Below are 144,179 nucleotides of genomic sequence, written 5' to 3' on the forward strand. Positions count from 1 at the left end.
GACACGCTCCTCGACATGTGCAAAAATGGGGGGGGTTGTAGAGGAAGAACATTATATATATATATATATATATATATATATATATATATAAATAGTATATACATTGGGTGAATGTGCAGTAGTAGCAGCATTAGTGCAGTAGTAGCAACACCCATTATAGAAAATATTTTATAAAGCTGTCAACGATAATCTATGAGGAGTTACAAATACATTAAAATGTTGAAAGACTGTGTTATATGGTGTAAAGTTGAAAGCAACCTTGAACTCTTTAGTGCCCTTCGCTCTATGTTCATGAATCAAACAAAACACCCAACTTTGAACTTGACCTTCATTTTGATCCCGGATACACACTTGTTAAGTTTCTGACTCTGCATCTTATGTGTCAGATTATTAGTGTTTAAAATGATTTTTTATTTATTTATTTATTTAGGTGTTACAATTTTAATTATACTAGAATACATAAACAGTACTAAGCAAAAGACGTAAACTCATCCTATAGTCACTATGAAGACCACGATGCTTGCGTAGTGCTGACGTTTTTTCCCCAACCATCACGGTTTACTATGGTAAAACACTCATCACTTCATACTCACAAGGTGAGAGCTATTTTATTTAAATGGCTACAAATTCATAATTCAGCACCTCAGACACAGAGATATAAGGCATGACTTTCTAAACGAATATTATAGCCATTTTTCCCTTAAGGAGCACTGTGGTTGTTTTACTACCTCCTCACCCAGCGAGCAGTCTGGTCTGGAGGCTGGCACTCGCTTTGCTTTATGAATGGATGGGTGTGGCGCTTGTGACAAGCAGTGATGCAGTCATCACTGTGCTCGTTGATAAGCGCTGGCGTGCTGTCCATGCAGGATGGTTTGGAGTGAAGCACAACTGGGTTCTGCCACCGCCTGGGAAAGACAACGCGGGAAGGAAAGGGGAGGAGAAGAGAGAGAGAGACAGCGGCGACAGTCTACTCCCCAGCAAGGACCAAACTTCTGGCAAGGGATTCGGTGAGACGGGGGACTAAAAGATAAAAGTGCGGGTGCGATAGAACAAAGGGCAAATGCACTTTTATTTGGGGATATGCTGTTTAGTTATAGACGGATTACAAATGAATAAAAATGGAACAAATATAAATCAACACAGAAAAGATTAAACGAAACGGGGCTGATGCCACGAGGATGAAATGTATGCCAGAGACGCTCGTACGTCTGCGACGTAAAGTGTAATATTTTAAGAAACAAATAAAAGAAAAAAGAGAAAAAAAAGGAAAAAGAAATAGAGTAGTTCAGCCATGATTCTGCTGTGTAAAAACAGTCAGACAAAAGAAAGTAGGGGCAAGGTTCCCCTCCTCCGTGTGTTCCCTCCTTGTAGGTGTGACAGAAACAACAAAGGGACGTGGAAAAACTCGCATCAGGACCACAGGCTCACAACTACCCAGACAGATCCCAGAGCACAATAGCAGGGGTCTGCATACAAGAGCATGTCTGCAGGTTTTGCAATATGCAGCAGTCTCCGTGTAATTGCATTTCTCCTGGCGTCTCTCGGCTACAACAGTCGGGAGTATTTTTCTTCTGTCAGCTCTGGCAGATCTTTACAAGAAACGAAAGCGATGATTTGAGGAATTTCAAGTGCTGAACCGGAGGAGCAAGTGTTAAAGCATGTGAGTTATGATTAGATGTCATCCCGAGGAATGCTCTTAAGTGATCGCAATTGTTTGTGCCTTGCAGTTTAATGGGGAGAAGCGAGAGACGAGCGCTGCCCAGAATAAAGCGAATGGAGTAGAGCAGCGGAGAGGTGTGAACTTAAAGTGGACGTCGAAGGGGGGAAATAAAAGAGCCCTGAACTGATTGCAGAAGCGAATGTGTTTCAAAGGTAGGAGATTACGGGGATTGTTGCACATCCTACGTGTATTGCCATGCCATTTAATCTGTATGCTCGCTACAGAGCAGTTCACAGTGCAAGACCACATGTGGACAGACAGCAAAGGGTTGCATAACGGTTCAGTTAGTTTGGGCTGTTCAGTGTATTGCGCTATCGACATATCGCAGGCTGAACTAGAATAGCCTTCGTTTTGAACTTCTCCGAAAGCTTTTTGGGAGGTTACATAAGTTATCTTAGAGGGGGTGTACTGAACAAACACTTGAAAACTAATTGAAATTTTATTTTATCTTTTTATATGTAGATCTTCCTATAGAAAAAAAAAATACATACACACAAAAACATTGATTTGCACAGCACTGATAAAACTTTGTGACCTACCTAAAAGGGCAGTTTGGGTTTTTGTTTTTGGCAAGTGGAAGTTCTACCTCATACTCTTCCCACTTTTCTTTTTGTGGTAAAAAGGGGGAAAACTGCACAGATCATCTTGTTTAGCTGTGCTCTACTGTAAATCCCAGTTTCTTCTGCCATATGGTGATGTTCCCTGCAACTGCTAGTTTGCCTAGCTTGGTTAAATACAGAATTAGATGTGCTCACCACCTGCAGAAGTCTGGATACATGAGTCAAGCTTAAAGGAATAGCTGCAGAATGGAGTCACTTAGTGTCTACAGAGCCAAACAGTGATTCGCTACAGTTACTGGCCAAAGCATGGAAAGAAAACTGGTTTCTCTGACAACAGTCGAAACACCCCCCCTTCATCAACCACAATAGAAGCATGGTGAAAATGTGGTGGGTGTAGGGATGGTGTGACAAAAGTTGACATCAGTTCCTCCACTTTTCCCTCGCTGTTCAGTGTTTTTTCTATCAGCTGTGGAATTTGAACCGGTCTTCCTTTTGGGGTGAGGCCCTTCCCTGCGTCTGCTCAGAGGAGTAGGATGTCTCAGTAAATGCGGTGCATATGTGTTTGTGAGTGTGTGTTTAAGTAAGTGTGTGTGGGTAACTGGGGCTTTCCAATAGAGTTGCACACCAAACATTCTTGGCTGTCGAATGGCCGACTAGTGCGCCAAGTCCACACAGCTGGGAATCATATAAGAAGAAGTGTCTTTGTGTGATCTGGGCAATACGACGCACATGCACAGTCACATGCGCGCACATGCTCATGCACAGAACTAAAACACACAAATAGTCTGCTTTAAGCTTTAAGCACCTCGGCTCAAGAACAATTTGAATAGTTGGTGTCTGTGAGGTGCATGTGTGTGTGTGGTAGGTGTATTAGATGTAACTAGTAATAAAGTGACGCTCATACACACACTGGTGAAATTCAACATAACTCTTCACACACACAGAATGGAGAAAATATAACAGAGACTCAGTCATCCTGCAACAGTGTCTTCTTTTTCCAGCACCACATGATGTTTGTCCTCTTTAGTAAGTTTTGGACAGAGAAAACATGGTGGTGGTGGTGGTGGGATGAAGAGGGAGGGTGGGAGGGCAAAAGAGAATAAGAGAAGGGATTGTGCTGGTGATGCCAATTGTACAGTTTGTTTCTTATTGGCTGCTTCTCTGGTTGTTGTTGTTGTTGTTGTTGTTTTAAACGGGGTGTCAGTGAGCAAAGAATGTGTATGCAAGAGCAGAATGCAGAGTGAGAATGCTTGGAGAAAGAACATAGGCCTTTGTCTGCTGGGAGAAGAGAAGAGAAGAGTAGAGAAGAGAAGAGAAGAGAAGCAGATTGTATCAAATTAATATAGGAGAAATTGAGCTGTAGAGGGAAGAAAAAGGAGAGGAGATCAAAGAAGAGGGACACGAAGAGGTTTCGGCCGTGGAGGAAAGAGTAAAGCAGGCTGAGGGAGTGAGAATGAGAAATTCTGACAGAGTCCTATTCCATATTATTGTAAACATGAAGGCAGAACCCTTCTTTTTCTCAGATCTGTCCCGTTTTCTGTTTGAACCAAGAAGCTGATAAAGGAACGATTTCATTAGAAGAAATGAAAAGAAAAAAGAAAAAAAAACAGATAAGTTAACAACTGGCTCTTCTTCTTCATCACAATCTGTTCAAAAAACAAACAAAACATCCCTTTAGAAATGATCTCTTTCCACATGTTGAACATTTGCCTTATGATAATCAGCTGCACCGTGTCCCTAGCACTCGCTGATTTCTTTGTACTTGCGAGTGTGGCTTGGTGCGATTACTTTACAGATTGAAACTGCTCATCTGGACAAAGTTCTTTTTGTACAAAAAACTGAATGTCTACATTATATGATGCATACGGGAAGCAAAACACACATTTGCAAGGCCAGAGAGTCGGTGCGTGAGGGAATATGTTTTAGTAGTGAGAGACTTGGATAAGAAGGTGTTGTATCATCAACAAGGACGGACCGGGGTGGGACAGGACCACATGATCAAACGAGAGGAGATAAGAGAGCTGGCTGAATTCAGAGAGGGTGTCTTTGTCCATTTGTGGTTCCTCAGATAGCTCCAGGCTGGATTGAGGCCAGGGGCTGACAGGGGTTGTGTCTAGAGATCTGAGATCGCTGCACTGATAGGCATATTACACAACATCACTGCTGAAAGAATACGATTAAGGTTTTCGGTTTCAAAGGTTTTATGCTGCAAAAGTCATTTTGTTTGTGGTATTTTAACTTTTAGATTTTGGCTTTTCCAGATGTGCCTTGGATTTAGTGCCCGTCATGCAGGAAACGCTGCCTGCCACTGCATTGTGTGGCTGCAAAATGACAGATTACCAGAGAGCTGAGGTAGGTTAGGGCCACCTAAAATTATAGCTGAAAAGAAACTTCCAAAAAAAAAAAAAGACTAGTGGACTGATATTTGAAATGGCCTTGAGCTAACAGTGGCTCTGACAGTCTGGCATGCAGAGACACATATAGATTGTTCTGCTTTTACACTCCTCAACCCATGCTATAGTTTCTCCATTTCTCTATTTAATCACATCTCTTGCTCTTTGTAACCTGTTGTCCTGTTTCTATTTTGCTGTGTGGAAACTTGGGTGCGTGTGTGTCTGCAAGTGCATCCAGGAAAGGATGGCAAGATATTCTCCAGAGACCAAGTGGCACCATTTGGTGGCTTGGCTGTACTGCGTCTCTATTTATGTTCATGCTTGTGTTGTGATTGTGTCCTGGTCGTACGGCTCTATCACTGTGACGACTACATCTTTCTGTGCAACTGTGCATGATTATGCATGCATAGTTTTGCATGTGTGCAAGGCTGTATGCAATTTGACCCCTGGAAATCTTTCTTTAGCATCTGCTCCTCTCATTTGTGGCAGAAAGCCGATCCCTTTTGGTGAACTGGCTCCAGCATCATATGACTGACCAAATTGCGATGATGTTTTGGGGTGCGCGTGTTCTGCAGTACAAAATGACATTGCATATCATAACAGGTTGCCTTTTGGCTATTGCTGTATATGTGTGGAGTTGTGTGGGTGTGGCTGTCTCCTTGCATCGCCTACAGGACGCTCTAAGCACCTCCCAGGCCCGAATGGGCCCGCGCAGCTCCATAAATCTAGCTCGTGTTGCTCACACAGCAGTAATCTCTAGCGTCTTTTATTTTCGATGCCTGCAAGCCTGGAACTCTGTCTCCTTATCTTCCTGTTTGTTTTCACATCTTTCCTTTCCTGCCTGTCTATCCATTCATAACAGCAATTTGGCTTTCATTAACTAAGGATGGGGGGGGGGAACAAAAACCAATTAGCACCTACATTGCCAGAAGCTCTCCTTGGGTTACAGAAAGTGACATAAAGAAGAGGAGAGTTTCTCTGAAGTTTCGCACACATATTTGCTCATTTTAGCATTGTCCTCCACTCAATTTCTGTCCCCGCTTGTTTTAAAGAGGACACTTGCAGTGTAAAGATGATTTTTCAGTTATTTCTTTAGTCATTCTAGCAGCTTTCCCATCACAGGGATGCATCCAAAAAATCTTTTAACGCAGTCAAACACAAGACCCACAAATATAGAAACAATGACTAACACAGTGAAGCTTTTAAACTCCAAAAACCAACATTTCCAAACCACACTGTATAGACATAAACAGACTGACACATACATACAGTATCTGTCTCGTCTAGTAATAGCCAAAGGCAGATTTTCAGAGAGCAGAACACCCAAGGGTGCCGTTCCTGCTAATCCAGGTCAGACCAGCTTCAGTCTTGGCTGAACCACCCATGAAACCACAGGATTTTTAATCTGTAATTTTGCCTGTGCTTGTGCGGTTGGCTCTATTTAAGGTGTTTCCTTGCATGTCTGCTTTGACACGTACACATTGTTGCCCCGTGATCGCCCACCACGTGCCATTTATTCGAGGGCTGCCCAATTTTTTGCTGTTTCAGAATGATGCAGCATGTCTGACTGATGCTCTCTCGGCTCTCTGTCTGTCTCGCTTTCTCACACAGTCAAGGACACACACACACTCCAGAATAAATTAATCAGATGTGATAACTGATAGAAGCAAATGCGATGTATGCAGGACTGCAGTGTCTGTGGTTTGTTTCCTCATGAAAATTGGAAATTGACTCATCACATATTATGTGGTGTGGCTAGACATTTTAAGCCATGTTCTCTTTTTAGTTATTGCAATACAGGGATCTTTTCCTTCATTTAAATCTATTGAGGGGAAAGAACAATAAAACACTGAGTCATGTAGGTTGAGGTCAGACACAGCGGATCACAAAATACAATTTAAGGGTTAGACAGTAAAATGTGGTTTGTCACCTGTGGTCTTCTTAAAGCAGACAGTTTGGAAATTGTTGCACTGACTGGCAATGAAATATTCTCGGTCTTTGTTTCTGTCTCTCTCTGTCCCACTGGAATACATCACCAGAGTTAGCATAAATATTTAATCATTTTATTATCTTCATTCCTGTTTAATGGCCCAACATACTTAATAGCAATGCACTCAACAACATCAGAGGCCAGGTTATACAAAAATATTGACTTCTTGAGTCTTGTTAAGCTCCATTATGGTTTTCTGGTCAGCTGTCTTTTAGTTTCATCTTTGAAAGAGAATATCTTTGTGCTTCATCTTAACATTTATTTGGTTGAAATTACCTGTGCCCACAAGTGGCTAGGATTAGCTGGTATCATTGATGGTGCAGCATCCAAAAGAGCCTAACCCCACGCCCTTAATCAAACGATTAAAACTTGTGTGGCCGTGCTATGGCTTAGCAAATTAATGACATGTGGTCACAGTGCGTGGTGATAATTGCACGCTGGTTCTATCATCAGGCCATGGCACAGTGGTGTGGAAATAAATAAAAAGGAACCGCTAGTATAGATTTTTCCATGACTATTTTGGGATGCCTCTGTACACGGGATATCAGCTTTGTTTCTGCGCGCACATTTGCTGTCTTGTTTAATGACATTCCTGCATTTGGAGATTGCATGATGACCTCCTTTGCGATACAGCCGAGCAGTGTGTGTAGGATACTCCAATTTAGTGCTTTTAGGTGAAAATCATATCTCTTCATTTGATGATTTTTTTTTTCTTTTTTTGAGATTTCAGGCCAGCTGACGGATTACATGCCTCCTGCACTGCCTGAGAAAATGCTTTGACCACTCGGGATTATAAAACCCACTCAATGGGCTGAACTGAATAAAATTAAAAATGGATTGCTATCGAGGTAAATGCTTTATCTGTGAGATGCAAGGGTTTTACCTAACAACTCGTTTGTTTTTGTTTTGTTTTCTCAATTCTAATACAATGCGAGGAACTCTACAGAGCAGCGCAACTAGATAAATGATATGCAGGTTATTTGAAGTAAACACAACAAAGGGCCTTCCTGTTATGCCATGGTGCTCTGTAATGTGGCTATCTGACTATTTCTGAGTCTCCCTGTGATTTTTTTTTTGTTGCTGTTTACACTTATGCTCTTCCCCTCCCCTCTATCTTCATATCTGTTTCTTTATGTAAGCAAGTGTCTTTTAAATAGAAGCAGATGGATACTGCATTAGGCTGATAGCAATATGGATATTGCAAGAAAAATGGAAGCGAGGATGAAAATGTGCATTATATCAAACATAGAAATGTTACATTAACACGCTCATTTACAATATTTGACAAGGATCTTTCAGTTTTCAAAAGAGAACACACAAAGTTATATGTTTTTACAATTTAACAAATTAAATGCCACACATAGCAGTTGCCATATTTTTGATTATTAAAAGAAAATAATGAAAACTCATAATCCAGCCGACATGTTTGACCTGTGGTATGGGCTTTCATAGGTAGAATTTCCTTAGCTGTGGTGTTTGCAAGCCAAATAGATTAGGAATCTCTGATACACAGTATTTTGCAGAGTGAGCAGGGTTGATGTACTGACTTTGTGGAGTGTGATCTCGGCGGGCCTACAGTTCTGCTTTTCTGTGCCAGACTGAAGTCCAGAGGTGTTTGTCTTGGCTTCGTTCTCTGTTTGATCAGGCTGTTTTGAGAATACTGACTGACCTGTGCTGAGGCCAAATACATCTCTCTCCTCACAACTTTAGCATTTCCTTTGCCTCTGTCCCTTCTCTGTCCTATTGTCTCACAAGTTTAGAACTTTGAAACATTAAATTTAATGTTCATTTTCAAAATATTCTTAAACCTAGCAGTTTGAATTGGACCTTTTTTTCTTTTTGTACAAGATAAAGAACAAAATCAAAAATATTTTTTTTTTCTTTTTATTCATGCAGTTTTCAGGAAGGCCCAGTTTCCTTCTTCTTCCCCTTTTCTTGTTAGTTGTCTGATCTTAACCTCAGTCCAAAGTTTAGTCTTATATGTGGTTCAGAGAGGTCACTAATACTTCTAACCTCACCACGGGTAGTAGGGAAAATGTCAAGACCCACTTATAGATTGCATGTATTGCGAAAGAGACTCCATCCTTTGATCTGCAGTAAAGTGCTGGTCAATAAAACTCTTAAATGCCCAGTGTAGTGCATAGCACTCTGCACAACATAAATATCTGCATTCACATGCATTTTGGCTGGGCGAGTTAAGGCTGAGAGAGCCTAAATATTTCCCATAAAACTATTACAAAGCACTAAATACTTTCACAGCAGATTCCTTTTTGCAATGCATCATTAATTTCTAGTGTTTGCTGGCATTTTCTCTCATTCCTGCCAATAGATTTCTCAAATAATGTTGTTACTGCAGTGACTATCAACAAGGCAACCATTTTGAACCACAGTTACCTACGCAATAAATACAAATATTTAGTCCATTTGATAAAGGATAAAGAAAGGTTTCTCTTGGACTTGTAATCTCACACTAATGTTCAGCACTTGTTCAGAAAGAAAAAAAAGAATCTCTTTAAGTAAATGTGCCAACAGATCACTGAGAAGTGCTACGCCTGCAGCACCATGCCTGTTTAATGGGTGGCATTTCCTCTTTTATAAAGGATATAAAAATGTAATTCTAACAACCGATCTGCTTACTCTTTCCCTGCCATCACAATATTATTAAAATTAAGTAACACAGTATCCTATATACAACACTTTCCAAGTAATTCCTGATAAGATCATCACTGATCCCTGCTGATGGATTTACTAAAGGGCATACTAAGAGAGTATATCAAAAGGATTATATCAATTTCAAGCTGACAATGAAAATTTTTCATGGATTATACACTAAACTTGTTCAAGGCAGGAAGGAGAATAAAAACCAGTCATATCAACCATGGTGTACTAAACCTGGGCCTGTTCTCTAGTCTTAAGTGTATTTTTTAATTATATGACATGCTAAATATGCTGCTTTGCTTAAAGGAGTCAAACTCATTCAAGGCTAAAGCCTCCTGACACTGGTTTCCTGTGCTAACCTAAATTCTGCCCTCAGCTTCTGAAGTTACTCCAGCTCTGGTCCTACTTCCTTCCCAGTCTCCATCCCCATTTCCATATCTGTCTCTTGTCGTTCCTTAACCTGAATCTCACACCCCAGCTTCGCATAATTTCCTGCTGCCCCCCTGACCTAAGTACCTAACTCATCTCCACTAGTGTAATACCCTGATACCTGCACAGCCTATGAATCCTTAGGGTCCTAATCGGCTTAGCCATCACCTGTCATGGTAACTAAAGTAATCAATTTTTTTTACTGGAGCATAATATATGCTCCATTTATCACAAATTAGTAAAAAGGACTCTTTATGTATCAACCTGTGCTCAGGTTTTCTGAGAGACGCCTTATATAAAAAGCTGCCAGCCCTGGTAAAATTAAAAAACACCCAGGTTGTAAAGATATGTTTAGGTTAGAAATAGGGCTAAGTTTCCACCAAACTGAACTATCACTTTAAGAGTTCGGACCAACGGCTGAAGAGAGCCTTAATAAGATTAGCCCTGGCACTTGACAGCTACAGCTTAAGAGGCACCTCCGTTGACCTGTGTGTCTCTGTCCAGCAGAGTGTGTACATGTGTATTTCCTTGCATTCATATATGATCTTAAGGTTGCCTTTTTAGAGCATCAGGGAGGCTGTTTGTCTGTCCGTGCACATACTCCTGTAAACCTGAATTGAAGCAAAAGCCAACTTTTTTTTGGTAAATCTTTATCTGTTACTGCATGCACTGGAGCTCAGCAAGCCATGCCTGTGCAACCTCAATCCCCCAAAGTCAGAATGCAGGAAGTACATAACTTCAAAGGCAGATGCATAGTCTGTCTTTATCACAGAAGGTTTGTGCCACTCAAGAATTTACTTTTTCACTCTTCTGCATGTCAAAACCTCATATCCACCTTGGCTATCACTCACTGCTGTTTTGTCTCAGGCTGTGATTTTGGATAAAACAGGCTTACAAGCAAGGAATTTAAAACAAGAAAATGATTCAGGAAACACAAAGCCGATGGAATCACTGGAATTTGCCACTTAAGTGTTTTTACTTAGAACTGAGTACTGGGTACTTGAGGCTGTGCCAAAGACACTATATCCACAGAGAGACTTGAGTAACTTGACTTGAATATGATCTGCCGGTGGTTGCGATAGGCTATGGGGTTGTGGTTGGGTGCGCTAGATGCCGCATTGCTCTAACTGGGTCGTTTTGGCACTCTAGGGCTGCGAGTTGAGGACAGTGAGGAATATGCAGCACCGTGTTCTTTTTCACTCCAGGCACTTCATTGCGAAAGCCAGGCACCACATTGTGAAACATTTAAGTTGGCATTAATATCATAATCAGAGGTCTGTTTATTCTCAGACAGACAGCAGGCAGTTAAACAAAGAGACCTTCCCCTCTCTCCCCACAATAAACCCTCAGTGGTGCCGCCCTCCTCCTCTTTCCTTTTCCCAGCCTCTCGCCCTGTCCTAAAGACACTTCACATTCCCAACATATTCAACCATCATGGCCCACCAGCATCAACAGCACAAACTTGACCTGGAAATATATCTGTATTAAAATCGTTGAACATTTATCTGCAGCCAAGCAGTCAGACTCAACAAGCTGCCGGCCCACATGTTATGACACTGGGGGAATAATAGCTGCAGACAAGTATGTCAACAGAAAGTTTTACCTCTTATATTGGGTCTGCTGCAGAACTTGAACTTTAGCAATTTAGCAGCTCAAACACATTAGTCTATATTTATTCCTTCCAGAGACTGAGGGGGTGGTCTAGTGTGCATGTAAAAGAAAAAAAAAACAGTCTCAAAAATGCTAACGTGTCTGAATCAAGCAACATGGTGTGTGTTTGTGTGTGTGTATGTGTGTGTGTGTGTGCGTTTAAATATAGCTGTTATTTTTTAGTTTTTGTTTTACAAGGCATAAAAGATAACTAAGTATGTCTCCCTAACACAAAACACCATTTAAGCATTTTAATAGTCTATAATATATTCTGACCAATCAATTGTCGCTTTCTTTAAAGGTTTCACTCATTCGGTCACAAGCAGTGCAGTGACTTGTCTTCATTAGCGTGTAATAAAGCAATGACCACTGGTCCCACACATGTAGTTTTCCAGCTGGCTCATGATAAGGCATATTACTGATAACTTCGCAAGTAAACAATTCCTTCAGCCTCTCTCCCTCACTTCCTCTTTTGTGCCCTTGCCTGTCTGCCTCATTTTATACTTTGTCTCAGGCCTTATCTAGCGTTAAATGTTTTTCACGTAAACTCACACTGTGCCATCGCCCATCGCCAAATAGGCCGGCTGTTACAAAACACACTCTATTTCATGCCAGGGTGCCAGCTCTGGCAACACTCAGCCACTTCTCCATGGCACTCTGTATATGTGTGTGTCTGTGTGAGGGAGAGAGAGAAAAAAAAGAGACAGAGCTTAACAGTGGGAATAAAAAAAACTGACATATTTGAATTTATGAGCTTTTTTTTTTCAATATTTTCCCACCATCAATCATGTACTGTAGAAATGCCAGTTTCCCACAAGCTCGTTTCACTAACGTTCACTTACTCCAGATTCACCTTTGACCTTTCATATCTGAATTTTCTTCCCAGAGAAGCAAATGCCACATTTTTTTTCTTGTCCCTCACCTCTAAAACAAAATTGTATGACAAAATCATCCCGCTAGACACACAAGTGAATGCTCTCATCCTGTAGATCCACATCATATGGAGTGTAATGTTTGCTGGTGTGTGTGCGCTTTGATATGTGTGTGTGAGTCAGTGCCGAAGGTAGAATTTAATCTTTGATATCGTTATCAGTTCCAGGGTGATGGTGGACTGTTTGCAAGACCCACCGGAGCTCTGACCTACTTGTGTCAGTGAATAGGTTGCATAGGCTGTTTTTTTGTTAAGAGTGTGTGTGTTTGTTAGAGTTTTGGGAGGGTGTGCACTTAAAGCGAACTCTGTGTGGACACAGGGAGTGTGAGAAGCTGGGTGTTTTGACAGCTTTAGAACAGTTCCAGCACAGTGTTGGGGCAGGGGGTGAGCCGGCCTGTTGGATATATGAGTGTGCGGCGAGGGTGAGAATAGGGTCAGCGGAGGAGTGGATAGGAGGGGATGAGATAAACGCAAGAAAACACTACCAAAAAATGCTCGTTTTGAATTTCTTTATAATGAGTAAACATCTGAAATGAATTAATTTGAAAATGTATTGTTTGTTATCCCTTAGCAATACATCTGAAGAGCAAACCGTACCCCTTACTTGCAGTTAAAATAAAACAGATATTAGTCTTGAACTTTACTAAGCTTAAACAAAATGAATTATATCTAAATAAATGCATTTCAACATGCCATTCCTTCCTTTGGTTAAACCAGAGGAGCACTAAATATACTGCAGACAAAACTGAGCATTTGTCCAAGCAGCAAGACGCCTCTTTGCCGAAGCATTCGTGCCAAAAGAGTGATCTCAACCCATTCTCCCAACTTTATTCTCACCAAAGTGTAAAAGCTACGGGACTAAACTTCCCACACAGTTAATAAAAGACCCATAAAGGTTGTTTAACAAAACACAGTCCTTTTCGTTTTACTGTAGCTGAATGGGGCCAGACATCACCTCAGAATTGTGCTGCTTAAGAGTTCTCTCACAAGTACACCTCTCCCCCCCAAAAAAACAGGGGGGGGGGGGAGGCTCTCCACATTTTCTAAGCCCTCTCTGTGCCAGTGGTGTTGAACCCCTGCTTTCTCCAATGGCATTCCAGCCCATCTTTCATGCTGTTTCATTGTGGCCGTGCCAGCCAGGTCAGGGGGCAGTATTTTCTCAGGGCTTCAAGACAGCATTGGAAAAATAGATATAAGACGTACAGTCTGACTATTTGTGCACTAAATTCCTGTTTGATTCCTGTTTGTTGTCGTTGTGTCTGCATGTGTGCATGATGTGCAAGAATCTACATGAACACAAACATTTTAAGTATGATTGCTGCACTTAGCTCAAATAACACACTGACCTTCTCTTTAAAATGCTTAATATAGCTCAGTATGTTGCGACACCCATGGCTAACCTGCGATATAGAATCTGTCTCAAAGATGTAAGCTGCCTCTTTTGAGGTGGCTCCGAGTGACAGCACTGACTTGATGTAGCCTAAGAGCCTGCGCCGCCTTTGTTTTAGAGATTACAGTACCAAACTCTGCCAGTAGATGTCCGTCTTCAGTCTTGTACAGCCTCCAAACAAAGTTGGCAGACTGGCTTTCAAAGATGTTCACATGATCAAATTGGTGACTGTATCAGTATCCTAAGTGTGTGAAATAAGTGAAAGATAAAATGATGCTGAATGTTAAAGAAATCCCACATTCACCTTTTATCTTGAGCTATACCCATGACTATAGTGAGTGGCAGATGGACTCGTAAAAGCTCCTGCCTTGAAAGAAAACCTTAAATTAAAGGTTGAAGGTTTGCTTGAAGAAAACTGGAGGTATTTTGCTGACATGGCAGCATTTAACATCTCTGGCAAAGCTCAGCATTCCAGCAGTAAATTCGTAGACACTGAGATCTTGGAAAATATGATAGCAAACGCTATGTATTCTCCTTGGTCCAGTCTGTGATCTCCTCTTTTACTGGCTTTAGTAGCAGTAGGCTACAGTTGCAACGTGGTAGTTTCTATGCCTGAAAACCCGGAGTAACCTTAGGAGAAAATTTCTCTCCATTGCCCATGAGTAATAATAACAGTCTTGCATTATTTACCTGGATAGAGCGTGTTTGCAAGGGTTAAAGGGGAAACGTAGTTAAATCCCACTGACATGCAGACAGTTGCGTGGATAACATACAAAAACAAACAAAACAAAAAATACTTACCTATGATTGATTATTAGGTAGTGATTAAAGGCAGTGCAAAGTGGATGCAAGCGCTCTATCTGTAAAAGGCAGCACGCTTTGTGGGCCGTTCTGAGTTAATAGGATGAAAAGAGCATAGTTTCTGGGCGGGGATACGATCATATATACAGGACATGATTGGCCTGCGTGTTCTAATCGCTGAGGAGACCTTAAGTGTTCCTCTTAAGCCTCGAGATTTAGGCTATTAAAGTATTACAGTAATAAAGTCAGTGCGTTTAAATTGCGTTTTAAATTCCTCAGCCACTGTTGCATGGTAATGGTCATCCCGGAGCTGTCATCCCGGACAGTTGTTCTTATTCACAGAAATCACACAGCGCAGTAAAGAAAAAACGCTAATTGCAGAATTTCATATTTTAATCAAGAGACAGCTCAAAAGTTCCACTTTTAGTCATCAGTGACGTCTTCCGTATTCTCAAGTCTTCTTCCAAAATGTCAGTTTGCGGGATATCGAGCTCTGTGTCTAAATCCTCAGAAAGATGGAGTGCAAACGTCTAATTTTCCAACGGAACTTGAACGCAGCACAGGAGAAGTTGGAAGACTTGTGTCGTGACGCGCAGTCGTGGAGGCGTGCCTCTGATGAAATCAGCCGGGGAAACAACAACAGAAAGGGGGTGGCTCAGACCAGAAGACTCTTTCAGCCAGTTATGATTGCATTTCATCCTCCAAAGTGTCAGTTTGAAGATAACACAGCATTATATTAAGTCTGCAGCAGCGAGCTGGTTCTTGTTGAGTTCTGTGAGGCGCTGCATTAAGGAGGCAGCGACGGGAAGTAGACTGAAGAGGAGGATGTGATAGGGCAAAGGTCCTGTCTGCAGTTATTTGTGCTCTTTGGCAAACAACGGGATCGCAGCGATCGCATCTTCCCTCTCCGTGCGTCTTTGTCCGGTTTCAGTGACCGGCTAAACCACCAGCAGAGTGGCATGTGGGTCAATTCCGGAACCGTCGGAAGGTAGGGACCCCTCCTGCAGGAATACTCGGTCACATGCTCTTCTTGCGATTCTGGCTGTGCACAAAGCAATCCGCACAAAGCCCCCAACATCTTTTTTTCCTCCTCCCTTTTTACACTCCAGAGATTCATTAACAGCTGTTTTCTGTTCATAATGTTTCAATCACCTCTTCCATCTCTGTAACATCATCGTAATTATAACGGAGCCTGTTTTATTTCAACGTGTTATATTAATATTTCAGACAGAGATGTTACAATATCACAAGGCGGGGTTATTTAAAAAACACCTGCAGACTTATGTTACTTTTTCTTTTTCCTCTTTTTTCTTCCTTTGACATTATGATTCTGTGTTGTAGTGGTTGGGCTTGGCACATTACGCCAGACTTATCAGTGCATCATTTGGCATGTAGGATTGTACCTGCCCTTTTTTTATAACATCGTTATGTGAGAGACAGCAGCACGGTGAATATTGACTCATGCCTTTTATCTTTATAGACTCTGATGACAAAACACAAGACTGACTGATTTGTTGAATCGGTTTCTATGAGAAACTATGAATGAGCCAGGTGGTTATGAATGGCTGCGGGGAGATGGAGCACACGAGGTTCTTTCATTGATGACTGTAGGGATCCTACACCGCAGTATTTACAGGGACAGCGTGCAGATCGAAGCAGGGACAAAGATAACGTGCAGCCTGAGAAGATAAATGTGACCTTGTAGGACCGTAGACCCACACACACACACACACACACACACACACACACACACACACATATATATATATATATATATATATATATGTATGTGTGTGTGTGTGTGTATGTATATATATATATATATATATATATATATGTGTGTGTGTGTGTGTGTGTGTGTGTTGTGTGTGTGTGTGTGTATAAGAGCGTGTGGGCCATGACGTCATCTGAGGGACAGTGCTTCGCAGGTAGCTACGTGTCTGATGAAGAACCTTCTCACTCCTACCTGGAAATAAATAAATAATATTCTGGGAGTTTCTTTTTTATCTCACTTCGTTTTAATTTCCAGTCATTAGCAATTAATCATATCTAGTTGCATAAACATTTTGGCATGCACACGATATTGTGCAATCCTTGTCTTTTGGCCAGCATCATTTTTTTCCCTCCTCAAGTGATGTCTAATAATGCTCACTGTGTGACTGTGGCTGAGCCATTTGTGGAAACACCAACTGTATCGGATCTTCTGTTCTGTGCGTCTCTCTACCAGCGTCCTACCAGTCATCTGCCCTTAACACACGGACGATGAGATGTGTTTTTGTTGGCCATTAAGAATTTTGTTCTTAAATCTTATGGCAGTACTGTAGGTAATGAATCAAAGATCAAGGCTGTCGTTATGTATACTCAAATGGCTTAACCTATTGTCCTGATTAGGCACTGTGCCCAAGCATTCGACTGTGTCAACAGCTTTCAGATAACATTCTGCAGCGCTGATAAACCCACATGGAAGAATAAGCCAGCATTATATGGCAGGCTTGAATGTCCTGATCCCTGTAACAAGCTGTAGTGGGAGATATACAGAGGTAAATAGTGCTTAGAATTGCTCAGATGCTTTATGGTTTGCTTTTATATGTAACATAGTGCTTTGGTGCGGAAAATATAAAGTATGTTGCATTTTTAAACAAGATTAGTACTGCTGGACTACTTTCCTCCCACCCTAATTATCTTTGGGTCAATAGAAACTCTTAATATGATTATGACACGTCAAATGACATGCACCATAAGTATTAAGTTGAAAAGTTTTAGAATTCAGAGATGGCAAAGAGTCCTAAGCATATGATTCATGAGAGCTGGGGTTGGGTCACTAGCCACAAAAAAGTTTGAGAGCCCCTGCTTTACATCATGTTTTAAACCACATTTGCATTCCCACAGGAATGGCCTGGACTATTTTCTCCCAGACAAAACTAATCCATCTCTACATCAGTAAAGTTGTAGTAATATCTAGGTCACCAAGTCCTTTGTTTTAAAGTTACAGTACTTGCTTTGTCTCAGGTGCATAGAAAAATCACAATCACATTGTGAGTTTTTTTCCAGAAAAACAAACCATGTCATGTTTCAATTTATTTGAAATATCAATCTCAAATGAGCCGGCTAAAGATAAACAGTATGCAGTTGTATGCAATGATAAGGTAATAGATTTATGCTAATAACAAGTGTATTTTGTATGTGGTGTTTGGATTCTTTATGCAATTAAAAGTCAAAGCCATCAGATGGCACTTTGAAGATCAGTGGAAAATGACAATTAAATCGCCAGCTTACCTGTTTGTTCAATCAGAATAGTCTTAAAAAGAAAATTGTGAGAATGGATGACAAAGCATGAGAGATGAGAGAGACGTGAATGACAGACTGTATGTAAAAGTGTCCTGTATATGAAGTGGATACTGAAAGGTACAAGGGTGTGAACTAGAAATTGGAAGAAAACGAGCAAGAAGGACAGCAAGATAGATGAGAGAGGAAAGAAGTGGTGGGAAGTATAGATGGAGAAGAGTAGAAGGAAGACTGGCAGGGATGAACAGGAGAACTCAGAGACACAAGGGTTGGCCTGTCTGTGTTTAAAAAGCTTTACTGCAGCAGAGAGAGAGAGAGGAGCGAGGCTTTTTCAACTAAGCTGGCGTGCGGCTGGCTCCCAAACAGCCTAGGCTAGATGCATACATAGCATCGCCTGCTGTGGGTCGTGCATTAATACCAGTACCATCTGCAAAGGGTAAGACAGTACGTGCAGGCATGCATGTGTGTATGCATGACTCTGCGAGTTTGTGAGTGAGTCTGAGGTCTACTGTCAGCCATCCTGGGAGCCTAGCAGAGGCTACAGACCAGGTTATGTAACCAGTCTATGGCAGCTGTGCCTGTGGCTGTCAGTGTCTCAAACACCCACAAAACACACAATTGTAACTCACACACACAGATGCACAAGTGCACAAACCTAAAACGCATACACAAGAATGAACGAGTAAGCATTTTTTTTCTTGCAAGAGAGCAAACTTTTGACAAAAAAAACCCTGTTATTAAAAGGAAGCTTACATGGTTGCACATGTTTGAATAGTTTCTGCAGACAATTACACACGAGCACTTTGTGTATGCAGCCAAGCCTGTGATAGTGTAAGCCCCATAGCTCTGTGTGAGTGGCCAAGTGTTGACCCATGCATTAAATGGGTGGTTTTTGGGGTCACTCTTTTTTCACTTCTTTTTTTTTTTTTTGCATGAGTGGTTGAAGAGAGCACAGTGGCAGCTGGCTTCAACGCTGGCATCGGGGTGAATTCTAGCCCCAAGGAAGAAGAGGCAGATGGGGGGTGGGGTGTTAAGGTTTTGGGATAACTGGTTGCTGCCAGTGGATCACTATAGGTGTTACATAACAGAGAAACTGGGGAGGGGGGGCGGGATGTATATTTGATTAATACTGCTCCTTGACTTACATCCAAAAAGGTCATAGAATGATAGATCACTGCTGAAAAAAAGGGAAAAAAGGGTGGAGGAAAGTGTGCTGTTGGGAGAAAAAGTGGGAGGAGACAAGGGAGATGGAGAAATGTTACTAGAAGACAATGAGTGAACTGAAGGATGGAAGAACTGTGAACTGGAGCATTATATTTAGGGAATAAATGCAGAGTGGAAATAAAGTGAGGGAGTTTGTCAGATGGTCCAAAAGTATGCTAGAAAGGGTACAGCTGGAATAAAACAAATAACCCACACAGACAGAAGGATAAATAGAAGGATTTGGAAAAAAGCCAGTGAGTTTGTGTACAGATAAACTAAACAGGAAGATGACAAGATGTGTTTATCTTCTTTCATTTCTCCTTTAAGGGCTGTGTGGCCTTAAAGAAAAGCTATACAAAGACACACATTATGCATGAGTTTCCTTGTCTCTTTGGGCATGCATGCAGGCTTGCACACATGCACGCGTGCACGCGCTGACTAAATCCATGACATTCCAGAATTAACTAGAAGGGTCATGTTTGTGTGTTGAGTGGGCATTTGAGTCCCTGTCACAGTGTTTCTATCAGTCTGCTGATGCCTACGCAATATCAATATGTCCTTAAAAGTGTCAGAAAAACATGCACACGTAGCGAAAAAATAAAACAGTGACTCATTGTCTCATTGTTTTACATTGCAAACTGTCTTTGTCCTTTTAGACACCTTTGCTAGCTAACATGGAAAAATCACACTGGCCAGCAGATGAAGTCTAGACATCTGTGTACAGTTCACTATAGTTCACTGGCTAAAAATGAAACCTGAGCTCTACAGCTACACTTTCCGCTCCTCTGAGCTGCACAAGTCTCCTGCTTCCATAGTCTCTGGCTTCTGTTCATCCTCCAGTCATGCAATTAAAAATAATTGTTGGAGTCTAGGAACGCTTAGGCGGTTTAAATATAAACCTGTGAGCAGGTGTGTATCTGCCAAGTGCAGTGGTGTATGAGTAGACAGTTGTGTTACACTTGTTAACCAACACATGACCGAACTCGCTTGGGGCCTCGGTGAAGATCCTCAGATGGAGGATGATATCTGGGAGTCAGGTACTGTTGATCCCCCTGAGAAACTGTCCACGCCACCACCAACGCTGCCTTCTGGTTATATCAGTGCTTGCATGCACATGCACGCACTCTCTCGTGCACACACACACACTGACTTACATAGTCCTGCAGGCCAGTAGTAAAGGATTTAACACCGTACTCTGATATCTCCCTTGTATTTAACTTTCTTTCCTTTTTTACAGAATCACACATATTCACACATATCAAAGCATCAGCAGGAAAATTTGTAATTTGTTCTCCTGAAAAGCCTTGGTTATTGCCGGTCCCATCCTTTTGATCCCTGTAGCATTAATTTCTGGTTCTAATGCTGGGCTGACAGTGCCTCTCGTTCTCTCTAATACTAATAATCCCCTCCCTGGCTTTTTCTATCTTGCCATTCTTTTCTGGCTATCCACTGTTTCATTGGAAACAGAGAGGATTTAACAGTACTGTACATCACGTCTGGATCCCCCGTTTGTCACCGCCATTTTTGGTACACTCAATTCAAATGTCCTTTGGCACATATCGCTGACAACCACTTGTAATAAGTCAGGATTCACAGTTGGCCCTTTATCCTTGTTTAGTTTTCTAAAAACAGCACTAAGAAGCCTGCTGCCATCACCATTAGCCAAAAAGCTGTTAGGTAACTGCCAGGTTGCGCTATCTTTTTATTGCTTTCTCTATCTCTCTCCTCTACCTGTTGTACGTGCGTCTGAGGGTGTGACAGCTAAGGTGGCAAGGGAAAAGGATATTTTTAACTCTGAAAGTCATAAATCCACATGGAGGGTTCAGGGAGCTGCTTCTTTGACAGCTCAGGTAAACAAAAGAATCTCTGTTCTGTACTTCCTGGCTGACGTAAACGGGACCCCCTTCTGACAGGAAATTGGAAAACGTCAAGCCTTTTTTGTTGTTGTTGACAAAGAAAATCGATGTCTTAGGTCTCGAGGGAAATAAAGCAACGGTGATATAGATGAAGTGAAGGTGTATGGCTACACTGAGAGCAGTTCATGGCTGAATAGCAGGGCGCACACATGGCTCATGTGTCTGATGAATAGATGCCATTTTTAGCTGCTGGTGTCTGTCACTCCTGGACTGAAGTGTTGCACTGGCATCCACGTCATTGGAATAACAAACCAGAGCCTTTATAAATGTTTCAGATGCTCTATTTACGGGGGCCTTGGTTTGGGTTTTGAATAAGTCGCAACCCCAAATGGACTGATTAGCTGGCTACAGACTGAACTGCGTCTGTGGTGTGGGGTGGCAGTGGTGTCGGTTTTGTAATAGCACAGTTTTCTCCAGGAAAGTTTTAAAATGGGTATTAACATGTGTGTTGACATGTCAGAAATGTTTGTAAGCAGTTTATGGAAAGGGGATTTTGGTAAGCTTTTCAGAGTGATGTTTGGTTTTAAAAGAGGAAGTCAGCTGACCTGTGCAGTACTTCCGTTTTGCACCAAGGTTAAGTACAGAGGTGACAGGTGGTCATACATGGCTGCCACGCCAAGAGAAGACGAATGATGATGCATGAAAGACCAAAAATGCTCATTAGAAAGGTTGGGGGTTTATACTTCCCTTTTTTTTGCACAGCCAACTTAGATTTCATCATCTCGCATTATGTTTTCTCTAAAATGAAAATGCTCTGAGTGATTCAAAAGAGGAGCAGAAAGGGGGAGAAAAGAACAGTAAACTCCAGGGAAGTCTCGTTCTTCTTCCACTGTCCATCCACCTCCTCCCCCTTCTCTCTGTTTCTCTCTCTGTGCTGTTACAGAAATAGCTCTGTGGTCCTTCTTTTGCTCAGCCTGTGAACCATGTGTTCTGTTGAGGGGTTTGGCAGAAGCCTGAATACACTGGGCAGCACAGCTATGGGGGCTTAGATCCTTAACAAAGCTCCCCTAGGCTGGGCTGGGCGACAGTTAGCGGCTACTGTGCCTGATGCCTGTTGTTGTCAGTGTCAAAATGCAGTGTCATTCTTCCTGTGGTTCTTTATCAAATGCTGTTTTATTTTTGTTTTTCATGACTGTTAAATTAACCACTTCTCATTTTGATTCTCTCTTCTCTCGTGTTTTCCAGGGCCCTCTCCATGGATATAGACACAGACTATGAGCGGCCCAATGTGGAAACCATTAAATGTGTGGTGGTAGGGGATAATGCAGTAGGCAAGACCAGGCTAATCTGTGCCCGGGCCTGCAATGCCACCCTCACACAGTATCAGCTGCTTGCCACCCACGTGCCAACCGTCTGGGCCATCGACCAGTACCGTGTATGCCAGGAGGTGGGTACATGCACACAGAGTCAAACACAGTTCAGAAAGAGCTGCATAGACAGACTTGGGTACAGTTCTGGGCATTGTACAGAGACCGAAACACAGGCTATAGTAGTTACACATATGTATAAAAAGTAAGTAAAGATTATCAACACTGAAAATGTTGTGCAGGCCACTTAGAAATATTTGTTTGTGTTGCAGGTGTTAGAGAGATCTCGTGATGTAGTGGATGAAGTCAGTGTGTCCCTGAGGCTATGGGACACATTCGGGGATCATCACAAAGACAGACGTTTTGCCTATGGCAGGTGAGCAGATACACTCAGTGAAAAAAAAACCCACACACACGCACACACATACACACAAACACAGTTTGAAGCTATCCGCTTGCCCCAACTTCGTTACTGACCCAGTAACACCATTTGTTGGCTGACCACAAGGTAAACTATCTTAAAGCGTGTTGTTCTAGTTTCCCATTTTAATTGGCGCTGCCAAGAAATTGCTTTGTGTTGGCTGTGTAGTTTGTAGGGCATTAACACAATTTACGTGGGCTAACATATCACCAAATTCATTGTTGGCTTCTTCAGCAGAATGCAACCAATCTATTACACCCACAGAAACATGTCAGTGTAACTTTCCCTCACCCAAAAGTTGCTTTTTGTGTAATCCAGCTGCCATGCTTTTTTAGTTGAACTCTGCTCTCAAGCTGTTACATCCCTCCTCCCTCAGACGTGATTGGATCATCGCTATACCCTCTTATTTCCCGTGCCTCTGTCAAAGCTGCTTCATTGGCATGAAATGCAAAAGTACTTATTGCCAAAGCAAAATTCAGCAGATAGAAATTCGATTCACACCGAGCAAAAGTTGGCCAGCGACATCAAACTGAACAATAAAAAAAGGATACATTTTAACCATGCTTAAAAAGGCTACTGTACTCTATATTGCACTCTGCTGTATGTTTTATCAACAATGGGTGGATCCTTAAAAAAGATCCTTAAGAAAAGCAAACAAACCCAGATCCCTCCCTCAGTCATACGTAAGGTAAGTTAAACAGAAGTGCCGAGTCATTGCGGTCATTAGCCTTCGTTTTGTTAAAATAAAGTTTCCTTAAGATATCCTTTGGCGAGTTGTCTTATTTTAGAATGTCTCAGGCCAGATTCAGATGGTTTACGCTTTCAAACCTGAACCATTAAATAAGAAAAAGCCAGAAAATGTTAATTTGTTTTAGATCTGTTTTGCAATTTAGTGTAATTTAATTTAAAAAAAACACTGGGATCACACTGATTAGGCTGGTGTATGCACTTTGTGTATCAGGTCACCTTGTCCCTGTGTCAGGTGTGTTTGAGTGAGAGGTTACGTGTGTGTTTATTGTCAAGTAGCATGTAGTTCATTTGTTCATTTTGTTCTTGTTTTGCTGCTATGATACAAATTAGGCCAAAGTGTCTGTACATGTGCACATTGATATGCCTCTATTTGTATATGTTTTGGTGTGTGCGTGTGTGTGTGCATGTGTCTGTCTGCATGCCCTGTATGCTTTGTCAGCCTGCAGTCAGCTGATAAAAACACAACGCCAGCTCAGCTGTTTTTTCCGTGCCCGGTGTCACTGGCTCCCCTCCCACTCATCCTCCTTCCCTCCCATTCCATTCATCTGAGCCACGCTTTATTCTCCATCTTGTCCTCAGGCTCCTCTGATTCACCTCACCTCCCCCTCCTCTCTCATTACCTTAACTGAATTTACATCATAAGGCTCCGTTGTGCCCTTGACACTTTGCTACCTCCTAACCCAGCCTTTTGTTGATATCAAAACTCAAAACATCACATTGTCAAATGATACCCAGATTGTCACATGGCTTGTTAGAAGAGGAACACTCAGTTTGGGAAAATAAACACAGAGTGAAAATAGGTCAAGTTAAAAAGTTTTTCATTCAGCAGAGATTCAGAAATTTAAAAAAACAAAAAGTTAAAGATTGAAGCACTTCCAGCATGATTTGCCGGTGTGATACAAATCCACTTTGTTTGTACATTTAGAGGCAGACTGGGGCAGGTCTTCACAAAATACAGATAGGAGAAAAATATACTCCATATAAAGGATGACCTGTTGGTCCATATATCACGTGTCCAAAAAGAAAACACATTTTTATGCATTTATATTTGAATGTATCATAAGCCATTATGTACTGACAATTTTTTATATTCTAGATTAGTTACATAATCTAAATTATGTTTGTAGTGTTAATAGGATCGCCTGTCAGTCCAGCAACAGCATTAACGAAGACACTACAACTTGTTATGAACGAATTAAAAAGACTTTACAGTTTGCATTTATATGGTGCCACTTGCTTTAGTAAAGTTGACCACGCAGCAAGACCTAGATCTTAAATGGAAAAACATACAAACAAACCACGAGATCCGATGCATGCACACATAACATGACCTCAAATAGCCTAAGCCGTGGCAATGATCCTTGTGCAAAGTGCAAATGGGAGTTCCTGTGTGTGTGTATGAGAGAGAGAGAGCATGAGCAGTGATGTAATACTTCAGTATTGTATATTACATCCTTGCCAGTAGAAGCTTTTCAGAGATTATGTAGTGAAAGTAAAGAGGACTATGGAACCCGTGTCTGCACTGCCGAAAATGTCACAGTTGATTTAGTGCAGTTCGGTTTCATTTCCTTTAAAGAAGAGGGGACGTCAGGTTAGCTGCCTTTGTGTGTTACTTGCAAATTAAGCTGTTTGTCCCTCTTCTTCAAGGATGCTTCCTGTTAAAAGATTTTCACGTTTTAGTCAAGTAGTCAGAGTATATTTTGATTTCTTACAGTGCTGCCTTTGTGTGCTCATTAAAGTGGGTCATATTTTCTGGAGCAAAGGTATTTTGCTAAAGGAAATAGACAAGTTTAAGTGGCATTTAATGATCCTCTCAGGTTCACTAATAGGCTTTTCTCCCACTGTCTGATGAACAATGTGTGCCTGACAAAAAGTGGAACATATGTATATTTAATTATCTTCAAGTTATCAGCGATGCTTAATCTAGTGCACAAATTACATAAGTCTTTAGTAGTCTTGTGCTGCTGGGATCAGAAGTCCTGTGTTGTTGCGCTGTTGTGAGGAGCAGATCATTTAGCAATTGAGCATTTTTGCCTCGTCAGCATTGCACAGGCACTAAATGATCCATCCCGCTGGCACGAAGCTCAGTCAAACATTACCTAGAAAGAGAAATGCCTGCACCAACATGTCACAGAGTGCTGCCGTCTGCCTGCTCAAACACATCAGAAAATGAGAAAATGAAATTCCATGTATGTATGTGTGTGTGTGTGTGTGTGTGTGTGTGTGTGTGTGTGTGTGTGTGTGTGTATTCTGATCTATTCTTAGCTTTCTCTTTGTGGTCCATGTAGCCTTGAAGGGCTTATGGAGATTTACGTAAGAGAGAGCGGGAGAGAGGGAGAGAGAGAGAGAGGGGCAGGCCAGACAAATCACCAGCCCAGAGGCCCAGAATCACAGACACACAGACCCACCCGCGCACACACGTCTTCTGACCCCAGCTTTCTCACTGGCACCGTCCATGCTCCTGCAGTGCGTTGCAGCAGCTCAAAAAAGCTTCATCCACACATGTATGTTTTAAGCATAAACTTGACAAGACGTCCGTTGAATCAGCACTGATTCTTTTCATTTCCCTTTTTTTTTATCTCTGTCTCCTTGATGCCATCAAAGACCACATGTCTTCTGATGACTGGCATCTTCTGCTCATGACATAACAAATCAGCCCTCCTCTCTTTCTGCCTTTTGAGAGATCACTGATATTGTTTTCACCCCTGCTCTCTCCACCCTTTTAGGTCTGATGTAGTGGTGCTTTGCTTCTCTCTGGCTAATCCCAATTCCCTGCGCCACGTCCGCACCATGTGGTTCCCGGAGATCAAGCACTTCTGTCCCCGGACGCCCATCATCCTGGTTGGTTGCCAGCTGGATCTGCGCTACGCCGACCTGGATGCTGTTAACCGTGCGCGCCGACCGCTAGCCAAGTGAGTTGCATTTTACATTAGGCATTAACAGACGGGTTTAGAGGGAACCTTGACCCTGTGGCTTCAGTGAGATGTGCATGTGATGTGCATGCCTGGTTAATCAGCAGCAGGAACTAAATCACCATAAATGAGGCAATTTTAATGCGTTTTTGCTTTGTGTTGTGAAGAAAAGTTAAAACGGTTAAAACGGTCATTTTCTGCTCTTTTGAAAAAGATTGGCTTGCACTGATGTCATCAGTGACATCATGTTAGCTGTTCTTAAAACTAGCACTGAGATGAATACAGCTTTCTTATAGCATTGTTTTGTGCACCTAATTATATTGCTTGCAGTTCTTTATCTGACTGCTGTCATCATTATGATTGTTATGTCTTTCTCCCTCACAGACCCATCAAACCTACAGATATCCTTCCTCCAGAGAGAGGCCACGAGGTGGCAAAAGAACTTGGTATTCCCTACTATGAGACCAGCATCGTTGCCCAGTTCGGTGTCAAAGATGTTTTTGACAATGCAATCCGTGCTGCCCTTATCTCCCGTCGACATCTGCAGTTCTGGAAGTCGCACCTGAAGAAGGTCCAGAGGCCCCTCCTCCAGGCGCCATTCCTGCCTCCTCGGCCACCACGCCCCATAGTGGGCATCCCAGACCCGCCTCTAACAGACGGCGAGGGCCCCGACTCCCTTTTCTGTCAGCCACTGTGTGCGGATGTTCTTTTCCTTCTGCAAGGTGGCACTACTCGAGTTTTTGCACACAAAGTCTATCTGGCTACATCCTGCTCCAAGTTCTATGACCTCTTCACCCTTGATCTCGGTGGATCGTGTACCGGGCCATGGGGGGAGGAACAGGAGAGCAAGGAAAAATCGGAGAACGGGGAAGAAGACGAGCAGAGCCGGAGAGGAGCCAAGGAGCAAGCTGGACGTACTAAGAGCCTAGATATTGATAAAGATGGGGTTGACGGAGGAGTGAGAGGCCTGAATCAACCCCAGCTGCGCCAGCAGGGCTCTTTGAGGACTTCCCAGAGTGATAATGCACTTCCTTCTCGAGCCCAGTACTCCCTGGGAGCACTAGGGACCGGGCGAGCACTTTCAGGATGGGGAAGGGGGTTCTTGAGTGTTTGTTTGGAGCACATAGATGATCCCGTGACTGGACACCCACGACTCATGACTGTGGTAGCCATGGATGCACTTATACAGGAGGAGCCATTCAAGGTGATGAAGTTAAAACACTGTTACTGAGAAAATAATTTTATTGATCGGAGTATGTGAGATATTCTGCACCATTATTTTAGTCTAAAGCCTTAGATAGTCAGAAGAAGCAAACAAACAAACAAAGATTTCATCTTTCCAAAGCTCTGTATATTTGACCTCTCTGTTTGGTTTTTGTTCTAGGCCGTGCTTCAGTACCTATACACCGGCAGTTTGGATGAGGGTCGAGGAGATCTGATGCAGGTCGCCACCATCGCGGAGCTACTTGAGGTGTTTGACCTGCGAATGATGGTGGCCAATGTTTTGAACAGAGAAAGCTTCATGAACCAGGAGATCACCAAGGCTTTCCACGTCCGCAGAGCCAACCGCATCAAGGAGTGTCTCAATAAGGGGACATTTGCTGGTAAACCACAATGCCATCCGCTCACTGGCTTGATGCTTTCAGTAACACTGGTCTTTTTGTACTGTATATGCTTTCCATATATGCATCAGTATGTGTTTTTGTGTCTGTCTGTGTTTGGGTATACATGTGTCTGTTTGGGGAAGAGAAGTGAATGAGGGTTACGAGAGGTTGTTGAGGAGACCATGTGACGAAGACAGGAAACAGCACTCTCTTTCACTCTCCAAAAATGTACACCCTGTGTTACATTTGGTCATTCCCTTTCCATGTAGTACTTGCTATGCAAAATGCATTCATATGTTTTTCAAAGTCACAGTCAAAACATTTTAATGACTGACTGTTGCTTCACATTCTTTTGTGTTCGTGTTATGTGTATCCTGTATTTGTGTTGTGTTGTCGTCATCCCTCCCTCCTGAGCTGTTGTGTATGCATGTTGCCACAGTGTTTCCAGCTAATGGTGAACATCTGACAAACCCCCTTGCTCAATTTCATTACTTTCTATACTGTTTGTGTCGTGTTCGTTATTAACATTAGTGGATCTAAGTTTTCAATAATCTAAAAATTGCAGAAATGGTCCCATGACTTATTAAATGTTCAATTAAAGACAGGTGTAGTTTAACATGTGGCACGTTAAGAAGCGCAGTGGAGAAGCTAGTGTATTTTCATGTCACTTAAACATTTCCTCTATCAAAGCTCTTGTTTGCACAGGATTTTTCTCTGTGATCCTTGCATCTACTCTCCTTCCCTTACTCTATGTCAAAAGCTGTTCTGTCCCCCTGTCAATTTATCTCTCTGTCTGTCTACCTGTGTCTTTGTGTGTGTCTGTCTGGCCTCCTGTCCGTCTGCGTGTGTGTTTGTGTGTGTGTGTGTCTGGGCGTCTGCCTTGTCCGTCTTTCCCCCTCTGTAGCTTGGGCTTCTGTGGCATACCACGAGATGAACGCTCTTTTCCGCCCCGGTTTTAGATGTGGTGTTCCGACTGGATGATGGTTGTCTCCCAGGCCACAAGCCCCTGCTTATCTCCAGCTGTGACTGGATGGCAGCCATGTTCCGTGGCTCTTTCATGGAAAGTTACATTGAGGAGGTGAGCTCAGACAAAGTGGGGAAAAAGTCGAGGATGGAGTTACCTTTAAGTTTTGAGAAGGGATCGAGTGTCCGTGTCCTAAATCCTGCTAAATTCCCAGTAGTAACTCACAACTAGCAAGAACGTTTTTTAAGGCCACTTTGAAATGTTCCAAAACCTTTTAGATGAAATTGATTAGAAATGTTGTAAATGCCAGTTTATGTCTAATAGCATGACTAATATTAAATAATTTATGTTTATAATAACAGGGTATTTACGTGTGTACCAAAGCCCATTTGTAGCAGGTATGTTAGCCTCCAACAACCTTTAACTGGATAAGCTCTCTAGAAAAGAGACGCAAAGAACACTTGAGCTATATTAGATATTTCTTTTTCTTTTATTTTTTAGAAACTTTTGAAAACCAGCTTTATTATGCTATCTTAGCCATGCTATCAGATTGCCCTACAAACCTTTTACTTACTTGTAGATGTGGTTGAAACTCTGTACGGCTCATGAGAATTGACCTACATAATAATTCACACATCCGCACCTCCGTATACACAAATTTCCTGCACATGAGTACTGCTTGGCTTATCCTAACTCATATACAAGCATTATTATTTACCATAAAATGTAATGATTTACACTGATTATATTAGAGCGGGCTATTTATGTCTATAGCCTGTATACATAAAAACAAATATGCAGTCATACAAAGACACAGACGTGAACTTTTTGAGTCTGACTTCCTGTTTTTTGTGGTTTGACGCAAACCACAGCGTATCGGTGTTGTCAATAGGTTGAAGGCTCACATTTTGCACTAACTCTTCTCATCTTCTATCAACTCAATGACAGCCTTTAACTTCCTCTCTGGTTATGTGAGCCCCAGGGAAATTCTCATAAAATTTTTCTGGGTAGTAAAATTTAGTCAGACTTCTTAGGCAATCACCCGAGGTTTAGCTTCAGGAGGTTACTGGGTGCAGGATGTGTCTGACATAACCAGAGAGGAAGTTAAAGGCTGTCATTGAGTTGATACTCCTCGGACAGTGTTGCTGAACTAGATCCCACTGGGTATGGTTACTCTCAAGGTCAGCAGGTTTAGGTTACCCAATCCCCTGGAAGTTCTGGAAGTTTTCTGGAACTGAAGCAATTGGTAAAAAATAAAGCTGGGGTCAAGAAAAGCATTGCTTTTTTTGTTGTTTGCACATGCAGATGGATAGGATTTCTTTCTGGAACACACCACATGAGTCTGTGTGCAAAAACAACCATTGCAGCTATTGTTGTCACTAGTGAAAACAGGACATCGGGATCAGTGAGGGGACGCAGTGTTTGCTGCTGGTGGTGGGCTGCTGGTGTCTATGGTTACACTAAACAGTTCATGTTAATGGCATGAGGCTGGCAGCACGTAGAGGACAGGTGGTCTGGACACAAAGATTCAAAGACTGACCGGACAATGATGCTGTCAGCAATTTTGTTTATGAACAGCTGTTTTGTTTTGTTTTATTTTATTTTATTTGCTTGCTGATTTGCTTCATCTTAAATACATGGGTTTTTTTACTCCTAATTTGTAAGCTGTTGTTTATCTCACCAGGATGCTGCACTTCCTGCTTTGCTTGCTGACTTTTAAAGTTGCTTCTTTCAAATTTGCTACATGACCATAAGTTACCGTGCTCTAATGTGTCTTACTTCCTGTGAGCTGCGCATATGAAGTGAATGCTAAACCACACTATTAAAAACCCCAAACACTGGTCTTTAAATAGAAGCAGAACTTTAAGAGCATGACACAATACAACTGCTCAACCCTGAAACAGCAGATGATCTAGCTTTAGTCACATCGTCCTGAACATTGTGCACATTTGACATACGTATTAACATGATGTGATATTTTTATAAAAATTAATTTAAAAATCTGAATATGACAAGAAAGAATCTGATTAATCTGGTGATAATACATTATCGTTATCCAAAAGCTACTTTTGATTTCAAACTTAGGTAATGCACAATGTACATTTATTAGCATCTACTAGATACATTTTATACAGGCAATACATTGCTAATAAACAGCCTTATCATGTTACCATCACATTAGTTTGAAGTAAGTATTTTATATATTTGTGAAATATATATAAATTAATAATCCCTAACTCTAAGTGGGAGAGCATCATGTGATTAGAGATGTGTTTCTCTATTTTTATGCCCATGGCACGTTTCCCTCTCTGTATTTTTGTGCTCACACATTTCGGTGTTCATGCTGCACTGCGATTGCACAGCTATTCTTGACTTGTGCAGAGCAGCATTAAGTTGAGTCTCACAAAAAAATGTTCTTAAAATCCCCATCACTTTTTGTGGCATTGGTTTTAGTATAACATTGGACACAAGGATTAAGGATTTTCTTTTCTTTGTGAATTCAAAGGTGATCTGGGTGTAATTTTCTCTATTGTGTACTGTTCAAAAGGCACAAGTCAAAAGACACCTCTTGTGGTTTGCTGTGTCTGTGGATAGACCGCTGATTGTGTCATGGTACACCCATGGATTACTTACTAGGTGTGTGTCTGTGGTTTTGTGTTCACCCTGGGAGTGTGCATCCTGGTGGAGTATTACATGTTGAGAAAAGACTAGTCTATCAAGTGTGAGAGCCTCTGCAGCTCTGTCATACTCATTTAAAAAGAGAAAATGCCAGCATAGACTCCTTTTCTTTTAACTGTGAGAAAAAAAATTCTCCCTTTTAACCCTTTTCTGTCACATTTATGGTGATGGTTATGCTGCACGCTGTTTTTTCCTGACTACCTTTTTGTATATAACAGGAAGAGTAGGGTTGAAATTATGCCTGAATGTCTCATTTGCACTTTTATTTTTAGTCATTGCAGCTTTGCAAGTAATTGCAAATTTCACTAAACTTACAAATGAACAGTTATGATGGCAAGAGTAGAGCCGACAGATCGTATTCATACATTTTCGGAACCTGTGACTTTGTCCATCTATTAATTCTTCCTGATCCAGCTGGGAGGCCACCCATAGCTCTACGTTGTGTCTTTTTTTATCATAACGACAGGTCACACTAAGCTGACATTCTCCTAATTGGCTATAGGAGTGAAGGGTGGTGAGTGCCTCAGTGGGTACACTGAGGCAGAGTGCTCCTGAAGAGGTCAGGTTATCACTCTCATAATCCTTCCTCCTGTCCTTCCCAGGCTTAGACGGTCATCTAGTTTGTGGATTTGGTTATAGCCTTGCAGTAATTAAGATGTTTTGCTTTTATGTGTTTGTTTACCACCCAAAAGTGGTGGAGAAGGAGCATGGTCAGGTCTAAGTGATGTTATGGCAGCGTCAGTGTCAATATGGCTGAACATTTTACTTAAGAATTAGCTTAAGAAAAAGACTCCATATCCCAACTATAAACATTAGCCTAAAGTATCTTGTTTTTTAGGCTGCTTTTTAAGTGTGAGAATCTGGAGTGCTATTTTTTCTCATTATTAGCTTAACTTGTTGATAACAGTTAGTAGATAAAATGTCATAGATTATTTTATCATTAGAACAGAGTGTGGCTAAATGAGATGAACTACATAGTATATCTCTTTGACGAACGCTGCCACAGTCTGTCTCATCTGTGTCAGTGTCTTAGTCTGCACATTGAGGCTAGGTTTGTGTTGTCCCTGTGCACCACATTGCACGGTTGTATGTATGTGGGGTTTATCTGGATTTAGCCCTATTGCTTACATCACGAGCCAGATAGAGCCCTCATCTGAGCCAAGATCAAAGGGAATGCGAACAGTATGTCCTCTGCCCTTTACCTCCAGATACCTACAGTGCTGCTTTCATTGGTATTACTGAAACCTTACCCTTTACTAAACATTACAATCCACATGTCAGAATTTGCCAACATGTTTTTTTGTCGTAACACAAAAATTTAAGTGCAGAAGACACATACAAATATGCAGTGTTTTTTGACATAAGGACCACTCATGTGAGCATATATCTAATGAAAATGAATGTCTGCAATGCATTTTTTATATCTCATGTCTTGTTTTTGATCTGTTTACCCTTTATATGATAAATTTCCAGGTCTCCATCCCTAACACCAGTACAGCCTGTATGCGAGGGGTGCTGGAGTTCCTGTACTGTGGCCTCCTGACGCCTTGTCCTGGTCTGGAGCCCATGGAACTAATCGTTCTGGCCAACCGTCTCTGTTTGCCACGTCTCGTCGCCCTCACTGGTAGGGATCCTTTCTGTCATATTGAGAGCACAGGAAGGAACGTCCTCTCATTTAAATATCATGTTCTCACTTCATGTGGCAGAACGTGCGTTCGATAGTGTTTTATCACTTGCACTTTGCTCCTTTTATCAGTGACTCTGTAACATTTTTACGTATAGCCTTCTGTTTGCATCTAGTGCAGATTTAAAGACTAAGAATTTAGGACTGGGAGAAAAGATATCCACGTGCAAGTGCTGCATGCAAATGGGAAATACTGACACGATTGTTTCCATTTTTATGCATTTTCAGAGCAGCACGCTGTGGATGAGCTTCTCCGACTGGCAGTGAAAGGAATTGACATTGATGGGCAGGTGTTGGCTTACCTTGAACTTGCACAGGTCTGTCCTTTAAATAACAAATTATTTATAATTCATTAATGATGCTTTCATTTTCGCTAAAGGGGGAATCCATATTTTTATAGTGATGCTATTTTTTTCAGCTCTGTAACTCCTCATTTCTTCTCTGCTTCTCTTTTTGCAGTTCCACAACGCAAAGCAGCTATCAGCTTGGTGTCTCCATCACATCTGTACTAATTATAACAGCATCTGCCGCAAGTTTCCCAAAGATATGAAGGCCATGTCTCCAGGTAAAGAATAAACTGCCTCCCTCAAATCCCTTTTAGACACGTAGCTTTTCTCTCAGTGAAAAAAGTAGGGACCTTATTTTGCTTTGCAGTGCTACAAGAATGTACATTTTCTGGGTTAAACACACTGCTAATGGACTGCAACACAGTGTGACTTGATCATCACAAACATTTGGTTGGAGTGGGAGGGCTGAAATATTTTTTTGTCTGGATAAGCGCTGAGGCAGCATACCTACTGTTTTTTTGACGAAGAAAACATTTTCAGTCACTTATATCACAATTAAAATAATTTCTTTTTAAAAGGATTTGAATGCCAAACCAAAGTTTTGTGTTATTTCCGTACTGAATAAATAAAACCAATTAAATGAAACAATGTCCGTTTATTCAGAAAAGGTGATCTCGTCCACTCTTTAATTCCATCAGCGCACATCTTGAAATGACACAGAGAGTTTTCATGTTGCTTTTTTTCTGCAGTGACTTTTCCTTTCATGCCTTTTTTTTGCTCTGCTTTCTGCAGAAAACCAGAGGCACTTTGAGAAGCAGCGCTGGCCACCCGTGTGGTTCCTGAAGGAAGAGGATCGCTACCTGCGCTCCCAGAAAGAACGTGAACGTGAAGAAGAGATCTTGCGCAAGCAACACACCAAAAGGGGCTGGTGTTTCTGGAGGCATCCATCCTCCTCTCCACATGTCTCTTAAAGCGCGCCAACCTGGAAAGTTACACCTCCCCATCCACCTCCACACATATAGAGGAGAATTACCCCGAACCCCTCTATTAGTGGATAAATGACCCTCAGAGCTAATATGCCTGGATGTCAGCATGTTTGGGGGAATGTATGTGCCTCTTTATAAGTGTGGGTGACCACACAAATGCATTTTGCTATCCTGTGTGACACGTGTGGATTCAACTCATGGGTATGTGCATGGAGGTGTGATTGTATGTGTGCGGTATATTGTGATTGAGTGATGCTTCCAAGTTGAGTGCTTCCCAAACGCCCTGTTTGATAATGGCCTGAGGTTGCAGTGCAGCCCCTTTTGTCCCTCCAGAAGAGCTCGGTCCCTCCACCAGCACTCACAGTGTCTAAGCCGCGTGAGTGATTGGACTGGGAGCAAGGGCTCTCTATTTCTATTTCTCTCAGTCTCCATCCTTCACATTGACCTTAATGACTATTACACATTGACCACTGCGGCTTCTCTTGGGGGAGCTTACCTCTGCCTTCACTTCTATACAGACTGTTAGCGTGCACACACAGACCTATGCCCATTTTCCACCCCCTTAAAAAAACCAGCACTGTATTCCCAGGAATTGACACTGACAATGTAATTATTATTCCAACATTGTTTTTTTTGTTGTTTTTTTTAATGTTTGGCGCCTTCTAGGAAACTTTTATCAGGTGAAATGGCGCATACTACTTCCAGGAAGCTGATGATTGCCGTCACAACCACACGAGATGTGATTGTAAATCTAGAGCCGAGGTTTGCTGGCAAGGGGGAACTCTAAAACAATTAGTACGTTAAAATGCTCCTGTCAAGAGGACTGATCATAGCCTTCGGTGATCCCGAAGTGGTGGTTCTTGGTGTTTATCACCCACCCGTGCACTTCCCAATCCTTTGCTGCGCATACCGAGCCACAAAAAAACAACAAAAACTAAACAAAAAGCTCGAAACCCTCAAATGACCACAGCAATGATAGGGGCAAAGAGGACCAGCCTTACTTGATACCTCCGCCATGGAGGAATGATGGATTCAGTATTAAACAACTGCGCTTGTAACGTCCACGACCACTATGTTACACTGAAGCACCTCAGCCAGCCTGCCTTTATACCCCTACACCACTAGGGGCAGCACTGCTCAGGGCCCTGACACTATCTTTCACACTAATGGATTTTAGGCCTGTGTCTTCTGCACTATACTTTCATTTGATGAGATTGCCAGTATAACTTCAATCCTTGCAGTGTTAAAAAAAAACAAAACTTCAGCACCTGCAGTGTTATTAGTGCATTTATAACAAAACAACAACTATATATCACCTGATTTATTAATACCAAAGCTGTGATTCTTCTTCTTCAATTTATTTCTGCCTCCTTCCTGCCTTTCTTTCTTTTTTATTTTTATTTTTCAGGAAGAAGGGATGTAAGAGAGAAGTGAAAGTGATTGTAGGAGAAGAAGAAGGCAGAAAAATATTTGAATCCTTTGGATGGGTGGTGTTTCTAATCTGTGGTGTCAGGAGATAAACCGTCACTTCTGAACATTGCCTTCCGTTTATGTTGCTCAATTTGAAAATGGTGCTGAAGACACAGTAAGACAGTGTTCGGAAGAACACACTCAAGAATCTGTGTATTTTTTTGTGTTTACCTGCAAAGAGAATGGAGAAATTTAAGGAGGGATTTTAAATTTTGACATAGGAGCATTTTAACCCTTATTGTTTCTTCTTCCTTTACTAACAGTCTGTAAGAGGTCATAATAGGTCATTGATATTTAGATTGTGTGGTTTGTCTGATTTAACCCACAGCAGTTACAAACCTTTTTTTTGCTGCTTTCTGATTCAAAAACAACGTGATCTACGTTGCTTCGTTAATCAAGATTGAATTCGGAGGCGTGATCGTTGTTTCAAGAAACTTTTCAGTATATTGCTGCGTATGAGAGCAAGTCTGATTTTCCTGTTGAGGGTGCTAATTTTGTCAGGCTTTCGTACTGATTGTGGAGAAAAAAAAAGAAAAAAGATGTGTTGATGAATTTCTATTAGCACGTTGTTCTATTTGTGGGTTTGCGCCCCTCAGCTTTACCCAGGCACTAGATAGATAGATTGTGTGAGACATCTGGTCTGTTCTACCGTGCAAAGTCATTGTCAGCTCCTGAAGTAGAAGTTGGGTAGGGCCTCATGAGACTCAAGTGCAAACTGAGCTGTTTCATCTCCAGAAAGAGTGAAAGTGAGCATATTTCAGTCAGGATTACACATATCCTGAATAAATTCATAGATAGTTAAAAATATCCCAATGCATAGCTTTGAGAATTTAGAAAAGAGACCTGAAGAAGAGGAAAGACTGTTTTTGATTAACTTACAAGGTCTCTTTTAAGTTTCTCATAGAATCTTTTTGTCTTAATGGTGTTAATGGTTAGTATGTCCCCATTAAGCCTATCTTGGTCCAGGTGCCTTATAGATGGACAAAACTGGAAACTAAAGTGGGATTTTAGCAGCTTCTTAGTTTAAAGCTGCAGACTGGTTCTGCAATCAGCGACATGAAGGACACTGTAGACAATGGCCATGATCATAACTGTAAAATTTTCTGTGGTGATCCTTCATGCATCTTCAGCTATTATTCTTATTGAAGGATTTTTAAGACGATTGCCTGTGCAAAATCCTTTGGCCTTCTGTTTACTTCATGCAGACAAATGGCCTTTTAAATGTTTTTTTTAGTATAGTAAAATATGCTGGCCTTAGAGTAAGGTGTTTTCTCTGAATCGGGACTCACGTCATGGTTAAGTTTTTTTCCACTGACCAGATGACTGAGTGGTAGCAACAACACCAATTGCATTATAACTTCCAAACCACTGTTTTTGAGAAAGCAAAGCTTTTTATTAATTAGCGCTGGCTGGCCTGTGCGCTGGGAGGGTGCAACCACTTTTGGAGTGAAGTTAATTTCTGGCCTACCCTTGTCATTACAATGACATTTGAGTTGGAATGCACTTTTTTGTGTGTCTATACTATACCTCTTTTTTCTGCACTTAGCATGGATTGATCCTTGTGTAAGATTGTTTGTAAACCTGAAGATTGTAGCATGACTTTTCCACTCAAGTCTTTCAAATCCTCCACATCTCAGTGACGAGATGGACGACACAACTTCTTCAGCTTCTTTAAGGTCTTGTACGCATTGAACTCCACAGTAGCTCTTTTCCTCGCTATGTGGCTTTATGCACATGCCCTTTTGGCTAAATTAGCTCTGCACAGCTGAAGGTAGCATCCAGCTCTAAATGATACACTACACAGGTTAGCGTGATAAAATAATGCAGAGGATCTGTTCCTGTGGTGCAGTGTTACAGCTCTCCATGTGTGCTGTTACTGTAGTTACTAAACTTAATGAAGCTTGTTTCTGTCATTTTTTTTCTTTAATCTTGGAAAAAAAGAAAGAGAGCAGTTGAAATCAAGGATTTATAATCCAGTGTAAGAATATGATGCTAAACGGCTGAAAGCCAAGAATAATGTTTGGATTTAGTGTGCATGTAATGACAGAGGAATTGTATAAGGCATGATGCATGTTTCAGCAGTTAGATATATGTTACATATACAGCAGTTTCTTAATTTTTGTTGTTGTTGTCACTCTGTTTGGGGATCACAACGCTGAAGGTTGACAGGGTTGTGGGAAATGTATAAAATAGAAATCATAAAAAACACTAATATTGATAACAGTAATTATATTTAAAAGCTAATTTGGGGTGACAGGGCATCGAGAAAGGGAGCATCAGGCCAGAGGCAGTTGAGAAACTCTGATTTTCAGAGAGGGAGTGATGGAGAGCCAAAACTCTAAGCTTTGTTCATTTTATTTAGCTCAACATTTGCCCAACACTGACTCCTACAGGCAAAAGTTATGTGTTGTCACACTGGCGGTAGAGTTCCTTTGTATTGTCGTGATCTCTCTATCTATCTTGATCACAGTGTATTTACTGTCACATTTTCCTCTGTTATTTGAGATGGAGCAGTTCTTCCCTTCTTGCAGACCTGATCTCCCTATTTTAATGTAACACCTGGTGATGGAGAGAACACTTTTTGGGGGGGATTGGGGTTTTGTTGTTGTTGTTGTTGTTGTTGGTGTCTGGTGTCTCTCTCCTCCTGTGCCTTTAGTGAATTTTCACTCTTTTAGCTCTGTTCAGGCTGACGGCACAGCACTTACAGCCTCCCGGGCACAAATTAAAGTCAGTTAAGCCAAGAAGTAACACACATGTGAACGCAGAAATAAATGTAGGTTGATATACAGCATCTTAGAGCTTATGTGGAGTGGCCTATGTTTCTTTAATGTTATTATTCAGGCAAAAAGTAGTTACAGTCTATTGGAGTCAATTCTTCCAGTGATTACATACAGAGCTTTTCAAGTTCTCTAAGTGACGTCATCAAAAGCTACACAGCGGATGACATAAATAAACCAAGAAACCCAGCAAACCAGCAATTTCGAGTAACGTTTCCTTTTCAGGTGCCTGCACATTTTATTATGTAGCCGACTATTATGTGTCTGATGAGTATGCTGTCCATATATATATATATATATACACACCAGTTTTTATTGATCCAAATCAAAATATCATTTAATTTTCCATTTCTCTACTTAATCTTTGTCTTTAAGACAAATTCTGTAGTGCACTCTATTGCTTCCACTGTTTCAGTATCCTTTTATTTGGGGAACTGCATCTGTGAATGATTGATTGGATTGAAGGCAGATATTAGCTGTGACATCTATATTATTCTGCATTATGCTTTAATGAAGGTAGGTACTCTCCAAAGTACAATAAAGTGTTGTAAATTTAATACACGTCCCAGCTGGACATAACCTGTCATCTTCTAACTACTCATCACACTGTATCTCTTCATTAGATTCATGTATAAGAAAAGAGAGGTGTTCATATAGAGAGACATGGTGTGATTAACCCCCTGGTCTATACTGTAACTTGCGGATCATATATACTGTATAGTATTGTTATGCACTTTTGTTTCCATCGACTCAAACGACTTAATAACATGTACTGCGTACGTTATTGTGTTCATTACAATAAAAGGCAAAAGAAAGAGCACACCACACTCACAAACTATTAAGGGCTTTCAAATTTTTTTTACAACAATCAGAATGTTTTGCTGCTTTTGCAAAAAATGTTTTGAAATGAAAATTTTGTAATATTTTTGAACCACTGTGATTTGTATAAAAAATAAATTCAAAAAGAAATGTAGAGAAAAGGTTTTTTTTCTTTTTTGCCATTTCAGTATTTTAATGTTTGACATGAATTTTATTAAAACTATTAATCTTTTGCTGTTTCCTGGAATGAACGTCATTGTGGGTCTTTCTTTTTTTTAGTTTGTTTGTTCTCATGATAAAGCTCCTCGGTGGATTTCCAACATAAAGAGGATTTCTTTTCTATTAAGAGTCTGTAATAACAAGACTGACAGAGAGATAGTGTATTGGGATTTTCCCAAAAACCATATCTTCAGAGAATTGTCCCGGAAAGAGAAAATATCCAGTCAGTGGCAGTTCTCTAGGTAAAAACAAATTTGTCACCCATAACTCTTTATGTCAGAAGTCAGAGGACAATGGACAGGCTGCTTTGAACTGATAGGAAGGAAAGTGTAATTTTTGAAATTACCACTAATTATAACCAAGTTACACAGAAGAGCATCTCTGAACACAAAACATATGATGGGCTATGGCAGCAGAAGCCCACACCCAGTGTCAATCCTTTCAGCTAAGAGCTGCTACAGTTTGCACCTGCTCACTAAAACTGGACAATAGCAGTTTATAAAAATGTTGCCTGGTGTGAGTTTCAATTTCTGCAATGACATTCAGGACAGCAGCTGGACCTTCAGCTAGCAGACACACAGCGCGACAAGCTGCACACAAACAGTTTGCGTGTTTCCAACACTTTTTGAATCTATGCCGCAAATGGAGGTTCAGCTCCGAACCAACAAGGTAAAAATAAACTGGCTGGTATGTATGGAACGCCAGGACTGCCATAATGAATTGATTAAATACACCATTAAATAATTAATCAAATGTGGCAATAATTAATTACATAAATATTTACGACACATGTAATTAATTAATTATTGACAAATTTTATTAATTATTGACACATTTAATTAATTATTTAATGGTGTATTTAATTAATTCATTATGGCAGTCCTGGCGTTCCATAGGTACCACTCTCACTGTTCTTTATTTAAACAGTGAGAGTTCAAATGAGAATGAGTGATAAAAAAAACATATCATTTGAAAACAAACTGATGACCATTTTAAATTAAAGTTTTTTTAAATTTATTATTTTTTGATTACCTTTTTTAAAAAAAAAAATATTACAATCATCGGTTTCAAGGAGGAATACGTCATAGTGCTCATAGTATTAACTAATCTGATGCCCAGTGTATTATTAAATACATAAATAGTGCTGGGGCTGGAGTAACACGGTTATCCACTTTTCTGTGATGTGATGTTCCCACTGTAAAGCTTTATTTTGAGGAAGCAGAGTTCCACTATTCTGTTTCCAAGTGTTCAGACCTTTCCTGCCTGTATTTTAAAACCAATGCGCTATGATATAGATAAATGACCACTAGAGTAAATTCTAGGAATTTTGCATTATTACATTTGAAAAAGCAAAACAAAACAAACCTTAAGCCATTCTCTCACCTTTTCTATATTATCTTTGGCTTTGTTTGAACGTCAGTTTGATGCACATGTGCCACCTAGTGGAAAGAAATAAATGCACAGGTTTAATAGAAGAAGACACAATACCTCAAAAAGAAACAGGTATGTGTTAAAAAGAAGTCAACCGAAAAGCAATAAAATTGTTTTGTGTCTCGAATGAGCCGTAAACTTTATAATCAAGAAAAAAAGATGTGGTTGCTGTCTGGAGTTTCTGGCACAATCTTCCATGTGTCAGCTGATCCCAGCTCTTTCTGAAGCAAGGCCTTCATGATGTCACGGCTAAATTTAGTCCAATAAATACCTGAAATTTTGTCCAACATCCAATTTTGTGTCTTTAAAGTGTTCAATGAAAGAAAGACTGAATCAGCAGTTATCATTAAGCGGACCCCTGAACAAGCATCATCAAGATCAAGATGATGCGAGCTGAGGTTTTTAATAACGTCTGGTTAGAGATCACAGTAAGCCACAGAAACTCGAGGCTGCCACAGAAACGTGTTTAGCGATTTGGCTGATGATCTTTAACTTTCGTGACAAGAGGACGCGGTGATTGCAGGGAGCGAAATTTCCACGTCCATTTGCAATCCTGATCTGTGCCTGCGTGAGTGCGTGCAAGTCACAATCACAGCCTTTTAAAACTCACCAGTCAAGCTGTCTACCAACAAATTTTAACAGCCAATGACGTGTATCAGTTCTCCTTTCATCTTCTTATAAAACGAAGGAACTTATGAGCTTTTTGTAGCAGCAACCTCAACCTCCACGGTCACCAGCATCAATCTGAACACTGATTACAGACCTTTATGCCGTGTCAGCTGTGGGCTGTGTTCATATTTCCCACAAACTTTGCCCCTGCTTTTGCACCACAGCATCACTGAGCACTACTTTAGAGTCACAGACGTGTGCTGACATCACCACATCTGGCTCTCATTTCCTTGGCTTCTCTTGCAGCAGATAAGATGAGATGTATTTAAAGCACAATGCCTTGTTGTACAGCGGAGAAGAGCACAAACTGATTGACTTGGGTCTTCACCTCAACTGCTAGTGGACCAAAGTTCAAAATCTCCGCTTTTATAAACTGATCATATGCATATGCAAACTGTGTCTAAAGTTTGCAGCCAAGTGACTTCACTTTTTCAGTCTTTTGTTGACCCCTTGTCAACTTCTTTGAGACATGTTGCTGCTAATATGTTTCACGAAAAAGTAAAATGCATCAGTGGAAACATTTGATATGTTTTTATGTTCTATTGTGAATCAAATGTGGGTGTTGGGGCTTTTAAGCTTTTAAATATTCAATGACACACTTACATTATTATCTCACTTACATTATATTACAATTTTGTTTTTTTTTAATGCAGAAAACCTTTAGTACCAAATGTACTTAATTTACTTACAATGATTGAGTGATGGCACATTCCTTATTTTGCCCTCCTCAGAGTATGTTTCATTTATATGATGTTTGTCTAGTTCTCCCCAAGGTCTGCTTCTTAGACAAAACTCCCACCCCCTCCCAAATTCCTAAACACATTTTTAAATCAGGGCCTCTCAAAGCAAATTTCATGAAACCTATATCATTCTCACACTGTCGATGAACTTAAGAGCTATTTTATTTCGGCAAGCAGTCATGGAAATCAATTTTAAACACAAATGTATGGTCTCTATATAGTCCTGCAAAGCCCTGTCATTTGTTTAGGCTTGACATACAGTACTGTCCAAAAGTCATAAGCCACTGTTGATTCTTTAGATTTTGGTCCCAAAATGTTTGTTTTGATGATCTATGCATCATCCAAAGAGAGAAAAGACACCTGACTCAAGGGATGAACCAGTTCTGTGTCCACAGATAGCAGACAACTTAGCAAACAACCACTGTGAAATTGTATCTTTGGGCATTTTGTTAGTAGCAACTTGACAAAAAGACACCTCAAGTTCAGAGAAATAAAATTGCATTTTTGCACTAACAAGGTGATTCACAAAGACCTATTAGCCAGAAATTTGGGCTATCTTGGTAAATGAGGACAACAGAAGAAGTAGCAGCCCTAATAAATATATATATGTACAGCAGATGAACAGTTTCCACAGTAGACATCTTGCATCTAACCCTTCAGTTCAATCATCTGCTGTTCACTGAAGTATGGTCAGTGAAATGGTCTCGCTGGAAGGACGTGTGTCAAGAAGCCATTCTTGGGGATTTTTGAGGAAGCCATTCTTCATTAACATCAGCCTGGAGAACTATTCCCAAACACTTCTCAAAGAAACTACACGAGAGCTCAGAGTTCAAGTTGTGTTGAAAAATAAAAGTGGTCATATCAAACATTGACTTTCAAACTTGTTAGAATTGTATCAATTCTGTTTTTCTTCATTTAGACCATATTTTCATGTATGCATAGACACGTCTTATTAAATTTCTGCATTGCAAAATGAAAGAAATAAGCTGTGGTACATGATTTTTGCACAGTGCTGTATTTCAGTTAAGTAAGGTAATGTTGAACCGATGAAGAAGTCTGAATCTTATTCCTAGTGAGACAAAGTAAAGAGAAAATAGCAGGTCAATATGGAAAATCGCTTGTTTTAAGCCTTTGCAAAAGTGACAATGTGATTTAGAACTGAACAAAACACTTGCATGGACATTTAGATTCATGCACACATTTGTGTTCACACTGAAGCCCAGGGGAAAGATATCTCAAGGTTGTTGTGAAGGCGCATAGTTGAGTAGTGACCTCAGCTTGAAGCCCAAAGAGAAGACATCCAGATTCACAGAACACATGCCGAGCTCTGGCTCTACTATTCTTGCTTTTTCTCAGACAAACAACAAGTGCATTTGCTGAAAACACTCCATCTTTTCTTTTGTTTCCAACTTCTACCTGGCTCAGTCATTTACTTAGCTCGTAAAACTCGCCAGGCACCTGAATCAACCTCACTTATCTTTTCATGTTACACCATGTTGGAGTTCAGCTTTTAGATATATGCATGTGCCTCACTGACATATCACTTAGTATGACCTGTGTAACTTTTACTCAGTTCCACTCATCACTGCAATTCGTGAGCCTCACCTATGTTCACCTCAGTATCAAAAATGAGCAAAACTGAAATGAAATACTGAAATGATCATTGCTATTGCAAGAAGAGGTGAGACAGAGATTCTAAATTGTCGTGGATCCGCTGTAATAATAAAAATAATAAGTGCCTGATGAACACTTATCAGACAACCTTTAAAGATGTGAAGCATTTGTCAGAGAAGAAGACGGACTTCTTAAACGACTTTGCATGAACAAGCTTAATACACTTAATGATTTGCATGGAAAATAGGATCATATTCAGCAAGGTCTGACTTGTATGAAATATAGTGCAAAAGGAAGTTAAAAGGTTGGAGACATGCCTGCAGCTCTTATTGTATAAAAGTAAATTTACAACACAAGGCTGTATTTATGACATGAACAGATGATTTAAAATCATTGCAAGTGTACAGACACTAATAATCTGGCAGCACGCTATCGCACATGAGTGGGCATGCAGGTCCTTACCTCTAAAAGTCTTCCGTCACCGCTAATGCGAAACATGTTACTCCTGAAGTGTAGAAAAAACGGGTGGAAAAAAGCTCAAGCTGTGACCCCTTCACTCCAAATGCATCTCTGACCTTTTCACACCGTCCATCGGGTCGAAGGAGGCATAAACCTGCCACGCAAGCCTTGATGCACTCCAGGAGAGATTTGAAGCTATCCATGGCTACGTGTAATGAACTCTTCCACTAGCTTATAATTGCATAACACAGAAAGCAAAACAAATTTCTGCCACTAAAAAGCAGAGTCACTGATTTCGCAAAAGAAAGAGACACATCCATGAGTGGATTCTGAATTAAAGACTAATGTAAGAAACTCATAGAGGATGTTTTTGTGACTGGGCCACTCAGCACTTTGTCACTCACACTTAAACTATTAGTTTAAGGAAACCAGTGGGTTTAAACTTTGTCAGGAAAGCAGGAAACTGAACAAAAGGTCTGTCACAACTGGATAAGAAGTTTCAGTAAAAGAAGAGAAAATCCCCATTAGCTGTTACGCACACACACACACACACACACACACACATGCAAATCCCCACTGGACATAGAATCATCTCCAACAACAGCTGCCTCCGCACCCAAGCAGAGGAAATGCCAAGGTTTTCTGAACTGGAGCATAACAGCATTGCAGTTCACATCCACACTGAAGAGTTGAAAGGCTGGACGGGCAGGAGAGCCTCTAATAGCAGGAAGTTGTAACAATAATAGTGGTATAGCAATGTCACGGCCCCTGTCCTTGTGTCATGCAAATTCTAGCCAAAAAAGCTGAGTTTGAGTGTGCTGCTTGCTGTGGGCTTACCAGACGCAGGGTTTGTAGGTAGATCATTTCAAAAAAAGTGACAGAGTGACATTTCACAGTTAAAAAGTATCATATCTAATGTGTATCAGTACTTCAGCGTTTATTCAAATGATGGCAACATCACAAAGCTATTCTCTATCAAACACGAGTGCAGTCGTCTCTCATCTATATGCTTAATGTTATAGACCTATTAACTGCTTCTCTGACTGTAAAGCAAAGTTTATACCCCAAGAGGAGATGAAAATGGAAACATTTTGCCTTACAAGGAAGTTTTTTCATCAGTGATAGCAGTGACTGTGTCAGTTCATATTCTCAAAAGGATTACTCAGCCATTCCAGGTCTAACCTTAGCAGTGAATAACACTGCAAAGCATACTAAATGTTAGGGGGGGAAACATGACACAAAGTTGAAATTTATGTGGTCATACCTAACCTGAGCCTGACACATCAGAACATAAAAACCTGTGACTTTTATCCTCTGCATCTGTCCTGGATTACTTAAGAATGACTGCTAAGTAAATTAAAGAGCTCAGGAACATTCCCATAATCCAAGATCTTAAACTCCTGTGCCACTGACCCAAAGGCAAATACCACTGTGTGAATGTGTGTGCGTGCACATCCATTTGTGTGTTTGCATGTTAAGAGGGAGTGCCTTAGAGTTCACAGCTTGTGTAAGTGTGCATGTGGGAGCCTGTGCATGAATGCATGGCAGTGTGTGTATTTACGAGCTCGTGGACAGTTTATGTGTGTATGTGAGTGTGTGCGTCCCTGTTTGAGCCGCAGCTGAACAGGCCCCCAGCAGCTAAATACTGAAACAGTCTCCTCTGCTTTTTTGTGTGTGTGTAATGCACAGCCTGCTTCACACTTGGCTCCCATGAAATTGCTCCTTCTTTGGCTTATTGAGAGTTTGCCTTCACTGTAAAATGCTTCTGCGGAGTTTGCCAAGGACCACAGGTGTCCGATTCACAAGAATCAGAGACAAAGAGAGAGTGACAGATCCAAGGCTGCTGCACTCTCCCATAGCCCCTCTAAACATCAGAAATTCCCATTGTGTTTCGTTTTTGTTCCCATTTTTGCTATCAAAAACATTATGGTGAGGGAGAAAAGACAATTAGAACAAAATAATTATATTTATTGAATTGCCTCAAGTTGTGGTCCATCAGTTAAGTAATAAATTTCGTCAAGTTGCCCAGTTATTAACTTGGGAAATGAAAACGTCTCTTTGTTTCGCGAACAGTGCAGCTCAGTGGCCGTGTTCCTCTGCTGCACACTTTTTCTTCCAAGTGACCAGCTAGTGAAGTCATTAGGCTTTCCACTCTCTTAACAGGAGGTGGGGCGCTCCCCATAAAAACGTATTCTTAACCAGCTGCACAAAGACCGTGTGCAGTCCCAGTCTCCTCCACGCTGTGAGTGCGCAGCGGCTGCACGGATCGCTCCTTTTGGACCTAAAAGGGCCACATTGAATGAACCTGGACACATTTGCTGCAGTTTTCTTTCGGCCGAACCCCAGTTTCCTGCTGCGACTGTTCTCCAGAAAATACTCTAATCCCCACCCCGAGACGCATCGGGACCCGTGAACAGAGAAGCTGCGGGAGTGGTCTGGAAACTTTTGCCACAATGAGCAAGCGAACGGTCAACCTTGATACCTACAGCCTGTCGCTGTTCACGGCCAAAGAGGACATCCTCAACCCCCGTTCTTCCACGAGCTGGTAACACATATTGCTTTTACACAAATCTGCATCTGCCAGCCACACCTGAGTTTATCCTTTTTCATAAGAGCAGACCGAGCTCCGACTTTGTTGTTCTGTTAGCGTTGATATTTTTTATAACGCGGTCAGAAATTCAAGTAAAGTTCGCAACTTTAATCAAACTTTCATGCTCTCCATCTTGTTTTCCATGCGCGTAAGATGGAAAACAGTCTCTTGCGTAAGAAGAGGGCAGATTTAAGCTAATCCAGTGACGGATATGGAGGTGGCCAACACAGAGATAGCTCACAGCCTGCTATGTATTTGCAAGTCCTGTGCACGTAGGGTGGTTTATTGCCAAAGGGATGCACTCACTTTTAATTGCCGTTCATTACGCACGCCAGGCTGCTGGTGTGGCTCGGTGCGCGGCACCTGGATCACCATGACTTTGCTATTCTCCCCCAGGAATTGTGAGGCTTTGCCGGATCGTCTTTCTGCAGATGTGCTGATCCCTGACATGGGCTGTCTTTCAGGCAGAGGCCTCTTAATTTGAAAGGCAGCACTGCATGCATGAGTAACTCCATATGAGCAACGAGACTTATTAATGTAGAGCAATAGCGAAGATGACTAACAAAGTTTTAGGAGAAATCTTACTGGCCGGGGGGTGTAGCTAGATGAAGAACCAATATTCAACCTAAATTCACAGTTTAGGAAAGTTTCATTTAATCAGTTGTTTTTAATGTCAGATCTAGTTTTTAGATTATTTAACAGACTAATGAACAAAGAAAGAAATACATTTATTAGGTTCTAAGACTGGACTGAGATCATGCCCATGTAACCTGAGCATCTGACACTTGACTCATTCCGTGTTTTTGCCATAGGGTTTGGCTGATCTGTCACTATAGTGATCTACCCTTCTTTTACAAATAGTGTCAGTCTTATTGTGTACTCCCCTTCCTCTTTGTTTTTTGTTTTTTTAAATTTCATGCACATCGTGTGTGTGCTTGTGCATTTTGTAATCCTCTGATATGAGCATGTTGTTGCAGGCTATACTCAGTGAAGTTAAAATTAAATACATGCACACACACGATGCAAACATCCACTCACTTTGACGAAGAAAAAAAAATCCAAGGCCCCAGCTCGAGCATGTGCCCAAGTGGAAGTAGAGGACAGACTTGGTCCATCCCTGCTTCATCTCCCTCTGCCTCAAACCTCTCTCCCCCGCCCACTTTCTTCCTACGTTCTTCCTGGCTTCAATTTGGAACTAACAACACCACTCAGGAAATGAGTTTCAGAGCGCTTTGAGTTAACCATGACAAGCTGAAACCTGACAGCTTCACGAATGGAGTGGAAACACTTTTCCCCATCCAGAGCATAACTTGCTCAGTTTCCACTCTTTCTTAATTTTGGCAAACCTCTCAAAGTTTCCATGTTCAGAATAACTTTTTGTCCCATGGTAACTGCTACATGCTGACACTTCACTGAACCAGCAGTTCCTCATTTGAGGGCATTTCCCCCACAGCTTCGCTGAATAACAAAATCTTGATTGGGTCTCTGCCAACCAGGTGCCTAAAACAATTCTACAAACATGTACAGATGCATATGCCTGTGATTACAACAGAGGAAAAATAGAAAAAAGAAAGAAAGAAAAGGGCATTCCTAAGCATTCATTTTACCCACTTTCAAAGGATAAATAATTCTGCTGTGACTGAATAGCGAGGTGGGAGGGGAACATGATGATGTCATGATTCCCACTGTCAAACTATTGAGCCCATCCTTGTGCATGTGTAACCGTCTGTGAAATTTCAATGTGTATGTGAGCTTTCATGTCAGTATATTTGTTTCTGGATGGGCATATACTTCCTGCAGAGACTACTTGAGTTAAGGCGTCAATAAGTTTTTGCGGAGGCTTGTTGTGCTGAATGATCCCGCCCCACTGTGTGGCCTTGCGATCCTCATGTGTATTATCTAATGACCTTGTGTCCTGAATGGGAAACAGACCCTTTGTGGGCGAGACTCCGAAGAAAAGACGGGCAATTTCAATGCATCCATCATTCAGACTTCTCTGTTCAACAAACAGCCTTGGAGGTCTGTGCTTAGTCTCCTGGACCACTCAAGACTACCAATTGTGTTACTTAGAAGCTGTGTTTGCATGAGTTTTAAAAGGAAGAAATAAAAGAAAATAGTTCAGATCTATTTTTATAATACAACAGTGCAATCTTATGAATTGTAAGAAGTCCTAATTTACATAACTAACCTTTGCTTTTCATGTTGTACAACACAAAGTTGTTGTTCTAGCAACTCGGAATGCAAGCAGGAGGTAAAATAATGTTTATGGTTTTGTTTCAGCCACGCAAATCATGTAAGATAGGAATTCATATGAAGTTGTGGAGTGTTTTCATCAGAAAAAGTGTGGGCTATATCTAGACATCTGTGGCCCTGGGCAAGATTAACACATTGTTGTTGTTTTTTTTTATCAACATTATTATTGCAGATCACACTTAATTCTCTTGCAGGGGATGACTGCAGCTAGGTAGTGACACATAAAGTAAACACCTGAGTTCATTGTAGTAGTTGTTTTTTATGTTTTTATCTGTTATGGAAAATACATTGAATTTTCATGAAATTAAATGTGCTGCATAAATAGCATTGAGAGTGACATAGTAACTGAGTCATTGTGCTTAGCACATTCAGCAGTCAATCTTGGCTGATTCTTGATTGTTTTTCTAGTTATAGATAATCCAATATTTACATTCATTAAAGAGATATTTGTCATTAAGGTGGTATGGAATTGTTCCTAAGCTGCTAAAAAAATTCCCTCTTTGGTTTGAAATGACTTATTGTTGAGTGATGTAATACCTTCATTTGTGATCTGGTTTTTGGCAGAAGTGTAACAGCCAGGCGATCTGTCATCAAATGTTAATGGTCACAGAATTACAGGTGTTAGGTTTCAGCATTGTTGCTTTGAAATAGAAATTCGCCACAAGTGACGTTTATTATTTAAAGGCATCCAGTTTCGTCAGGAAAACCTCCCAAATTGTAATTGGCGTGCTGTTTTTGCTGCTTGTAAATTGTTAAATGAATATTACTTATTGTTACATTAATCATTTTCTTTGTATTGCTACTTTGGGGCAGTATGTAGTAGTAGGATAGTACTCTAATAATGCCTAGCTCCTCTAGCCTGTGATTACATGTCAAGCTATCCTCAGGCAAGATACTGAACCCTGAGTTGCCCCTGATGCATCATCTGGAGTATGATTATGTGGATGTCAGGTTAAAAGCTCGTAAGCATAGAAAAAGTGTGAATAAGTGAATGAGCATTGTAGCAAGAAAGCGCTTTGAGCGTTCAAATGGATTAGAAAAAAAAGTGCTGTATAAGTAGCAGTCCATTTACCATTTCTTTAATAAGATTTCAAAAGTCAGTGGGAATGTAGGAAATCAGCATCAGCCATTTACATTTAGCAACACATTATCCCTCCTCTCCAGGCCTCTAATCTCCTGTGAAGGGATTCTCCTATTGATGATAACTTGGACTACCTTTATGGCAACATAGGCTTTTTGCGTTGCTTCAAAAGTTCCACAGGCTCATGCATGATTAACTGACACCTAAACAGTCCCTGAGTCTTAAGTTACTTTCTAGATGAAGTACACCTGTGTTGTAGGGCTGCATGTGTGTGAACATGCACACTTCGGTTCTTCTGCCTGTAAATAGTAATAAAGTACAGTTAACACTGTTATCAGGAAGCTAATCCCTGCTTAAACTTCCTTGTACATGTTCTGCTTTTTGTTCAGTTCCTGAATTATCCACAGTGACCCACCTGTCAAAACCCCCCTAAAACACAGCAGTTCAAGCTTTTCATACACACATGCCATTGTGCAACGTTACCTCACGCCCTTCTATGTTGAAATAATACCTGCTGGTCACCTTACTGTAAAATCCCACAGAAGGAACCCAAGCAGTCTGATTGGTTCCCTTTCCTTTCACTGTTCAGGATGAGCCTTCAAAAGTTGCACAGTTGCTTCCAGGCTCACTGACACAAGGCACATTGATCTAAAATATAAATAGCAGCGTACTGTAAATAGGACATCAGAGGTGAGTACACTGGACCGTGACAGTATAATCTTTGTCACAGCGACCTGTACCGTACCTTGGAGTAGCTTTATTTGTGACATAGAGGCATGAATCTTATCAAAAGAAACCCACATCCTGTCACTTATTTTTCCTTTAACACTAAGACTACAACTTGGCCCAATCCAGTGGGTTCCATGTGGGCGACACTTGAACACTAACATAAGCTGATCAGAGCACAACTGGAGCCAGTGAAGTGCTTTTTGTGTGACATTAGGACAAAGATCATACACACATGTGATCTGTTGGGGCACATACTTATCAGTTTTTTGTTTAACGTTATTCCAACAGAATTTCCTGTCTTGTTAGAAAAACAAACAATTCCACTGCACTGTGTAGGCTGAAGCTTCTGCAGAGCAGTACCCTCAGTTTGTGTCGCTTGCTTGTGTGAGCAAGTTTGTGGGTGGCATGTTTGGAGATGATGACAATGATAGCTATAATGGCTGTTGTATGTATCCCTGTTTAGATGAACTTAGGGGATGATTTGAGCAGTTATCACTAAACAACTGCTTTCTTCTCCCTTAAATGTTGTTTAGATTCATCTAGGGTCTGAGACAAAGCTGCAGGGTAATGGTAGGGTTTAGCCATGGTGAGACATGACTACACACCGTGACACTGGATGTGTGTATTCTGCCTGTTTGGCCTCACATGTTTGGGTCTCTGAGTGTGCAAACTGTTGTTTGTTTGGAAGTGCGACTCGTAGCTGCCCCACAGAAAATGGAAAATGTTGGTAATTAATGTTTCACAACTTCAAGGTACTGTCGTGCCATTCATTTTGGTTTCAGGTGTCAGTTGTGAACAATGTAAAGAGTTCTCACCTTAATAAAAGAAATTGTATCCCACAGATTTTCTTTCCGTTGCAGCAAAGGTTTGGTATTAAGATCATGGTAAACAAAGCTCTCAAAGTATTTTGTCAGTCCTACTTTACAACTGACCTTTCTTTCAAATTCTCCTTTTGTTCATTCAAGTGTCTCACATCATTTCACCCATTGTTTCCAGTGGAGCTCTGTCCTTTTCTGTGCCTACAGCAGTGGGGGCAACAAATGACTTATTGTTTTATATCTTCAGGATATAAAACAATAAAAAAAATCAGTCTTCAGGACTCTGCTGAAAAACTTTGTGGAAGTGTGATTTTTTTTCATGCACATGTTATGATAAATGGAAGCAACATCAGGGAGGACTGCCTGTTCAGCTAATGGGCCTCGCACATAGCCAGGGTATTATTTTCAAGGGCGTGTCAGATAGCTGTCTAAAGACATCTGTATTTTAGTGTTTCTTCAAACATTGGGACGAGAATGAATACAGAGTGTGGCGTGTGTGTCCTAAGCCAACCGATGGACTTTTAGGGGTATGTGTAAGCAATGATGTGATATACCACAACTCACAAGTATAATCACAGTCATATAGTAGAATTAAAGATATGTGAGTAACCTAACTATTATAATGTTGCAATGCTTATATTGAGAAGTGCTGAAAGAACTGATGGGCTTCCACATGGTTTTCCTCAACTACTAAGGATGGTCTAAGCAGGAAGGCAAAGAAAAATTCACCCCTACAGAGCCTTATTGGAGAAATAAAAAGCAAAAAGAAAATTATCCTGTTTGTATGATCTGAAGTAATATCTAAAAAGAACTGTTCTTCTTTAAAAAGTAAGAATGTGTTCATTGCTTTGGTCTAGGATCTTGCAAAACAAAGTGCACAGAGAGACATTTTGTCATGTTCCTGTGGCTCATTGACTTGAGTGTGCCAAGCACAACACGACAAGCAGTGTCAGACGGTTACAAAGTCCCTATTGTAATTTTTCCTCTTAAAGGAAATGGAATTATTTAAAACAATAACCCTGGTGCCGCTCTTCCCATAATTTTGGGTCTAAATTATCGCAAAAACAATTGTAGAAGGGCAACCGTCCACATGGTTTTGTTACTGACAGGCTCTTATTATCTGTGATTGTTTTTGATGTTATCCTGCCTTGCTTTTAAGTATGCCATCCATCCATCCATCCAACCATCCATCCATCCATTTTCACTTCAGGCTTGCAGAGTGGCTGTCCCAGAAAGTAACTACCAAGTGCACAAACACACACACACACACACAAAACAGAATTTCGAAATAGACAGCCCTCCTCTGGCAGCGTTCCTCTTTGTCTTTTCTGTTCTAAGCACCACCTACCAAATAAGCACAGGTATATGCATGTTCTTCGTACAAGCTAAAAATGAGTCAGTATTGACTTTTGGCTTTACACAGTATACAGATGCCCTCTTCTTAACCCACTCCACCCCTGAGTCTTAACTTCTTACAAGGAATATCCTCTCTGCACTTAAATTACTCACCTCACCAGGTCTGAAGAGAACTATGAAGTTTCCCAGTGTGGCCTAGACTTTCTAAAGCCATAAAAGTCTAGGTCCATATTGATTCTAATGAGTTACATATTATTACTTATTATACCTTGTAATTTTTTTAATTAAACTATGCCTGCTATAATACATGATTTTGCATTCAAATATTCTTTATTAAGGAAGAGAAAGGAAATAATAGCGATTAATTGTGCAGGTTATTAGTTAAAGGTTGGTTACCACACAAATCTTTATTCGGTTAGAAACAGACCAGTAAGGATCTAATCCGGAAAAGGTGTTCATTAGTACCTTGATTCAGGACTTTATAGTAGATGATTAAAATAACCACATAGGAGATACTATATTATCGAGTAACTAGGTAGTGATTAGTTCATGATTATCTCTAAACTGAACTTCTTTATGAACTGTTTTCTAACTTTACACACAACACTGAGAGGCACAGAACTGTAACTATTCATTCATTAGTAGTAACTCCAACAGTAGCTAGGCTTTTTATGCCACATCAAGGAGTAAAGCATCATTCTTTTTTCCTCTGACACATGCAAATGCATATACACACAGAACAACATTAAACAGGTTTAATGAAGACACACTGGGCTCTCATTCCTACAGTCACACTGTCAGGTTTCATGAGCTGTGCTTGCCGACTTGTTCAAGCAACTGCTCCTACTTTACCACAGTTACAAAAGCGCTCCCTGTTTATAGTGATGGCATTGTGTGGGTTAAATGTTAGCATTTCGCAGCAACACAGAATGCAAGACTTTGACTGGGAACTCTATTTTCCTTTCTCCTGCCCTGTTTGTTCACTTGCTGGCGGTGAGATTGAGCTGTGCGTCCTTGTGGAAAGTTGGGGGGGGGGCTCTGTTGTCCTGACGACCCTGGTGGGAAAGCTAGGTTGTTTGCTGAGAGTGAATGAATTGAGGGAGGTGAGTGAAGAGGGACTAAGCAGGATGGGAAGGGACTGCAAATGAATGAGGTAAAGTTAAAAGAAAATAAAGGACAGTATGTGAGAGGAAGGAGCAAGAGTTGCAGCAGATGGACGATCAGCCCTGAAGGGTGGTCTGGATGAGACTCTTTTGAAAAGCAGAGCCATCAAATTATAAAACTTAAAGAGGCAATAGAGTGGAGAAAAGATAAGAGGACAGGTGGAGGGGTGAAGAGCAATGAGAATAAGATCAAAGCATTAAGAGAAGATACAGAGAGGACGGGCTAAATGAGCTCCAAGTGGGTATTTAATACTTGAGAGTTTGCTTTGTTTAACTGAAGGAAATGCTTGAAGATGAGATGCCATCATGTTTTCAATGAGCCTGTAATAACTGTAATGTAGAGAAGGGAGGATGCTTACATGTGTGTGTGTGTGTTGTGTACGTGTGTGCCTGTGTGGTGCTGTTGGACAGTTTTGGCAGGAAATGCCAGAGTGATCCCAGTGGACCGTGATTTTAGAAGATTTTTTGCTCTCCTCTCTTCTCCTCTCCGAATAAACTATATACCTTCCAGAGTCATAACGATTTACCCCATATAGACTCGCAACAACTCGCAGTATTACTTTCATCAAAACTCTTCCCTCCATTAACCACATACTCCAACTGCCCCCTTGGAAACCTCCAATACACTTTGACTGCTTCCCATTGTGCGCCATTGTTGAAGGCGCCCTTCTTAACCTACCCATTTACACTTTTGTGTATCCCCTAGTGCTTTTCATCGTTTTCCCCAGTGTGAACCCATCTCTGAGTGTCTCTTCTCCAACCAGAATATAACTCTCCACCGTGTGGCCCCGTCCCTCTTTAAGCTCCCACCGTCACGACACTGAACTTCTTGTATCCATCTTCTCTTGTTTTTAGCTTAAGTGCTGCTGTGTTGTTGAGTAAAAATAAAAGTATAGAGGGAGTTATATTAAGTTTTATTCAAACGGTAATATAACTTAAAATAGTTTTTGTTTGTTTCCACTCTAGACTGTTTCCTCCCTGCTGAATCAATGCATGCTGTTTGGCTTTGGGAAAAGCTACCGCGTTTCTGTGAATCTCTTTCAAACCTGAGCTGCTCCAGGTTGCGTTCTTTGCTAGTGCGACGTGCACTATCGCATGATGGTAGTAAATGTGTGCAGCCTCTGCTTGCAACATAACTGGCTAATGCTATCTGTAGATTAACTGAAGGCTGTAACGTGAAACCAGGTGTTGATCGCTTGATCTTATAGTGCGCGCTGCTGGCCGCCTGTGTCATTTTGTAGTGTTAGCGTTAATCTTGTGTTTTGTCTGCATTTGTTGCAAGATTGCTGTCTCAGGACCTTGATTGACACTTACTACATGGCAGCATAATATTTGTTTATCTTGGTCTCTTTGTCTGCACCCCCGATATTTTCCATTTACGACAGGGAGGGCTGCTTTTTCTTTTTTTCTCACTGGTCCTTGGCAGTGATTTAATTGCTTATTTGTTTAGTTTGTCGTTTTCTAAACTTCTCTGGCTCCGTGTTTTGCTGAGAGCAGATTTTTTAAACCCCCTCCCCTCCTCCTTGCAGCATTCCTTTCAGTCTCTCCCTCACCCCCTCTGCCTGATATTGTATGCGATCTGTTGTTTGTTCGCCAAAGATTTTACATTATGTTTAGCTACACTTGCAGTCCTTTCTTATAATTTTGCCATCCGTCGCCTCTGTCATTTCTCTTGGATTTACCATATTCTCTAGGCCAAATAGCTTTAGTGGTCTGTAATAGTCTCCAGGGGAGTCTGATATTTTCTCCACCCTGTCAAGTATTATACAGATCAGTCAGCGTTACTCACAGGGTGGATCTGAGAAACTCTTATGGGTCATACAGGCGAGTGTTTATGCTTCAAAATTGTCCTTGAAAGGGGAGGAAACACGAGGCATCTTTAGTGTGAGCATTACCCTACCAGAAATGCAAAACAATGTAAGTGATATTTGCTTAAGGTGGAAAAACTACAGGCTTCTTTGTGCTGCCTAAGCAGTGCCTGCATGAAGAAATCACAATATTTAAGAAAAGACGATGCAAGCATGAAAATGTGACCTTGTCCTATCCGTAGCCAAACTGATAAGGTTTTTTAAGTATTTCAACCACTCTAAGTGAACAGTGGTCTTTGCAGCAATTAGCTCTGGAGTCGTGCAGGTTTATTGGTAGCTTTCAGTGAGACCTTTAAAATATTTTCAACAAGCAGAAAATTAAAAAAAACATTGGCAGTTAATGATCGATCATCAAACATTTAGTGACTCTTTGTCTCATTTTAATTTGGGGCGCTGCGTATCCCAGAAGAGAGCAATCATTACAGGATAAAGATTCGTAATCACTGAGAAATAAAACTTTGCATTGATTTGCAGTCACCCATTCCATGCTAATAAAATGCACCACATGACACAACAAAACCACTGGATGTGCTCATTGCAGAGGTCAAGATTTTCCATTTATTTTTCATATTTGCTCTTGACCTCATGCTTTGAAGGAATGCTTCCCGTGGGACAGTTGTTTAATTTCATAAATTCAGCATTAATGATGGTTTATGATACAGTATATTTCACAGCTTCACATTAAACAGAATTGGTAGAGCAAAAGGCAACATTTGCTTCTATTTACTGTCAACATGGAAGGATTATTGCAGGCAGCTGAATTCATTTTTTGTTTGCAGTTTATCACTAATTAGTTCATTATCATTAATTTTGTGCATTGTTTCAGTAGCTTGTATAGTTTTCATTGTTTAACTGGAAAATGCCAGTGAAAAAGGGTTTTATGCTAAAACATTAAAGACTTTTTGCTTCACAGGACATCCTAGAAAGGTATTTTTTTCTACTGTATGTGAAGTGTTGTCTGACTATATATCCACTTTGGCATCTGGTCTGCTTGACTATGCTGCTGATTGGGACTTGGGCATGGTTTTATTATTAGGTCAAAAGTCTTGGCAAGACATCACCATCACGTCATAGCTGGGCCTCTTCAGAGCCAGCTTTATGTCTGACACAGTAGTATACTGGTAATAGACCAGACATTATATGCTGGTCTAAAGTCTGACAACATATGTTTTATGATGACAGTATGGTTTCAGTTACTCTCACACATAGCTATACACTTCTCTTTGTATTTGGCAGTACTTCAGTCTGATCTCATTTGGAAAGGTATAGTTAAGTATTAACTTCATCAGAAATGACAGCAGCAGGATATTACACCCTACTTAATAAACCACAGAACTGCTAGAGGGTACCTGGCTTGTTGAAATAAGATTTCACCCCCATCATTGCAAAAAACTTTTTTTGTGGTTATTTTCAGCTTTTTTGCCTCTTGGCTTCATCAACGTATCAACATTATGTTGCAATGAACAATACATGGCTGTGCAAAAATCATGAGCCACCCTTGATTTCTTTGTATGTATCTTCCAAGGAACCAGACTTCCTTGTAATTTTTAAAGTGGCCTTGAGCAACAGTTCTCCAGGTTTTCTGAAGGTCTTTCAGAGTTTTTCTTTGGAAATTTTGTTTGGCTGCTTTTCCACTCATTTTCAGCGAAGCATTGTACCTGACAGTTTTCACAAGAGTGTTTTGTTTGTTAAATCACTGACCTGCGGGGAAAAAGAGGCAGTGGTTTGTCTTTTCTCTTAGTTGAAGCTATGAAAATGCCAAAGATAACACAGTTTGACAAACATAAAATAATAATTTTGCACCACTAAGGTGATTTCCAAAGAGCTATTAGCTGAAAACCTGGCATATTCTGGTATGATGTGTATGATCTCATTCAAAAAATTAGGAAACTGACAAATGAAGGACCAAAAAAGGAGATGAACAGTATCTGAAAATCATATCCTTAAAAAACATGAAAAAAAATCTGTAAATACCTGATACAGCAACTGAGAAATACATCCAGTGTTTCAGTTGATCCATATACTGTTCACTGAAGCCTCATCAGAAATGTTCTTTATCAAAGGCTGGTTGAGGTGTGCCAAATTACACAAGAAAAGATGGAAAATTAGTAGCAGCAGATCTTATAGAGTGATGAAATTTGAAGTTTGTGGTTTAAAAGTTGTCACTGTTTAACAGGTTCAACAGTGAGTGTCTGCAGCCATCTTTAAAACACACACAGTGACACAGTGGAAGCTCTGTCGTAGTTTCGGGCTTCATTTCAGTCGTTAGCATTGGGCATCTTGTTACAATTGATTAAATTATGAATGTAGAAAAGTACCATCAGATTTGGATCCACCATAAAATATCATCTGGAAAACATCAGGCTGGCAACAGCTTCATTTTTCAGAATGAGAAAGAAGCAGTTAAATCATACTTGGCGAAAAAAAAAACCCAGAATAGCTCACAACAACAATATTAGACATGAACTGGCCTCTCCGGAGCCCGGACCACAACACTGTTGAAGCAGTGCAGGATCAGTTTGACAGAGAAGAGTACAAAAAGCAGCCAACATCCAAAGAAGAGCTTTGAATGTCCTTCGAGAAGCCTGGAGGTCTATTCCTGAAGACTACTTAAAGCTCATTAGACTTGTACAAATGTTTTTGATTGATAAACTATGTTGTATGTTTGAACATGTCAATAAATTGCTAAAAAAAATTTTTTTTTAGCAAACTATAAAAAAAGTGTGACTCAAGACTACAAAGTACTGCACATTCAAATATCTGTATTAAATTTGTCTTATCATGATCATTACTCCAGTTTATTGTAACTTTTTTTTACAGAGTAGGTAAGGAGGGCAGGACGTTAGGCACGGGAACAGCAAAGAGAATCCGGTCAACATTCAAAATAAAAGACCTCATCCAGACTACACGCTTTTATCTGAAATGCTCATTTAAACTGTATGAAGGACAAAATAGGTTGGAGACATCAGATTACACAGACACAAAGCAGGTGTATTTTAGGGGGTTAGTCTTTAGTGACATGTTTCAGTCCTCTACTGTTAAACAGCTCCAATTAAAGGACCTTGCTGCTTGCTTTGAAAGGATTACAGTAATTCTCTGTAGACTGCCTGAATCCATAAATATGAGGACCAAGACTTTTCCCGTCTCATTTGCTTTGCAACATTCATTTTTATCTTACCTCTTTTTCAAAATGCACTAAATTTTCATCTCGTTCGCCTTCATTCTTTCTGATACTTTTTTTCTGAATGAATCTGGGTCATCTGGAGATTTAAGTGCTTAGAAGAGTTCATATAAAACCATGACTCAGCAACATTGTTTTATGCATGTTATTAATAAGGGACTGCTGCGAAACTAGGTACTCTAGACGGTGCGTAAAGTAGTGGAGCTTCTGATGAAGCTGTTTTCATTGACATATGCACACACTTGTACAACTTAATTGAAAGTATGTGTGCTCTCTGTGGGTTAGCATGCAACATTTTTCACTCAGGATACATCACTTAGGTCACACCATACCAGTCTGTAGGACTCTTACAAGCCAGACAAATACTTGGCTTTATTCCGTTACTTCCTCTCTCTTAGTCAGATTTCCTGAAACCCTTCCCATAAACCTCCATGTGTCTCTGCAGTGCAGACGGAAGAATGTGTGCACCACTGGGGTCGCTGTGTGGTCACTATATGAGTATCACGTCTGACTAGACTTATTATGCCCATGTTTGGAGAGAGGAAATGAGCGCCGTGTGCTGCGGGGACGTCTCCAAGCTCCCCAGTCTAGTGCAAACGTAGTGGTAGACTGGGAGACAAGCTAAAAATAGAACTGGAAGGCCAGGTCATCTTTGAGCCAAAAGTAAGGAATTGTGAAGCTGAGAGGAGCAGAAGGACAAGTATATGTCATGTGAAATAAAAAGACATTATCCATAAAGTAGGCATTTAAATCCTAGGTACAGTAGACAGGCAATTACAAGACTTGACTTAAGTAGTTATAAATTTGTCGATAAGCTTTACCTGGGAGTTGCTGGTGTATGTGTGCCATACATTGGGGAGAGAAAGGGGCACAAAGTAATGGTTGATGGAGAGCTTAATCCTTGTGAATCCTCCCAGCATTTCATCTGTTTTTTTATATCTTATTCTTCATACCCAGTTTATCAGCAGTGTGCAAAATAAAAAAAAAACCCTCTCATATCTCAGCGACTGGCAAAGATGGAAGGAATAAATGACCTATGAGCTCACAAGAACCCGCTGTCAGAGAGACACAGAGGGAGAAAAATGAAGATGAGATATTGCTTCAGTTTGTGAACGAGGTGTGTTTTACTACAAGATTTAAAATAGGAGGAATAAAGCAGAGTTGCTAGAGGTGAAGGTCAGAATAATGAATTTAAAGTGGTAAAGATTGTTACACATCAACTGAATATATAGAGTGAGGACGGATGGCAAAGTTAATAAAAAATATGAAAAATGATCGGTGATTCTGGGGCCCATAAATATATTCTCATAGGTTTACTTCTGTACTTCTTTATTTTATAATAAAGGACTAGCACAATAATATGCATTCCCTTAAAAAATAAAATAAAAAAATAAATAGAAGCAAAAACAATCAAAGAATATCTCTTCAGAATCTACAGCACAGGAGAAACGTGTATGCTGTGTTCAAGTGTTTCCTGTGTAATGCAGCACTCTGCTGTTGCAGAGTTTAGCCTGGTGAGGGGAGAGCATGGGTACGCAATCATCTGCTTCTGTGATGTTGATCTTGAAATGGTAGAGCTTAGCATGTTTGGAGGTATTACAGGGGCGCTGGCAGGCCAAGACAAACCTTCTCTATTGTTACTGGCTCAGGCTTGCAGTACATTGTGTGCATGTGCCTGTTTCCAGACTGACATTTCTTTAAATACTTTGAAAACAGATGTTTATTTGTTGAGTGACTGGCTGTGGCTACGATGCTGAGATTTCATTTCCCACTGTTAATTACTTTAAAGAGTTGATGTTTCAGATTATGACATCATTGCTCTAGGCTTTTCTTTTCTTGTTCTCACTCTCTCCCACTTTGCGCCCCATTGCCCTTCATGATGGCCCCTTTCCCGCCCTTTCACGTATCTCTTCTCTTCTCTTCTCTTCTCTTCTCTTCTCTTCTCTTCTCTTCTCTTCTCTTCCTCTGAGATCATAGCTGGCTTGGTTTGGAAGTGGGCTGGAGTACAGACATAAGAGCGTCTGTTTTTCTCATCAGTCAGTCAGTCAGTCAGTGTGTGTGTGTGTGTGTGTGTGTGTGTGTGTGTGTGTGCGTGCGTGCGTGCCGAGTTGGTGAGGGGGTAGGGGTGTGCTTTATTAATTAGGGGAACAACTTTACCGCTTTTGAAACTTCTATTACTACATTAAAATACCCAATCATGTGATGCAGACAAAAATGGGCATATAGAGGGAATCTTAATTTCATATGATGTAATATTGCACAGCAGGTGTGAAGCAAGACTCCAAAGCGACTTTGGTCTTATTGTCGAGGACACCTTTCCAGGATAGACAGGATAAAAGACTTCAGCTTGTGTTTGGGAAAAAGCATGCTCACTACATAAAACTACTGATATGTCCATGCAGTCATTTAGTGGTTTAATGTGTAAGGTTTGGACATGACAGCTATATGTAGGCCTCACCGAGGTTTTCCTTTGATGCTAAATCATTTGTTTTGAGTCAGTAGAACATTTGCTGTCACCTTGCTCAAAGAAGACCCTATGTGATCAGTTTCTGACTGTAATTTGTGCCTTTCTCAAAAACTGTATCAATAGATGGATAGATACAAAAGATGGTCTTTACTTATTGTGTTTGATTTTGTAATATTGCTTCACTAAATTGAGATTAGGTAAAGATTTGGGGAGAAAGCTGCTGAAAAATAGGATCTTTGCAAAGTCCATCTTAGTGAAAGCTGTGGCAGAACAAAGAGTGTCCCTCAGCTCAGCGTACCTCGTGAGCAAGCTTGTTCCCTGTGGGTGGAAAATTTGCACATGCAATTAAGACTCCTTCACAGTCACATTGACTTTTGACCTTGACAGCTTGGGAATGGCAACCTTTAGGAATGTTAGAAGACCACGGATGTGGTTTGGTGACTTGTTAAAACTAATAAAAGAGAGCAGCATTGTTGTTGCTGCAGTTTTTGTGGCTAATCTAATCCCGAAACACGTAAGTAAGTGCTTGAGGTGATGCAGAGCTCGTGCCGGGGAGCTGGGGGAGAATGTTCCCATAAGTTGCATTATATTCTTATGCAATCTGATTTCAAATACTTGCAGGGTGATATCATAGATATTAAACAAACATTTGCCAACATTACAAAAACAATAAAAAAAAAAAAAAATGAAAGCGCAGCAGCAACATGTCTCCTCACACGCTCGGCCAGCTTGCAACTTGCTCAGTAGGTTGCACAGTATGGTTATTGTGTCCTCAGCGCACACACATACTGACTGACTTTTGACTGAAGCTTTTTGTTCTTCTGGGAGAAAGAACAAAGGCAGACTTGTTGTATCAGGAAAAATAACAGTGAATGAGAAATGCTAACTGAGTTATTTGGCACCATTGTCAATCCATATACCAAACAGCTGTTTTGTACTCTTTTGTACAGTCAACCAAAACATTTTAAACCGATACTGATGCTTTTAGAATAGAATAGAATAGAATAGAATAGAATAATCCTTTAATTGTCCCACAAGGGGAAATTTGGTTGTAACAGCAGCCAGAAAGACACGTATACAAACAAACAGTACACAGGACACAGAACAGAAACATACACAATTTTTCTTACATATTTACATATGGACAATGGTTACTATAAACAGAGTACTTTTCTGACTCCTGTCACATACGCACACACACACACACACACACACACACAGGCCATTCACCTTTGGTCCTTTGTAATCGTTGCTTGTGCCCTTTTGCAATCCAGCTCCAGATGTTATTCTCTGGACTCCAGGAGTCCTACAGTGAAACCTTTACACAGGCCCACAGTCAGACACATACTTGTGCACACAGACAGGCACATGAGGCCCTTTAAAGATTTGACTGTTTCTCTCTCTGCAGGCCGCCTTGTTAAGCAACAGACTCTAACGTACACATTTACACAGATGTGCTTCAAACATGCAAAAGGATCGAGATTATTTAGGAAACACATCTTCTCAAATAGCATAATGGTGTCATTTGGGGTTCAGATCCAGTACAGACAAAATGAACTTGCCTTAAGGTTTATTTCGTTGTTTTGGTTCTTATGAAGTCACACATTTTCCTCTTGCAGCAAACCACATATAAGCACTTTTATTGTGTGTATTAATCTTAAATCAGTCACCAAGCTCTTAATTGAGCCGTTGTTTTTCAGTGGTCTCATGAAAACACATCATCAGTTGTCGAGTTGCCACAGCAACAGTCTTCTCACTGAAGGGTGCGGTGGGGCAGGTTTTCACCTGCAAAACACTTAACAAAAAATAAAAGCCCCATAGGTGTGCACACTGTTTATTTCACAATCAGGATCACAATGTCCATCGATGAGGAAAATGCTGTGAATGCAGCTTATTGTGTTACAATGTGCCGTGCTGTTTTATCTCTGTGCTGTAAGGGTCTTTGGTGAACAAGAGCAGGAAGGGAGACAGAACAAAGTGAGCGAGCACGTGTGTCACAGTTGAAAAGAATTTATTTTTGTCGGTGTAATAGTGCTTCTGCACAGCAAGGAAGCTTGTTGTTTTTCAGACAAAGCACTGGTATGCGCAGGAAAACATTTGGCTTTGGGCTTGCATACACAGAAATCATGCTATTGTTTGCATCTTGACCTGTGTGTGTTTGTATGTTCACAGGGCATTATTTGCATATGATGGAGTCACAAACAACCTCAAACTGGCTGACTCAGGAGGTAAAGTGGACTCTTATTTTTATCATTTACCTTCATAAGACCACAAAAAAGCTTGTTTGCTCCCCTGCTTGGGCTTGAAAGAAGTTGATATATAAAAAGAAAGTGCAGCGTATTTGCACATCAATATCCCTTTGTTCCCTCACCCTGCATCTGTCTCTTTCCTAACAGCGGGTGGTGTGGCAGAGCTGGCTGCTAAGTTTCACATCTCAAAGCCTCAATATGGACTGTGCAAAGTCGGAAGTGTAGAGACAGGAGCCCCCCGGATCGTGCTGATCAGCTGGGTGAGTAGCAGACGGGCTCACGGGGCTTAACTTGTGTAAGCATTCGCCTATCATGACACAAATACCAGCTCGAATTACTCAAACACACTTGCATTCTTTGCCATGAAAACGGCAGGTACGCTTCAAACACAAGGACTCACAGACTTAAATTAATTTGGAGGCAGCTGGGTCATTTTGCAGCTCTGAGATAAGGGGTTTCACATGTTGTTGTGGTCAGATACAGAAGCGTAGGCCTTATTAACTTATAAAGTATTCTGGAGAAACCCGAAATATTCCTGGCTTATTCACATTCAGCACTCTGTTTTCAGAGGCTTACATGAAATTTGGAAGAAAAGCTTTGAAAATGTCTTAGTGCAGTGGAAAAATTAGTGAATTACAAGGCGAGCAGAGGACCTAAGTGTCAAAGACGCAACCCGAAACCATAATATTTTCACCACCGTTGTATCTGGTGCTTGAAGTGGTATAGTGGTATATAGCTCTTCCCTAAAGAAACGCTGCCTTTGTTCTGCTCCAAACATGTCCACTGTTACTGTCTTTGATTTGTCTTTCCAGCTGTCAGGAGCACTTCATTCCAAAAGGCCTGCTCTTTGATTGTATGTTCATCTGCAAACTTTTGTTTATTCTGGTACACTTCCCATGCGGATCAAATTTGTGCAATTTCTTTCTGACTGTAAACACATGCAGCTCAGGCTACCTGGAGATCCTGAGTTCAAATTTTGGTTTTTTTCAGAGACCGTTGTTTTAAATTTAGACTGACTTTGCTTAGACTTCTAGTTCTACACAAATAGTCACTAAATACACAAATATACACAATTGTTGATAGTTTTCCTCACAATGGAATAATTCAATTCAAATAATTTGGAGAAATCCTGTTCTTTCAGACACGCACTTATTGACAAGTTGGTTTTTTTAAATCCCTTTGAGAACTTATTAGATGTTGGCATGACGATACTAAACACTTTTCAAGATGATCAGTCTTCAGATGCTAGCCTCATGACATCGTTTGAATCCTGTTGTTTCCCAGCCTGTTTCCCTCATGTCTTTTTTTAGTCTTCTAAGAGAGATCTGTGATATCAGTCTAAGTGTCTACATCCTGTTTGTATGCAGGTTGGCCAAAATGTCGATGACTACAGGAGAACAGAATGTGCCACCCACATTCCAGCCCTCAAGAACTTCTTTAAGGTGCAGTACATAAGAATGTGAACTTGACAATGGCCTTCGGGTTTGCTAAAGTAAATCCAGTCATTTGTGTTTTTGTTTGGCTTCATTTAAGAGGAAATAATTCCATCTGTGCAAGGACCGTTTAGACCCGGCGGTAGTGCCGTGCAAAAAACACTTGCAGTTTCTGTTACTCTTTCTGTTCATTTAGATTCTGTTTAATTTCCTGTGAAATTCCAAAATGATAGTGAAAAATGTGTTTTATACATTCCTATAATCTTTGTCCCTGAATTCTAGACCGTGTACCCTCAAACTCTATATTTACACTTTGTAGTTTGCTTAGTATTGTTTTGAGAGTTTCCTGTCCTCAGACCCCTTCCTGCCCTACTGGTTTGTTGGTTCAGGGTGAGATTGCTAAGTTTTGTTTAAAATTCTGTTGTTGGTGGTACCGCCCACAAGTCCCATGCCAAAGTCAAGTAGTGGTAAGATAGACAGGAAGCAGATGGACCAGAGAAAAGAGAACTGTATATTTCTAGGATTCAGCTGCATGTGCATATTTTTAGGATTCAGGTGTGTTTACAGCATATGACAAAAACTGTCCATCACTGCTGACGATTCCCCTGTCTGTGCCCCTCAAACAGTGTTTATTTTGTGTGTCAGTGAGTAGAAAGGATTGAACCGACCCCTAGGTTTACCACTTTCCATATAAAGGCATTACCCAGTTGACTGTAGGAGCATCTGTGGAATGTTTGTTGTTGTTGTTTTTGTCTCTTTTTTTAAAACAATGAATGTGGGGCCTTGGATTTTATAAGAAACCAGTTGAAAGCCCACTATCCCCTCTCTGAGTCTTGTGTGAGGCTTCTTTGATCAGAATTTCTTGTGTGATTTCATAATCATAGAAACATGATTTCATGGTGGAAGTTAAGGGGAATGAAGAAAATCACTTCTCCTTATGTGAGCTGTGGGACAAATGAGGCTTCTAAACTTAGCCAACACACACAAACACGCTCATTAATAAGCTGGACTGTGTAAGTACCCTGTGGTCACTACTGCTAATGTAGAATGCAAAAAAGAAGAGAAACAATTTATTCTAATTTGACCTCATACAATAGACGTATACAATAAGTACGCGGTGATCATACATGACTATGCAAAACTGTCTTTTGTTCATGCAAACATCTTTAATCAGTTTTCCCACACATACTAAAATGCTCACTTATGGCATAATTTACAGTACAGGTGATGATCTCACTAGTATCAAGACAGCTTACGAAAAACCGTCAAACACACTGGTGTGTTTCCGGCTTGTGTTGTATTGGAGTTGCTGTGTAGTGAACCTTAAAAATTATTTGTCAAAGTATTTATATTCAGACTTAAGCTGTCTTTATTTATAGCCAATGTACAGTGCAGTCGATGATTTAATATTATTAACAGCTCATATGTGGAGACAAATCTTTTAAGGATCACAAATGACCCCAGTATCTATCACAGGCGCTGTTCTGTTCCATGTCCAAAAAAACTGATTCGATGTGTAATTATGATTATGCAATATACTGGAGACTCAAAGGCTACCTGATATTGGTCTTTGAGAATTGTTTTATTTTAACAAATCAGTAGCTGAAATATTGATACACAAAAAGTCACTCCCTCGCCTGCTAAATGCCTACATTAACCAGATGCTATAGTCTAAACAGCTCTCTTATTTCTGATCCGTACTTGACCTTGCAGTGACATGGAAAACAAAACCATGGAAATGATCTATAAATATATACAGATTGGATGGGTGATAACATCTGGGGATGCAATAGCTTGTTCTTTTTTAAAATCATGGCTACCTTCAGCACTTTAGTTGTTGTCATCATTTTTTTACTTATCTTTCTTTTTTTTCTCTCTTCCCTCCACTTTGTTTCTGTTTTTTCTGGCTCGCTATGCTGCATGTCCCAGCTGGCAGTGAGGGGGTTTTGTCGAGGCGAGTCTGATTTGGGTGTGTTATAAACTGAAGTTAATGTGGCATTAAGTTATGAAAACTAAATTATGAATAGGGTGCAGGTGTTTCCATTGTTAATTTCTACCAAAAAACAAATAACTGAATTAAGTTTTGACAGAAGAGCATTGTGTTTGTGTGTGTGTGTGTGTGTGTGTGTGTGTGTGTGTGTGTGAGTCCAAGTGCATAAGATTAGAAACGGTAGTGTCAAATTCTAAACAAAGAAGTTAGTTAGACTCAAGACATTTTGAATTAAGACACAAATTGGAGCATTGTAGAGAGCAGAGAACCTGGATGCTCTGATGCATACTCAACTGAGTGGGGACATCTCACAAAGACACATCTTTTCCAATCCTGATATTTATAAAATGTGCATTTGGTTCATCAAACACACAATAAGTATCTGCTGGTTAAATGATAATGCATCAGTCCTGTTTCTGGGTCTCCTTTCTACTGTGGGTCTACTGTTACAAATGACACTGTCACCTTTTTAACACATTGTAATGCTTTTGTTATATTTAATAGAAACAAGCCCCCCAAAAGTCATTAGGGATCATGGTCAGCCAGTCGACTATACATATCTTTAAGTTTTTAAAAACTGCAGTCCATGGGCTCGAATATCAAATATTTGAATCTCTCTAGCTGAATAAAAGTTCAGTGTTGACATTTTAGGAATTAGTCAAAACCAGGCACCAATGTATTATGACTAACCTTGTGTTGTGAATGGGCCCATTTTTCCCTCTTTTTTTCGGTCCGTTTTCAGGATCTTCTTCCTCCTGTATGCTAGCTACCAGGCAATTTATGATATGTCAGCTAGCCCAACTTCACTGACCCTCCAACCACCATTGCTATTTAGTCTTCTTTCAAAGGTACAGCAGAGCACTGTGTTTTAGTTTTTTAGAAGTACTTCAGTCAAAACATGGTATCTGATCTTTAGGTGAAAACTGGATTCCTAACTTCCTGCCAACTTCTAACTCTGCTAAACTTTGTGAACCTCTTGATATCCGAATGTTAAACCTTATTGTAACAGCTGGGGAAGCTGAAAGAGTTTGTCCTGTTTTTCTTTCTCTCAGTGGTCCTGAGTTCAATTTTTAGACTTTGGATCTCGGGATGGCTAGTGATGTCATACTTAACAAGTAGATACATTTATTCGGTCACATTATGCCTTTTTTATTTAAGGCCAAATGTTTTTTTAAGGTGGAACAGGAGATTAGGTCTCAAAAAACTATTAGGCTTGTAAATAAGGAATAATTGAAGATGTTTGGGTCAAGGTATCTTGAAGCACTTCGAATCACACATGTTGTCTGTCATAATAACTGACAACCCAAATATTATAGCAATCTTGTCAATTCACAATTTTATTGGTGTTATTCTTCGTGAACAACTTGCATTTTTTTAAGAAGAATAACTGTTTGCAAAACTAATAATTCGGCCACAAGCACTGGCCAACACTAACTTCTATTATAAGTAACCCATCAGTCAAGTGGGACAAACTTTAACTGGGGAAACTTGAGTAGCCCCACATCCACCTACTGCCTATTACTCTGAGCAACTCCTTAGTTGGAAAGAGACTATGAAGCACTCTGGTTCCAGAGCAGAGAGACAGTTTGTGTGGAGTTTGAGCCCAATTACAGCTAAAAAGTCTCTCAACCTGTCACATCACCTTGGGCTATTTTCCCTCCCTGGCAGGTTATATCGTTATACCTATAGTAAGTTTTCAATGCCAAGGTCATCAGTGTCACAAGTCCCAAAAAGACTGTTTCAACATCCCACTTTATGAAATTTTCCCATGGAAATAACTAGGCCAAGACACGTTATTCTGAATAGAGAGGTTGACTATTAAGGCAGTACTATGAGCTCATATAGAACGTTTTGGAGTTTTAGAAGCTTTGCATTTATATTGTTTTGCTAGAGTATGTTATTATCTGAATCTGGGTACAAATTTAAAGCTTTCTGATAACCAATGAAAGTCATTGCATTGTTAGCAAGTCAAATGCCATGTGGTTGAAACACTGTGGGATGGATGTTAGATTGGAACATAACACAGTATGGTATGGGCTTCAAGAGCTTACAGTTACAAAGATTAAAAAGGAAGGTTTTGTCCTAACATATGACCATTATGAAATCCGAATGATGTAAAATGACATGAACATGCTCACATATGAGTTATAGAAATGGTCTGAATAGAATTAGAGGTGATTTCTATACATTTTAATAAGATACAGATAGTTTTATTTTTCCTAAAACTGTTATTTCAGTTTAATTGAATTCAATCTTATTTAAATAGCACCAGATGTCACCTCAAGATCCTGCAATAATAGAGAGACAACAAAAACAATCACAGGGCATCCTGTTAGCAAGCACTTGGCGACACTGGGAAGGAAAAACCTTTGCATTTTCCCAGTACATGTTTAACACTTTTAAGTCTCTTAAAATTACAAGCATGGTAATACCTATTTTGCTTTATATTATTCAGTACTACAAGGGCATTTGCTTTGAGTGCGAGTTGTTTTGATGAACACTTTCGTCCTGTACTTGATTAAATGCAGACTTATGTCTGTAATGTTTTGCACTTGCACATTCATAAGAGAATACTGGGCCGTGCTACTGAGAAGTGTTCCCGTAGACCTTGATTTGTTTCCATGATTTTCCCAGTGCGGCTGGCAGCACTGTGGACTACTTCTCTGGTCTCTGTGCCAACTCTGTGTGTAGTTGGCAGTGACAGCCAGAGTGATATGGATTATGGACTGTACTGACATGGATTACAGGGCGCACTGAATTCTCTGCTCAGTGTCAGTGTCAGTGTTGTCACTTGGATAAATCTGTGGTTTCCTGTTGGAGGCTGACAAACCTAGCCCTCCATCAACAAGCCTAGATTTACTCTCTGTGGAAATTATACCGAGGTCCTGGCCACATACAAATGCTTGTATGCACACACAGACATGAGTTAAGTCCATGTTTAACAAAGTAAAATATAGTTTTTTGTTTTGTTTTGTTTTGTTTTTTGGCCATTCTCCAGTAAACATGAAATGCGGGCACATGTTTTTCTTTCTCTTGAAACTAAAGGCTTTAATTCATTTTGCTGTTTTGAACTTATTGTGAAGACAATGCGCAACACAGAGTGATACAGTGTATGTCTTGTAAGTTTTGCTGTCAATATACAACTGTTGCAAAATCACAAACTAGTGTTACTTTGGAAATTAATATCTCAAAAGATTTACAACAGCTGAATCTTACCAAAGAAAATTTAGACTGATTCATTCAGGATATACTCTCAGTGAGTGTTAGTTGAGGGTCTTGCTTTTTTTCTGCCTTTTTGTAACACATGCAGTCACACAATTTGATCACCTTAGCTATACTCCCTACTTCCCATTTCTCCTGTCCTCCCATAACACTCCCATGTAAATTTGTTTTCGTCACAGTAAAGTCTTTGCTGTTTTTGTTCCCTCTTAGTCCTTACAACAGAAGCAGTTTCACAACTGTTTGGCTCCAAGTTTGCACAATTCCAAGTGAAACCAAGAGAAACCACCAGAGGAATTGTATGCACTTGTGTATGGATTTCTTTCTCCCTCTCTCTCTTTCTGTGTGTGTGTGTGTGTGTGTGTGTGTGTGTGTGTGTGTGTGTGTGTGTGTGAGAGAGAGAGAGAGAGAGAGAGAGGGAGAGTAAGAAAGGCTAAAGGACAGCATGCCGAGGAGTGGATTAAACTCTCATCTATCTTACTCGATACCATCTCACCATGCCTTTTTCATTCCCTGTCCTCCATGTTTCAGGAAGCGCATGCTTTCATTAGTGCAGAGAAAGTGGAGGATGTGACAGAAGAAAAGATAAGAGCTGAGCTCAGCAAGGCCCCAGCTCATACTCCCACACATTTTGTGCGAAGGAGCTCTAAGTCTGCAGAAAAGGAGGAATTAGTGGTAAGTCTCCTGTAATGCTTCTGCTATCCATCAGAGGGAGACAAAGTCTATAACATATATATAATGACCCTCGAATACAAAACCCCAGTGACTTCTGTGTTTTAGGAGTTATTTTAGCCTTCTTTATGTTTTGTAATCAATAATATGAAAAGATTAAAACATACAGTGTTTTTTAATATAACAATTGAGTAGGACTTAACCATGCAAAAAAATAAAAATAAATAAATTTAAAAATAAAAATATATATATATACATGTAGTGGAAAATTCATTGAATTGCATTTACTCAAAACCTTTTATTTTATTTTTTTATTAGGGTACCAACTACAGAAAAACTAATGCTGCAATGGAGATGAGACTGATAAATAGAGACTCCTTCTGGGCACGAGCAGAGGTACCCTTTATACTTTTTGGTGTGGCTAAATGTATTTCAGGGGCTCTTTTAAAGGGAGTTACAGCTTGAGTTAAAACTGAAGTGAAAATACAGAATAGTTTTTGTACTGTGACCTTTACTTTTTTGGTGTGTATATCAGCGTGAAGAAGAACAAAGGAAAGAAGAGGAGAGGAGAAGAGGAGCTGAGGAGAGACGGCGCCTCGAAAGGGAAAGGATTCTGAAAGAACGAAGGGATGAAGAGGAGAGAGACAGAAAAATGAACGAGAAACTACAAATGATTGAGGAGCAGAGGTTGAAATAATGTCGTTTTCCTGTCAGTAGTGCCTTTTAGTCCATGTTTTGCACAGATAAAAAAAAAAAAAACAATGTGGTAAAGTAGATTAGATGATAATTGTATTGTATTTGACGATCTGTACTTGATGACATTAATATGGTGCTGATTTCCTTTTGTTTTTTTTTAATGTCTTGCAGAAGGAAACAGGCAGAGCAAGAAGAAGAGCTGCGCAGAGAGGAGAAATCAAAATGGGTGCGTGAAAAAGTCTTGCCAAAACTCGCTTGAAACACCAAGACAAGATAGACTTGTGGCTCCTCTGAATATGAAGTTTTCAAATTGCATCTTAACAATGCTACTGTAAATGAAAATGGCCCTGTGCAATACTGAAAAAGAGTACAGAGTCTCCCTTTGCTCTTTACTTGAGGATGTGTGAGTGTAGGCTGCTTACAAAAATTTTAAGATTAGGCTTAAAAGTTTCCCTTTTGACAAAGCACATAATTAGGGCTGGATCAGGAACTGGACCCTGAACCCTCCCTTAGTTGCACTGCAATAGGCCTCGGCTGCTGGGGGCTTCCCATGACGGGCTATTTGTTTCATCTTCACTCACTCTGTTTATACATGGCTCTGCATTTAATCATGAGTTATTAATCATCTCTGGCTCTCTTCCACAGTGTTTATTTTAAACTATCTAGCTCCCCTCATGCCCAGCTATTCGGAGAAGATGGCTGCTCCGCTTTGAGGCTGGTTCTGCAGGTTTCTTCCTGTTAAAAGGGAGTTTTTCCTTTTCACTGTCACTCATAGGGGGGTCATACGTTTTTTAGGGCTGTCTCTCTATTATTGTATGGTCGTTATCTCACAATATAAAGCACAAGATAAAGTAAGAGGAGAGAGTAGTGGTGATTTCTGGCTGGGCGTTAATGATAGCTCACAATCTAAGTTTCACATTGTCTGACACAACAACAGTGTTCCGCCTTCCTGTTATTCTTTTTTTTTTTTTTTATTAGTCGTACCTTCATAAAGAGATAAAAGCTTTGAAATGCTTATTTGATGTTTTGCCTCTCTGCAACCCCTACTGGCCTTGAAGTGGAAGTGCTTGATTGTCTTTCAGTTGTACGCAACTGAGAAGGTGTGGATAAAAAGGCATGCCTGCAGAGGCTTGCACACCTTCCACTCTTTTGCTGCTGGAGCTCATACTCACTGTCACTTAGTTATTTACATGAAATTCTCTCTTTTGCAAACTCAAGCGCCTCCAGCCTCTATTTCATGCTGCAGCCCATAAGCTGGCCCTTACACCGAGCATGTAAACATGATTGCATATGTGTTTTTGCACTGACAGGAGCAGCAGCAGAGGGAGCACGAGGAAGACATGAGGGCTCGTCTCAGACGGAGTGAATCTATAGAGAAAGCAGCAGTAAGTGATTCTTGTACTAATATAAAGATGCACGTAGCTCCACTAAATGTTGCGCTGAAGTAGCACTAACCCAACTAAGTGCACACATGTGTACATGTGTACATGTTGGCACTACACCGCTGGATTGGAAAAAGTCAAAGGAAATGGTTAAGATATTGAATATGCTTACTGTATTTTACTTGAATGGCAGGAGGCAGCAGCGCTAGTATCCCAACGCTCCATGAACCCCAGGGAGTTCTTTCGGCAGCTGTCATCATCATCGTCACAAAGTCCCACCAGCCCTGGATCCTCCCGCACTGGTAAGAGCTTCAAAAGAAAGCGATTCTATCACGCATTCGCCCGAAGTAGCAGACATGGTTATACAAACACAAGAATAAGCCCTAGATTTCAGTGCATCCACTTTCAAGTTTTGTTTGTTATAAAACGTGTTTTTCATGTTTTACCTTCTAACACCAGTTTTTTTTTTCTTTCTACCCAGGCAGGCCGTTCAGACGATACCAGCGGAGCCTGACAGACACAGCCTTCATCTTCTCTAAAGCAGAAGAGAGTGCAGCATCCTCCCCTCGCAGTTCTCCCCTGGTCTCCCCCTTTTACCGGGCTCCTCCTTCCCCCATTTACCGTGCCGTCTCCCCCCCCATAAGCCCTAATTTCTGCCTCGCTGCAGCTCCGCAGAAGCCCAGAGCGCCCACGTCACCCCCCTTGTCTCCTCTTCGTCCTGTCCCTCCAGTTTCACCTCTTCCTAGCATTCCACAAACTAATAACCAGGCTGCAGATGAACCCAAAACTACATCTCCAACAGAACCTTCTGCACCTCCAGCATCACCTAGTCTCTTGACTTATTTGCCCCCCACTTTAGCAAATGTCAACCCCTGTGAGGCACAGCCAGACACCCAGCCTGACGAATCAGCTTTGCACTCCAAGCCTCTTCTGCCTTCAGAGGCTCCAGGAGCTCCTCTTAATGAGACTCCACAGCCAAACAGTGGTAGGGTGAAACATGATGCAGTCAGATATATTTCACTTTATTTGTACCATACCTTTTCTGAAGGAAAATACTGACAAGCAAGAAGAATATTTAGGAAGATGCAAAATTAAGAAGAAACATATTTATCTGTTTAAAACGTGTCCTTCAAAGTCATTAATGGTTTAGCGTGCAGGAAACTTTCATTGGTACTTATTGCAAAAGCTACTCCACATACTGCTGTAAATCAGCCCAGGGCTGTTAACCAATGGCTTGTGAAACAGAAATGATGATTACACATACCCTCAATGTGCACTTTAAAAACATGCATGCTTATTAATACACTGATGTTGTTTTGTTTTTTTGTGTGCATTTATAGCTTTATAATTTTCTAATCCACAGACCTCAACACAGCCAGTCATGTGCACACTGAGCTGGTCTCAGACACTGGCTACAAAGTACAGGCTGTGCTGGTGGAGGAGGATGAGGAAGAGGATATGGAGGAGCAGGAGGAAGATAATCCTGAAACAAAACCAGAGCCTTTTGCTGTCACCACAGAACCAGCCCTGATAGAAATAGAGGAGGAAGAAGAAGAAGAAGGAGAAGAAAAAGAAAAAGAGGAGGAAGAACAGGAAGAACAGGAGGACCATGAGAAGGAGGACAAGGAGGAGGAGGTGATGGAAGAATTAAAAGAGGAAACTGAGCCAGCATCAATCGAGGAACCAGCTGAGATAGAAACGGATGAAGAGGAGACAAGGGAAAATGGAGAGAAGAATAATCAATCAGAAGACAGTCAGCCCACTGCTGAGCTTTCAGAGAAACAGGAAGACTCAGCAGTTGCAGGTAGCCCTCAGCTTCTTACAGAAACCTTTTTTAAAGTGGATTGTTACAGTGTCATTATTTCTAAATGCAATGCTGCAGTTTTTTGAAAATGATACTTTAACATTAACAAACCAATCTTTTAGATGCCGAACCAGTTTGTCAAGGAATCGAACATGAGACCGTAACACTGTCGAGCAACGGGATCGGACTGGGAGATGACACAGCGGAGCATAATGGCATAGGTCGGGCAACCAGTGACGGTTCAAACAATGCTTTTGTTTTTTGATATTACATGAGCGCACCAGTTGAAATAACGAGTGATTTTCACACTGATCTTCCTCAGTGCAATGTGTGAATCCATCTGAAACTGAATTCAGCACTTCAGAGGTGACTATGTGCTACAGTCTCCACGGCACTGCAGAGGAGGACGACATCAATGAAGATGAGAAGCAAGAGATCTCAGAAAATGGAAAAGAGGTGTTTTGTCCACAGACATGCAGACAATAATATTGCTAATGCAAAGCCCACAAAACCTGTTTAATGTAATTAATTATTTTTTTTAAAAATTCAAACTAAATTGTATGATGTCATCTCTACCAAGTGATGAGGACTGTTTTAATTGTGTCACTGAATGCCACAAAAGAACAAGTCTGTTGTGTAAATTGTATGGAACGCCATATGGGTGGTACAGTTTAGAACAGGCGTTACTTCAACAGGAGGACTTTTGTGCATTTTTTGCGAAATAATAATAATAACGATAATAAAAATAAGAAAGGGAAAATCATAGTAAAATAACATGGAAGCTGTTCAGTGATTTTTTTTTTTATAGTTTTTGAAGTTGAGGTATGTTATTTATCATCCAATACTTGCTAGTAGCGCAGACCCACAGATGATTTTGACCTTTTCATTTGAATTGTTAAAAACAAGTAAAAAAGAAAAAAAACATATAAAATGAAAGTTCATGTGAGAAAGTTTTCGTGAAAGTTCATGATTTTCTTTTTTTTTTGCTTTATTCAATCTTCTGAATTGTAGTTAAACATGAAATATATTTTCTGATTATAGTCTTTCTCTGCTCCGTTTTCCTTTCCACTTCAGGTTTTAGCCGAGCAACAGATATGCGTTCGAGCTCTTTACGACTACCAGGCAGGTAAGCTGCCTTTCAGAGGATAATCGGCATGCATGGGAACATAAAGTGCCTCCATTCACAATAATTACACTGTGATTATCGGATCTTCACCGTGTTATTTTGTTGTTCTTCACAGAGGACGAATCTGAGATCTCCTTTGAACCGGGTGACATCATCACGGACGTGGAGACGGTGGACAAAGCCTGGTGGAGGGGATGGAGCAAAGACGGACGTCAGGGCTTATTTCCTGCCAATTATGTGGAGACCATATAGTCAGGCAGACACACGCTAGGACAAAGATACAGACACACATAGACACACACTCAGGGACGCCATCTTCCCTTACGTTAATGCGTATTTTTTTAACTTAATCCTCCCACTGAAACTTTGTACTGTCTATTTTGTTGGAAGAATAAAGAAACATGAGGATCCCTGTTTTGTAGGGAGCAAAAAAGAAAAGTGTAACTCACGATTTTGATGTTTTTGAGGAAAACAAAAATTCTCACAAGTGTGCAGAAATTACCCAGCCTCATTTTCTCGGATAAAATAGAAGACCTTCTCTTACACCAAAATAACTTATTTCCTTTTGAGATGCAGTAGAAATGTTGGTGGGAGAGATCAGATCACAATGACAAATGATCACAAACTTTTTTTTTTTGTCAAAGAAACACAAACAGATTTTTATAGTGTATAGTCTCCTTTTTGATCCACGCATATAACAAGCATTTCACTCTGCTCGCCATTTGTATACATGTATCAGACATCGTCTTATAATCATCCTCCTGTATTCCGAGTTATTTTGTAGCACGGCGTTTGTTTCTGAAAGTCTCAGCGCACAGTTAAATTACCCAAACCAGAACTGAGGTATAGCAAACGATAAAAAAATAATAACTATATTTTAAATTGGGCTATATTTTGTTCATATGGTGATCTCCTCCCATGCTTTTTGTGATTATAGCTTATCTTTTATTTGCCTAGATATTAACAAATTATTGCGTTATACCAACACAAAGATGATCTGAAACATCTTCCAGGTTTAATCCTCTTTAATATCATTATACTCTACACTGTATATAATAATGTAAAAAAAGTCCTTTTTCTATCCTTGTTTATATGTTTGTATGTTGTATGCTTGTTTAATGCTCTTTTATTTTGTATTTACTCCAAACTTACATAGCATCTACAAACAAAACTATCTTTAAAAGTTTGTCTCCTGCTTATTTCTTCACTTTTACTGTTTCAAACAATCAAAATACAGTGGTTACTCTCTTTATTGTTAACTGTCTCTTTCTTTAAATAATATTAATATGCAGCATTGATAATATTTTACAGCTAAAGCCTTAGCCATGTGCTTTTTTAAGTATCGGGAAAATGTAGTTATTCTTTTTCAGAATTCAAGGACTTTTCTTAAAAAAGGATTTTTAAAAATTGACTCGACATTGTATAAACACAACAATAACACACGGTTTACTGGCCATCATACGGTATACTTGCAGCCAAAACTTGACACCAACATCAGTCTTGCAAAAATCACATTCATTCAGCAGTAAGAACACATTAATATCTAAATAGCAAATTGTAACAGCAGAACTTCATGAAAATTGCAATTTTTTAAAAAGTTTTTATTTCTTTAAGCATTTAGTGTTGGGGATATTTTAATATGCAGGTATTTCCATCACACATACTGTGCCCTGATTATTAAAGAACAACAACAAAAAAATGGTTGTAGCAGTGCTATATTTGCACCTATAGGTGGAGACATTGCCTTTTCCAATTTGTCAGTGACAGCATTTTTGAAAGAGAGCTCAGTGAAATGAACAGATTCCTCAGGACAAAAGGCAAAATATTTTGACAGGCAGAGAGGGGGCTCATTGTTACACACAGTTTAGAAGTGGGATATCCTGATGTTTCCAAAGCTAAAAATTGCTAATGCTTCTACACCTTAAACAGGATTTTCCCCTAGGGTAATAATGATTGATTGAATTTGACATTAATATTTTTTAACCATACACCTTTAATATTTATGGGGGGCTAGGTTACGGTCTTGTAGTGCCAGTTCAATAACAGCGTTTGGCAGATGTGCCTCTGTTCTGAAATAGAGAGGTAATGTTTGACATGGGTCTCATCCTGCTTGAACTGATGCCTGTTGACAGACTGACTAAATCTATCCAGGAGACTATTCTGCTGAAGTTATCCCAGAAGGCTAATCATCAGTGATATGTGTGAAAGGGTGATGAGCCTCTTATGAAATACTAATTGGTTTACAAGGACAAAACCATGAAAACCTGAAATGAGCAAAACCGTGAGACAGAAAAAAAAGTAAAAGTTTTAAAGCCGCAGTGAAATGAGTAAAAATGGATACATAGTGTAATGCCAATGTATATAATTTTACAGTCATATGCATGAGAGAGATAAACAGGCACAGAGTGAGAGATAAACTCAGAGCAAGAGGGCATCTGTGCGCAGAGAATGTAAGAGCAAATCAATTGAGACAGTTGCGCCCCCAATTCTCTCGTGTTGCCAGATCCCTGTTCTCATGGTCATCCCCACAACTCAAGATATCCCTTGTCTCTTAAGATTAAGGAGATTGATAGGGAGACACCGGCTAATGTGCCAGTCAAACTTTCCCTTCCCCTTTGTCTTTAGGCTGTTCCTTCCTTCTGTGACCCTCATCACTAACAAAACCCCTTTGAGTAAGGTGCTAAAGCACCCCCCCTCCAATCCCCACCACCCCTACATTCCCTTTCCTTTATCTGTTATTTAACTGACAGACCCTATCTGACCGGTCGAGGACTGACGAGTGTGGGACGGCTGAGGTGAAATGGCGGTAGGGAAGTGCCACTCACTGTAGTGTTATCAGCACATTGCCAATGACAGAAACCTAATCTGACCTGGCTGCTGATGGCTCGTGGCCTGTTGGTTGTGTTTCTGTTCCGAAGCTGATTCTGGCGACCCCTGAGATACTTGTAAGGGGAGGATAGCGAGCACACACGCACAGCGATGGATGCGCATAAGCGTGGGTACGCACGTGCAACACGCATACGTTTACAAAAAAATGTGCGCGTTCACTGCTCTTAGTCCAGATTTCGGAGGCGAGCCCGTAGCCCTCACCACTGTTATCTTCAACTTTTTGTAATTAATTATGTTTGAAAGTGGTGTCAGTTAACATAAGACAAAAAAAACCCTCCATCCCACCTTCTTCATCCTAACTGTAAACACCTGGGTGACTTTCTTTTTCTTTTTGGCTGAGTTTTCTGCAGTAGGAAGCGTAAAGGATGGGGTCACCCCCTCTCTCCTCGAGGCTTCAAGTTACCTTAACAGTCTTTGGGTAAGAAAACTGCATGTTCAGATCTTCCCTTCTCCAAAGTGCTGTAAAGCAAACAGTCCCTATTGTCCTCTGCTTTGGTAAAGGTTTTAGCGGAGCTCAGGCATGCAGTTTTATTCTTAAAATACTTAAGAAGCTCCTGGTTTTCCTCGTCCCTTGCTGAAATAAAGATCAGTATTTGTAGGTGCAAGCATGCATGAGCCCTCGCTGAGAAAATGGGTTTCACTTTCTTTGTGGTTCTTTGTTCTTTAGGGCAAACAATCAGTGTAAGCAACATTTTATATGAGTGGATCAAACATTACACACTGGGAATAGATAGCTAGCATGGTGGTGTATCAAAAAAAGAGAAGAAGACGTGAATCCAACTGATGCAGTTTGCTTTTGAGACAATTTCAAAGCTACAGCAGTTATCTAGGAAGAATTTCTCCAAACTGTTATCCAACATAAATCAGCTTTAGCTTGGTGATAATTCCATCTGGCTTAAGTCTTGATTAAACCTTTGCTTTTAAACTCGTCTCTTGTTCTTGACATTGTCATTTTCTGTTTTCCCTTTAAAGATAATCTTCAAAACCGCTGAAGTAGATAACGCCTCGGAAGCTAATGATGGCTCCAGCCAAGATTTTACTGTCAGCATAGAAACCGGCCCATTAACTTCTGAAGCCCTCTTTGGCAAAGCTCCGTATCCCTTCCATTGCCATCAAAAGCTATTTTCCTCGGCCAGTCCCACACAACCCTAACAATGAACAGAGGATTAGAACATCTCTCAGTCTTGAAGCAAAAAAATTGCAGAAATGGATTTAAAGAAAAACAAAATCTCTTTTTAACAATCATTGGTGAAAACTAGTTGGCAGCATTTCCACATCAGGATTTTTCCTGACGTGATTCCCGAGAGGCGGTTTTTGCTTTTACGATACAATTCCTGCGCTTGCAATCAGCCAACATGTGGCATTGTGATCCAATCACAGAGATTTTTCCCCCCTCTTCAGTTTATAAATGGTTAAATCTCTCAGTCTATTGTGAAGGAATCTTCAAAGTGGATGGAAACCACAGGGGAACATTGGTAGTTGTTAATTAATGCAACAGAATCTACAAATGCTTTATTTTACTGATTCAAAAGAGGAAAAACATGCTTTGAATCTAGCAACAGGCACGTCTAAATCTCTTACCTCATCTTCAAGCTGTTACCCTGGACAATGAGAAGCTGTTGTTTCTCTGAAAACCATAAGTATTTTTTTAATAACTGTGCTTTGGTTCCAGAAGAAATCTTTCTTTCTCTGGTCTAGATTTATTGTGTCTTTATTCTTCCTGATCATTTATGTTTCCATTCAATAAACTGACATAAAATGTGTTTTGCTAAAATGATCTTTTGTGGTCTTTATGGCTATCGCTGTTTTTAAAGGGAAAGGGGAAACACTACACATGAAAGGCAACTAAAGCGAAACTGGCAAAGATAAGTGATAACTTCAGATTTTCTAAATCGCTTTAAATCCATGGAATGAGTGGTTTAAGGATAATTTGTGATTGTGCACACAGTCATATCCAGAGTAGTGTTGGCAGTTGGTTGAAGAATAAAGAATTGTTATCAATAAGAATTATGACCTTAAACTGGGGACTAAATTGTAATCGGTAGACATAAAAGTGCAGGCAAGATCCTGGAGGTCAATTACGGGGTGAGCTGTCTCTTACCCTAAAGACTAACAGGGGTGAAAATCCCTGTCCCTTTGGTGGCTGACACGCGCACACACATATCCACTCTGGGTTTCAGACACATTGCCTTTGGCACCACAATCGCTGCCAGATGCTGTGACTTTCTTTCAGACAATTCATTTCACAAGTATCTCTGAAAGAGCAATGCCGATGGTAGGTTTTGAAAGAGACAAATGTACATACGCGCGCGCGTGTGTGTTTTAACAAGTGATGGAGTTATGCCGGTGGCAGTGAGAGAAAAGGACACATATGAGATCAGATAGAGACTAATTCACAACCTGGCCTAAGGACACCAGGCAGGATAATGTGAGACATCTTTTCTCACACCATTTAGGCTAGTCCCAAAGGGACGCAGTGTTTATTTCTTGGCTGAACTGCATGATTCAACCAAGAAAAGTACCAGTGACAAAGGACTACAAAAACATAATGTTTGATTAACTTTTAAACAATATTAATCCATCCACTTCCAATTATTTCACTCTGCATAATGTCTATACAACGTATATAGAACACTTTGCTGTTCCACTGACTGTGATGTTAACCGTGCAGATTTATAGTGGAAGAGACATCCAGTGCCAGCCCTTGGCAGCCCAGGCACGGTGCCCGCCCCAAGGGAGGTAGATGATGGAGAGCAAACAGCTAATAATTAATACCATGATTACACAGGCTGCAACAACACTGGGAGACAAACCTTCACACACCCGGGCAGGGTCCTGACGAAGACTGATAGCACCGGAGCATGCAAGTACATGCACAGATGCACAAATAGACATGCACTGCGTCTGTCACGTGCATACTAACTCCAACCAGAACTCACACAATCATTGCCATAACATCTAACATCTCTTTGTTCACAGACAGATCAATTAAGGCCACACTAAAGGATCGCCAAGATAAAAAAAAACAAACAGTATTCTCATCACGCTGTTTTGATTTTACTAGACCTCTGCAACATGGAAATGAAAGCCCGTCTCCTATTCTATTCTATTACGCATTCCTCAGATGAACCACTGCTGTTTGCTCCTCACTGTAAACACCAGCCACTTTATATTAATTCGGCTCCTCCTGCAAGTCTTTTAAAGTAAATAAATCCAACTTGCTAACCAACCACAAAAAGCCTACCTGTCAAATGTAGAGGTGATACTGTTATTCCAAGGCTAAAATGACTAAAAAATGTGTTTAGGCTGTAGCAAAAGTGCCTAGACCCCCCATGCAAGTGTGGATGAAACATCCCATCCATATAGCCATTACTTTAGCCACACAGAAGGATAACAACATAAAAACGTCACAGTCACCCTCATTAGCAGCTGGGATGGGGTTCTTTTCATTTGTATGTGCATGCACGAGGTCCGTGATGGCTTCCATATGGAACCCCCTTCATTTTTTAATCTAACCAGCATCACGTTACTTTGGGAATGAAGTGATTCCAATTTCTCCCAAACCACAAGCATTTTTCTAAATGTGCTCGGCATGTCCAGGATTTCCTACCATTTGAAAGGATGCAGAGGTGGGTACGGCGTGTGTTTTCACTATGGTGTGGCTTGACTATCTCCCTCATATATGAGTGTGTCAAATCCCGGGAAGGCTGGAAATGTGGTGTGAAAAATGTGTGCAGTAATGTGTATGTGAAAATGTGTGGGTGAGTGTGTGTGTGTGTGTGTATATATATAGAGAGATGCCAACCATGAAGGGGCCATGCAAGGCCCGGGGCCCACGTCCTCTGGCCACCACTTCCTACTGCTTCGTGCCACATTGACTCGGTTTCCATTACCACAGTGGAAGGAACAATAAAGGGCTGATGTGGATGTGTGGTCTACCGACACAGCAGAGACCTGGACGGCCTAGGACAGACTGGACTGAGCTAGTGAAAACATGTGTGTGTGTGTGTGTGTGTGTGTGTGTGTGTGTGTGTGTGTGTGTGTGTGTGTGTGTGTGCTTGTCAAATATTAACAACTCAGTCTGCTCACTCTGCATATTTATTGAGCTAATTTTCTCATGAAATATGTGGTGTTTTCACTGATTTCATTTCTTTTTAATACTGCAACTTAAATTATTGTTACATAACTCTGCGCCTTGTCCAAAACAGTGTTCGTTTGACATTTCTTTGTTACTGGAAAGTGTGCCCTCCCTCTGCCTGACCCCAGAGAAGAAAAAGAACTTAAATCTTCAGCATAGATGAAAGAATTAAACTAGATAAAAAAAAAAAAACAGAGCTGGCTGTGATATTACTGACAAACATGAGCTTATGTTGCAGAAAAGAGTTTCTCGTCTCTTTGTTTTTTTTGTTTTTTTTTTCTGTTTGAGGAGATGATGACACATTTGATCCTGTCTCACGGCGTCACATGTCAGACTCCTCATGCCCTGACACTCTGACAGCTCACAACCCGCGAGGCAAAGGATCATGGGTGCTGTGTCAGGCACAGCGGGGAGGTCGGGGGAAGGCAAGCTAAACGCACGACGTGCGTTTCCGCATGTCACTGTGCGCGTACGTGCCTGTGTGTGATTTTATGTGTGACTCGGGGTTGTGTGTGCATGTGTGTCAGTCTGAAGGGATGGATGCATGCCAAAGGCGAGAGCAACACCATGTCAGACTGCTAGTAGACGATCCCCGTTTCAGATACACTAATACAAACAGTCAGCTCAGCCATGAAACCATTTCCTCCCGTGACTCCTCTACTCCCTTCCTCTCTGCTCTATGTGCGTCAGCAAGGTATGGCAAGGTGCATTAGTCATATGTTAGTCTCGAGCTTAGACACACACACAGACAGTGTGGAATCAGGGTGCGACGGACAGTTAATATCAAACAACAGTCATCGAAAATCGATTTAATGAATCGTGACAGTACATGAAGCTTACATTAATGTCTGCATAACGTTTGGTGACCCATGCCAATTAATATGTTGCATAACCAAATAACAATATCTTGCCAGTCAAAAATGACTGTGACACATTTGCTCTCATAAAATTAGTCATCATGGGTGAATTTCAGACTTTTAAGTGTGATTAATATTAATAGATGTGAGTTTTGGTGGGGCTTATTAGCTCTCTCTCTCACACACTCTGTAGCTGAAGGGAATTGAAGAATTATCAGTGATGTGAGAGACCGCTCAGTGGGTCAGTGGATAACCTATCAAAGTTAACGTCCATGACTCTTCAAAGCTGACAGGTTGAATGTGTAAGCCTTGGATGCAATATATCCCAAAAAATTAATCTGATGAATGCATGTATTTAACAACTTCCTGCAACACACAGACAGTGAAATTTACATATGTGGCTATTAAATATGTCCATATTTTATATTCTTTCAAAAAACCACTTTCCTAGTTACGTTCCTTTGTAAAGCTCCACAACCTGCTGATACACCTTACTGCAACTCTGTCATACAGATACTGCTTTCTTATAATATTTTTATTTTCTTTGGTTAGTTCTGTAAGATGACAGTTTTACTGTGGCTATTTTGAGGCTATTTTGAGTTACCTTACATGTGCTTTGACACTTTCATTTTTAGTTTGACTTAACTCCGGATTACGTCACAAAATGACCTGTGGACCTTATCCACAGTTGACCTCACTTGGGTATTGCATCGAAAATGAGCATATACATTCTCGCTACTGAAAATCTTAAAATTGGTTTAGGCAAGAGTGCTGCTTGTGTAGAGGCTGTGTCGCTGTCACTGGACAACTACCTTTTCTCTTCTCATGTGAGTACAGTGGCCAAGAAATGTATAGAATGTTTATATGTTTTATTTTACTGAATTTATTTCTATTGATCTGTGGGTTTTTTTCTTGTTTGTTAACAAACATGTAAACCATTTTGGTCAACTGTGTTGCTGTAGAATTGAAACTGACATTGACACAACAAAGTAGGACATTTAAGCTCTCATGTAGAGCCCTGCTGGGCAATGTCTGGAAAAGTTCTGGGCCAGAACTTATTATATGTGATTTTATAAGGAATACAGCAATTATTTTGCAGTATAATCCATTATAATGCATTTTCATCCAAAGTTTCTTTTTCTTCTTTGGGTGAACGAAAACATGCTCGAAAAACGATATTTGAATTCGCTTTGTAGGTGATGTCTTCCTATGACAAAAACTAAAGTAATTTTTCTCTGCGATTCTGGGGATTTTGGAAGTGAACGTAAATTCTCAATGAAAGCGCGCTCGCATGAATGGGGCAAACATTATCGCCATGGCAACGATAGTATTAAATAAATAAATGACCAGGCCTACAGTGTAATTGCCCATTAGAGGCTGGAATATTGCACGGTTAGGAGATCTCTCCAACAAAGACCATTCTGTAGTTTAAACCAGAGAGCAATCATAGTACATATGAAGCTAGCATGGAAATTGTGATGGCCTCATACAAAGATATGAATAGTAGGCCCATAATAGTTGTGGTTTTGCCTGAATGATTGCTTTTGAATGAACAGTTGGTTATAGCATTGGCTTGAAATAGTTCTAGCTGTCTGCCACTGTCAAACAAAAAGAGTACTGCATACTTTCAGTGTTTTGGTCAAGATGTAATGTTTTTTACAGGTGTATGAATCTTGGAGTAATTGGTAATGGGCAGCAGCAACTGGGGCCTCTGTGTGCCACCTGGAGAATAACATCAACCCTGCCAACCACCACCCATTTACACCCCCTAGCACACACACAGTCTCTCTCTCTCTCAAACACACACACACACACACACACACACACACACACACACACACACACACACGGTGTGTAGACACTGTAGTCACAGAAAGGATGTTCCTTGGAAGCAGAAAGAGCGAAAACTGGCTCTAAATGTAGATGTATAAATAGTCCCCACACTGCACAACATGTTCTGTTTTGATGTAATTATGGTGCAGGACGAGTCTGGTTTAGCAGAGAGCGCTCTTGGGCAACCGTTGTGGGGTCTTTAACAAGGCATTTGGTGAGAAAAACGGTTGCACCTGGCTGAGCTCGGTGTGTTTTCAGAGTATGAAGGAAAAGAAAGGAAAAGACAGAAGTGTAAGCAGGTAGAGAAACTGAAACGTAAAATATGAAGAGGCAAACACACAAACACACGCGCACACACTTACACACATTCACACGGTTACAGGAACACCTGGACTTGATGAGAGCCAGATGTTCAGGACAGTAAAGCCTTCTGTAAAATGGAAAACAAAGCAGATTGAAAGATAACAGAAGCTGGGGCCTGTATCTGCATTGAAACACATCATTTAGAACACATGCCGGCATATTGGATTGATTTAATTTGCACACATGCCTTGAGAATGATAAGCTTGTTAACGAAACTTTGTGCCGGTATCTATAATGACTGAGTGCAAACTCTATATTTTTTACTAATGGGACTGGGAGTGTTGCACTGTCCCACAGAGTAAAAGTAGAAATATATGTGGTGAACACAAGGGGGAGCACTTATTCTTTCCCCATCTTTTCCAGGCCACACAGCCTGCCCTCACTTCAGCACAAGCAATCTTTTCCAGTCCATTGTTCCCTGCTATAAATCAGGAACTACTGAGTGTTTGTGTGTCTGTGTGTGTGTGTGAAAAGACCAGTCAGTCTAATCAACCAAATCACACCCACCCACACATGCCATATAAATATGGAATATTTACAAAAAGCAGCATTGCTCCTTAACAAACTTAAACTTTTCCGAAATGTTAGTGCCCAACCTAAATAAATAAAAAAAAAATTTTAAAAATCGTCAGGCGCACGCCAAACACTGACATTAAATCTGTAACCTTTTCAGGACATGCGAGGAACTGTAGTAATTTCAAAACACAATGGAGCTCAACACACTCCCTCTTAACACTTGTACAGGCCCGTGGCATTGAATGATTTGAATTCTTACTCTGGTGAGTTTCCCCCCTCCGTGAATTAATTAGTCTTTGCCAAAGCGGGCCACATTTGTCATTTGAATTTATGCTAATGAGCGCCGAGGTCTCGTGGAAGAGCTGATAGGCCGGAGCAGCTGCTCTGTCCTTGCGGGGCCTAACTGTCTCCCCCTTTTTAACTGCTCCATCTCTCTGTCTACTCCTCTGTCTGGCTCCTCATCTCATTTCTCTCTTTCAGGTTTTGTCTGCTTCTCTACCCCCCACACCTTCCTCTGCCCTGTTCTCACTCTCCCTTTTGCTCCTTCCCTCTTTTGCGCGCTCTCTCTCTTTCTCTGTCTCTCTCCCCTCCTTGTCTCTCCTCCTGCGGCCTTATCATCCCACCTTCTCCTTTTCTCCAGCCTCCTTCAGGTGCTGGGCTCCATGACCTGTCATTGGTGAAGAGACTGCCCATGTCCCAGGCTGATAAGCCAGCTAATTATCCAACACTTCACACAGGGAATCGGCAAACAGACAGCTACACACAGGCTGCAAACACTGTATGCACACACCAGTAGGACATACAAAAAGTTATAGATAGATAGATAGATAGATAGATAGAGAGAGAGATAGAGAGATAGAGAGAAATAAGTAAATAAATAATATAAGGGGAAGGTAGAGTTTGAACCACAATATTTTGGTCATAAAATAGCCCCTCCTTTCCAGTCCTGTATTATGCTGTTATAAGTGAAAGCTGGTTGAAAAGTCAGTGGCGTATCTTGGCAGCAATTTTTGGAGCTGAGCACTCCAATCCAGCCTTCCAGGCTCCCAAGTTGATGGAGCAGAAATAAGCACTTTGGTGCTCTTTCTGCAATGTTCAAAATGCAGCATTGGTGCAGGGAGAGGTCCATATTCTGTAATGTTCCATTTTGAAGTTCGCTTCAAGTCGTGTCAAAGGGCTTAAGATAGTGTGCGAGGACAATCCAGCCAGACAATCACATGTTTTCCTTTTTTCATCCGGTAATATTTTGATTTGTGATCTGCTGTGGCTGGTAGTGGGGAGGTGGGTGTGGAGGGCAGCCTATAGAACGCAACAAAGAACAGAAACAGCACTTTGATAAATTCTTCATTTAGTGTGATCAAAGAATTTACCTTTGGCAGTGTTTTTCCCCTGTGTAATAATGACAACCTTTTTTTTCTGCTGGAGATTTTCCTATAAAAATAGAGCGACCAGCAGTGGATAATGAAAAGTTTAAGAAATCTTAACTATTTGATAGGATACGTTTTTACTTCAAGTCAAGTCAGCTATCATGTGGACTAAATTTTATTTACTGTAGAGCTTCTAATAGGCTTAGCATGGAAATGTTGAGCAGATACCATATTTATACTTTTTAGACTTAATCAAATTACATTGGGAACTTTATATGTTTATCACATCGTTCCCAACACCCTAGAGTGTCTTCAGTAATTTGGCTCAGATACATTCCACCTACTCAAAGAGGAGAGTGAGGACTAATGTCATTTCGAGGGGATTATTGTGATCTTTCAACACATCTTTGGGGAGTTAAGCATGTTGTTAAAGAGAGGAAGGGAAAAGCAAGGAAAGTGATAAAAACCCCATCACAGAGCCTCTGTTTTAACTTCCACATTTTCTCCCCTCTCTCTCCTCCGTTCTCTGCCGTCTTCTTCCTCACAGCACCAAAAGCCATATTATGTGCTTGTCAAGATGGATAAACCCCTCAGCCAAATGTTCAGATGAAAACAAATAAGTAGGAGACGTTCATGTAATCGCTTCTGCCAGAGAAAGGCTGTAAGAAGAACATAAACACTTTCTGGAAATGTGCCTCGCAAATACTAATTCCCTCACGCTTTTGTTTGAGTCTTATTCAACTTCAGGACCATTTCATACTGTGCCATGATGAGATGTCACCATTGGAGACACGGTTAAAACTACTTTGCAACACGGTTAGCACCACTAAACAAAAATATGAGATCATATTACCTTGCCGCTTGTAAAACTGTCATGATTATATTCTGGGGAATTAAGGAAAGAATTCTTTAATTATCTTGGCTACAATTACGAATGGAGGCATGCACAAAAAAAGGGGGTGGGTTGGGGGCAGGAGGGTGTATATAGACTACTTTTAAATGATCTACTTCAGATTGCCTTATTATCAGGCCATGGATGCTCTTTGTTTGTAGTGGTGTGTTTTTCTATGAAATGGCTGGGCTCATTTCACACGAGAAAAGTCCCCCAACTGTCACTACACTCCCACAATCTTTCCAGCCAACCCCACCCCCCATCAGTAAAGTTCCCATGGTGGTCCTTGGACAGCTCACAGACTTCTGTGCCAAATGCCTCAGTCAGATAAGGAGTTTGCTTAGGTTGTTTCACCACAGTGTGACTTCAAATTCAGTGACAGTATCACAGACAATGAGAATTACCGTAAAATACTGTCCAGGATTAAATTAATTCACTCTGTTAAAAAATATATGTATATATACATCACATCTTCATGACCAGGCAGTGCCACATGGACAAACCTTTCTCTTTTGCCCTTTTTACCCCAGGTCTGATGCAAAGAATACCTTCTGCTGCTGTAAATGCAACACAGAAATAGCAAAGAAAGAACGTAAAAGAGTGAGGGAGAGGCAGAAACAGTTATCTGGTGAGATGAGAAAAATACACAGCGAACCAAAGGATCCTGAAAAGTTTCAGAGAAAAAGCTCTCCGCTTGTTAAATATTAAGGTGAGAGGACATGCAATATTCCTAACAACTTCCCAGAGTTTCTTAAACTCACTTAGTGCGCTTGCAGTACATAGAATCCATTTCTCCTCCGAGTCCTCTGGAATCTAAAAGCTCTGTGTCTTTGCCTCACTTCAGCGCTCACAATTAAAGCTTAAAGCTTTGTTTGTTTCAGCTTAATGTCACAAATCAAGTAAACCGCACATGATGTTCGCAGTAAGTCTACAGTCGTTTTCTGTTTAGTGAGTACTGTTCAGCAGTTTGAGAAGAGATTCCTCCGAAGCAGTCAGACATCTAAAAAGAAATAACACCACATTATGTGGCTGGAACTTTGAGGACAACTGTAACTGCGGGTAGATCCCAAAAAATAACGCTCACAGTCTGTTAAAAAAGGAGCACTGAGAGCTCTGTGCTAGCCCCATTTCAAAGTGATGTAATACACACACACAGCACAAATAGCAACTAGATGAAGGGCTGTGGCCATGACCTATGTGTCTAGGGAGCTCATTTTCATAGTAACTAAACACCAATGTAATGTCTTCCCTGGAGTGAATAAATCCAGAGTACCAGCCATCTAATAAAAGGGATAAGGATAGGCAAATATGCAGGACAGGAAATAATATTAGGTTTGTAAAATGAAAAAAAAAACAAAAAACCCAAAAAACAACCCCCCCACACACACACATACACACAGAGACCTGTACTCCTGACCTCTTTAATTCACTCTGAACTCAATTTCATCCGCCTTTAATAAATGTATCAAGGATGTTCTGGGAGATGCATTTGTCGAAATATAAACGACAGTGTGCCTTGTGAATCAGTCTTTTTTTATAGAGCTGATAAAAGCTTCTCTTTGAGCATTAATCTGTTAGTGCACTGCACTGCTTCTAATAAATGAAACTGCATTTAACCTCCTGAGCCACCGATCTTCCGACATCAAATGAAATACCATTTCCAACAAAATGTCATTATCATGGATTGAAAACATATCGCGGTATGAACATTTACTGTGATTCATTTCAGTTCAATTACCCCTCAATAGGACAGCCAGAAGAATTGAGCTGTAGACGCCCATGTAAGCCTGGTTTTAGGCCTGTGGTGTGTTAACTGATAAGCAGGCAGAGCATGTCCAGCCTGTGGGCCAGCTGGCAGGGCTCTAGTGTTTGTGTTGTGCTAGTTGGGATGTCAGGGCTATTGTGGGATGAAGGGGGCTGAAGAGGCTACAGGAGCACCAGGCCTCCCCCAGATTTGGCTGCTCTGACTAAATGGACCAGATCAATCACATTGGACGGCCTTGTGACAGTGAGTTAAGGTTCTATGGCACGGCGCAGCGTTTTTGGACACAACAGCCCTCGGCAAGGCTAGCTGGCTGGCTGGCAAACACACGCAAGCATTCCTCTCACTTTCCTTGGGCTCACCAAGCAGATGGCGGTGGCAAGGACGGAGGCGGCTAGCCTGCCGTCAATCCCAAGCCCCCATTCATCCAGAGACAAGTGATGAGATCAGGGTGTGGTAGATGTGGAGAAGGATAAAGTGCTTGGTGTGGATAGAGGATGGACTTGTGTTAGCCAGGTCCGCGCTGAATCACACACAGCTGGGCAGGGCCGGCCTGGCCTAAGGCTGAATGTATGAGGCATGGCGCAGGATAGTGGTTTGGGGATACAGTGGCAATGGAAGTCCCAGACAGCGGTGCAGTATGGTAACATGTCTGAGCTCTGCCTGGCATCACATCTGTCAGAATGTGCGTGTGTGTGTGTGGGAGGGTGTTTGTGTGGCCTTGAATATGTGTGTGTGTGTGTCCCGTGAGTTTATGCCAACCCTGTGTTTGGTGGCATCCAGAGATGGAGCAGGGCTAGCCTCATGCTGAGGCACACAAGAGGCCGAGTTGGAGGAAAATATGACCTACATTGCCATAAGCACCCTGCATACTGATGTGTACAGTATACAAATGCACAACATGTTCAGTTTTTGCTCAGATATTATCTCATAAATACCTCGCTTATTTATTTTAACATATACAGTTGAGCCCTATAGAAAATATTTTGTTTTTCTGCACAGTTGTTGCTTTAACCTGTTCGATAAGTACTATCAACTTGTTGGATTGGTAATCCATTATAATGACCTGATATCTTGAGGAAGAGCCACCAAGCAATAGCCATTACATATTGCCCACAATACAGTCTAAAAGAATATAGGTATAACAAATGGTGCCCTCTAGCACGTAGCCTAGCAAATCTTGTAATCCATACAGTTTTAGGGCGTGTATGAAGTGCCACAAGTATCTCATTTTTAATCTGCATTTGATCTGATTCTTTATTGTGTTTCAGAAACAGAGGGGAGGGGTACTGGCATGTCACACCGCTTTGTTTACTTGCTGACAATGAATCCTCCCACCTGCTTCTATGCAACTGAGTGTGAATTTTTTTGTTGTTGTTGTTTTTTGCTTCAGAAACCAAGTTTCTCCCACATTTGTGGTTTCTGTGCTAAAAAGAATGCTGTGTTGATTGGATTTTCTATAATAATGTTGTCAGAATTGATTTTTAATTACAATTCAATCCATGTGTATCAGGAGAATCCCGCTATTGAATATCTGTAATTCCTTTCAGTGTGTAGTGCATCTCTTTTAAACCATTATACAGACTGAAATGAATGCCATTGCCAAATGATTTTAAGCCATGAATAGTAGTAATGGCACTGAATTCTGGTAGTAGTATTGGTCTGTAACATAAAAATTTCAATCTGTTTCTACTTTGAAGAAAAAGTAGCCTGAAAAAAGGCAAAAAAAAAGAAATAACATAATTGCGCTTACATAGTTTGTTCCCTTATTGTAGCTGCAATATACATTCATGCTTTTAGATCTAATCCCTGCTGTTTTTGCAGTTTCCTTACCGTAATTTAAAATTAAGCTGAGATTTTACAGAGAAGTATTCCAACTCATCTCCTTCAATAACTTTGGATGATTCCCAGTACAAACCAAAGGACTCTATGACTTATTACAAATATTTATCAGAGCATTCACCGCTGCCAGCGTCTCGCCATGCTCTGGACACTGTAACTAATTGGAGATCCTTTTTTGTTATCACTCCTCTCTTGGTGGTTGAAATGTAAACAGGGTGTTATGAAAGTGCCCTTATGGCGTGGGGAAAGCGAGCGAGGCCACTGTGGCACTTACACGCCATGCCTTATAAATAAGTAATGGTACTGGACGTGTAGTGGTTAGTCATAGAGGAGGAAGGTCCGCGCATCAGCCCCACCTCTGTTTGCCTTGTACATATTTCATAAGATGCTGGGTTGGAGAGACGTTGGAGGTTGTGGGGTATTTGGGAGCGTGGCTGAAATAAAAGGCAGCTCGCACAGACTACTCTCTGTTCACTGTCATGGGTCTGTTACTATTAATAATACCAAGTGTCCTCTCTCTCCACTGATACAAGTTCATGGTGTTTTTCTCCTCCCTGCCTTCCTGTATTTGACAACAAAATAGAGCCAGCTGCCGCTGTGCCCACAGAGACCTCAGGAGAACACAGTACAGGTAGCGCAGTGTTAGTTTTAACAATTAACGCAAACTTTCCCTTACAGTGTCCAGATGACTGTTTCCTTCAGGGCTCTGATCAAAGTTGGCATGGAAAGACGCACACACGCAGGCTTTTACATTAAACCGCCATACATCTGTTCTGTGATGTCTGCTAAGTGTCACGTGCACGTCCAGTCAGTGTTTTTGTATTAACTAATTTTATTTGTCTTTTTCATTTGTGGTAACTGATCTTTGGTGGTAGTGGCCTGCATTGATTAACTGAAACTGTAGACGCTAATCTCTGTTCAGTATCCCTTCATTGCCTAATATGGGGTTGCGGAAGAACCAGCTTGTGGCAGTAACTAACGATTCCCCACCAATCAATGACCTTTATGTCTTCGCGATCATGTAATGGAGGTCATGTTATCTAAATAGCTCAGGATCCATCTACTGTTTGCTCACTGCTCAAGCAACACCTTGAATTATTGATTGGAAGCATGGAAGAAGCCCTTCAGAACAATATTACCCAAGCAGTGCCTTACAGAACGTTACGGGCGCGGGCAAAACTCGAACTGCAACACTTAAGTGCCCTCGCTGTGAAAGCAGATTTTAAAAGCTTGTGCCATCAATTCACACAGCTTCAGATCTAATTAGTCACCTGTGGAATATTGATCGCCGTACGTAATTACAGGAAAATCAAATCTGAAAAAATACACCTTTTTATAAAACTGTTAATTAATAAATAATAGAAAAATAAACAAAATGTCCAGTTTCATGTGTGAGATTTGGGAAAAGGAGCTCATGCTTACGCTCTATACTTATAGCAGATACATATATTTCAGATTGTATCATCAAAACAGATATAAAAACTGAGCTATACAGGGGTACATATTAACAAATACTTGCTTCTTCATACTGCTTTTCAAAAGGGAAATGGTCAACATTTTCTTAATATGTTTCCATGTGAATATGGCTTTCAATGATTTTGTGTTTATGTTTTTTATTTGTATTAACATTAGTTTGCAATAAAGATTTGATTGATTGAACCATTGTGCTGCTTTAAAAAAAGACAAAAACATGCTCTTTTACAAGCTTGAATGATGTTGAAATAATATTTATTTCCATCAACCAGATAAAGGCAATATGAGCATCCAACATATTTGAAAAAAAGGAAAAAAAAACTAAATAAAACATGTGACGTGCTCATCTAGGCCGAATTTTTAAAACAACATGAAACATTTGATGTGTGAAAACCCATTTTTCTGATCTTTAGTGAGCATTAGTTGGTTGTAGAAAACAATGAAGAAAGAAAAGCACTAACAAAAAGGATTTTTAAAAATTATTTCTTTGCCTGGTCTGATGATCAACAGGAATTCTGAATGAAAGTAACATGTTACCAGATCTTTGTGGTAAAGTGGCACTGAATAAAATTATTATAATATCTGTAACTATACTGTTTTGGCTTAATTTTTGACTCCACTTGACAACATTTCATGTCTCATATCAAAGCACAATCACATATTTTTAAAAAAACACAAACTGGATCCAAAGGATTTCCAAAAATCGGTGTTGGGCAGGTCTTGGGAGTGCTGGAGATGAGTGCACTTTAGGCATAGATGTAGTAAAGGTTAAACCTTTGAAAAGGTCTTTAACCTCCAGGGACCAAAGCAAATCTGGGCAGCAATTTTGCCAGAGTGAGTGAGCTCACCTAACTTTCTCAACTGTGTTATACAGTCAAATAAATAAAAAAAAAAAATATATATATATATGTGTGTGTGTGTTTAAAAAGCACACAATAAGTGAAGACTACCTAACCTGTTGCCAGGTTACTGCTAGCCTGCAATCTCTTCCTCTCAAGGTGGAACAAAGACAGAACAGATATGTAGCAGTCTCAGCAGCACACCTCTAAATATAAAGTCTTGAGGTCTTGTCTTTTTGCAGTGCTCTCCCTTCTCTTTGGAGAAGGTTAATGGGAAGTGATGGTCATGCGGTCTGTTGCTGCAGGCAAGTAAGCCTCGGGCCATCGCACTTTTGACTACCCTTTGTGTTTGTGTGTGTGTGTGTATGTGGGTGTGTGTTCCTGGGTATGTGTAATTGACCAGTATATTGCCAATGTGGAATTTAAATCTCCTTTAGGGACAAAAGAGCTCACTAAAATGAGGAAAGCTGCAGTATATTTCACAAATTACAAAGTAGCTGCATAAACAAAGAGACCTCGCGAGTTCACGGGTCATGTAAGGACAGGCTATTTATTCACTAGCTGCTTCAGAAGCACGTGTTTGTGCAATATTTAACTACAGCCGAATACAAGTGTATCAAAGCTATCATGTTAGGACATGATGTTACCAGAAGTGCTGGTAAAGTAAAGTTCTATGAAATTTAATGTATGCTGATACTGTGTGGTACCTAGTGTTGAGTTATATGGGTCAGACATCGTGCTCCTGGGGGCCAATTCCAGCCTGCAGCTGAGGGATTTGGCTGAGTCAGCATCTGTAGTTTACTCTCTGGGACCAGGATGCAGCACAGTGTTCCGCTGTGACTAGGCAACCAGCCTCAATGTTATGTGCACACATGCAACTGCTGTGCTTCTCTCTAATTTAAGTCCGGCTGTGTCCCACTTTTACCTCATGCAGTCAGGACATTGCAACTACAGGGAGTGCAGAATTATTAGGCAAGTTGTATTTTTGAGGAATAATTTTATTATTGAACAACAACCATGTTCTCAATGAACCCAAAAAACTCATTAATATCAAAGCTGAATGTTTTTGGAAGTAGTTTTTAGTTTGTTTTTAGTTTTAGCTATTTTAGGGGGATATCTGTGTGTGCAGGTGACTATTACTGTGCATAATTATTAGGCAACTTAACAAAAAACAAATATATACCCATTTCAATTATTTATTTTTACCAGTGGAACCAATATAACATCTCCACATTCACAAATATACATTTCTGACATTCAAAAACAAAACAAAAACAAATCAGCGACCAATATAGCCACCTTTCTTTGCAAGGACACTCAAAAGCCTGCCATCCATGGATTCTGTCAGTGTTTTGATCTGTTCACCATCAACATTGCGTGCAGCAGCAACCACAGCCTCCCAGACACTGTTCAGAGAGGTGTACTGTTTTCCCTCCTTGTAAATCTCACATTTGATGATGGACCACAGGTTCTCAATGGGGTTCAGATCAGGTGAACAGGGTGGCCATGTCATTAGTTTTTCTTCTTTTATACCCTTTCTTGCCAGCCACGCTGTGGAGTACTTGGACGTGTGTGATGGAGCATTGTCCTGCATGAAAATCATGTTTTTCTTGAAGGATGCAGACTTCTTCCTGTACCACTGCTTGAAGAAGGTGTCTTCCAGAAACTGGCAGTAGGACTGGGAGTTGAGCTTGACTCCATCCTCAACCCGAAAAGGCCCCACAAGCTCATCTTTGATGATACCAGCCCAAACCAGTACTCCACCTCCACCTTGCTGGCGTCTGAGTCGGACTGGAGCTCTCTGCCCTTTACCAATCCAGCCACGGGCCCATCCATCTGGCCCATCAAGACTCACTCTCATTTCATCAGTCCATAAAACCTTAGAAAAACCAGTCTTGAGATATTTCTTGGCCCAGTCTTGACGTTTCAGCTTGTGTGTCTTGTTCAGTGGTGGTCGTCTTTCAGCCTTTCTTACCTTGGCCATGTCTCTGAGTATTGCACACCTTGTGCTTTTGGGCACTCCAGTGATGTTGCAGCTCTGAAATATGGCCAAACTGGTGGCAAGTGGCATCTTGGCAGCTGCATGCTTGACTTTTCTCAGTTCATGGGCAGTTATTTTGCGCCTTGGTTTTTCCACACGCTTCTTGCGACCCTGTTGACTATTTTGAATGAAACGCTTGATTGTTCGATGATCACGCTTCAGAAGCTTTGCAATTTTGGGACTGCTGCATCCCTCTGCAAGATATCTCACTATTTTTGACTTTTCTGAGCCTGTCAAGTCCTTCTTTTGACCCATTTTGCCAAAGGAAAGGACGTTGCCTAATAATTATGCACACCTGATATAGGGTGTTGATGTCATTAGACCACACCCCTTCTCATTACAGAGATGCACATCACCTAATATGCTTAATTGGTAGTAGGCTTTTGAGCCTATAAAGCTTGGGGTAAGACAACATGCATGAAGAGGATGTTGTGGACAAAATACTCATTTGCCTAATAATTCTGCACTCCCTGTATACTTCATTGAGTAACTTGCACTAAGAAAACAAAACATCCTCCTCCCTTCTTCACTTGCTGCACTGTTATAAGGCTACCCACTATTCTTTTTTTTCTATTAATCCTGCTATTTGTGTTATTGGGATTTATATGAAGGTTTGAACGCTATTCTCACTGTCACACCTTACTGAGTTTGAACATCATCAAACTAGATAAATGAGTAAAATCTATTTAAATTTAAATATCAGGAGGTATTTAAATCATCTTTCAATTTTGTGTCCAACTTTAAACTCAGATTCAAAGAAATCCCTAAATATGTACAAATACTAATATGCAAATAGAACATTAAACAGCTAAACATTATACAGCGGATCAAATGAAGGTCATTGTCCTGTGGAAGCAAAGGCTTGAAAGGTGTTGACCACAGATCACATATAGAGCTCAATTCTTAATGCTGCAGATGACAGGGGACTGAGTTGTTAGGGTGATGCAAATGGATATATTGTGTTCAGTAGTTTGCCATGCCCACCATGTGATGAATAATAAAGTTTTATTCATTTTCTCCATCTCTCGTTTCATGCAATGAAACCTCAGACTGACTTCCCTTCATTTCTTCTTTATGATAGTATACGTGCAGGTGTCGGAGAAGTCCAGAATATGGGGACTGTTCAAAGCAGTGGTGATAGCTATTTCCTGGATATCAACAACATTGCTGTAAGGGCAGCCTGCATTTAAATCATCTTTTCTATATGAAGGCCTTCCATAAAGCAAGGTTAGAGGCTCAAGTCAAAAACCAAATTAAAACTGACTGAAAAGACATACAGGCTCTCTGGAAACAGCACAATGCATCATTATTCTAAGCACAAATTAACAGCTTGACTGTATTAAAAATAAATATTGAGCTAAGTGGCACAAAAATAACCTTGTAATGTGTTACTGGTCACAACAATGGTGCAATCTTCTCTGTATGCTTCTGATCAGATGGGGTCATAATACGGATATTATTTCCTTTAAAAGGTTACTGTGGATGCAAAGCCATTACTTAATTGCTCAGCTTGTGGCATTTGGAGTCACTGCTGGCTACCTCTATAATTACTCAATTCCAGCACTTCCAACCATTGCTCTTGTTCAGCTGTGATTTGAATAATTGTACAACGAACCATTTCTGGACTCAGTGGAGTGCTTTGGATATTGTTAGGGGTCATTGTGATTATGAGGTAGTGAGTAATTGTGGGAGCTTTTGGAGTCAATTGGGGTTGATAGCAATTGCTGTCATTGGATATCTGTGTATATTGCTGAATCAACACATTGGTTATGAAATGTATGATGGAATTACTGGTTTATATTTCATGGCTACTCTTACACTTGTATACTTTTCTAATAAATCCACAAACAGCCTTTAAAGCTCTAAACCTGAAAATGGATGATTATTTATTATTGAGTGCAAAGCAAATGAAAAACATATGCTATATTATTAATATGAATACATTTATAGAATGATAATAATAATCTAAACAGCTTCAAAACTTAAAATATAGCCATAGCTGTATAGACGTATAGACGTATTTTTCAATTAAATCAATATGCACAGTATTGTGAGTTTTATATTTTCCCTTTCAGTTGCAGGTTATCCAGTTAACCTATCAAAAAATACAAATACCCCTTCCACTTGGTGCTATTTGTCCAGCTGTGTCAATAAATGTGTGAAAAAGAATCTACTCTGTAATGTATTTTACAGCATCCTGGACTGCAAGTTCTGTCTTGTTCTAGCTTGGCTATGGCCGAGCATTTCAAACAGGAGTGTGGTTGCCCCCCTCTGAGCCATCACAACAGCTTCACCATCAGCTGCAAAGCTAACAAAATGTGTGCTTAATATTTCTTGAGAGAGCCTTGATAGCGTGGGTTTCTAACTGTGGGATGTGCATCCCCAGTGAATAGATGTATTTCAACAAGTTGAAATAAGAAGCTCCACAACTTTTGGCTTTTGTAGGAAATTCTGATGTAGATGATCAGGCGTGTTGAGTGTGTTTGGAATTCATTAGGAATAGGATTTTTTTTTTTGAGTCTCCAGTAAAATCTGACCCTCTTAATACTTTTCATTTCTCTTTTATTTAGATAGCAGTATTTTTGACACTGAAACTTGGGTGACTGATAGCTTAAAGAAAAGTTGGAAAGGAAGAGGATTGTATCTTACTCCCTGAGTAGTGTCATCTTTATTGTTGTCGGATCATGAGAGCTGGAAGTCCATTCCTGAATTGAATACTTGTGTACTGACTGGTGTTGAAGATGCAGCACTAAAATGAACAAGCAGGGACATGCAGATCAGAGGAAGGGAAATCACAGCCTAAACCGAGTCCGCTCATAATGTGTCAAAAACTTGAGAGTGAACCACTGAACAATGTGCATCCTGAATGGTTGCTATCTTGGGAAAGGGAGGAACCATATTTATAGCCAGGAGGAGACATATACATTGATGCAGATGATGATGACAGTGCTAGCTAGATAACTACAGCAGATTTATTTTATGAGGGTTTAAGCATGCTGTTGTGTATTTTGGCATTTACCTATGTTAATTTGTCTTCCCCTCACTGTGGGATTCACTAAGAGGTGAAGCTGAAAATGGTTATCGAAAGTAGCAGCCAGTGAAACATTTTAATTCAGTTGTTGCTACTGTATTCCAAGTGGACTTATCCTATTGAACTTCTCTCGCTGTACAAGTAAATACTTCTAGTGTAGGACACTAAAGAATACTAAAGGAGGAAACTGAACTGAAACACTGGAAAACTCAGTCCCTCTCAGTCCTGTATACATACTCAGTGACAGGAGACCCCCTCCCCGCCCCCACTGTATATCTCTTCCAGTCGAGGAGTGTGCCTTATATCACAAAGTGATGAAGTGCTTTAAGACAACACCAAGCAGTAGCATTTCATTACATTTCATTTGCAACTGCTGCTCCATCAACGTGCCTTTATGGGCCCCATAACTCCTTTTTTGTGGCTTTACTATTGCATACTTTTGTTCATGTGTGTGTGCCAACAGCTCACATTTCAGAGGCTGTCCGCTTTTACAGTAACTCCTGATGACAATACTGTGGTGCACACATTACATATGTATTTTTTTCCAGCCCTCCCCACAGGAATAACAATTTGTTTCACCAAACATAAACACGATGCCATAATAAGTGCTCATTACCAGGCGACCAGATTCATTTTGACTGTAACAGGAGAAAATTCTTGAGAGATTTAACATGACAGCTCCTTCACAAGAATAAACATTCTACTCTGGCGCATTGCTGATTTTTTTTTATTTGTAACTTCTGCTAGTTCTGTTTCATTTAACTACTGAATGGAAAAATTCACTTAAATTATATGTCTCACCTATGATGAGAAATGATAGTCTATAAGCACTTCGGTTCATTTACTATGGCTAAAATTTGGACTAGTCTGACATCAGGTGATGTAGTGGCTCCATTAAAAGGTGACATCTATTTCCATAGTAGACACAGTATATACTGCACACAGTATGCATAAAATGATACAAGTAATGTGAAAAACTGAACACAAGTAGGCCGGATATAGTCAGTGTTAAATGGTCTCAACAGACTTGGATGTACTTAGTAGATGTGAAATCAAAGAAAACTGCTCTTTCCTTTTGCACCCCCCTGTGTCTTTCTCTTCCTCCAAGCCCTTGGTAGTCCTCATCAGACAAGAGCAAGACACCACTGACTGTTAATGCTCTTCAATGGAGAATTTATTTTAGCTAGGATACAGTACATCATGCCAAAGGGAAGACTTCCTGACCCACAATCCGCTTTAGCCCAGACCAAGGGCACAGTGAGTTACGGCTCCCCACAGCATGGTGTCACAGAGAAAAGCATGGGGTAGGAGAGGTCTGGGGAACAGCGAGGCACGTGGCAATTGATTTCTCCTTGGGGGAATCCAACACAGACACTGTTGCCACCTTATGATTCCTCTCTTCCACCTCTCTCTGCCCTCTATTGCTCTCTCTTTGTCCTCACTCTCAATCTATTTATTTATACACACTTTCTTTTTTGTCTCACTTCACTAAAGCCCACCTGCACGTCTCAGATCTGGAGGGGTCACTTCACAATACATTCTTCCATGAATCCACAGGACTGAGCTTTGTGACTCTGGCCTGACCTAGCCCTAATTAAACACAATTAGATAAATCCCATGGAGTCTGGTCTAATCCTCTGGTCTGTAGTGGGAGCAAGAGGGAGCACGAGCAAAAGAGATAGTTGAGGGAAAGAGGGAGACTTGGCAGGAGGAGGGACAACCCATCCCTGCAGAACAAAGCCAAGCCGAGAGTCTAATATATCAAACACATGGATTAGTGGTTAGCTGGGGGAACTGGGGCTGAGAGAGCCTGAGGTTTCCAGCTTCTTTGGAGGGTCTGCCTTGGCCTAGTGAAAAAACGGGAGCCCTGGTTAGTCTTATGGGAAGCCAAAATCCTTTTCTAAATGTCTAAATTAACAACTGTATGAGGATGAGAATGTGCCACAATTTCTTTCTTCAGGTTTAATTAAAAAAAGAAAGGATGGGAAAGTTTGTGTGTGTGTGTGTGGGGGGGGGGGGGGGGCAATAGCCAATAAAAAGCAAGAGTAAAATTAAAATAGTAGAAATATTGATACAGTTCTTCTTTCTTTGTAGGTATGCAACACACATAGCCTTTTTATTATTGTCTCTTTAACTCGTATTTTGAAATAGTATCAAAACACAGATGCCTTTGTGCAAGCCTTTCAATTCTGATACGGCTCAGTTATCCAGTACAACGTGTTATCAAAATTTTCACATGGAAAGTAACAGTTGTCCTGCTTCGTACGATCATCTTCCCACCTCTCGTATTGTTTTACGAAGGCTGCAATATTTTCATAACCGTGGAAAGATAATCTTGCACTTGACTCCCAGTATTGAGTCATTTCAACAGACCCACTTTTTGGCCATGTATTATTCACGGGTATTCAAGCCCCACTCTGGCCCAGAGAGGAAGTGCTCTCTCCCAGTCTCCGTCACAGGATATCAGCCTCTAATTCATTATTCAACAAGCTGGAGCAGGGCCACTCAGTCTAACTCAGTGAGCTGCTGCTGCTTGGACAGGAGAGGATAATGTGGGAGCACATAGGCTGCTCTGAGGCCTCCAGTGAGTCCTTCCCTCTGCTCTCTTTTCTTTGCCTTTTCTTTTCTACAGGCTGGTTGGATGGATGGAGTTGTCTTCTATGTTTCTGATCTAGACACAGAATTTACACTGGGCGATGCCAAGCAATCAGAGCTGTTTACTGACCTGATCACGAGAACTGACTCTGATGATAATGACGATGCAGCTGTGGCAGCTCCTGCTTAAAATGAGAACAATGATGGGATTGATGATGATAATACTAATGACAGTGATGTTAAGTAGTGAAAAAAAGACATACAATTTATATATAAGCAGTAAAACATTTTAATTTTACTGCTAAGTGTTGCTTCTTCTGCACCTGCAGTACTCATTTATCAGTGTACAATTAGCAACAAATCTTTTTTGACAGGCAATTGCACCTGATGAACCGTATATGTACCTGAGGAAGAGGGAACTCCAAATACTTGTGCAAGGATAATGTAATACTGTACTCAGATATCATTATTTAACTAGAGCCTGTGCAAGAAGAGAGAAAATATAATAAGTTAATTTCGGACTTTGAGTTTTTTCATCAAACCTTGAAGTGAAACTACCAGGCAAATTCTGTCCATGTTACGGCACGAATTCAAGCTATAACAGCAATTCCAGACACAAAGTCCCTCTTTTGAGAATATTAACCTTGTTAAACAGTAACGCTACCCATTCTTAGAGAGAGTTTTCTAAACACCGCTGTTCTCCTTTTTGTCCTCGTCTTTCAATATTAAACTACTTTCTCACTGTCATAAAAGTTCTCAGTGGAAAAGCAATATTGCAACGAATAGACGTTAGTCTGATAGATGTGTAAACAGATAAAGTCACCAGTTAAAAACATCAACATAAAAAAGAGTTTCCAAATATATAACTCTATAGTAGAGAAACGTGGCTAAGGGGTCACATTTGATCACTTGGAAGATGATGAATCAGTCTAAATCAGGTCAGTGCAATGGAGGACTTGGGAGGCAGACAGCAGGGAGTTTCTGGTTTTGGGTCAGCTAGCTGTGGACCAGTGGGGAAACAACTGACCGTCATCGATGTCCACCCTTCTATCCTGAGATTTTCCTGCCTTGGTTTGCTCCAGTGCTCCCCCCCCCCCAAATCATCACCTCAACTGCTATAGTGTAACCGCTGTTAGCTAAAGCCTTTAAACCTATTTTCAAGAGTTATGTTGGATGTAGAAGTAGCACATGTTTTTCTGAGCTGCAGTGCTATGAAGTATTTGCCCCCTTTCTTGATCCCTTATTTTTTGGGGATATTTGGCATAATTACATGTTTCAGCTCATCAACCAATTTTAATTGGGACAGATATAAGCAAGCAGATACGAAACTCAATGTATACATTTTTAAATGATGATTTCATTTATCAAGGAAAAAGGGGTATCAAAACATATCTGTAAGTAATCCAAAAACATCTTGATGATCCTCAAGACTTTTAGGGATGTATCATATTCTGCTTTGCTCCATCAGGACCTGGATGACTTGCCGGAAACATGAATTCTGCTCTCTATGAGAAAATCTATAGGGACAGCGTCCAGCCATCAGTTTGTGCCCCGAAGCTCAAGCACACACATGGACAATGTTTCAAAACACACCCGTGTACCCTCAGGTGTACCCTCAAAGTACACCTCTGAATTGCTCAAAAAAAGAAGGCTTCGGAGGGCCCTAGTCAAAATCTGGACTTAAATCTGATTTAGATGCTTTGGCATGAACGTAAACAGGCCATTCATGCTCAAAAACCCTGCAATGTGGCAAAAAAGAGTGGGCCAAAATTTCTCCAGAGCAGTGTGAAAGACTCATTGCCAGTTACAGCAAACGCTTGTGTGACAAATATGCAGAAAATAATAAATCAGGAAGGGGGCAAAAAAGTGTATTTTTCTATATCACTGTAGCCTGCAAACATTGATGCAAAACCTTACCTGTGCCTTAGCAAGCCCACATATGACTGTGTGTCATGACATTATTCAACAATTGAGAAAACCCACTATATCCCCTATGTTTTGTCAGATATAGAGCAAATTGCTTATGCTGGTAACTAAAAAACAGTTCAGTTCAATTAAAATGAGTTCAGTTCAATTCAAACACCAATTCACAGCAATATTAATCTCAGGACATGTTACACAGTAAGGTAGAAAACCATGGGCTATTCTCTCTTTGAGTAAGCATGGCAATGCTGGGGAGGGAGGGGGGGTTAGCCCTACTTGCTAATTTTTCATGAATTCACACTCTATGCTATTGTTTTGGATGTTATATTATCACCTGAAGACTCATTAGCAATTTCTCCACTTAGTGTTCTGCCATATTTATGAAAACAGGTGTGTAAAAAGTTTGCTACTAGTGTCGCTCTTATAAACTTGGCAGTCAGATCAGTGATAATTCAGAAGTGATTGTGACAGATTTCTTGCTGCAGGTGTGTTGTTTACTTCATGCACTTTACTTATTATTTACTTTTACCACTGCTAACACTTCACATGAATTGGTGAAGGTGCGTTTTGCAAAAAGACAGAAAACCAGAGAGGAAACAAAGTGTTAGTTAAGGCCAAGCACTCAGGTCTCACATATCACTGTTAGAAACATGAAATCTATGACAAACTATCCAAAACCCTCCTGAAATAAAGCATCTTATCTTAGCCATGGTTAAAAATTTACTGGCACCTGTTGTAGGCACAACTCAAGAACCTATTCGCAGATGCCAGCGAAGGAGGAGACAGGTATTGGCACACATGGTGGTTGTCAAAAAGAAAAGGACTTTCACCTGGTCCCAAAGAAATTTTATCATTTTGTTTCTAAGTCACAGCAAAGGTCAGTTCCAACCTCCGAATGCCAATGGAGTGTGGATAGTGACAAAAAAAGAAAGAAATACAAATAGGGCTGGGACATATCACACCGTTCACGGTGATACCGGTATAATGTTGGGCAACAATAAGAAAATGAAATATCGAGATAGAATATGGGTAAAACGTGCATGCGCAGTGCCTTTGTTTTCATACGCACATGGCGGAAAAAGCATGGCAGAAACGGAGAATGAGAAGGGCGGAAGCGGATCGTTGAATGAAACAGATGAACCAGAATTGGTTTATAAAAATGCTGCAACTTCAGTGGTGTGGAACTGGTTTGGCTTTTGTCGGTCAGATAAACACCAAAGCACAATTTTTGGTAGAGCATGCAAGCGGGCCATCGTTATTACCGTGTTTTTCGGAAAATAAGGCATACTTAATTGACAGCGCCCCTTATAATCCCGTGTGCCTTATGTATGAATTCTGGTTGTGCTTACTGACCTTGAATCAATTTTATGTCGTGCACGGCGCTCGAAAATCTGTCACAAAATGTTCTAGTACGACTTTGCTAAGCTACGAAGCCGCACCGCTTGATGGATTGTCGGAGCATTACGGCTACCGTAGTCAGGAGCCTCGCGGATTAATACATACTGTGCTTTAACATAATATTACCGTATTGTGTGTGTATAACCTCTTCAAGTTTTGTGGATATTATACATGATTATGCTGAGGATATGTTGGCCAGTTTCCACTGGAAATGCCTTTTGGTTAAACTGTCAGCAAGGAATTTGCATTTGCACTGTTTATTTTTTATATAGTTTTAATGCACATAAAAAACAGCTGCTTGTTTAAGTGAAAATAAATTGATGGAGATTTTTTTTTTTGCACTGATAATGTTGTGGAGTTGTAAAGTATTTTGTTTCACATCAGTTATATCGTTATCGCAAATTTTCAAATGTATATCGTGATAAATATTTTTGGCCATATTGCCCTGCCCTAAATTCAAATATATAGAGAAAACAAACGTTGAGTTACTATAGAGAAGGATTGCAAAGGTTGCTTGGGTAGCTCACTGTGCTTACCTGTATAGGTTTCTTGGGTTTTAAGGCCTTTCCACACCAGATGCGTAAAATATTTAGCACATAAAAAAACCAAACTTTTTTGTACTCACTAATTCTTAAAGCGGTAGTTCAAACTGGCCTAGAAAACAAATTTGTGTGTATTTTTTCAGATCATGCAAAATCTTTCAGATTTTTTTCATGCAAATAAACAGTGAAAATATAATGATATAGAAATAGTAAAATGATATTTGACCTCAGACACAAAACTGTTCCAGGTCAGTCTTCTCAAAATAATTTCTCTACCTCCTCAGATGTTGTCCCAACTTTGCCAACAAGTGCTCACATGATCACGCTTTATTATGGTTTAACCTGTCAAGGACAAAAAAGTTAAAAAAATAAAATCTGTATCAAGCATTGTAGTCATAGATTTCCTACTTTTTCAGAGTGCGGCGTGACGGCTCAGTGGTGCAGTGGTTAGCGCTGTTGTCCTTGCAGCAAGAAAGTCCTGAATTTGAATCCACCAACTGGCCGGGACCTTTCAGCATGGAGTTTTCATGATTGTGTTTGTGGGTTCTCTCCAGGTACTCATGCTTCCTCCCACACTCCAAAGTTATGCGGTTAGATTCATTGATGGCTCTAAATTGCCAGGTGAATACAAGTGCATATGGTTGAACTGGCCAGAGAGGGTGTACCCCGCCTCTCACCCTATGACAGCTGGGATATGCTATGAATCAGAGCAAACTGCTGGCGTCTCAGCTCAAGTCATTGTTAACAGCAGACAGACGGACCATAAAATGGAGACAGCTACAATTTCATTTGAGCACGAAACAAGTAAGCTTTTAACAACAATAGCCAACTGATAACACAGTTATTTTTGACTGAAACGTTGTATGTTCCTCTTAAAGCTCCATATTGAGAAAAGTCTAAAATCAAGTTGCCAAACTGCCTACCTTACCAGCTTTATTTGATCAGCAACAAAAGCATGTTTTGTTTGGTTTGGTTTTTCTTTTTTCACTACCTGAGAGAATCTTAAAAGATTTGTCACATATATCTTATAGTTTGGGTACTTTTTCCTTTTTTCATGTATTCATTTATTTACAGTATGATTTTATTGTTTGTATTGTTAAAACCTTTAATGAACAATGTCTTATCATTTAATTTTAATTTTTGTCATTTTTAGTATTTAGTATTTTAACATTGAAAGTAAAAAGTAAAAGATGTGTGTAATATCATCTGGAGGGTTTGTATGTAGTTACATTAAAGGAGCAGATTATTTCCTGCGTTTGATATAAAGACCAACAGCACTCTTAGTCTGAGCTAGGAATGTATAGGTGATTAAAGCATAAGAATAAACACATAAACTATAAACTTGTTTTTATTCCTGTTTAAAGCGACTACAGTGTGTTAATTTTGAACAAAGTCATGCTACTTATTTCACTAAGGAGAAATAATCACCTCTTTACTCTAGCCTAATACAGTTGTTTCATCCAACTCAAACAAAAGGCTTCAGCATTCTTTTAAACTTTTTATTTTGAAATAAAAAAGACAGCATATTAATACAACCAACTCAGTTTTGTTCTGTATTGCAACAGGCAAATGGTAGATGGGTACTAGTAGAAAGGTTGACATTATAATTGTAGTTCTTTCACAAGTGTCCCTGAGTATCTAAAACACAGGTGCAGTTGGGGGGGCAGGTACCAGATGTGTCCCAACCACAGCCCATGGCTGCACAGATAGGGAGAGACACCTCCACTTGCCTCTCATTCATGGCTCATTAACTCCTACTGTACACCGGACATCTGCTTTGATTTGCGTGTGAGCATGTTTTGTAATTAGCTCTCTCATGTTGCACTTATTTGCCGAGTATTTCATGCATTTCTTCTGCAAGCCATCAATGAACATAAGCAAATGATACGGAATTGACTAAATAACTAATTGGGGTGATTAAATATATAGACAAATGAAATGTAATGATCCAAGAAAATGGTTCTTCTAATAACAGTTAGGCAGAGATTCAGCTGTGTGATTCATGTCATGTGTAAATTATGTTATGTTGCAATATGTTTTTCACTCCACAAAAGATACATTATGGTTCAAATCCGACAGCCTCAACCTAACCTAACCTCAACATAAGCCTAACAAGTTCTATAATGCTTTTGCCAATAGTGACAGTGCAGACTTTGTAGATCTCTGCACTGTTATAATGTCAACCTTTCTACTAGTACCCATCTACTCTGCACAAAGACTTTGTAGATATGTTTATTTTGCATTTTTGCAATATGCAACATATGTATGACATGCATCATGCAATGACTTACCAATAAAAGTGATTGTCAGTTTGCTTAATGGTGTATAAATTGCATTGTTCAATTAAATTAAGAAGTAGTCATTTTATGAGAAAGTTATAGCAGCTTGTCTATTTTTTCCTGTTCTATCCTATTTTTATATCATCCTGATGTTTAAGTTAATCAGCGTTTTCAAATAATATGATGAGTCCTTTTATAATCCTGGTTATCTCATCAAGACAGACGGATCATTCGTAGCTGATTTGAAAACTCAGAACAAGACAGGGTCTAGTGATTTTTTTTAGTGATTTTATAACCATTCACATTACTGAGAATTACTGTTGTTGTTGTTGTTACACCAAACCAAGAGCCACTGAGACACTTATTTAGTTTGTAACAAGAATCTTCACTTTTCAGTTGCTCCCTTTACAGGTTACCACAACAGATCATCAGCCTTTATGTCCAAGCTGTCTCTACCTTGCCTCTCTAACTTTGTTTCCAAACTGCTCAAGCTGAGCTGTGCTTCTGATATACTCATTTCTAATTCTGTCCTTCCTGGTCACTCCCAATGAAAATCTGAGCATCTTCAACTCTACCATCTTGCTCAATGACGTAGGCAAAAAACAAAAAATCATTACAGCCCAGTTAAAATCTACTTTTACAGTTTATTTCAGTAACAATAACAATCCTACACTCAAATGAAAAACCACATTTGAACTAACATTTACTAAATTAAACTTACCCCCCAAAAAAATCTAAGCCAAAAGAGAATTAAGATATACATATACATATATATTTATATATACTTGAGCACTGAATAACCCCTTTCATCTGAATTCTAGTTAATTTTATTCATTTATTATTTTATTTATTTTGTTTGGCATGGGTCTATACATTTTTGTTAGGTGTACAGAGCACATGACCATGATGCATTACCTTACATTGCTGTCTCAATACCTTAATTTTGTACAATATACAAGCCGTACAGTTTCTTTAATTCTCTCCTGTTTATTTCTTTAAAAGCTTACCACCAAGAAGTACTGCTCAAACATATAAAAAATTCAATGATGTCATGTCACCACCAAAAAGCTTTACAAGTAGATTTGCTGTAAACTTTGTAAATCTACCTTGTACGCATTAAATAATCAATGCTCTGATATTCCTACAAACAGCATGTTCACTTAAGTGAAAATAGACTGTGAAATCATAAGTATTTGGTCTTTTTCAAACACACGATAATTAGATACTTCAGCCATACATTAATAAATTGTTTACTTGCCTTAGCAGGTTCCTTATTGCGCTAATAGGGCATGACAGATTTTGCTTGTTAATAATTCTGCCTGTTGCCTGCTAGAGATGATGGATGGGGTGCAAACAGCTGTGGTATCAACATGCATTTCATGTAAAACAGGGACATGAAGACATGTGGTGTGTGCAAGTGTGTGTGTGTGTGTGTGTGTATGCGCGCGTGTGTTTGTGTTTGCACTATGCGTTGTTTGGCACATTTTCACGGAGGGGTGTGTGTTATCCTTGTCTTTTGGAGTCAGACCCGAGGCTATGTCTAATTGGAGTCTTCACACTTTCAGGCTTGACTCACACTGACACGCTCGACCTTGGCTCTCCTCCCTTTGCCATGAAAAGGGAAAACAGTGACACAGAAACATGCCTTCTTCTTTGCTTAGAAGAGAAAGTTTGCTGCTACTTATTTCGTTTTTGTTTTATTCTTCTTTTTTCCTTTCTTCTGCTCTTGTTGCTTGCTTTAAGAGAATGCTAGAGTCTTTCTTCCATCTGAGGAGTTGAACTTTTCAACCGCAGAAACATGATCTCAGGGACACGTCGGAAGGTCATAAGTGTCTCACAGCACCGTACTGCTACAGGACAGATTATCTTTACTGCATATACGCACATTGCCTGTGAATATATTTCTGCGGCACAAAAAACATACATCCAAAGCTTTACAAGGGGTGGATTTTACAATATTGCAAGGCCTTATAGGGTCAAACACTTCGATTTCTCGGAACTCAGCCATCAATATACCTCTCACCATACGTTTCAATGCTCGGTCCCTCAGGTCTTACTCCACTTTTAGCATCCAAGGGCCCATTTATGGGCTTGATTTTCCCTTCCCATCAGGCAGCATTGATCAAACAGCACACTTAGGGTTTTTCAAGGTGGACATTACTACTGATGGCAACCAGTATTTGCAACTACAGTGTAAAAACTATGGCCATTATTCACCTGATTGGCCTCTCCTCCATCTCTCAGTGGTAGGCATTTCATGATTCGGAAAGGTATTTATATCCCCGCAGGACCAAATCCCGCTCACAGTGTCAGCAGTGAAGTGCATGCTTTCTGGTGGTATCAATTTAGTTATTTAGTCATGAGGAAGGACAGGGGGGTGGGTAGATGATTGTAATGATGTGTTAAAGCTTCGGCTTGGAAATACACTTTACGGACTGAGTTGTCTGTCCACCTGCCAAGTGTTTCTTTCCATTTCAATTGTTACCTTTTAAATTTGGTTATAATTAAACAATGTTTTGACAAAGAGATGGCTTAGATAATACACATTAAAAAAATCATACTGTAACATTTTCTTGGGAGCACCAGCCATAGTAATGAGATAATGTAAGGGATTTCTGTTAGTAGTGACACAGGTCTCCTATTTTTATGCATTTCACTTAAATGGCCACAATACTATTAGTGAGAAAATCAAGCTATTGTTATTAACTGAAGCCTGCTAATAGCTGAAAACTACCAAACACTTGGTTCATGTGTCATACGCAAATGTGGCTTTGTAATGTTCATCAGTGATAATTATCTACCAACACAACATCTCCAATTTCAGCAGGAAGAAATGTTGAACTGCGCATTGATGTTTTTGCACTGATGATGTAATTGTGTTGGTAATTTCACTGATTGGAGTGATCAAATAGCTGATATTGGCCTTTTCGGAAAGTATGTTGTTACCAAGGACACAGTGATTTTGAAATCCCTCTTCTCAGCAGTGGCAGCGAGTCTGGTTTGGAGGAAGAAAACACATTCCCTTGCACCCCATGCCACACTCTTACAGTTGTCCCATTGGGCATACACACACTTTGTCTGCGTGGGCTGATGCATTCTGTAAATAAAGGAGCAACATGCACATGTATAAATCTTGAGATTTTAAACATAGAAGCAGTAGTGAAAGTAATAACAGGAAAAACAATGGTGTGTTTCTCTTGTGGCCCCCAGGCCGGCAGCTTAACATCACACTGGAAGGATTCATGTGTGAAAGAGATTGACAGGCGAGCATCTTCAAACCAGCGGTTGCCTCCTCGAGCAATTCACATGCATACAGCATGTGATGTGCACCTCGTATAATCTACAGCACACTTGTAAAGAAAGATGAAGGGTTTACATTGTGTACATGCAGAAAATCCTCCCTTCTCTCTTCTCCATGCTTTCTTCCTTTTGTAGTTATTTTACTCCGTGTGTGTGTTTTAAAGAACCAGGCTGTAGTGGATGAGAGGGCCACATTATAGCTAGTGGGTGTTGCTGTCCGCTGCAAAGGGTCACACTTACCCCTTGTGTGCACTAGTGAGTGAGACACTCATTAGCGCCAAATGTAGAAGTTGTGTTAGCCGATGGACGTGTGTTCAGTTGGAAGTGGGATAAAAGGATGACAGAGGGGTACAACTCAGACCATTGCTCTCTCATGTTTTCTGCCAGCCATACAGGGTGTACAATTCATTTCAAGCAGACAGCCCCAGTGTCTCCCTAAACATATCCATGTAACCAGGATTTGGCATAATAGACCTACCTCATTTGTTTCCTGGGCTTACAGTGACACAGTTCACCGTGACCTCAGCCTTGACAACACGTGTCGGTAAAGAACTGTCCTTTTTAGTGGGGGTGCTTTTGAAGGGTGCCCAATCTTTCCAGAGGACGGCGTGACACACATTAACACCGTATTTCTCCTTAATTGGTAATGAATTTGTCTGCGTTCACAGAAAGCTGTTTAGATTTCAGGGCATGTGTAGAATGACCAGTGTTTGTAGTAAGCATGCCTTTACCTCCCAGAAGACAGCGATAACCAGGGTGTAGGGTTAATTATCTGTCTTACTGACTTACACACACACACACATTTGAATAACAAGTACACACACATTTGTATTGAGCCGTCGTGTGCTGCCAGAAGAGCTTCAGTGCACCTTGACACTTATTTTCCAAGCTGCTGTTGTAACGAGTTTTAATTATTTTATTTTCACATTTCTCCGTGTATATTGATTAATACATGCAAGTGGATGTGTGCAGCACGTACGTGTTCACAGGGCAGAGCCTTTTCCAGGTATGCAGCAGGGTCCGTAGACCACACCTGTGAAGCTCACAATTATTATGGCTTGTGCATACCAAACAGGTGCCAGTAAAGAGTGTTGAGCCAAGATCGCTTCTTGTTCCATCATTTCATCTCTAACACACGACACAGAGAAACACACACATGCACCGGTTACACTAGAACTCTTGAAACGCTTTCACCTGAAAGATATTCCCTCTGTGGTGCTTTGATAAGAGTGGCAGCGAGAAATGATTTGTCAAAATCTTCCAAAAGTGCACTATTGAGTTGAGAGCTAGTGACAGGGAAGACCATAGTATGAGTCACATAAATTTTTCACGTAATTCATCCTATGGCCAAGGTAATGTCATTCCAAAAGCGATCAATCTCATCAGCACAGAAATGTATGCCACAACATAAATCACTGAGCGCAACATTGTATTGAGCATAAACGAGCCACCGGATCCCCTCACTGTAGGGGTCAAGGGTTCAAGTATAAACATAAACACAGTTATGTATAATAGTGCGCATTATAATATTAGAGGAAGAATGCTACTTTGCTACAAGGCCATTACCACATCTAGTTATGAATGTGACATTTTAAGTGTCAAAGCCACATTTGTTCACCCACATCAGGCTCCACACAAGGGAATTAAAGGGTAGTGATGTTCCGCAGTCCCACAGAAAAGCCTTTTTTCATTTCCTCTGAAAATTGTGAAAATTGAGTTAACAATGTCTCATTACATTTCCGACTAAAGCAAGGGACCTTTGGGGTCTGATCCACAGATGAGGATGAGTACTCTTGTTCTGTCGTGTCTTACAGAGATGAACAGAGAAAAGGTCCTTAAGAATATCTTTCTCGCACTTGGACAGGAGGCGCAATTATGCCTGCCATGATTTCAGCAGAGACGCACAGATAACCGTCATGTTGAGTGGGTTTGCAGGCTGTGGGCGGCGTGCCAAGGGAAGGTCAGAGTGCCCATCTTGTATCCAGATTTGTCGGCTCTGCTCCTACATGTGTTTTGTCAGTGCTGTACAGTCTGGACAAATCCTGAAATAAGAGTGCTGATTGCCATGATTGCTGCACAGACATACACATAGTGTATATTTCTCAGGAGATACGAGGGGATATTTTCTTTTGTTTTTGAATTAGGTTCAATTTTTTTTTTTTTTTTTGCATCAAGGAAATCTAAATAAGTTTGAGTGAGAAAAATATATGCAGTTTAAGTAATATTTAATTTAAAACAACAGCATTACAGGCCGGCTTTCTTTAGTAAAACACGCCAACAGAGAAATCTTAACTACTCTATCGCTATGCTAACAAATAGCACATAACACACTTTGTATTCAAAGCTTTACACAATCAGTCTGTGGGTCTGTTCATTATTCATATAGAGTAGGGCACTAAACACACCATGAAAGTGGGTGCCAGAATGAGGAGGATGCTCTCAAGGGGATTCCCATTCCTGCATTTGTACGTTATCCATACCTTTTCACAGCTCCCATCTGTTTGCCTGCTCAAATCCCCCTGGCCTGTGCTAAACACAGTGCCATGCAATTCTCCACGATTGGAGAGGGAAAAATGAATGGGCAATATTTGGTATTTAAATGTGGTCTCTGTGATGCATGGCATTGCTCTTATGAAGCTATATCCCCAGAGTAACATTTAGCTACTGCTGAGCAGGTTACACATGCGGGCTGGATGAGTTAGCAGCACCCACACACTATAGGTTGAACAGACTGGAAAATGAATAGCAGGGGAAGTTGAGAGGGAATAAGTAATGCCTCACCAGCAGAATCTAGTTGTTGTGTATATGAGTTACTTTGTAAGACAGATTTTTCTCTGAGGATGCTCATTTCCTTACGACTCAGTTCACTTTGTGAGGCAATTACACTTCCAAACCCAAAGCACACCAATCTCTTCAGCTTCAACACAGCACAACATACAGGGATAAACACAGTGCTTCTGTCAGTTTGAACGACTGATTATAGATCTGAAACCGAAACCATGATGATTACTGTACAGGAACACCTCAGGAGAAAGGCGTTTACTTGTGTTAGTGTGAGACCGTCAAACCAACCTCCCCGCGGTGCCTGACAGGTGCAGGAAGTTAGGGCTTTCTGGATCCTCAGCAGGGGCACTGGACAGGATATCACGCCCTCTGATCCTGAACACTGTCCCCTGCGGACTGGGAAGATGCCTGCCTTTTGTCTATAACCTGCTGTTGACAAGTACCTTACTGCCACATGGTCTCCTGGGGGCAGCTGTCATGGTGAGCAGAGTCCCCATCCCAGAATACACTGTATTATTACATACAACTCGTTTTACACCCATTAATAACTCAAGAAATCTGTTCCCAGAGGACGCGTCCGTTGTTGGGGCAGCCAAGATCAGTTTGAAAATGACAAATAAATTCAAAAGGAAGATCATTATCCGGCCGGGGCATTTTTCATCTGGTTTTGCTGAATTAAAAGCTTGTTTTTTTGGCTGAAATGAAAAGATATGGGGGAAAAAGAAGATCTGAGCCCAGGCATTTTGATTTAAATGTGCAGTTATATGTTAATTTTTAGCTCGAGTCACTAGTAAGACATATGACAGAAAATCAATATATGCGTGTAATTTTTTGTAGCCATTCGGTCGAATCAAACAGGAGCATCTGAATAAATTTCACAATCGCTGCAACCCATCAGGACTGGCATGTATCATGGCCTTTCAGGGGAACTATTAATCTAGTAACTTTCTTTTAGCTCATTTCCAATGATGCATTTATGTGGGCTGTTCCCAGTTATTGGAGGCTAATGAGGAGAAGAACTGTGGTTTCTGCCCATCTCTCCTATCTGCCTGCCTGTCTCCGCTGCTCTGGGTTGTCACGGTGCTCTGAGCTCCTGATGTGGCATATTAGGCAGGACAATCGTTATTAAGCACATTTCAAGCTCAATTACCACTCAAATGCACAGCCATCAAGGCTCCACCACAGGCTCCCAACAGATGGTTGCGGGTGTCAGATAGACAGGGCTGGTGATATCTTCGTCAGACTAGGTGCTGTTTTGTAAAAGAGGAACATATTGTCGCCGAAACAAGCTGATAAAAATGCTGTCACTTAGTGGAACAGCGGGAATCTTTCACTTTTATCCTTTATTTTATTATCTCATCATTCAAAAGCAGTTGTAAGAAAGTGGTCTTCAAAACAATTATCTGTGCAGCCTGTCTAGCGTATCATGTGCTTGACCTGTGTGAGAATCTGCCGCCTCCACATTTCATCAGATGTGGAGTTTACCCGATGCGGTCTCATTTTATTTCCACATTAAGTCTCTCCCTCTAGATCTATTCTTTTAGAATGTTATTTTGTTATTTCTACATTGTTTATGTGTTTCTTATGTATGCATGCTGGATAACATAACAAGTAAGGAAATTGGCTGAGAGAAAAAAAGTCTTTCCGAGGGTGAGTATTAAAATATTTACATTCACAAAGTTCTCTTTGCTGATCGTTATTCTCTTTATGAGTCTCCTTTGTATTCGCGAGGAACGAAGGACTAACAATGACAAATCTAAAGCATGAAATCATAAACAGTGTGATATATCACAGCCTCACAGTTAATGATGGCTTGAACTTGATAAAATAATGCTTTCACAGTAGTGGGTTTGTGAACAAGGAGACAGAAAAGAGATGATGACAAGGGTTCGGGAAAATGACATATTTTATTATGACAAATAATGAATTGTCATTTTTCACTTGGATACCTGACCATCTTTTATTTAACCCGTGAGCTGTGGTAACAATTTTTGACATGCCTTCATTTTTACTGGTTGCAGTGTAAAAAAGTTGCTTCCCATTTAAAACTAAACTCACTTTCATATTTATTAGGTACCCTATTCAACTGCTCTTTAATGCAAAAACCTTATATGGGACCTTAAACAGCATGTCTCATTCACCAAAGCACTTTTTTTCCTATGTCTAAATATTTTCTATCAAACATTTAGACTCTGATGAATCTATTGGAGAGCAACCTGGGGTTCTAGTATTTTCCACAATATCCCAGTATTCAGTATCTGGCATGTGGATTGGAGCAACCAGTGACTGAACCGCCAACTATCTAGCTAGTAGATATATTGCTTTGCCTCCTGAAAAACACAAATATCTGGTCAAATATCTGCATTTAGGCACGTAGACATGTTCAAAACAACCTGCTGTAGTTCAAACAGAGCATCAGGACGGGGAAGAAAGATGAGAAAGATGAGCTGGTCTGAGTTTTTAAGAAACCACTGATCTACTAGTATTTTCTACACAACCATCTCCAAGGTTTGCAAAGGATGGTCAAAAAGAGAGAGTGACAGTTCTCTGGGTGAAAATGCTTGAGGAGAATGGCTGCCATGAGCTAAGTATTTAAATAATCTCAAACTGGTTTCTTGACAGTTTCAATTGGCCTCCACAGTCATCAGATCTCAATCCAATAGAGCACATTTGGGATATGGTGGAACGAGATATTCACAAATCTGCAGCAACTGTGTGATGCTATCATGTCAACATGGACCGCAAACTCTGAGAAATGTTTCCAACACCTTGTTAAATCTATGCCACGAAAAATTAAGGTAGTTCTGGAGGGAAAACGGGATTCATCCGGGTACTAGTGTTGTGTAACTAATGGAGTGGCCCGTGTGTGTGTATGAAAAGTGTACAGCAAATCTTCAGTGCACGGTGAAAGAGTCTAACCGCTTTCTTTGTGTTTTGTGTAGTTTAGAAAAGCGATGAAACATAGCCCTTAGACAGTGACTCACACACTGCTTTACAGACAGCCAAAATTATATAAAGATAATCACGTTCAAAGATAAGCCAGTTGCCGTTTCCCTCAGTGCATGCAATGTTACTTAGTCACTTTAGGCTGTCAGGGAGAATTACCCATGGTAGAAGTAAAAATCCAAATCTATAACTTAGGGCAAAATTTAAACCCTCTCCACTAAAGGGGAAGAGCTGTGCTGTCTATCAGCATTTGACTCGTTATCATATTCATGAATTTAGTTTAATAAACTTGAATTTCCTTAGCTCATAAATCACCTTTGTCTTTAAAAAACAAACAAACAAAAAATCTAGATGTTAATCTCGACATGAGCCAAACACACGCAGAAAGAGGTATCTGCTGGTGCCGCTCCATCGTGTCTCACCGATTTCATTTTTGATAGTCTCAACATGTTTTATTCAATCACTTTATAGCCTTCACACTGATTCAAAACCTCTAATAAAATCAAACATTTCATTTATACGTATGGATTCCAAAACACTTTCTTGTGATGCGGCAAATATGAAAATAACTCCAAAAGCTGCATGGTTTGGATGATTATGATAATGCTGATCTGCTAATGTCATTTTGACTCTCAGGCTGAGAAAAGCTATCATAGCAAGTAACAGTCATCCCTGCAAATCAAATCAAGAGCTTTGGTTTGTCTCCAGAACAACCTAGAGATATAACAGCGACAATCTTTGAACTGTAAATCACATTTCAAAGCTGTTCGCCTCTCCAATTTTCCCTGTTTTAGCTACTTATCAGAATATCTCCCGTGTAAGAGTGAGTGAGCTGAAGCTACAGTTAGCCTATTTAACCACCCACCTGGGCCCATACCACCCACCTTAGCATCTGAGTCACACTCTGCTTTCTCTTTAACATGGGCTGAGCAGGAGAATCAACAGCACAGCACAGGACAGCTCTGCTCGGTGTACATGCGTGGGTGGAACAGCCTTATGGCTTCAGTCATTCAACCAACTATGAGGGCATCAAAGAGATGCAAGAAGAAATAGAGAGACAGAACGAGAGAGAGAGAGGGAGAGGGAGAAAGGGAGGGAATGGAAGAGAGAGAGAAACAACTCAAAACGAGATGTCAAACAAAGAATGAGAATATGAGGGGGAGGTGAGGATCCATAGACAGAAAGTGAAATAAAAAAGCCAAGAAGGAGCAGGACAGACAGGCCAGACACTAGAGGAGCGTGCATATAGAGAAGAGAATGCACCGCAAACAAAGGAAACATGACAAACATCCTCTTCTCTACGTCCATAGCCTGACACACAGGCAGCCACTGTTGAGAGCCGCAATATTACCTTCAGCACAACTCAACTCATATGCTCCAGAACTTCCTTCGGCGGGATCGTTGCCATGAGCTCTGAAGCTTTTGTTCTGCCAAATAACATTAGGAGGTGGGCAGGATGAAGCATCAGGTCCTGCTTCTTAGATGGCAAAGAAGACGGCAAAAAAATGCAAGGGCAGTTAAACATGAGGAACAGGACTGTGTGGAAATGACAGAAGTGACAGTTAAGCGGTAATGATGGTGGCGGTGAACACTAATGCTATTGAGACTCGGTCTCTTTGCATATTTGAGCCTCCGGGAGGGTGATTTGGGAATGTTTATTATTTAAATGATGATTAATCCACCTTCTCATTGCGGATAACACCGGGAAGAGGTGATTTAAACCAAAACAGGATGTTTTCAGATTTTTTTTTTGTGGGGATAAAGTACCTCCATGCTTTGCTGCTGTATATTTCAGGAGCTTATGACAGATTGCTGAATGGATACACCAATACATTCCCTCTCCATCCCTTTTCTGCCTGCTTATTTAACTCAGGAAAAAAAATCCACTGCTTCTGAATGCACCAACTCCTTTCTCCTTTGGCTATAACAGCCACAGCCCTGAAGAGCCATCCACCACTAAGCTCCTCTACACACTGAGCCTCTCAGTTCTCAAAATTGATTCTATCTTACTTTAAGTCGGGCCTTGACTGTCAGCAAACGCAGTCTCTTGATCTTTTCATATTATATCTCCTTGTATTGTATGTCCAATTTCCTCCAGCACTAAACAGATGGTAAATCTTTTCAGCTAACTGTGAGACCAGTACTTCTCAATAGCTCCCCTGATCCCATCAAGGAACCTTTGTTTTTAACTGCTAGCGCTATAATGCTTCTGTCTGAGCAAAAAGCGGATGGATTCCTAAGCCACAAAGAGAATACATGTTGTTCCATCCCCATGACTGGGTGAGTGCGGTGTGTTAATGTGATTAGTGAGACATTAACGCCTCCATGCTCAACCAGGCAGACGCAAAAATGCACTTAGTATAGAAACTCTTTCTCTCCCATTCTAACTGGAGGCCGCTACCAAAACCATAGTTTAAGTGGAAATAAGTGAGTTTTCTCCCTGAAATTCACTTTAACTCCTTCTTTTGTACTTTTCTACCGTGTCAAAAAGAGTAGCAGGTAAAGTGTAATTCATACTGATGCCATAATTAACATTAGCTTTTAACTGTTAAAGCCATGCAGATATGGCTGCTGCCTGATTCAGGCTCACAATCAGATATGTTTGGAAACTTTGACTGTTTGCACACAGTGGGTAAACTGATCAAGCAGATTAAAACATATGAATCGCTCTGGATTTTTCTGTTTCTCTCTAAACAACAGACACATGGAGAGAATTTGGCATATTCATAACCTGGACATTTCTGTGAGGAAAAAATAGTTATCTTTTGTTTTATTTCATATAAATAACAAGAAGGTGTCCGAGAGTGCACAGTGCTTTTTAACATACTTGACATAATTCTCAGTATATTCTTTTGTGTTATTTATGTGGATATAGTACATGTGTACCATGTGTTAAAAGTGATGTCAAATGTCCAAAGCAATGCGATATTTAGAATCTCCACTTATTATTTCTTTTTTTTATCTATATGCTGTCAGTACAAACAACGGCAGTGATAAACATAGATTAATTGCTCTATATAGAATTACTACAATTTTGACCTTCAGTTCAATATATTAACCTTGAAATTGTGGTCAGAGGTCAAATGTGACGTGATATTTTAAATCTTTATACAGTATTTTCTTCATTTTTGCACATGTCGAGGAGCGTGTCAGGCTACATTTCACTGTGTGTTATACTTGTATAACTATGCATGTGACAAATAAAGAACCTTGAACCTTGAACCTTGAATGTTGCTAGTCCACACTGCAATTGTAAGAGTCATAGTTTGTCAGAGACGTTCTGTCAATTTTCGACCAATAAATCATTAAGTTGACCACGAAGACCTCAGTGGATGTTATCCAAATTTTAATGGATTGTTAACAAGACTCCACTCGACACCCCAGACAGAATAAAAACAGAGGTAAAGATATTTATATGGCAGAGTTACAAATATTTTTAGCAGCAAATGTAGATGGAAGAAATGAAAACACCAGTTCACACTACAATTTCAGTACCCTTTCACGTTTGCTTCAGTGTGCCAGGACATCTATCATCCTGATGTTTATCACTCTCATTAACTTGCTACTACTTCTCTGATTGGCTGCAGGAGACTCACGGTCACACATTTAAAGTCAGAGAAGATAGAGCATGGGGGTTGGCCTGATGTCTCTCTCTTTCACTCACCTCTACTTCCACATCCACTGTTATCCCTCAGTTGCTTTTGCAGATTTGTTATTCTGAGTTAAGTTAGAAGTTACCGGCTGTCTTGTTTTCAGTTTTGGCTCTAGTAGTTTAGTTTTGTTAACATTAATATGCGTGGTTAGTTCATAGTCTTCTCCTTTTTTTCTTAGTTTTTTACTAAGACTCACATCTCCCTACTTTGTATTCAATGTTTTGAGGGGCTATGTTTTGTTTTGTCTGGAAATGTATTTGTACTCTACTATCGTACCCATATGTAATTAATGCTATTTCATATTTTACTATTGAGAAGCACTTTGGTGTACCTCTGGTCTTTAAATGTGCTATATAAATATAGTATTGATTGATTGATATAACATCCTTCATCACTTTTTTTAAATTTCAGTGGTCTACAATAATTACTTTTCAAATTTACAGTTGTATAATGATGCCTTATTCCTCTGCTAATATGCACTTAATACACTACAGACACTACTGGCACACAGGTAAAGTACAGTACAGGTAATGTGACACTTCTCAATGCCTTTATCTCCACTCCAGTACAAGCAATGGCAACAAACAACAAAAAGTTTAACACATAAAAATTCACCAGAACGATGCAGTTCGAAATGCCTGACTGATGAATGTAACAATATTTATGTAGTTTGGCTTGTCAATATTACATCCATATAAGTGTTTAAACCCGAGCTTTTCCCAGTTGAACATTGCATTAAAAAAGCTTTATCTGTTACTTTATCTGTCAGTGGTTTTAATGTTGCACGTGGCTGGCGTAAAAAAGAGACGGGAAGCCTGAGTGATGATGGTACTGGAACAAAAGAAATCCATCTTAAACCCACTTTGTCAGAAGAAAGCTGCTTTCAGTTTGCTTCTCTGAAGACTACATTCTTTAAAATGATGTGCTCATTAAATGTTGGAACATCTCTAGTTGACAAATGTTAGTATGTAATTTCATTTTCATTCCGATCAGTCTGTGTCTAAGCAGGTTATATTACTACCTGTGTGAAACTAATTTGTTGCTAATACATAATTAGCCTAACTGCTGATACTTCTGTTGTAAAAAAAAAAAAAAAGGTAGTTTAATCATTTAGGAACTAAAATGTGGTGTTAGTATCAAAAGTTTTTCCAGTGCTTGTTATGTACGTATTTGCACATAGCTGTAGATATGAGAGTGAGAGCACAACATAAAACATAAATCTCTTAACTCTGCATGCAATATGAGTTAACTTGTGCAGAATAGCACTAACATCCTTAACCTGAGTCTAACCTTAAACTTCTCTGTATATTATAGAAGACTTAAAGTCTTCCTGCTGTCCAAAGACATGCATGGGTTTAGGTTAAGTGGTAATTCTAAATTGGTCATAGGTGTGAATGCAAGTGTGAACAATTGTCTGCCTCTCTGTGTTAGCCCTGCAATAGACTGGCAACCTGTCCAGGGTGTGCTTGCCTGTCTCCCTGCAGCCCTGAATTGGAGAAGTGGAAGAAAATAAGATATCCTAATATGCAGTATAAGTGATAAGTGCAGTAATAAAGCACAGCATTTCCTTGAAAAACATGATGTATATTTGGCAAATTATTTCACAATATGTTTAAATAAAGAATTTCTGAAATGTGGGGGAAATAGCATTTCTTCTCTTAACCTTTCAGTGCTCCAGCTCATATCCTCCAACCCTTTCATAGTCACTTTCCTGCCATCCTTTTTCTTACCCTTTCTTTCTTTTCCCCTCTCCAGCCTCCTCAACCCCTTTCAGCTACTCTTGTTGCACAAATCCTTTTTATCACGCAGCACAAAGAAACAAATAAACAAAAGTGTAGAGAGGAGGAGGAGGCCGGTCATCTCAGCGAGGCAGGTGAAGTCTTAGAAGAAATAGGATTGAGGTCTATACAGGCTGAAGTAAGGGAGGGAGAGTGAATGAGGAAGAAAACAATTCAAAGAGGAAGAGGGAGAGAGCAAGTTATAATATGCATACTCAGAGGGTCGTGGTGTATGCAGCAATGTGTTTGTTTTATTAGTGCCCAACTGGCACTATGGGAAGGGGTTTGAGCGAAGGCCAGTGGCCACAGCTTGCAATGGAGGGTCCAGTGATGAATGTTCATAGGCAATCTAGGACACTGCAGCAGAAACACCATCAATTCAGTATCACAGCACAACTGGGAGGAAATGTAGTGTGGAATGTGTTCTCTGTATACGTGCACAAATGTGAGTACCTACAAATTCCATTGTGATGAAGAAAGTATTTGTGTGTGTTTTTGAAAACTCATATGGGGGAAGGGGTTAAAGGATTACAGCTGTCTCTTGGCTGTGGGAAGTAGCTGAGCAATGCTTCCCATTGGTCATTCCCATGAACCCTTGCTCTTTAAGGGGCACGGTGGGAGGCAATACTGAGGACAGGGGAGTGTATCACCACTGACTGGACCATACACTGGATAACCACCAACCCAACCTTGAGAAAAAAAAATATTTGAGTATGAGTAGTGTTGAGTAGTGTTTTGGATGTATGAATTTCACACTGTCATTATTGTGACATAAATTTTTATTCAAACAAAGATCAAAACATTCTAAATCAATTCACACACACACACACACACACATACACACACACACACACACACACACACACACACACACACACACACACACAATTAAATCTCATACTTTTTATTTGCTTTCTTCTCCAGCTATGGCTGATTCCTGGCATCTGCCCAAGACTCAACTCTTGGCTTCATCCCTGCCACAATACTAGCCGCTTATCAACAGGTTTTGCTGAATGTGAGGTCTGCCAGGCTGTCTCGTGTAGAGGGCATGATTAGGACGAGAGGGGTGGGCATTATGCCTCAAAAACCAGCTGGAAAAAAGACCCACATGGTGATAAGGGCAAAGAATCCCAAGCACATCATGGATTTTACAAGCATGTCATGGTTTTACTCCCATTCCCTGCAGCAGAGCACATTTACTGTGAAGGAAACAGCACAAATAATCACGTTGCCTTTGCTCTAACTGTATCAAAATGCTGTTTGGGGAGCTTCTAGAGACAGCAAAACTTCTCAGTCCCTTGCTGTCACAGAGATAGAAAGGATGACTTCACAGAGCTTTTCCTGAAGGAGAAATATCTTGGCTGTATGCTTTCCTTTCTGGCACCAGCCAGCTGGATGTCTCAGTTAAAGTGTATAGCCCGTGAAGGGAAAAAAAGTGGTTCTGTAATTTATTTGATCACATTAAAATTGGGAGCAGATTTGTTTGCTGTGACAATGTTTGTTGAGTTAGGGGCAGCCAGACTGTCTCACATATTGGTCTGTTGGATTTGTATGTAGCTACAGACAAGTTGTCTGTAGGCCTAAACAAGCAGTGTGCTTTACCTTACCCAGCACTGTTAACAAATCTATGGGCTTAGAAAAACATCATGTATACAGAGTTTTCCTACTACTCTTTTAACTATTAAAATGTTTAATCTGGAGTCTAATTTTGATCTAGTCTAATTTCTCCTAAAATACTGTGATTATAGATGATCAGCAGGGCTTCACATGTTCACACTAATCTTTGAATGCATTTCCTGATTTTGGAACAACTGATGCATTGTCCATAACAAAGGAATCTGTACTGTAATATTAGTGTGATCCTTGCTGAGGTTAGCGCTGTATTTAGATTGATCTCAACACATTAGATAAGGTGATGTTAGCCTCTCATTTGTTATTTCTTGGTATTTTTGAATTCACACCTAACTTCCTCACTTCAGAGGGTGCTTGAAATCGATGACAGATTGCCTGCTGTCCAGAGCACACAGAAGATTCAAATGAGCAACGGTTAACATTCTCACATTCCTTAGATTGCTAGCATCTAAAGGTCATTAGCAAATCAAAGATAAAAGGATCACACGATGCTATACACCTTGGCACAGCCCTTATTAGGAAAGGGGATTGGTAGATGTGATGATGTGACACGCTTCCATGTAAGAAAGCACTGCTTTCCTGGTCATTACTGCTGCAAATGGCATCCCATCATGGTTGTTCTCGTCTTCACCGGCACTGCTGATGAAAATACTAATGGAGTAGCTGACGCAGAGAAAACATTCACTAATGAAGTACTGTATTAGTTTTATTGATCTTCCATTTAGAGATGTATGGTTTGTGTGATCTCAACTAACTTACCAATATGTGATCAGCTATTGTTATAGCAGTGGTATTGCATTGTTGTATTACTCTTACCAGCTTACCTGGAAACTAAGATGAAATGGAACCACTACAATAAAAAAAAATGGATGTCTCTGGGTTTGGATATTATTAGAAATGAAGGACTAATATGAGATATAAAACTGGTCTAGTACTTTTTAAACTTTTTATTGTGTAAATGTTGTACTGTTATGTGTGCCACACCCAAGGTTGCTATCTGTATTAGAGTGACTCAAATCACGTGTCGTGGGATTATTTGTATTTATTTTTCTAGAACAATAGTTTTATTGAATTTATTTGGTGACATTAAAGTTTTGGTATGATCACCACAAAGATGTAAAGACTTGAATCATTAGACAGGATCAAACATCAGACTGAAATTCAAATCTGGTTTAATGTTAAGCAAACACTCTTTTACATTCCACTGAAAGAGAATTTCTATCAGCATACGTGGGCAAATGGACATAAAAGAAAAGAAAAAAAACTGTTAGGTGGGCAAGAAGAGAATCTAGAATAGATGTCTTTTGAAGAGCAAGCTCAAGACCATGGACCTACCTGTCACTGCCAGTCTCACACAGACGGCAGAGAAATATTCTGGCTCTGGCGGAAATTAATTGTGGGCGTAAAGGGTTCCACTGGTAGCACAAGACAACACTGGTGTCAGAGAAGGAACAAGAGCAGCCGCCTCTGGGCACAGGCCCATGCCAAGTAAACATTAGGCATAACCCACCAAAGGAATATTTTGTAAGCTGTCTTTGAGGCCTCACCTAGAGGGTCTTTGGTTCTTATTTAAAAAGGAAAATAAAAGAGTTTTTGATAGTTTTCAAGGAGCTGAAGAGACAAGAATTGGACCTGACAAGAAAAAAACACTCATAAAAATGAATGAGGCCCTAAAAGGCTTTGAACTGGGGCCTCTTTACATTGAACTGTGGATTATGAAATGGGAAAACTTAAAGTGAATTCTTCTCTATTTCAGAGAAGAAAGCCTGCAGGAACATCATTACTTTTCTAAAAATTACTCCTAAAGGTTAAACCATCATCTTTGTCAAAGAGTAAAACCCACTGTTAAGATAGTAGGTCATAGAAATTTCTAAAGCTTTTACTCTCAAAACTCAAATTCCTAAAAGGAAGAGTGTAGGTCACTACTTTCTGATAAGGGGATAACTGGGGCTCTCTGTGGGGTATAAAGCAAGGTCACTGGGTGGTCGAGTGGCCTAAGGGCCTGTGTAGAAAGGCTACTTCACACTGACCACCATTGTAATGGCCTAGCAGAGCAGATATCATTATCATTATCTGTCATTAGGATACAAGTGTCACTTACTGAAATTGCCATATTTGGACATAGGCACCGGCCTGTGTTTGGAATAGAGGTACAGTACCAGCCAAAAGTTTGGTGGCACACACTTGTTCAAGGGATTTTTATTAGACCTTTTTTAGTTGTTTAACAGTAATTAAGTGAAGTTCTGCATATAGAATTATTACGTAAACACAAAGTACGATAAAAAAAACTTTATACTCTTGCATACTCTTGGCATTCTGTCAAACACCTTAATGATGTAGTCACCTCTAACAGTCTTGAAGGAGTTCATGCTCTTAGTTATTCCGTCACTGTAACTGTTTGACCAAGCCATCTGCTTTGGGTTTAGCTGTGGTAAGTGCACAGGCCAGGTTATCTGACGCTGCGCTTCACTCTCCTCACGTAGCCTGGGGGGGTGTTTTTGGTAATAGCCCTGTTAACCCTTTAACCCTTTAAGACCTACCATAGAACCAAGTCCGCCAGAGCTTATATTATATTTTTACATGCTGTAGTGCCATTTTTGGGAGCATTTCAAGTTGCTATACATCAATACAACCATTATAGCCCAAATTTTAATAATATGTATGCATTAAGTGCATAGTAATTACATATATTGCAACAAAGTGCAATAAAGTGCAAAAAAATTGAAAATTGTTTTTGTTTTTTTAACATATATTTCTAGTTAGAGAAATTTAAGAGGCCCTCAAAACTGTAAATACAATAAGTTGCACAAAATAGTTTCCTACCACAGGAAATTTGTTTTGAGTGTCTTCATTTTGGGCAGGGGTAGCTCAATAGGTAGAGTGGTGGCCCCATGATCGGAAGGTCGGGGGTTCGATTCCCCTGAACAGCTACCCTGAGGTACCCATGAGCAAGGCACCGTCCCCACACACTGCTCCCCGGGCGCCCAATGGCTGCCCACTGCTTCACTGAGTGAATGGGTTAAATGCAGAGAGGAATTTCCCCACGGGGATCAATAAAGTACACTTTCTTTCTTTCATAGTTTTATTTTTGAAATACACCAATTTTTATATACTGCAGGAAAAACGAAAATAAATATTATAATGCAAATTTGCAAAAAAACAGCATATGCATCAAAATAAACTATTTTCAGCGGTTCAATTTGACTTCTAAACATCCCAGAAACGACACAGAAAGTCATAAAGTCAAACATAACTTTTAAAAACACCACTATAGGCTTACAAGGCACTGATGGTAAAAAAAAAAAAAACTACATTTCCGCAAAATTACGTCACTTCCGGTTTCGGGCAGGTTATGAACAGCTTATCGGTTTGGCAAAGCGTGTTTCTGGGATATTATGTTTTTGTTGCTGCAAGTGCTTTTTATGCAATTTTTGCAAAGCTATATGTGGAAGGAAACCAGAACCTAGGGCAAGCTGATGGCATAGCATGTAAGTACAACTCCTCCGGTTTCATATGCAAAACAGAGCATGCCCGCTCCGACCGGCTTTAACACTTTCCATAACACTTTAAATATAGTCTTAACTATGTATTTCTGCTCTTTAGCCTTTATGATTGAGCAAGTGACAAACGTAAGCAATGTGTGTCAGATCCATTTAAAAACTGTAACAGGCCTCATGACACAGTGCATGTATTTTTTTTTTTATTCTATTTATAATTTCATTAGCAGACCATCATAAATAAGTGAATTGTGACACAAGTACATTTTAAATAAATGTTTAGTTATCAGTTTTTCTTTGTATTGTTTATCAGAAAGCTTTCAGACAAAGAGAGAGAGATTTTCTGGGGGTGGGATGTGAAGTTGACCTTTAGAGCACAGCCGCCAGATGCAGGGAGAGAGAGAGAAACACCACAGACATGCAGGGTAAACATTGTCAAAGTTACTGGCGAATAATTGCTTATTGCCATAGTGAATTCAGAGTTTGCCAATTCTTAACGGACATTTGAAGGCTTACAGGAGGTAAATACTTTAAATACCAATTTGTGCTGAACTGTTTCAATGAGATTTAGTGTGTTAAAAATGTAGCGGCTAATCACGTTCAGCATATTAGCAGTGTTAGCATGTGTTCAATAGTATGGCTGTGTAAGTTACTGTGTTCATGTTTGCTAATGTTCTACTTGAAAGCTGAAACTAATTTTGTGAAGCTTGTTAAAAGTCTTTTATACGACAATATGGACCACGACAGACCTGGATACAAAGATCAGGTCCAGGACTTTTTCTTACTCCACAGAAGAGCCTAGTTTCAGCGATCCTTGCTGTTTTCTTGATTGCTTTCTCAAAGGCTCACAAAGTTTTAGATCACATAACTGATTCAAAACTGACCTGTTGCAGCATAAACTTGTATTTATCTTAAAAGACTTTAATGTTGGTTGCATTGTGCAGTGTGCGAGTATACTTTTTTTCAAGGTAGAATATGGAGAAACTAATGTTAAGAGTAACCTGGATAGTGTAAAGGTGCATAAATGGAGCATCTTGAACTTTAACTTAACACTAAGTCAGGTGTAAATTTGTGTTACGCTTTTTGTAGTTTATCTGAAGCTTATTTTCAAAATTGTAATTTGAATACTACTTAATCTACTAAAAAAAAATAGTATGACTCTTATTTATTTTAAGGTGTTTTAAGTTATTAACATCTGCTAAACTAGGAAGATAAAATTAAGGAGTACCTAAAACAGTATTTCTTAGAAATGATTACTAATAAATGCACTTTAGAACAGCACTCAGCAACACTACATATGAGCAGGCGGAGGGAGGTTTGGGGTCTTCACTCAACCCCGTTCTGTTAACCGTCGGGGCTGGGGGGCTGGGAGGAGGTGCTGGCCGTCAGATTGGGGTCTGGGATGTCGGGCCTCCCTTGTACTGCAGATAAGGAGGTGGTCCACTTGCCTCCACCCCAGAGAGAAGGGTTACATCTCCTGGGTCCGGGTACGGTTTGCCCCTCTGGGGGCAGGGGTACCTGGACCTGGGATATAGAGTATGTTTCGGGAGTGTGAATGTGTGTACAGTGTCTATTTGTGTCTGTCTCCACGTCGGGTGAGTGCTGAGTATTTGTTTGTGTATATGGGGGTGGGAATGCACGTTTGTGTCTGCGTGTGCCTGTTCGTCTGTGTCTGTATGTCAGCTTGGGTCTTAGACTCCACCTCTCTGGGAACATCTCAGGCTCTCCGAGGTATGGAGGCCTATCTCCCCTCACCACACTCCCTGCCGGTGGCTGATGCCCTCAGATGTTGGTGTGTTGGTGGTTCTTGGTGTCTGCGGCTGGGCGCTCATGGCACTCCTGGTGGCCGATTGGCGGGGCCTGGGGGGTGGGGTGCCCTCAGGCCCAGAGGCCTGAGGGCACAGCTGGCTGCCGGCAGAGTCCGCGGGCACGTCACTGCAACCCCCTCTGGCTGCTGGGTGACCTCTCGTTTGGGGCTCTCCTCAGCTCTTCCCAGGAGGGTGGCACGGTTGCCCCTTTGGTGGTCCTCCTGGTCCTCTGGATGTCTGGGGCTGGATCTCCTCCATACCTGCTTCATGCCCTGGGGGACGAGGCTTTGGCTCCCCACACTCCCTAGCAGATCGTTACATGGAGAAACCTTTTGAATACAAGCGTGCTGATCCACACAGGTGTTCACACAGGTGTTCACAGACACAAACTATGCCTTTCTTGGCTGATACCTCAAAGCACATTGTGCGCTGTCATCTTGCATGCTGCACAATAGCGTTTAATATTTAGTATCTACTGTTATCTACTGTTAGCTAGTTTATTGTGAAGGTGTATTTATTATGTTGCTCTTTTTTCTTTGTTTTCACCTGTTTTTTTTTTTTTATCTCCATACAGGTGATCCAGGTGTTTTGTTTGTTTTTCTTATTTTTCTTTCTCCCTTTCTCACCGTCTCTTTTCCCCTCTGTTTTTATTCAGTCTTTCTCCCTGTCCTATCCCCCAGTCATGTCTGTCCTGTCTGTAACAACAGAAAATCAAATCAAATAAATACATAATTATAATAAAGGTCAATCAAATGGACCAATATGGCAAGGCCATGATGATCCACTTGGTAAAGTAAATCCACTTGGCATCTTTCTTGGCCTTCAGACAACAATTCTGATGGCTAAAGATCCAAACGGGACAGGCAAAAAAAAAAAGAAAAGAAAGAAATGATTACTAATATCACGCACCAAACTTTATTTCCATTCCATTCCTTAAGTTTTAAAGATTAAAGACTCATATTAACATATACTAGAAGCAGATGTTTCTGGAGCCTGAATAACAAACTGCTAAGTGCAGGAATCTGTTCATATTACTCGTCAATGTAATTCATCATCGCTGTTGCTGTTTGAAAATAGTGAAACTTAACACAGTGTTTGGATGACCTCTTTCATCTCATGACGAGGTCATCCAAATGACTGTGGATCTGTTGAATGAATGGCTATGGATGCTTAATGGATCGTGACCACCTTGCCCTTGTAGTTTCTTTTTTCGACATATAGCCATTTTGTTATTCTGAACAAATCCGGGAATCAATATTCCTTGGTAATCAACAGTAATTACTAATGCCAAATACACAGCCTCTCAGTCTGACTGAACTGTGTACTGACTCTAACTTCGAAGGTGAACTCAGATGAAAGAGCTGAATTCAAAACCTGCAAACAATTTAAGTTTCCGAAAAATCTGACAATTACTTGTTAATGCAAACTTTTACAATGTTCTTTGGTGCTGCTCATCTTACCCCGTAATGAGTGTAATTTCACACATCCTCAGCATTACTGCTTCTTTGTGCCACACCTGCACTACTTACAGACTGGTGGTGCTGATTAAAAAACAACTGACATCAGCAGTGGAAAAATGAACAAACGCCTCGTGTCACACTTCCGACCCCAGGGTGAAAGAGTGCAAATGAACGAGTGATCAGTTAGTTCACTATCCAATTGTCTTTGTAATATAACTTCCCTGTTATACACTCACCTGTGTCAGCAGCAAAAGCCTTTTCAAAATGTCAGACAGTGACTGCTCTATTATCCATTTTCTGCCTAGGCTCCCTATGTGACAGGTGTATAATGTAAACCCTGCTGGTGCTTTTGACAGTTAATAAAACACATCAGTTAAGCCAAGTGGCCAAGGTGAAGGAGCCGTACAGTTTCTTTATTGTTGTTATTTCAATGTATTTCAAAGTTAGAATTCTTTTCTTCCAGTTATAGGCAATGCTAAAGTTGAGAGTGAAAAAACAAAGAAATTACTAACTAAATAATTCTCCCATCATCCCTAATCCAATGCTATGACAACTTATTCACTAGCTGCGATAACAAACTGGGAAGACCAGCCACCAAAAAAACCCACTACCTTAAAAAATGTGACCAGCCATTGCAAGCACGCCTCTACTCTGACCAGAGCTAAACTCTCCCACCTCTAAGGAAAATTAGTCACGAGGACTGCAAAGTTTGGCATCTGGTGCTGAGTTTTAGTTTGCTAATGATGCATATTAGCTTTAGTAAAATGTTAGTAACTAGTAAAAGCTGTTATTCTACTTTTAATCTGTGTCAGTTTTGTCTTATTTTTGTCTTATTTTTTTATTATTTTGCAAAAACCAATGAACACCCCTTTAAACCTCCAATGTCACCAAGCCAACTTTGCAGTACTATAGTTCACACACCCACCTCCAAGCTACCTTGAACCCACTACATGAAACTGTTAGATAGGCAAGTCACCAAAACTGATACTTACTGTACAAATTGATATCTACGTTTTTCCTTTGTTTTTGTTTTTTGTTTGTTTTTTTTTTCAGTACCATAGGTTAAAAACTGTCAGATTAGGTCCTCATTTATACCAGTACTGACACCAGTAGTGCCTTCTAATGCTGACAAGCAACTACACAAAACTGGGCTGCAGAAAGGCACACAGTTCCTCTGCTTAGCCATAGCAGCAGCAGCACAACCAGGTTGCTACACGCTATCATTAGCACCATTTAATTATTAGCAGTTTCCAACATTAGATAGCAGGTAACAAATATGGCTAATCATAAAATGATAAAATTAATGTTGCAGCAAATGTTATCAGCCCCACTTATCTGTAACATTATAATAGATAGTGTTAATTTAACAGGATAAAATGATTATTTGTGTCTTAAAAAGTATTTTATTTCTCCCAAAGTAATGGATTGGAGTTGAGAAAAGTGTACCAGCAACTAGACAGAAAAAGTTGCAGTATACATTACCGGCTCTATTTAATCAACAATGAAAATATGAAGCGCAGGAAAAAAAGTAGGCAGGGAGAGAGGCGTTGTAAGCTTTTTACTTCCTGGGAGCGAATTAAGTTAAAAGTATAAGGTTCCTATACTAGCTGCTGGTAGATCATATGGGCTACTACAACAACAGTAGGCTGTAAGCTGAGCTCAAATTAAACAGGTGTAAGTTGGGAAAAGTATAAAATAAACTTTATGCAAAGTGCAGGTCACACTATACTGTGTTTCAAAATATCACATATACTTCACTTAATAAAGTGATTAATCAAGGTCTACAATTCAGCTGCCTTTCACAAATTTTAATTGTTACTCACTCATTTAAAAATAAATCACATTTAAGGGCTTGAACATTTCCATGTTTAGTTTTCAGCACTGCTTACAGTTATACTTCTTGACTTGATCAGCTTTGAGCACATTGCTGTTTTTTTGGTTGAGTAAAAGGTTTCAGAGGTACGTCACACATAATCACTTAGCTCAACTTAGCTTTAGTTAAACATTGCATTCAGTGCATGCAGTTATGCCAAATATAAGGTAGGGAAGAAACAACACCCTCTGCTGTGCTCAGTCACTCACCTTCACCAGGTCAAAAAATGTCAGGTCCATCTCAGTTAACTTTAAAAATGTGCGTTTAATTCCTTTAATGCACTTTAGACTTTATATTTTACTGCTGTGTTGGGTTAGTGACTAGCACACTAGGTTTATAAATGGAATAGAAATGCCCCTGATAACGATACATCCTGTGAAAATGTACAAATTGTCATGTCTCCGAGGATCTAAGCAAGTGGTATCTGAATATTTTCTCACATAAGACACGTCAACCAGTGGCAACCATTTAAAATGCTTCAGCTGATGATGAGCACATGATCTCATATATATTCAGTCCTCAGATCTCATCTCTGTCACCTTGATATCTTGATGGCTTAAATTTGTAAAATACTACATTACCTATATTTACAATGGACTAATGGAAGAGGAATAGCTTTGCTATGGAAATATGGACACAATTATCAGTCTAACCTATCACCTAATAAAATAAGATTCTCATATATTGATGTCAGCTACATCTTTCTTGTAGTCTTTAGAGCTTGGATCTACGGAGCCCCTCTGATGACATGGTCCAAAAAATAAATAAATTGTGGCCACAAAATACTACTTCGTGCCCTCGAAGTAGTATAACGTGCCCACGAAATACTTATTTGTGGCCACGAAATACTATTTCGAGGGCATGAAATAGGTGTAACGTGCGCACGAAATGCTAATTTGTGGGCACGAATTGGGTATAACGTGGCAACGAATTACGCATTTGTGGCAATGAAATAGATAACGTGCGCACATCATATTGATACAATTCCTGGACAGCTGCATAGAGAAATAGCCTAACAGTAGGCTAAACCTATACACCATGGACAGAGACAGTATGATTGAGTTTTATTTTAGGCTAGGAATGAGCTACAAATGCATTTTGAAAAGCCTGGCAATGCAAGGAACCATTATTACGGAGAGACATTTAAACAGGATATTGAGAGCCCAGTTGCTTTACAGACGTAAGTACGACCTGAACACCGGGATAGATTTTATTGTCAACCAACTGCAAGGGCCTGGGAAGGATCACGGTTATCGGTCAAGTTGGCCCACAAATTAGCATTTTTTGCGCACGTTATACCCATTTTGTGCCCATGAAGTAGTATTTTGTGGCCACAATTTATTTATTTTTTTGGACCATGTCATCAGAGGGGCTCCGTATGGATCCAACTAGACTATGAGCTTACTTAATGACTTATTTAACTTTCTGACAGAGCATTATGTCATTCTGGCCAATTACTTTTCAATCATCAAAACTGTAATCCTTTAACATTTTTTCCCTTAAAATGAGATGAAACTGATTTAAATCTACTTAACAAAATAAGTTTGAGTAGATCAGCGCAAATAGTAAGGGTCTGGGTTGCAAAGCAGAACATTTTTTTAAAACCTTTTTGCACATCAGATGTTTCATAGTACTTACTGTTGGAGTCTCAAGGTGAAAAAAATGTAATTATCCCAACATAATTATTTTTGGTGGAGATTTACTGATGGTAGCAAAGAGCATATATTCTGTAATATAGGCTTTGGCGCTGACTCAGGTTTGTAGCCGCTTTCTCCACCTCATCTGCATTCTGCTCTAGTGAGCAACAGTCATCCAAGTGATTCTGACTTAGCTTGACCTAGGACAATATTCACCAGGTCCAGTTCCACCTCACTGGGCGCATATTGCCGCTTATGCACTTAACAGTAGTGTGCTCTTTCTTTTCCACTCTTCATCCTTTCCCGTCTTTCTTTTAGTTGTCTCAACAATTTCTTTTTGCATCTCACACTCTTTCCTTCACTCATCCGTTCTGCGTTCTCCTTTTACTGTCTGTTACGCCAACTCTTTGTCAATTTGTGCTCATAAATTCTTTACCCATCTCCCTAGTCATAATTTAATAATCAGAAAGAAAGAAAGCAGACTAAAGTCATTCTTTTTTTTTTTTTTTTTAGATTTGCACAGTCATGTATGTCATGTCCAATCTCATTGATAAATCTGAAAAAGACTATATCAAGTTCGAAATGTGATACATACGCATCTGTGAGAATCAATAAACCCATGGCAAACGGAGAAAATAAGTACTGTAAGACTGCATGAGCGGTGTAAGTCTGCAAAGCTTATACTAACATGGGCGCATGCACTGAAGCAAGCATGCGCACACACATTAACAGACCACCTTGACCTGATAAAGATGCATCAATACTTCTAGCCCTAGCGGCTTCGGTAAGGACCATGGTGGCAAAGTCATTGTTGTATCACCAGCTAATGGTGCTAATATTTGTGTGGGCCATAAATAATGCTAACAAATAACCACATAAAAAGAATTAATGAAAAGCAAACAGAAGTGGAGCAGAGAGATGCATGGTTATACAGAGTAGGGACAAATTACCCTAGGGGGTGGTGGTGGGATGAGGGGCTTCTGTACAGTCATTACTCTGTACAGCGAGTACGGTCTGGCTAACACCTGTGTTTCCCTCCGATCTGCTTCACCCTAATTAGCCCACACACACCCTGGGGATCCTCTGACACATAAGACCTGGGCTGAGGTGGGAAGGGGAGGGTTAGAAAGGGGGAAAATGAGGAGGGCATATAAAAGTTGAGGAAGAGAAGAAGAAAAAAGGGGGGAGGTAGAAAGGATGGGTTCTTGTCATTTAATTTCAAAGTCCTCTTCTGCTGATATCCGATTAAAATGCTTTCATGAATCAGTGTCAGAGAGAAAGTAGAGAGAGACGGAAAGAGAGCATGACAGCAGGGCTGGCAGAAGTTAACTGACATCTGCTGACAGTGGTGAGAACTAGAGGCTGAGAGGTGGAAAAGTCACACTCACCTCCCAGTTTCATTTGCACTCCCACCACAGTTCAGATGTGTGGAAAGAAATGTTTGTTAATTCAGACGTCGCTTTTATTCTTCTTAGAAACACCTGGAACCCCTGCCCCCTGTATTACTTCCTCCTCCCACTCCCAGTGATAACACGATTCCTTAGCGTTGTATCCTGACAGTCCATCTTGTTGAGGTGGAGGTGTTTCGGTGGTAACTTAATGCTGTCACACAATTAATGACTTTGAATGTCTCAAACTTTTAGCTATCCTAGCTCTACATTTTTTCACCCTATAAGTTTGTTTTCTTATACAAAATGTTCAACTGGCCTGTGACATTGTTTTTGCTCTTCTCTTCCTTTCCATTGTTTTCTCACTGAGGGCAATCAATGGGATAAAGTTACCGCTTGCAAATGCACGGATCCAACTTGATGCCCAGAGGATGAGGAGGATCCAGAAGGGGGAAAGAAAAAGAACTAACAACGTGCACAAGTTATGTCTAGTGTTGCTTCTCAAAACAGAAATAAACACCTGTGTGTAAATAGACAAAGAAAAGTCATCCGATTTAACGGCGTGTTTTTCCTTTCAAGTGAGTGAACGTATTGCTTTATGACCACTTTTGATGCTTTGATTGCTGCAGGTTACATGAGAGTAAAATTCTCATATTGTCTCTACTTTAAAAAAAAAAGCATCATGAAGAAGTCTACACTTTCATACACCTCCTTTTTCTCACTGTCACACTCACTTTGCCACTCTTCACACTGTTGCCTGCATAGCAACACACAAGGCAAACATGCACACACACACACATGCACAACCGCATACTGGACTATGAGTGTCTTCACTTCTGCAAACACACACACACATGCCCCCACACACGCATACACAGGAATTCATTTGAATGGATTAAAGTTGACACTCAAAAATTGTGTTGCTCTACGGCTGATTTTATGCCAGGAATCTCTAGTACAGTGTGGTGTGTGTTTGTGTGTGTGTTCACACTGAGATGGGAGAGTACTGATCCCACACATACATCATATTATTCTATGCCTCAGGATCCCTCCAGCCACATGCGCACACACACACACACTATTAGCACTTATTAATAAAACCAACTATATATCGATATTTAATGTCACTTCATTACATAGAATTACAAGAAAAACAATTTTTAATTTGATATTTAGCTCTCTTATATTTTAATTGCAACTTTGATCTATATTAATTAATTGAAATGTCCTCATGCACTGTGTGTGAAGAAGATTTCTCTGTTTGAAGCATACAAGACGTCAAGTCAGATGAATATAATTAAAATGCATCAACTGAACAAAAAAGTTGGGATTCCCTTGATGTAAGGAAAACACCAACATGGAATTTAAACCAAAAAATATTTGACTGAATTGACATAGTCTTGCAGTTATCGACAGAAACTTGCTTTACTGTGTTTTTATGCTAAATATCCTCGTACTAAGACGCTAAGAGTGAAAATTTTCTCTTCATTTTAAAATCTCCCTATTTTAATACATTACTCCTAGCTTCCACATTTCTCTTTTTGTGATTTTTTTTTTATTCTCCTCTCCTCTCCTCTGCTCTCCTCTCTTCTCCTCTCACAGACACATCTGAGACTCCTCTGGCAGTGACAGAAGTAGGCTGCATACGCCACAGCGCCAGTCCAATCAGTGACGATCTGCATGGTAATGTGTGGCAGGGGCGGGATAATGAAGTTCCCAGCTTGCCGACTAGAAGGCTATCCTCCGGTGTGCTGAGTGATTTATCTCCTCTGTCAAGAGCCAGGACAGCCAGGACTTGTCCTTCCCCATGGTCCCTAAGAACAGGACTTGAGCAGAGCCAGATAAGAGATGGGAGGAGAAGCTTGAAAAACATGAATATGAGCATAGGCATATGATAACAAAGCAAACAAAACCACATATATTAACTGTGAAGCTTTTAAGCAGTAGTCTGCTTACTAGTACTATCTTAAAATGTATTATTTTTGTTGTGGGACAATAGTAGGACCTTTGACTCTGCTCATATTTTTTTTCACTCCTTTGTCCGCTACACTGTAGACTTATCCATCACACTCATCCCGCCCAAAGCCACATGACAAAATGCAAAATAACTCTCATTCATGATTTACAACTCTTTTGTAATGCAGCCACAAACAAAACCCAACAGTGTTGTTGTCTATTATGCAGAATGCAAGCCAAAAACATAGAAAAAACAAACAAACAAAGGCCGTGTTGTCATTTTTTATTTATTTTTTATTAAAATCCAAGTATTTGGAAATGTCTTAGAGGTTTTTTCATAACATGGACTCTTTGATTCTTGAAAGCAGGTATGAATTGATGGACATTTAACATGAAAAATATGTTGTCAGCTTAATAACAATTTACCAAGTAGATTACTTTAGGTAACCACACTAGATTTTCTTCCCTAAGTAGCTTTGCTATAGGTCGCCTTCCCCCACTAAAGTAATTAGCAGTGTGCAAAGCTAAGGTTTTAAAATAGAAACTAACATCTTGGCATGTTAACTGACATTTTTTAGTGATTCATGAAATTAGTTCAGAGGTTTAGTTCCTGCTCATGCCAAAAATAACCACACAACATTGATCAACGTAAATCCTTACTGTACTATTCAATTATGTCCAACCAAACAGTTTACTTGGGCTACATTTTAGTGTTACGTAGTGCTCCTGTTAGTTTCCGAGCCAAACTGAGAGGGCTTTTTTCCCGCTTTTTCCCCATCAGTGTTCAGCAGGCTTTTCTGTGTTTTTGTGATCTGCTGACATAATGCTGGATGATGGATTGGTGAGAAGAATAACCTACAAAAAAGTTTTTGGCAACATCAGCTGTTTCAAACTATGGCTAAAATCATCACTTTCAGCATATTGTGGCATAATGATTGAGTTGATGTAGTCATCCTACAGGCGATGGGCTACACTGTAGGAAGACTGCTGTCATTTCATACTGTTGCTCTTTGTTTCACACTGTGTAGTTTAGACCTAATTACCTGTATTCATCAAAGCACACCACATACTGCAGCCATGATCAGCAACGGCAGATATAACCTGTAACAAAGTCTTTACACCATCGTCTTTATTCTTTTCCATTTCCACATACTTCTTTCTTTTCTCTGGCACTCAACATTGATCCACGTCTCCGAGGCCCACAAGCTTTGGTCAAAATAGTTCAGTGAAATACATAATGAGTTTATTTAGGTAATTAAGCATTCAACTGGAATGACAAAAAAAGCTCAGTGAATATGCCTAAGGGTTTTTTCGTGTTATCAAGGCAAAATTCTCAATATACTTAATATGTCTAATAGCCTAATTTCCTACATATAGAATTATTTCTACTTGTTTTACTGGTTAATTAAATGAAACAAACATGACAGACAGCTGACCTGTCCCTATATTGGGTACGCGGAAGAAAATAGATGGAGATAAAACAAAGCTTTGTAAATCAGATGGCTGGCAAGTCTTTTTTCAATACAGGAAGGAGCACATACATTAGATTATGATATACCACATTATTGTGTCATTAAATGCTTTATTATTACATTTTTACATTTAAAAATGCAATTAGAGCTATATTACTTTTTGATCTATGTCACATCTTTATATGAGATCTATATGTAGGGAAGAAGCTAGCCTTTTTACACAAAGTCAGGACACAGCAGACTGGATATGCTACACGTATGTTAAATCTATATACAGGACCAGTTACACATGGCTCTGAGGAGGTTCTGTATAAAATAGAACACAGCTGGTGTTGCTGACAAAGCTTGTGCCTTGACACTCGCAACATGGTCTGAGATTTAACCAATATCCTAAGAGGAAGATTATATCACTGAATAAATATTTTTTAGTTGTTGAGACCCACGGTGGAGTAATCTTTTCTATTCTTTAAAACTGAGCTTCTAAATTAAACTGCATCTACAATAACTATCTTCATCCACATAACTGCTAATGTTAAATGAATAGAAATTAAAGCACATGTAATGTTTTTTTATTTTGAAGAAAGTAAAATAACCACACTTTTTTTGAAAAAATATTGATATTTCCCCCCCACATTACACACTATTGTATGCACTACTTTGGAATTAATCATTCATTGCACTAACAATGTACCTATGTTTTTTCCTCTCACCTTTCCTCTTCTGGTTAATTAAAACAAATGAACAAAGCCAGGGGTTCTCATAACCTGATTTAGAAAAGATCAACCTCATTTGGAGAGAATTAAAATGTAATGCAGTGGAATTCATTATCTAATTTCCGCTGCGTATTCTACGTGGCAAGGTACAGTATCGATGAACGTTAAGTAAAAAACAAATGTTATCACTGCTAAAAAGAAAGTCACAGCATTTATAAAGGGCGAAAAGCAGCAATTGACAGAATATCCAGAATAATTAAACATACTTAACAGTTCAAAAAGTGTGAAGAGAGCATCCCCCAAAGCTTTTGAAAATGATAGCAAAGTACCTGGTTTAAGGCAGGAGTTGCCACTTTAATTTATCAGCACTTTAATTAGCCACAAGTTGAGAGACTTAAAGGTTTACTACCTTTAAATTGCATTCAAGAGAAAGACTAGAGCTGTGGAGAAAACTTACATAAATTTTGTTGCAATAGAAGAAAATATTGTTCTTGTGTTGTACATTTGCTATTTATAGTTTTCTGGTGAATGTGTCTGCTGTCACTACAAGTTTCTTCACACTTCAGTCGAACTCCTCAACATCACACATGTTGGCCAAAGTGATTATTAAGAAAAAACATATCTATTAACATGATAAATCACAGAGTAATTTTCTCATTTACTTACTACTGCTACCAGTGTTTTCATACATTTCTACATGTAGACAAAATGAGATTTGTAATTTTTCTCAGAGCAGTGAAAACAGAGCCAACGAAAACTCGTCTAGCAGGATGGGCTCCCATTTATCCTGAATATTCTCAAACATTCAGAAAAAGGTTTTTGATTTTGAGCTTTTTAAGTTTAAGCCTTTGTTATAATTTCCTTTCATGAAAAGAAAATTATTTATTCTAGCGGCTCCGGTAAAACAGATTCAAGCTAGCTTTCAAAGGGAATAGCCAATTGCAGCCCAAAGATGGCAATAATTTATTGGATAAATCTTTGCAAACAGGCAGTGGAAGATTCTTTACAAGATGTTTGCTTCGCTGTTTGAGGTGTTAAAAGATAGATTTCTTTCACAATGTTGGGTTTTAATCTGTTTTTAGATTTCACTGGGCAAGCACTGTCTGCCTTGCTTTTCCTAAAAGAACACATCTTGTGTGAGTATAACCTCTTGAGATAGTATTAGTAATTTTTGGTTTTATGATAAATAGCCTTGTGAAACTGGAAGCGGATAGCCTAATGCCTGGTAAAAGCAAGTCTGGTTGAAACCTGCTAATTTTAAAGATCAGGCTAACAGAAACTGGACATATCAAAAGAGTATTGTTTAGCTTTAGTTCATCATGAAACCATGATGAAGAGATCATTTTAGTAAAAGATAAAACATACTCATTAAGAAAGAAAGGTATTTAAAAATTAGTGCATCATTTCCAGTATTTATTAGTTTAGCTCAGCTGTTACCAGGTTCTTACCTTTATGTAAATCCTAAATCCTTCTCCAACAGCAAGGCTATTACTTCTTCAAGCACCCCAACACTCCCCGTTTCTCACATATAAAGTAAGTAAAAGTAGCTCTAAGTGAGTATAATGATGCAGATAAGAGGCTCATTAGGGGTTTTTCTAGCATGAGCTGGCTAAAGATACAGTCCTAGATAAAGACAATGAAGACAACTCACGTGTGAGTCAGGTCTTTTTTGGGTTTTCTAGAACTTCATAGTCTACTTCTATTGGACTCAGTGTACCACTGAAGTAAATGTAATACTATTAAAAAAGACTCATACTGCTAATTTGTTAAGATTTGTTATATCTGACACTGTATCATCAGCAAAAAGCCAGAAAATCTGTACCTTTTTCTTTGTTCATGTTTTTTTTTTTTTATCAGTCATCTGTGATAGGGTTGGGTACAAAGGCACAGCTAGAATGGAAAATGTTTTCCTTTTTCTGAGTCAAAAGGATCTAGTGTTACACTCTTGTTCGCTGTAGCTCATTATTAGGAAGCGTTAACAAGTCTGTGTTCAGGCAGCGGGGGGAATAAGTACACAGTAATTGACTCCTGGCCTCTCTCATCGCATTAGCGACCCAATAAAATGGCTCTGCTTTCACAGGCGTGCAAGATGACTGAGGGAACATGGTTGTCTCATTTGTCATCAGAACTGCCTCAAATAAGGCCTCAGCATATGAACCATGAACTTGATCTTCCATTTTATAATAGACTCATTGGGTGTGCATCTCTCTTTATCCGTATCTTTATTTTTTTCTCTATCATCAGACTCTGTGAATGAAGCCTCAATTGCATGACAGTGTTTCACAGCATAAAACACCAGTTTAACATTCAATTGCACACATAGACTGTATTTATGCACACACAAACTGTGACTTGAATGTCAAAGGCATGTCACTGCAGAGCACAACCACAGTCTGGTAGCAGCTGAGGCTGCCGTGTGTCTGAGCAGACTCCTTAGAAGCAGGCAAGGGTGAGGGTGACAGCGTCAGCTTGGCTTTCCTAATGAATGTCTCACTTCCTGCGGCACACTTCCTTCACTCACCCCTTGCAGGCACCTAGCACCCCACTGCCTACGGGCCCAACATCTCACCGGTCGACAGCTAGTGCCATCGTTGGTATGACCTCATGGCCTCCCAACCTCGCCAGCGGAGCCAGTGTCACTTTGGTTTTGGCAAAGGCTAGGGTTCTGGGGGTGGTGTCAGGCCATTGTGAAGGATAAATAAATTAATAGAAGTTAATGAGAGAAAGAGTAGCAGCACAATGAAAATTTGTGTTTTTACAGTGTCTTTAGAGTTTCAACACAGTAAGACATTAAAGAACACAGACTGGCATTATTAGTATACCATAATTATTCTAATATTTCTATGTGTAAAATCTATCATTAAAAATTATACTGCCATAGTCAAAAGACATGGAGGGAGAGTGAAC

At 40.2% G+C, this 144,179-nt stretch overlaps 2 protein-coding genes across 6 annotated transcripts; both read left to right on the forward strand.

Annotated features, from left to right (window-relative positions):
• The first annotated feature begins 835 nt into the window (after positions 1–835).
• Positions 836–39,818, forward strand: rhobtb4 (Rho related BTB domain containing 4). 5 transcript variants are annotated; one of them, XM_084945304.1, is made up of 12 exons: positions 897–1,007; positions 1,728–1,872; positions 22,112–22,313; positions 22,506–22,609; positions 26,131–26,316; positions 26,701–27,520; positions 27,701–27,920; positions 28,880–28,998; positions 33,037–33,187; positions 33,476–33,564; positions 33,707–33,812; positions 34,327–39,818. In XM_084945304.1, exons 3-12 carry the CDS (start codon positions 22,122–22,124, stop codon positions 34,503–34,505), a joined length of 2,166 nt encoding a protein of 721 aa, XP_084801430.1. In that variant the 5' UTR covers positions 897–1,007; positions 1,728–1,872; positions 22,112–22,121; the 3' UTR covers positions 34,506–39,818. The 5 variants fall into 5 exon arrangements, with proteins under 5 accessions (XP_084801426.1, XP_084801430.1, XP_084801429.1 ...); XM_084945305.1 differs by lacking the exon at positions 897–1,007 and adding an exon at positions 1,055–1,660; XM_084945300.1 differs by lacking the exon at positions 1,728–1,872 and having other exon boundaries at positions 836–1,007.
• Positions 39,819–46,873: 7,055 nt separating this feature from the next.
• LOC146376022 (uncharacterized) lies at positions 46,874–78,047 on the forward strand. Its single transcript, XM_084945981.1, has 16 exons — positions 46,874–47,263; positions 64,397–64,452; positions 64,621–64,733; positions 65,841–65,915; positions 71,647–71,790; positions 72,106–72,183; positions 72,323–72,474; positions 72,655–72,709; positions 73,794–73,868; positions 74,059–74,167; positions 74,347–74,850; positions 75,229–75,669; positions 75,792–75,890; positions 75,992–76,125; positions 76,744–76,795; positions 76,911–78,047. The coding sequence occupies exons 1-16, from the start codon at positions 47,172–47,174 to the stop codon at positions 77,045–77,047; spliced, it is 2,316 nt and encodes a 771-aa protein (XP_084802107.1). The 5' UTR covers positions 46,874–47,171; the 3' UTR covers positions 77,048–78,047.
• The last annotated feature ends 66,132 nt before the right edge of the window (positions 78,048–144,179 follow it).

Source organism: Perissodus microlepis, chromosome 12 (assembly GCF_051167445.1).
Source record: "Perissodus microlepis isolate ML-2025 ecotype Zambia chromosome 12, ASM5116744v1, whole genome shotgun sequence".
In the NCBI taxonomy this organism is placed as follows: Eukaryota; Metazoa; Chordata; class Actinopteri; order Cichliformes; family Cichlidae; genus Perissodus; species Perissodus microlepis.

Bases quoted from the DNA above. Each gene is read 5' to 3' on its own strand.
- rhobtb4 (XM_084945300.1), top strand. From the start codon at position 868: ATGGTTTGGAGTGAAGCACAACTGGGTTCTGCCACCGCCTGGGAAAGA. The intron at 33,565-33,706 runs GTCTGTCCTTTA...CTCTTTTTGCAG, and splicing joins CTTACCTTGAACTTGCACAG to TTCCACAACGCAAAGCAGCT. The intron at 33,813-34,326 runs GTAAAGAATAAA...TGCTTTCTGCAG, and splicing joins TATGAAGGCCATGTCTCCAG to AAAACCAGAGGCACTTTGAG.
- LOC146376022 (XM_084945981.1), top strand. From the start codon at position 47,172: ATGAGCAAGCGAACGGTCAACCTTGATACCTACAGCCTGTCGCTGTTC. The intron at 71,791-72,105 runs GTAAGTCTCCTG...TTTTTTTATTAG, and splicing joins CAGAAAAGGAGGAATTAGTG to GGTACCAACTACAGAAAAAC. The intron at 72,184-72,322 runs GTACCCTTTATA...TGTGTATATCAG, and splicing joins CCTTCTGGGCACGAGCAGAG to CGTGAAGAAGAACAAAGGAA.